Source organism: Rousettus aegyptiacus, unplaced genomic scaffold, assembly GCF_014176215.1.
Source record: "Rousettus aegyptiacus isolate mRouAeg1 unplaced genomic scaffold, mRouAeg1.p scaffold_m13_p_2, whole genome shotgun sequence".
Taxonomy (NCBI): domain Eukaryota; kingdom Metazoa; phylum Chordata; class Mammalia; order Chiroptera; family Pteropodidae; genus Rousettus; species Rousettus aegyptiacus.
The window spans coordinates 22,475,387-22,619,565 of NW_023416295.1; the positions used below are offsets into that span (position 1 = coordinate 22,475,387).

At 40.7% G+C, this 144,179-nt stretch overlaps 1 protein-coding gene, 1 long non-coding RNA gene and 2 pseudogenes across 5 annotated transcripts; 1 reads left to right on the forward strand and 3 right to left on the reverse strand.

The window, feature by feature from the left end:
* The first annotated feature begins 22,339 nt into the window (after window positions 1-22,339).
* KLF7 (Kruppel like factor 7) lies at window positions 22,340-101,667 on the forward strand. Of its 4 annotated transcripts, XM_036238041.1 has the most exons (5): window positions 22,349-22,454; window positions 22,664-22,903; window positions 59,321-59,954; window positions 91,845-91,968; window positions 98,847-101,667. In XM_036238041.1, the coding sequence occupies exons 2-5, from the start codon at window positions 22,802-22,804 to the stop codon at window positions 98,896-98,898; spliced, it is 912 nt and encodes a 303-aa protein (XP_036093934.1). In that variant the 5' UTR covers window positions 22,349-22,454; window positions 22,664-22,801; the 3' UTR covers window positions 98,899-101,667. The 4 variants fall into 4 exon arrangements, with proteins under 4 accessions (XP_036093933.1, XP_036093935.1, XP_036093936.1 ...); XM_036238040.1 differs by having other exon boundaries at window positions 22,340-22,903; XM_036238042.1 differs by having other exon boundaries at window positions 22,340-22,903; window positions 59,321-59,951.
* On the reverse strand, window positions 45,105-45,223 carry LOC118613957 (annotated as a pseudogene).
* Window positions 101,668-110,060: 8,393 nt separating the features above from the next.
* On the reverse strand, window positions 110,061-110,179 carry LOC118614559 (annotated as a pseudogene).
* Window positions 110,180-115,191: 5,012 nt separating this feature from the next.
* Window positions 115,192-115,906, reverse strand: LOC118613849. Its single transcript, XR_004955965.1, has 3 exons — window positions 115,807-115,906; window positions 115,627-115,678; window positions 115,192-115,543 (listed from the first exon to the last, which is right to left on the reverse strand). It is a non-coding gene; the product is annotated as an uncharacterized LOC118613849 (long non-coding RNA).
* Window positions 115,907-144,179: the final 28,273 nt, after the last annotated feature.

The following is a 144,179-nucleotide window of genomic DNA, read 5'->3' on the forward strand; positions in this document are numbered from 1 at the left end:
TCTCGAGATGACCATGCTTTCATTTCTACAGAGGCAGCATATGCAGTTAAAGCCCCCAAAAACAATTTCTTCAGCTTTGCTCTGATCTGAAAAGTCTCCTTTCAATTTTGAATGTGACCAATTTTTCAGATTTATTTATTCATCCATTTATATGTGACTATCTGACTTTTTTCATTTAAAGGAACATTATAGTTTTTACGATATATATTTTTATATTACGAAGATGTTTTAGACAATACAGAAGAGTAAAGACAGAAAGTAAAAACTAAATAAAACTAACAAGCAGAGAAAAATCAAACTAAATCCCACAATCCAGAAATCAATGATTATTCAGGTAAAGCTAAATAGAGAGATTAGGTAAATAGAAATTTTTTTATAATACTGGGTCATGTTATACTTACTATTTTGAATGTAAGAATTGATTTTAATTTAACTAAAATTTAATACAAATAAAAATAAACTGAAGTGAAACAAAAAGAGTTATGAAAAAAGTAAATGCTTGCTCCCAGATATTGGTTACGGGAGAAGACTTTTGCTTTAGTTTACTCCACACATTTATGTTCACTTATAAGAAGGTATAAAGACCAAAAGATTTAATGCTGAACTCATTCTCATCCTTTTATTATTTTCTACTATTATGTTTAAGTGCAACAGATGCCCATACCTTAGTGTATAATTCCGGTTCAACTTGAGTATTTGGGCCAATGATACCATGGGGATAGGTACTGCCTAGCCAAAAGAAGAGGAAAAAAGTCCATTTGTTTGTGTTTAATGTGTGATCCTCAGGGAGTTTCTAGGGAGATGGTATCATGGCCCTGAGTACAAGCAGCGCACGGCATGTGCTTCTTTGCACGCACAAAATTACTTTTCAGAACTGGAGATAGGCAGGATGATCAAACAGATGTGTCGAAGGGAGCTCAAGAAGCTGGCCCCCAATCCCACACTCCACTCAATAATTCAGTGGTTTCCAAAGCAGAGAGAACACAGGATAGTCCATGAGAAGCAAACAAATTTTAAGTTCATTCTTACGAAATCTGTATTTTCGGTGTATGTTTTGTAATGTATATATTACTGCAATAGTACAAGTGTATCATTTACAAAGAAATGAATAAAAAGATATATTTCCAGGGTGCATACTTAAAATTTTCTTAGAGGTAGGAGTGCCCAGTCAAGACTTAGAGACCATGGGATTAAATGGTGAATGTAGAGCCTTTCTTCGAGCCTTTGCCTCTCCATTTGTAAGATGAAGCTGTTCTTCCCTCTCTTTCTGCCCCCTCCCTTCTAGAGAAGTTGGAGGTCCAGAGAGAACACTATTGCCCTAAAGAGCAAAAATTTCATAAACATTCTGTATTAACAAGGGTAATTTAATTCCGATTAAAAAATTGTTTTATTGCACTTAGTTCATATGTTAATGGTCTCCATTTCCTATGTTTAATTCATGTTTGTGGGCATTTTCCCAAATATATGTTCTGAATTAAATTAAGAAAGAAAAAAAAAGAAGTCTAGGAGAAGCTTTTCACTGTACCTGACAGATTCATATTAAATCCCTGTGTCTTAATATATGACTGAAGGGGAACAACATAAATGGACTCTGAATTTCTCCCATGTAACTCATTTACAAGAGTACCTCGGCTTGCTAAGAATTTGCCTCTTGTTGGCCATTAGAACACTTACTAGAATATTTATTAGTTATTAACACAGAAAGTATGTTTGCATGTGCATGTGCATGTGCATGTGCAGAAAGTAATGTAGCTCTCTACCTACTTATTATTGGGGATAGGTTATATTGGAATGTGTTATATGTGATTAAAAAACAACTAAATCTGAGAGTGAACTGAGGTGAGACTCCAGAGAAGAAGGTTTGATCAGCTGACAGAGCAAAAATGGGAGAACCATATTGCCCATTATGGGATTCAGAGATGCAATCACCTAATAAATCCAGGCTGCAGAGCAACTTATGCCTAACACTGTGCTGTAGTAGTTTGCTAAAGCTGCCATACAAGGTACCAAAGACTGAGTGGCTTAAACAACATAAATTAATTTTTCTCAAACTTTCAGAGGCTGAGGTCTGAGATTAAGGTGTTTGTATGGTTGATTTCTTCTGAGGCCTCCCTCCTTGGCTTGTAGACGGTCACTTTCTCCCTGTGTCTTCACATAGTCTTTCATCTGTGTGTGTCTGTGTTCTAACCTCCTCTTCTTATAAAGACACTATATTATAAAGACATGTATAAGGACAGATCAGTCATATGGGATTAGGATTCGCCCTGGTGACTTCATTTTAACTTTCATTTACCTCTTTAAAGACCCTCTCTTCAAATACAGTCATTCCGAGACACTGGGAGTTAGGACTTTAATATATAAATTTAGTAGGGACACAATTCAACCCATAAATAGTGACATTCCCTAAGGTGATGGCTGCACAGCCATCCCAACAGTATCCCAGCTAAGCTACAGCTAAATTCATACTGGACAGTAGCTTTTTTTGGCCAGGACTATCTTTATACACTATTGTGAAATGCTTTATTGTGTGGCTGTTAAATAAAGTCTATTGCTTTCCATGCCAGAGGTGGCTATAGTCCAGAAATGAATGAAATGTTTCCTGTGCCTTTTCTGTAATGAGAGAAGGAGAGAAAAGAAAATTGGGGACATTAGTACCTTCAATTACTATTATAAGGTATTTAGGAATGCAAGTTTTAATCCTATTTGTAGGTTTCATTTTCATGGAAACAATTCAATTTATATGGTGACATAAATTTAGTTTATTTTTCTCCTGATTCAATTCCACGTGAAGGGACCCGAACTTGAACTCTTCAGAATATAGAGGAAAGAGTCAAAATACAACTGGTTTGCTAAGCTGTCACAAGAGTCTCTTGCTAACATGTGCACTATTTTCTTTGGCTGACCCAGCAGTTTTTCTCCCTAGAAAGTAAACAGCTACCTATGAAATGGGTCAGAGCAAATATATTTGATCAGGTGCAGGATAAATAGATCATAGATATACTAAAATTGTCCTAAACAAAACAAAACAAAACAAATCTCTAAGCCATGCAGATCCAACTTAAAGGCTTTCAAAAGCACAGCAAACAAAATAATGTATTCATTGCTAGTTCATATTTTTATTAAAAGTATGTTTCCTAAAGATTTACTCTTGTGACTATAGATGACTAAAGCACCAACCAATCAACCCCAAATTATGAGCCTGACAAATTTTTACAAACTGTGATACACTATGATGTCCACACAATGCTGGTCTAGAGATTCTGGATCTCTTGAAATTGTGGAACTATAATGTAATGATTGCTGCTTCTAGAGATAGGAGAATACAAGAAATTGATAACCAAGTTTGGCATTCCAGATAAAAATGAGCATTCTTTTAATGACCAGTAAATAATTTCAGGAAACCTAGGGACAGAATGTATAGAGAAAGAAAATATTCAACTTGTAAAGCAAAACAAACACTCCATCACCTCCATCAAAAATGAAACAAAAGAATTCTTCATTTTGTATTTACAAAGACAATGAGAAATTTAACTAATCTGTTAGGCATTGACTCCCAAAGACCTTTGGATTTTTCCTGTTCTATTTCAATCATGTAAGTCTCTTAGCAAAACCCAATATCATTACAACTGTAACTGAGATCATAGAATTTTAGCATTCAATGAGAAGTTAGAGATTTTTCTTCCTTGAGCTCCTGTGGTTTTGATATTGCTCTATCTTGGCTTTCCTTCCTCCTCTCTAGTTGATTTTTCCCAGTCTTCTGTGCAGTCTCCTCTTTCTCTATCCATCCTGATATTGGTGATTCAGTCCTTTGTGGTCCTCTCACTCTTTCTGGGTGATCTATTCACTGCCATGTCTTCAGCTGCCATTTTCTTGCTGATGACTCCCACCACACATGCCTCTTCTGAAACAAAACTCATGAATCCTGCGCTCTCCTGTCCATCTCCACCTTGATACTACGTAAGTACTTTGTGTTCAAAACCGAACACCCCAGATCGAAGTTTGTTTTCATTGCCCCTAATAGCGATAGCCAGGCCCCATGACTCCTGCCTCCTGGTTTTTGCACCCTCGTGTGTGTACCCCTTTCCCATTAGATAGGGCTGACCTGAGCAACCAAAAGAACATTGTAGAAATGAAGAGTGCTTTCCGACACTTAGTTATCAAATATACTGTGGATTTTCTTATGCTCTCTCTTGGATCATTTGCCCTAGGAGAAGCCTGCGTTCATCATGAGGACACTCGATAGCCCTGTGGAGAAGACTGTGGCATGGAAAACACCTCCTACCAACAACCAGGACTAACTTGTGAGGAATGTAAATAAGCCAGACTAGAAGCAGATCTTCAGCCCTGGTCAGGCCTTCATATGACTGCAGCTCCCACCATCATCTTGACTGTAATCTCATGAAAGACTCTGACTCAGAATCATCTAACTAAGCCACTCTTGAAACTCATGCCACAGAAACTGTGAAATAAATGCTTGTTGTTTTATTGGGCTATGAAGTTTTGGGGTCATGCACTAAATATATAACCAATATTTGAACAAAACCTAAAACTCCTCCTGTGTTTTCTTCCTCAGACATATATACCACAATCTCATTTCAGCAATTCACATAAGAAATAGTGAGAATCTTGTTTAAGATAGTGGCAATAGATGTGTCAAGCAATGAATAGACTAAACAGACATTAAGGAATTATTTGATAGAACTTGGTATCAAGAGGTGGGATGTCAGAGAATGGCAGGAGTTTAAGGTAAGAGGCTTGTTCACTTGGTATGATGTTTTATTTAGCTCAGTTCCAAAAGGAATGAAAGAGAAAACCAGCCAGGAAAACTTTAATGAGCTGGGTCTTTCATAAATCACAGTTTGAACCATTTTTTCACAGGAATCAGATTTTAAATATCATGATTGCAGAGAGGAAATAGCAAGAGGGGCTTACCTTAATAGTAGAATAGAAAGTCTTTTATATTTCTGTTTATACTCTTAAAATTTCCCTTTTATGCATTATCTTATTTGCTCTTCACAACAATGCAGTGTATTAGTGCAGCCAGTTTTTATGCAAATTTAAGTAGTGAGAAAAATGAGATAGTGCCTAGTTAGTGGATTTTTTATTAAATTTGTGACAGAGGACCCAACTCGAGCTAGCTTAAGCTAGAAAGGGATTTATTACCAAAAGCGTAAGAATAGGAATAACTTCAGGTCAGAGTGATTCAGTCCTCAACAAGGCTGCCAGGATCCATTTCCCGGCTCTGTGTCATTATTTCCTCTGGGCTAGCCCATTCTTAGGTTCTACATGGTGTGTCTCAGTGGCTTTAGGCTCCTAGCATGACACCCCCAGTATTCAGATCAATAAGGTAGAGCAAGTCTCATCAGATGGCCTCTAAAAAATTTCTGAGTCTCACTCTGATTGGCTGCCCACCCCTGAATCATCCGCATAATTCAAGGTTGTATGAAACCTTAGTTTTTGTGTTTCACCCCTGTGTTTCACTAACTAGGCAGTATCTCATTTTTCTCACTTCATTCTGAAACTCATGTGCTGTGACTGGAGAAGAAGTAGTTTTCAGAGGAAAATCAGAATAGGGTTACTAAAGCAGTCAATTTGGGATACTAGATGACCAAAAATCAATAACTGATAGAAATACTATAAATAAAGCAGGGAATGTGTGCCTGATGCATAGTTATTTACCAAGAAAAAAGTTGTTCGGTCTAAAGGTAAAAAATTAGGCAAAGAAAGTACCTAAGTTAGAATTAGAACCCAGAGAGCCCGGGTATTAGATCGATTTGCGCCACTGCTAACGTGTGAGGTTAGTCATCTCGCAGGCTGCAGACAGTGGTGATTGTTGCCCTTCCATCTCCATACACATCCGCCTTCTCATTTCATGGCTGGGCTGAATCGTCCTGTGTTCTAAATGCTGCCAGTGGAGGTCATGGCTATGCCCACACACTGTTATCTCTGAGTCCCCCGTGGCTGCCAAGATCCCCAAGATTTGCAGAACAGAACCAGAGCTGGAGATGGGGAGGCGGGTGGCTTCTACGAATCGGGTAGCAACCTGCAGAGAAGTGCCACCTCTACCAAAACAGAGGATGGGAACGGATGGCTGACGGATGGACTGAGTATCCTTCGTCAGCACTGAGACCACTTCTAGCTTGGGGGCCTTTGGAGGGGACACAGCAGGGAGCACAGGGTCAAGTGGGGATGTGGCAATGGAGTTGCAGAGAAGGCTCTGAAATACTGTGGGAAAACATGTTTCCAGGGCGGGGCCAAAGTGATTCCTCACCAGCAAAGCAGGGGAAAATGTGAGTAAGGAGAGGGTGAAGCAGTCAAGGCATGACCACTTAGTCATAACTTCACAAGAATTCACTCGGAGACCTTAAAGTCCTGTCCAGTTAACATCCTGGCTCCGGTGGGTCAGCTTCGAAACCATTCGAAGCTGTACTCAGCTCCTGTCCTACGTCTGCGGGCATTTGGAAAGAAAGATTGCTAATTTGGAAACATGTTCTGACGATGAAGTGCTCTTTCAATTGAAAACTCTTTCTTATGTATTATACTCCATTTTCCATCTTTAAAGAGAGTTAAATAATTTGAAGCAAGTCGATGGACCAATCTTTCATGACCCAACATTTTGTCATCTTCCTTTGCTGTGCCCTGATTTTTCCATCTCTAAATCAGAAATAAGTGACCTTCTTTATAGGAATATAATGAAGATGGGAAGATATAATGTAATATATATATGTATATATAAATACACACACGCACATATATAGGCAGAAAGACAAGAAGTGCTATTTAAACAAGTGTATTATTATAATCTACATATCTACATTATTACTAATAATGACAGTTATAATTATAGTATTACATCTATGTACAAAAGAATAATTTCTGGTTTGGGCAAAGATGTACACACGAATTAAAAAGTAATGACATTTAGCTATCAATTAATTTTGCCTTTTCTATAAGCAAAAGATTGAGAATTTCTATCTTTTAGAGTGCGTGCGTGCGTGTGTGTGTGTGTGTGTGTGTGTGTGAACTATACCAAGAATAAGTAATATTTTGCAATTTAGGCAAAAACTGAAAATCAGAGTAACGTCAAGTTTAGTTCATTAATTTTTATACCTTTCTAACAATAACTCCTAAATATGTTAAAACCAATCTTTTTACTTTCTAACCTGGGGTTATTTTCCGGTGTGGATGGTTATAAATCTTGAAATATTGCTCACTTTTTAAATAGCATTAATGGTGTTCCTAGTAGGTACATATAGTTACGTGTCATACCCACGAGCATTAGGTTTTTCCCTGCAGAGATAGAAGCTCAGTAGAAGTCTGGCAGCTTTCATGGTTGCCAGCAATTTCATGGTTACTGTCTGAAGCAGAAAGGGCGTATCATCAAATTCTTCCTTCTAATGCAATCTCGTCTTCCTGGAATTTGTAATATTTTTCTAATATGGATAGGGAATATTTTTTTGAGAGTGCACAGTCATGTTAAAGTAAATACCCTGGAGAAATACTTTCAATTAAAATTCAGAAGCTTTAAAAATCCAGGCTAGAAAGGATTTCCCTGACCTACAAAACCTAATAAGATTTTTTCCTTTCCATTTTCTCCCTCCTCATCTTCTCTAAGTGTGTAGAGCTGTCCTGCTTTCTTACCTGGTGGCCCGATTTAACTGCCCTCTAGGCATTTAAGTTAGAAATGGCTTTAAAGAATGTTTTGAGAAAACTTGACATACTGATCTACTCTGAAACTCAATGAATTTTTTTTTAAGTTGGAAAAGAGAAAGAAACCGCAAAAGCAAAGCAAAGATAATAAAATCTTCTAGTTAAATAACAAAGATCTGAGCAGGAGATAAAGAGGTAGAATTTGTGGCGAAATAGGAAATTAAAATAAGAAAAGCTTTAAAAGCAGGGACTTAGAGAGCAGGATGCAGGATGCAGGCAGCCAGTGTAGGGTGGCCCCGTCTTCTGTGGGGCTGGGAGCCAGACAATAATCTATCTTGGTCTCATCTCAAAGTGAGATATGGATGCCTAGGTTGCAGAGTTTCTTAATGAGTAGTATACATATATGTGTAAAATTCCTACACAGTTTGAGTATATAGGTACTCGCTCATTTAGAGTTATCCCGTGAAAATTAAATGCCCGGCTATGAGGAAAAGAAAATTTTCTTTTTCTGTGAATGCGTTCTTATTAGGATTATGGTTAAAGTATTCAAGCGAAATTTAAAAAGAAGCAGACAAGTAGCAATTGAAAAAAAAAAATTCAAGGCGATAAGTGTCATTAGAGACCTTTCTCCCTGGGAGGCAGGAGAAGCGCCCAGGGTGAAACTGAAGTGGCAGCCTCAGGTGCTGCAAATGCTGAGCCCTACGCTGCAGGGAGATGAGAGCAAGAACCTGCTTACGTTTCCCTCCGGGGATGTCTCTCCTGCCTTACTTTAGTCCCTATGCTGGAAGACATCCTGCCTGGCTCATTGGCTTTCTTTCACACTCACAGTATCTGGAGACACAACAGCCACCTGTTGTTAGACTTGGGTTTCTCAAAGAATTCCAAAAGAGATCATTGCAGGACATGTGGGATGTGAAAGGGGACAGAGGGGCATTTAAGACTGTAAATTTGAACTGCGGAGATGATCTCATGTTTAGTCGTCAAAAAGTCCACGGAGGGACTTGCTGAAATTTCCACTGTCGAGTGTAACAAGTCATGACCTCATTCGCTCACCCCGGTGTCTCAATATAAATGTTAGGACTAGTAACAGGACCCTTTTTATTGGTTTGTCAAGAGCAGCATTGGGGGCCGGAAGACACCAGTGACCTTCGAGAACTAGTGACACAGTGGAGTGTGATGGCGGTTGATAGACAGCCTCCAACATACATATTTTTCTTAGAAGTTGTTTTCAAAATGTCATTATTTAATTCATCCAACACCATTCTCAACCATTCTCAATCTAAATCATGTATATACGTAGCCTGATGATAACTAGCACTTTTACTCTGAGTTAACTGGTATACTTTGATAGAATCATGTAAAGCCAGGTTTTCATTTTTTTATTTTTGAGAATGGTGATATATTAGGAATGTGTTTGGCTAAAAGGAACAAGAGATCCAACTATAGGACTTTTAGTATAGGGTAAATTTTTCTCATGTAACAAGCTATGAAGTCAGCCATTTCCTAATGTTGGTTCGACGCCTTAGTTCTCTTGGTCTTTCCCTCATAATCTCAAGAAGGCCCAGCACCTCCACCTGCTGAGATAGTATAGAAGGTAGAAGGGAGGGACAGTGGAAGGATGATATATAGTGGCTGTCTCCGTTCATGAGGAAACTAAAAGCTTCTCCAGAAACTCACACTCAGCCCCGCCCCCATGCCCCCCGCCATGTTGTGACCACTCATCCTGGTATTACTGCCCATTGTATTCCCCCCACCAAATATGTCGGGCTGCTAACCCCCGGTACCTCAAAATGTGATCTTATTTGGAGATAGAGTCTTGACAGAGGTAGCTAAGTTAAAATGGAGTCGTTAAGGTGGGTCCTAACCCAATATCTCTGAAGTCTTTATGAAAAGGGGAAATTTGAACCCAGAGACATGGATATAGGGTGAAAGCCATGTGACCAGTAAGAGAGCCACCTATAAGCCAAGGAGAGATACCTGAGACAGTTCTTTCTTTCATAGCCTTTGGCAAGAACCAACCTTGCCAACATTTTGATTTCAGACTTTTAGCCTCCAGAGCTGTGAGACAGATACATTTCTGTTGTTTAAGCCGCCTGGTTTGTGGTACTTTGTTATAGCAGCCCTAGCAAACTAATACATCCCATAAGACTTCCATTTATATTTTATTGGCCAGGACTGCGCCTCTGGCCACCCCTAACTGGAGGCTGGGCAAGTATATATGTAGCTGAACATCTCTCAACCAAAGCATTGGGATTCTGGTAGCAAATTTAAAAAGGATATTGGACATTAAGTAGATAACCAAGAGCATTTTTCACATGGGGAGAAAGCGTTTATGGTTGGTAAGTGGTGCCGGGATGGGTAACTCTAGCTCCAATACCACACAGAGATGTGACATAATACTTTGGAGATACAGTTATGCAGTGGAAAGAGTTCAAAGGGTCTGGATACTAGCAGTGATATCGCCACTACTTGCTTTATGGTTTTGCACAAGTTGCTTTAAACTCTAAGCCTCAACTTTTTTATCTGACAAATAGGAATATTCATCTAAGCTCTTAGCATTTTTCCCCCCTCTTTAATTCCTCCCCCACCCCCCACACACACACTTTTACCCCTGACCAACGGATGTTGCCATCTCCCATTAAGAACTGGATCTCTGAAAGCGGAGCATCTCCTTCCATGTGCTCACAGTTAGCAGCGTGCATCCGGCCCGGCACACCTGGGGGCCCAGTGCACCTGGGGTATAGTCCGTGACTCCACCTGGGGCGTGAACCCAGGACCTTCTGTGTGTAAAGCAGACGTGCTAACAACTACACTATGGAGCCACCCCAAAGCTCCTAGCATTTTAATGCGAGTTACGACATTGAACTGTTGTCAGGACCAACCGAGTAAAATAGTAGATATGAAAGTACCTTTGAAAATATGATAGTCTATTCAGATGTAAAAGGATAATTAAACGGGAGATATTTCCGCTTTCATGATTTGGGAATGAAGGAAAGTTGGAACAAAATAGACTTCTCTTAGAAGTTAGAGGAAGTCAAGGGGGAACAGCAGTTCCTCTAAATCTAATTCTTACCAACAAGGAGGTACTAATTGATGAAGTGGAAGTGACACCACAGGAAATAACCCCATTATCTCAGAGTAAATAGCAGTCAGGTAGGTGGGTGCGGCTAGATGGAATTGGCTCTGGGCTTTAAAATAAGTTAAGGAAGAGATCATGAGTCCTTGGCCAAAAGAATGCTTCCCAAACTTTACAGTGCACACAAATCGCCTGGGGATTTTATTAAACTGTATATTACAGTTCGGTAGGTCTAGGGTGTGGCTTGCCATCCTGCATTTCTAACAAGCTCTCAGGGGTTGTCACTGCTACTATATATAATCTAATTTGTTATTTTGCTAAATGTTCTACATGCAGTTGAAAATATGTTTTCTATAGATTATAAGTGCCATATTTTATATTTGACAGTTAGACATCCTGTTGCTCAAATCTTTGATATCTTTACTTATTTTTGTCTGCTCTATCAATTATGAAGAAAAATTACACCCTATCAGTATGATTGTAGATTTTTCTACTTCTTTAATTCTTCCAGTTGATTTTAGCATTTTGAGGCTATAATAATAGGTACATACAGATTTAGAAGTGTTACATATTTTTGGTGACTTATATTACAAAGTATCCTTTTTATGTCGTTTGTTTATTAACTTAAAGTCTAATTTTTCTAATATTCTTAGAGCTAACTTTGTTTTGGTTATGTTTGTATGATTTATTTTTTTTCTCAACCTTTCTTTTTCCTTACGTTGCCTAAGTATCTCTTATAAGCAGCATTCATTTCAGGTTGAAGCATTGAAATTGTCAATGTTAGACCATTTCTGATTTACATAAATGGAAATTTCATTATACTTGAATTTTTTTTTTTTTTTAGTTTAACACTGTCTTTTAATTGGACATTTTAGTCTGCAATTATTGAAATAACTGATGTATTTGTTTAAATTTACCATCTTACTATTTGTTTTCTATTTGTACTACTTATTCTATTTCTTTTTCTCTCCTTTACTAGATTAACAATTTTATTCCTCCCCCTTTATTAGCTTCTTATTTAATATTCTTAAATTATTAGAAATTACAACATTGCTCTTTGATTTTTCGAGGTCTAATATACAATAGTAATTTTTCCATGCCCTGGAACAATGCAAGGGCATTAGAATATTTCAAGTCCATTTACTTCCCTACTTTTGTGCTATTTTAATTCCATAATTTAAAACCTCATTTGCCTTATTATTATTGTTTTATAGAATCAATATTTATATTTATTCTCCCCCTCCCCGCCCCCACACCCCTAGCTTCTCTAGTGCCATTATCCTTCTGACTGATGAACGCTCTCCTTAGTATTACTATAGAGTGGATCTGTTCCCAACAGTTTTTGAAAACATTTTCACTGGGTACAGACATCTAAATGGGAAGTTATTTTCTTTCAGCACTTTGAATATGTCATTCTATTGTCTTCTGCTTCCAATGTTCCTGTTAAAAATGAAGAATTCAGTCTTACTCTTGTACTCTCGAAGGTAAAATATCTCTTACCTTAAATGCATTTTAGCTTTTCTCTTTGGTTGTCAGCAATTTTCCATGAATTGCTTAGAAAAAAATTTGTTGTATTTATCCATTTTGGGAACTTATAGCTCTTTGTAGTCTATGACTTTTGATATCTTTTACTCGGTTTTGGAAAATCTCAGTCATTATCCCTTCAAATACTGTTTCCATCCTATTCTCTGGTTTTTCTTTTATGGAATCCAATTATATATACAAGAGAACGTTTCGCCTTGTCCCATTTGCATTCCCATGCTTCTGCCTGAATTTTTCTTCTAACCACCTTCTAATTCTCCCTTCATCTGTGTCTAATCTATTGTTAAACTCTGTATTAGTCAGGGTTCTCTAGAGAAACAGGATCAATAAAATATGGAGCTATATGTGAATATATGAAGAGATTTATTTTAAGGAATTGGCTCATGCAATTATAGAGGCTCCAAACGCCCACGGTGGACAAGCTGGAGACTCAGGAAAGCCAGTGGCGTGATTCTGTCCAAGCCTGAGGCCCTGAGAACCAGGAGAGACAATGTTGTAGATTCCAGGCAGCGTCTGAGGGCCTGAGAACGAGGAGTACGTAGGCCAGGAGAAAACTGATGTCCCAGCTCAAACAATCAAGAAAGAAGGACCACATTTTTCCTTTTCCCATCTTTTTCTTCTCTGCGGGCCCTCAAGGGATTAGATGATGCCATCCACCATGGGGAGGACAAACTGCTTTACTGAGACTACTGACTCAAGTGCTAATTTTTTTCTTCAAATATTCTCACGAACACGCCCAGATATAACAGTTAGCTAATATCTGGGTGCCATGTGATCCAGTCAAGTTAACACACAAAATTAACCATCACAAACTCTTCCATTACATTAACCATTTTTATTTTCAGTTGTAATTTCTAGTTTCACATTTTAATTTTATTCTTTTATTATAGTCTCTAGTTTTATGCTGAAAATCTCCACCTTGTCATTGAATTTTCTGATAATACTAGTGGTAGTTATTTTAAAGAATAATTCTGATAACAACAATATATAGATTTCTTATGGGTCTCTTTCTATTATTTTTTTTTTTTAATTTTGGTTTTGGGAAAGTTTTACCTTTTTTATGCCTATTTGTTTTTATATAGGTGTTGGACATTTAGAGTTAGTTCAAGGTTCTGGATTATCTTTTTACAGAGAGGATTTACTCTTTTCTTTCGAAGGCAGTTTGACTAAGGACAGATCTACTTACACTAATCTGGTATTGCAATATCTCAAAGTCAGATTTCAGTCCTGGTAAGGAAGGCATAGTCTATTTCTGCCCTCCACACTTTCCCTCCTTCAACTGCCTGGTGGACTCTAAACTCCAATATTTATACCCTAGCTTTTGAATTACTGAAAACTTTGCTTATCTTCCTTTTCAGCTGTGTTTGCTGATCATCTTCATAGCCTCTCAGCTTCTTCTTTGGTAATTACTTCAGTGGGAAAAAATCATGCTAATTTTTTGGCTTATTTCTTTGGGCTTCCTTTCTCTCCAGGATCTAGGCTTGGCAAGTTCTTGCTGCATCATTACTTCTTCAATACTTTCATCATGTATTTTTTATATTTTGTCTAGATTTCCTAGTTGCTCTCTGGGTGAAGGTGGGATTCATCCAATATCTGCTGGTCTACCTTTGCTGAAAGCACATGTCACCCAATGGCATTTTTAAAACTCTTTCCGATATACAGCCAATGCTGGGAATATTGAGTTTAACAATGCTCACTGCCAGAAACAATGCTGAATCTCGATTTCGCTTATATTTTAGCCCAATCACTCTTTATTATATTGTCAGCTCATCAATGCTTATATCCTAGCATTTTGGTTGTTTTTTCATAGAGGCAGTCCGTCCCAATAATCTAGTCTACCATATTACCTATATTACCTTTTATTTAAATCTCTTTTTAGTTAACATGTCAGTTCCAGAAGGGCAAGAATCATATCTCATTCATCCTTATAGCCCCTGTCCCCAACCCACTGCTTGACAGAATAGGTACTCAATAATTGTTGAGTTGAGTATATGAAATTATATAGCTTTAAATGAGACGACCTGGGCATATCTTAGTGGCGCCACCAGAACTGAGAAAAATGAAGCTCGGTTTTGCCAGTTTAAAAATCAAATGATTAAGTTCAGAAAGGTGAGATTCTGTGTTCCAGGAGTGTTGGTTCACATGAAGCAAACGTACAAGAAACTAATTTATAAGTAATAACATAGCTTGATCAGTGTTTGATGGGAGACACAGCTGGAACGATAATGATATTTCTTCTTCCCTTACCTTTCATACTTGACTTCTGTCTTGTATTACATGCTAATAGTTTTCTGTATCATCATTCCTGTATTTTATTGCCTTCATTCATACTTTCTCTCTGGAACTAGAATAAGAAACGAGTGTGTAAATAAATAAAAATTGATACACATGTTTACAAAGGCCAAACTCATACAAATAAGTCTACTCAGAAGATGAAATTGCAGATCAGAAGGTTGCTATGGTAAAGATAAATCAGAAAGGAAAAATTCAAGTTTGCCAAATATTTACTTTTAAGCTACTAAAGTAGATCTTTTTCCATCCTTTTATTTTAGCATCAAGACATCCTTTACCCCAGGACAGCATTAGATAAACTCAATTTAACAAATTTTTGTTCTCCAGCTTTCTTTTTGCTAATGTTGTTACTAGTTCCCAGAAAGGTCTGTTATTACATCACTTTGTGAAATGTTACAATATTCAAGATTACAGTCTCTTAAAATGTAACAAATGTTAACAGTGGCTGTTTCCTGACAGACTAAGAAGTATTTTATTTTTAAAAATATATTATCTCTTAATCATTCTGTAAGTGAGTTCTTTGACAAGGCAACATCTCTCACATACTTTATGTAGAATTTGGTAACTTTAATTACAGAGATTTTTGCTAGGGGCCTTAGATTTTTTATTTTCCTTCAGTCACATTTGACATCATTTGAGATAATACTGTTTTTTTTCTCTTGTTTAGGCCAACCTAACAGAAGCCAACACAAACAATACCATGTCCAGACAATACTGAAAAAAGGATAATATTATTTTTAAAATTTTACTAAAAATATTTTGTTGGATCTTTTTTTAAGTTGGTTTAATAAAAGTTTATGTGTACCATAAAAGATATTAGATTCCCTGTAGAGTGGTCCAACAAATGTTTCCTATGAATTTATAATCTCAAAAAAATATGATGCCCATAAATATGTGGAAAGAGTAAAAGTGATATAGGTATGGGTTTAACATAGACCTCTCAAAGATCAAGAGTCAATATTGCAGAAAAGCAAGGACAGGTTCATTTGTGGCACAGAGAAAGCTGGGTAGAATTTTACATTTGAACAAACTGAGTGGAGGGAGGGAGCCTCTTTGAGTTATATTGCCTTTTGGCTGTCATCATATGGGATTTCCCTAGCTTCCCAGATAATGACCGATACTGAAATAAAGCAGAAGAGCATGTGGGGCCCAGCGTGGTATTAGCCAAAATGAAACAACCTTGTGTAAAACATGACTACATTCACTGAGAACAATCTTTGAGCATTGCAAAGCATTCCATGAGAGCTGGAAGAGAGTTTGGAAGTATTCTGAGGTGGACACCGAAGCGTTTTTTCCCCATTTAGATTGCATAAAGGGAAAGTTTATTTGTCTCCCTTCCTCTTGAGAAGAGCAGTAACCAGTATTAATAACTGACTCAGCGGACTCTTCTAAGCTTTCACATAAGCATCCTTTGGGTAAAGAAAATTCAGTGAAATTCAAATGAGCAACCGATCAGCAGAAAACTGCTGCTGACATTATTAGTCTTCCAAACTACCCAGATCTATCATACACATAAAAACTCATCATTGGGCACTTGTGGAATAGGTATCCCTCACTTAAAGAATGGTCACTGTCAGCAAAGTTTGAAATGCAGAGATTTTCTATCAAATCAATCTTATTCTCCCATTGATTTCCATTATAAAATCTGAGATGCATTCTGCTGTTAAATCCCATTAACTATGTACCATGTTTAAAAGAAAAAAACATTCTGATAAAACATTGACAGTGATACTTAATGTATTAATAGTAACGCTGTGCTGTATTCAACATGTCACAAGAAAAGGATGCTCCAGATGAAACATCACACAATCCTACAGACTGCCTCACACACTGCAAAGGGTGACAATCCCCCAAACATTAGCAACTTAATTTTTCACTAGCTTCACAACTGTCTTGGCATTTCTATCATTTCATAGCCAAAGGAATTCTTTTTATTATTAAAAGCCTTTTCTCATTTTCTACTAGCCTCTTTCCCAAAATCTTTGTCCAGAACTCCCTAAATGGCTAGCTTATGATGCTATTCTTAGACGGGGAAAATTAGCCAGCTAGGCTCAGTTGTAGTAGTTTGTTGGGACCTAGAGAAAATTAAGCCTGAAACATCACTGGAGGCCAAACTGACAAAACTGAAGCTGTCCTACTATGGGCACATCATGAGACGGCGGAGTTCATAGGAAAAGACAATCAAGCTGAGAAAAATAGACAGCAGGAAAGGAGGACACAGATATGAGATGGATTGACTCCATGAAAGAAGCCACGAGCATGAGTTTATAGGAGCAAAGGAGGGCTGTTGTGGACAGGGCATTGTGGGTATCACTCATTCATAGGGTTACCAGGAGTCAGAGCCGACTCCATGGCACATAACACACACATACGTACTGCTGGGATTTGCCCATCATTTGAGAAACTGGGCATCTCCTTGAAGAAGTGTTGCAGAAAGAAGCAGTGAATCTGTGACGTTTGGACTAGACACATCAAATGCCTTTTCTCACTTTGGAGATATAGTACTAATGGCACTGGTACTGTGTGTCTGTCATTCTATTTTCAACCTATGCACTTGTATAACATATGTTACATGACCAAATGCTTTGTGCAATACATGCTGAATGACTGAATATATGTTAATGACTAAATTTAGAGGATAATTTTGTTCTTCATAAGAGGGTACTGGCATTTTCTAAGTGCTGGTAGCTCAAGTTGGACAAGTGACTACAGACACTGATCTCCATAGGCATTATGGAATTACGCACTATAAGCCATTCAGTGTTGGACATTGAATGTCCAACATTCCTAGGTCTGGGCAGGACATTCCTGATAGTGAACTTTTGCTGAATTCTTTACCTTTATCCTTATGGGAAGTCAATTTTTGTTAAGCAATAGACTACTTGAGTCAGAGTAACATGCCCATCACTAGCAATGCACCCAAGGCCCCCACTTTAACTCCTTTTGTATGACTCAGTGAGATGCAAAATTCAACATTCAGGGTTGGCTTTAACATTTTTTAAAAAATAAATGTTTTTATTAAACTATAACATTCCCACAGAATTCTGAAAAGTCAATGGCAAGATTGAGATGTTTTCTGGAGATCAGCAGGCTACCTGCCAAGAGCTTTTGGTTCAAACACCAAAACCAAGAGGTCTTTTTTTTCCTCCATCGTATGTCTAGAAACTTCAATACGTCAGAGTCTCAAAACTGAACATACCCAGGGAGTGAGACCTACGCCAACTAAATGCACAAGGAACACAATTATACTAAAATGTCTTTGTGTTGACAATAACAACCAGAACTGTCACAAAGACCACCAGGCTCCTGCGGTTGTAAGCAGCACATTCTTTCCTTGCAGGCAGAACGAGTGGGAAGCCAAAATATGAACTGAGTACAGAATGAGAACAAAAGAAGATGTGTATTCTCAAGGAATATTTCATCCAGGACATGAGAGCCCTGATGAAGTGGCCATCTTTTTCTTTGATTATTAAGCACTCTCTGGCTGTATGTATGTACGTATGTCACTGTATATATGGCCACAAATATTTTCTTCCAGATTCATGTCTCTCACAGTCTTGTTTACCAACCTCCCTCTCTGTGACATTGTTTTCTGATAGAACCAAAGCATGCTCCTGAAGCTCACACTTTTGTCCACTATAGTAAGACTGTGAAAGGAAGCAAAGGTCATTAGTACATGAAAGTACTTGTTAATGATATGACCACTTATAAATTAGTCCCCCATTCAAACAGCTCTTTTAAATTCCAGGCTCCCTTTCCTTATTCTCTATGGTGGTAAATATTTAAATATACTGCAAATATATTTTATTCCTTGCAAAGTAAAATTGCAAATGTGGGAAAAGGTATAAGATTTCATGATGTCAATGAGAGTGAAGTTGGTAAACCAACTGGCAAAGTGGAATCTATATACTTAAACAAACAAATGAAGGTAAAGTCAACAGAGATGATGACTATATTGATGCTTTAGAAGAGAAGGAAAGACTACTTTGAATATTAAAGAATTAATTGAGCCCCTCGGGTAAACTGATGAAACCCTCAAACATTTTACAAAAATGACCCCCTTTTTGATTATAAAGTCAAATATGAAATAAAGCATGTTGTAAGGTACTTCACTTTTTGTAGAAAAAATTAAGCCAACAATAACTTTCTTATTCATTCTATAATTAGAACATAGTTGTACTTACGACGAAAGTTTTGTTCAATATTAGGATGGAATAAATATATTTTAATAACTTTGAGTTTTATTTTCAAAAAAAGTCCCCAGCAAACCTTTTTTTCACTAATTGCTCTGAAATTTGGTCCCTGTTTTAAGCAGATTTCCTTTAAGGTGGCTTTACTGACCTAATCACACAGGCTAATAAGGACTTCCTGTACTGATGGAGAACTTCTCTAATAGTAACAGTCCAATGCCTCGATTGTGTCTATTTACGTATTACATTTTTACTATTTTGTTCATAAAATATCCTCATTTCTTAATTCTTGGGGAGGGGAGTAACATATACTCATAGATGTTTTCTCTAGGATCACTTCCAAAGTGTAATATTATTAAAAGTAATATTAGTGTCTTTTAAGGCAGTATGTGTAGAGGACACAGACTTTAGAGTCAACTTGGAGTCAGAGCTATATTTGAATCTGCTTTTGCCACGTAACCAACATACAGTAATGGTCAAATTATGTGCCCTCTGTGAACTTTGGTATCTTTCTCTGTGAAAGTGAAGCAATAATAGCTCCCTCACACGATTGTGATGAGGAGCAGACGTGAACATGTGTAAAATGCTGGGTACAGAGAAGGCATGCAGTATGCAGTAATTACAGCAGTGCAGTTTATTTTTGGTTTGTTTAATTGCCAAAAGTTCCATTGTGACCTTAATTTGTTGATTATTTTGTACATAAGATTCTTTGCATGTGTTTTGCAATGTGAACCTAGGATCTCTAGGCTATAAAATGTAGGTAAATATGAAGAATATTGAAAATGCACCTTTAAGAGCATCTTGTTACATGAATCTCTGAGAATAAATTCTAAAATATTCTATAAAGTTTTGAAACAAGTCATAGTGAGGTTTTCAGGATTTACAGTATAAAATTTGGTTGAATTTCCCCGTTGAATGGCTGATATTTACATCAGGAAAACCTCAATGGAAGCCCCCCCTTCCTTCTCCACACTTGAGCAATTTTTATAAACAAATCTTGACTTAAAACCAAGAAACTGTCTTTTACCACACAGAGTGCCCCATACGCAACAGTCTTGAAAGTCAGATGCTCCCAGATTTGAGCCCCCGCTCAACTGCTTCTTAGTTGTGTGACCTTGACCAACTTAATATTTCCAAGTCAGGGTATCTTCATTCATAAAGTTGGAGATAATTAAAATACTTACCTTGGGGTTGTCATGAGGATGAAATGAGACATTGCATAAAAAACATTTATGTGCCCATACAGTCCAGTATATTGAAAGTGCTTACTATTTACTATTATTTATAAAATTTTCAAACTCACAAGTTAACAGGTATGTCATATTTTATTCAAAGTTAGTAACAGTGTAATACAAAGACAAAAATTAAGTTCACTTGAGTCTCAAACATCAAATTATATGCTTTGGTCTTGCCTTTTGCCTCTCCAGTTTCCTGTATCTGAATTCCTCTCCCTTCCCTGTTACTTGCCCATGAACTTGTCTTCTGCTCCAGTGCTTCTCAATAGCTCCTCTCCATCCCCACACACAATGGGAACTGCATGGGGGAAACATTATTACAAATTGGCAAGGGGCTTCTACCTCCCCTTCTTCTCTAAGACTGTGGTATGTCCCCCCATGGGTCTGATTAGTTCAGATACTATTTTGTTTACTTAGCTAAAGCTAGGAGATAATGATGGCCAGCATCTGAATTACAAACTTTATTTTGACTCTTCATAACAATCAGGCAAGACAGATACCACTATTTCTATTTCTGAGATGGGTAGACAGAGGATCTGAAGTAGTAAGTTGCTCAAAGTCACACAGATAGTAAGTGGCAGCACCAAGGACCATAAGGATCAAGTTAAAGCATTAATTGGGATGTGATGGCTTTAAGTGGTTTTCTACTTCTGGGAAAGATACATTCTACCTTTCAAAGAGAGACAGAGTGGCCTTCTCATACTGGCATTAACGCGCATATGTGCTATCACAATATCACTTTGTTTATGTATGACTTTTAACCTTTTTATGCCATTTATCGCCCAGCATCACGAATATGCATAAATACTAAATGCACCAAGATTCTTGCAACATTCCACGCATATACATTACAGTAAATGCATCAATTACACAATGTAGCTGTAGATCTAGGCAACAGAATTCTAGATACCAAAAAGTAAATAGACTCCTCAATCCCCAGTAATTCCTGTTTAATATCCCTTAGCAAAAACTCAGTTTCTCATATCTGAGTAAGTGCTGAATTCGGCAATCATTCCAAAAGTGGAAGTTTAACTCAGTGCATTTTGAGGAAGCTTGAACCATACTAACCATTTAAGGTCAAGCAAACAATTGGTCCACCCTAACAACGTGCATTGTGCAGGGTTATCACCACAGTGCTCTGTCTATAGATCCCTATATGCCAACTCCAGAATACAACACGATTCCTCCTCTGGTCAGACACTTCTCCTGGAGCCACGTGGGGAGCCTCACATTTAGCCTTTTAGCAAGCTGCCGGCCCCCGCCTGCGCCCCACGTCCACCCGGACTCCCTCCATTCTCTTTCACATGTACTCAAGCGAAACGTCCTCTTTCAGTCGACTCTAACTGGGAACCTGACTCCCCGCCCCGTAACCACCTCGGGGTCCAAAGTAAAGGGCGGCGGCGGCGGCGCGCACTCCGCGCGCGAGCAGCGGGGCGGGGACGCGCTCAGCGCGCGGGAGGCGGGCGCAAGCGGCTCTCTCCGCGCCGCTTCCCTTTGTTCTGCGCCGTTGTATGGCACTTCCTCCTCTGGCGCTTCTGCTCTGCGCCCTGGCAGCCTGTGGGGGATTTGTGAAGGGACTTTTGGTGCATTTTTCTTTTTCGGTTTATTTTTTAGTAAGCGAGGACCTCCCTTGCACGACCTCGCCCGCGCAGCTCCCCGCCCCCGTGCCTAGGATGGAGGCGGAGTGGGACGTGTCATTCCGTCCCGGGCCGAGGGATTCTCCGCGGGTCTCCAGCCCCGCTCCTCCTCCAGGAGGCATCCTAACCCCGCATTCCGGACTTTCACCTCCTGACTGGCCGCGACCACGCCAGAACGGCGACACGCGACCCCCTTTCTTCCGAGGGGCGCAGGCTCCGGAAGCCCGGAACTCCGCCAGGCACCGAGGCGAGGGTCGGAGGCCGGCCCGAGCCCGGCAGCCTCGGCGTCCCGGGAGCCAGCGCGAGTGTCACCGCAGCCCTCCCCATCCCTCGCGTTCGCGCTCCCGAGCAGCCGCGCGGCCGCCTCGGCCCCCTTATATAGCTCTCTAAAAATAGCTCGCCTCGCACCGCCTTGTAAGGCAGCAGGGAGATCCACAGTGCGCCAATCCGCGCTCGCCGCCAGGCCGAAGCCCCGCCCTGGGCCCTGCTCTGTGCTCCCCATTGGTCCTCAGTGACTTCATGAGCCCCCTGTTTACCTTACATGGTCACACGCGGCTTAATGGACGCCCTCCTCCGAGATCCCACGGCTGCGCGGAGAGTCGGGCGGAGGGAGGGAGTTTGGGGAGGGGGAAGAGCAGGAGGAGGAGAAAAGGAGGAGGGGGGAAGAGGCTACAAACTACCAAGGATGGGTGGAGGTGGGGAGGGAGAGGAAAGGGGGGGGGGGAGAGAAGCGATCGCGAGAGAAAAAAAAAAATGCAACCTCCCAAAATAAAGAGCAAAGATTGCATTAGGAGCGAACAGCGCTGCAGAAATAGATGGCAGCTTCGTGTCAGTGAGTTTGCATCCCCCTTCCTGATCCACGAGCTGGAGTGATTAGAGCCCTGGAAGGGAATTGTTACTCCCGTGGAGAAGTCCCCTTTTCCTGGCAGCCGTCTGCATTGTACACGCTGGATGCCTCTCTCCATCCACCCCACTCACTCTCTTCTCTCTCACCTCCTCTCTCCCTCTCTCCTGCATTGATTTTTTTTTTTTCCTTTTTAGTTGACTGAAACAAAACAAAACAAAAGGGCCACTGGATGTCTGCCTTCTTGGGGGGTGAGCCAGACAGACTGACAAACAAACAGACCCAACTGTGTTCGGGGGAGGGTTTCTCCTCCCGTTTTGCCCGGCAGCAGCAGCATGGACGTGTTGGCTAGTTATAGTATATTCCAGGAGCTACAACTTGTCCACGACACCGGCTACTTCTCAGCTTTGCCATCCCTGGAGGAGACCTGGCAGCAGGTGAATGATTTAAATTACTTGTGTAAATCGTGTGGTGGCGGCGGAGACGCAGGGGCTGCGTTGGTGTGGGCTTCGGGTTTGAAAATTTTGTTTGTTTTATTTTTTCCCCCCTTTTTGGCTGTTTGTTGTTTAAAATGTTTTCGGAAACAGTCATCTGCGTTTACCTCTCCACCCACCCCCTAACCCCTTAGTGTGCCGAGCTGAGCAGCTGGTCGAGCTGCCTGCGTTTCAGTAACCAACACACATCCTTGCGCACACGTTGTCGGGCTCACTGTCCCCCAGCAGAGACCTGCCTAACTTCTGGGGTTCGGAAGAGCAGAGTGAGAAGGTGGTTTGGGGCTTTACGAGCCATCGCTGACAGAATACCGCGTCCTTAGATGCACGAGCTCTACCTACTTGGTACCTTAAATCAGGTTCATCTCTTTCAACTGGTGCTGACGACCCGTCAGATGCAGGAGGGTGAGGGGGGGCGGGGGGGAGCAGGAGCAAAGCAGAGTGTTTTCCCAGTAATTAGCAAATGTCAATAAAGAATAGGAACTTGATTTTGAGATTTGAAGGTGGACAGCAGCGAGAGGAGCCCAGTGACAAAAGATACTCAAGGATATCTAGGAGGAGGACGGGAAGATGTATCTACCTAATGCTGACCATGCATTGTACGTTTCCCCAATGCACTGCTTCCAGAAAGAAAACACCCTCCATGTGTGTCCTTGTTTCTCTCTCTCTCTCTCTTTCTCTTTTTTGGGTCCCTCTCCAGTTAGATAGCACAATCTCTGACAAAGGGTGATGTGTGCTTCCATGCCTCTGACTTTGTCTTAGAGGACTAGTTAAGAAACTCCTAGGATGCTGAAGGGCACCAATGCCAAGTTGGCTAGCTGTCCCAGTGGGGGCAAAGTGGGGCTGGTGACAAGTTCATTGGGCTTTGTCAAGGGGAATAAAGAAAGTGCTGGTCAGTGGAAAGTGCTAGATCTGCTGTGGAAATAGTGGTTTTGTCAGCAAGGATTAGGAGCTGCTGAGGGGACATTCTGCAGGAAAGATGGTGGGTGGGAGGTGGAGGGACATGAATGTTCTTTAAAAATTCTACAGTGTGCACCAAGGAAAGTCCAAGAAAACAGTCCATATTTGCCCATCAAAAGTGTGAACTTGCACAGTCCATCTTGGAGATACCCGCTTGCCCTTGGGGAGGGCTGTGAGAGGCTTGGTGTGTGGCTGCTCATGTAACTTCTCTGCTCCGTGACAGCAGCTTGTTAAGGCTAATGAACGGCTAAATTTCCTCTGCCGGGATCCAAAGCGAGATTTGCCAGCTTGAGGCTCGGATGTAACAGTTGCTGCTTTCGCGAGTAAGGTTTGGCTTTTGGTATAACCATCAGAGTGGCAAAGCTGATCCTCTGACTGTACCATTGTTACTAGTTGCTGCTCTACCCTGATTAGAGGCTGCGAGTTTTCCTCCAGGTGTCTGTGTATCCACATATACATTTCTGCCCAAAGATGCTGGCTGATACCTTTGATTTTAGGATAAGGCATTTCTTCAGCGCTTCCTCCCCCATACCCCCATCTTTGGCAAGACTGTCCTATGAAGGGTCTCACTAGATCTTTTTCCTCCTTTTATTTCACATGCTAATTAAACTGAAATGTTGCCAGAATTTCATTTTCTGAAATAGCCTTCATTTCACACTGTCAGCCCACTGGTGTCGAATGGTTGGGTATTAACAACTGTCTAGACAGGTTAGGGAAGGGAATCTGTTGATTTTACTCAGCCTGCCTAAGGCAGCTCTTGTTTGTGACTAACTATTAAGGGGGGTTGGAGAGAAGAAAGTTGGCTTTATTTGTTACAACGTTCCCTCCTGATGAATCACACAACTTTGTTTTGGTTCAAGTTTGCACAGTAGTAAAGCCTGCTTTTGGGGAAGGCCTCTCCGGAGGAAACCTGCTTTTCTAGATCTGGTTAGACCATCCAGGAGAAAGTCTAGATCTGCAAAGAAACATTACTGGTTTGATGATTTAGGGGTGTATTAGATCTATTGTTTCCTCAGAAGCTTTCTCAGCTTTTCCTTCTCCCCTCCTCCCTCCCTCCTCCATCTCACCCCTTTCAAGGAACCTCTAGCTTAGTTTCTATCTGCAGGCAAAGGAATTTTCACCCCCCTGCACCTCCCTCCTTATTTCTTGCCTTAGCTCTCTGCAACTGCCAACTACCTTCACCTTAAAATGCTTTGCCAAGCTATTTCAGGGGCATGCACATAGTCCCTACTGAAACATAACTTGTGGGGAAGCACTCCAAAATAAAAATAAGAGATCACTCCAAGGAGCTTTCTGCTGTGGAATCTGTAGTCACGACTGCTCTATATAAAGGTGACTCTGACTCTGAGTTCATACTGATGGCAAAACCTCCAACCTCTATCTTTTCCTTCCTTCATCTCCCTGCCCCCCCTTCTGAATGTAAGGAGGGGGGATGGTTACATGCGACTGTTGGTTCCACATCGACCATCAGATGGTGAAATTTTGAGACTCCTTTGCTCAAAAAGGCTCAAGAAGGTTGCTACAAAGAACCCCAGGCAGGAGGAAGTTTCCTCATGCTCTGGAGTAATCAGATTTTAGAGGTCAAATAAGGAGCAATTATTAGATGTTCTTCTGAGAGTGAACAGTGTACCTGTCCTTGAGGAGATGAGCAAAATACAGAGATTCCGATAATCTGATTTCATTTGTAGAAGAAGAGTGGCTTGGATGATAAATCCAAAATCATCTGTGCATTTGAAAATCGAGGATGGACTATTCGAGGATTTTGTTTTAAATGTATGGTCTGAGATAATTGTCCCGCTTAATAGTCACTGATGCTGTGATGGCCCTCCTGTCACGGGGGTCATCATTTTGACATTGGGTTTTCAAGCAGTGATGTCTTATCCACATACAGCTCCAACTGTGAAAATCATCGCTGGTGTAATGTTAAAATCTAGATGGATATCCTATATTAACTGCCCTCCATTCCTGGGCTCTGACTGCATACTCAAGCACTTGGCCCAAGTAACATCTCTGCCTGTCACATAACTGTAAATTACACTGTGCTTATGTGGTCTATTATTTTATGGAATTCAGCTGACGCACAAGTCTTAAGGCTACCAGCCTTAAGCTTTTTGGAAACTTGCAGGAAATTTTCCAAGAGCTGTCTGAGTAAAAATAGGAAAAAGTCAAAGGTAGGAGAGAAGCTGGAGTAGCTTACAGGGTACCATTTCATGATGGATAAAGGAAGAAACATTCATGAGTTTTGTTACAAATATAAATCATGATTTTTCTGGATCGACTACTGACTTGGAAAATAAAAAGGATTTGATATACTATTCCTGGTTGTTTTTCTTCAGGAAGCTACAAAGACTTTTAGAATTTGTATATATTCTTAATACTCGGCCTGCTATTCCGTAAGTGCAGGTTAAGTAGCGATGTTCTGTCTTATTTGCACTTAGCTGTGCTTCATGCCATTGAGAAGATGGTATGTTTACTTGAAAACTCTTATGGAATTATGCTTGTTGTTAATGCTGATTCATAATTGGCAGATGGGGTCAGTTGCAGGCCTTCCTTTTGCTCAGAGAAAATTTTCCACTGCTACTGGAAACAAATAAATAAATCATAGAACATTCCTCCCTCCTCCTCCATTTCCCCATTGTTTTAAACTAATGGCATACTTGGCTACTGTAAGAACTAAAGCATCCCCATAACACTGCAATTTCATCTTGGTTTCAGACACCCTGAAACACTTTTACAATGGCCCTTGGTATGAGCCATCTCTAGGGGCCAACCTACAAAAATGATTGCCTTCCAAGAACAGCCTCATGGTGCAAGGGATGGGGTTTGATCTGCGAGCTGCATTGCTTCTCCCTCCGTATGGCAGTCTTGCCTTTGCACTGCCTTCTATAGGCTGGACCAGCCAGGTGCTGTCTCAGCCAGAAAGACAAAGCAAACTGTAGGGTCCCCACATCCGCAGGTTTGCCTCTGTCCCCAGTTTGCAGAAAACCTTGTCATGAATTAGAATTTCTTGGCAACAGCACCACCCAGGGAAATTTGTAGACACAAAGGAGCCTTGCTAACCACACTGAAAGGATAAAATAGCTGGCATTTTTTTTTAAAATGTGAATTGTGTGCTCTTCAGTTACCATAAGTCTTATTATTATTATTTTTATTTGAAACAGTGATTTGGTAGACGAAAAAAATTAGAACTGCCCCTGTTATCCAGATTTTCTTTATAAGAATGCAATCACTGAATAAATGTAGCTTTATAAATGAAAGCACATGTGAAGGCAATCAATCACACATTTAGCCTTTCTTTAATAGATTCATTTCCATTTTTTTTTCAATAGATACATCTTTGTGTAGATTAAGGGGTTTTCAAACCTGATCATTCAGTCTACTTGTTTGCAGTTCGGTATTTTAAAGTAGTTGAATGTTACAATGCAGATATTTTTACTACATCTGTCTTTAGTGGGATAAAGGAAGTGGTGACTTCTTTGTTCTCCATGAAACTCCCACCCCCACTCCCTACTCTGAGGAGAATGCAGTGTTGGGGTCCAATCCATTTAAAGGGCAGAGCAGAAGATGCACTGTGACAGCCTCACCCTGAAATGATTTATGTACGGTTATGTCAGAGACCTTCAGCCTTCAAATGTGGGCTCTTCCTCTCTCCCAGCCCATTCTAAATATAAATGTCAGTGGGGGCTGTTTGCCTCTCCATTTAAATGGGAAGTGTTTAGAGAGGGTCCTAATGGGGCTTTTAGTAGCCATTCTCTTACAAATATTCAAATTCTTCTCCCTTTAGAGAATTCCTGTATTTTAAATTTTGAGCGCAAGAAGGCATTACAGTCTTCTTTAATCACTCAGTGCCTATTGGGAAAAGAAGAATACAGTTTGGCCAGTTCCAACTAACTCATGTTGATAGGAGAGCTGACCAGACTGATTAGTCGATGCCCCTTATGTCTGCAGTTTGCTGGAACCCGAGGCTGGCGAATGCAGAGACCCGGTGCCTCTGTGATTCTGGTTCACTCAGTTCTATCAGTTAGTGTGTACGTTGGAATTGGGATTTGCTGAAAGTTTAGGACAGCTCCCCAACTTAACCTGAGTGGTGCCAGAAGGGTGAAGAGTGGAGATTTAACCTCTACAAATAAATCCCTCTGTGTTCCCAAATCAATTGAGTGCTTGTTTAGTTAGCATAAACAGGTGGAAACATTTTTACCCCAATTGCCTGATTTTACCAAGTACAGTGATTAGAAAACTCTTCAACTACTGATGGTATTGAAGTCAGTTGAACAAGTTACAGTATGTAATCATTAATGTTACCTGTAATATGAACAAATTAAGAAACATTCCTCTGCTCAGTTACATTGTGTGTCATCTTAAAACATCCACAGATAAAGCATCTTTATTCAATTTACTTTGAGTCCCCGAAGTAAAAATATGTCTGTTAATAGGACATGCTTTTACCTAAGATTGGTCGTGATCTTGCTCTTCCCCTACTTTGCCTTTATTTTCTGCTGCTGATTTGGAGAATTATTTCTACTGCCTTGAGTACTTTTTGTTTTCCTCACTTGGTATTTTGGTGTGACCCTGAGAACGAGGTCCTGGTAGGTGTATTACGGCTATTCCTCTCTCAAACAGAGCTGCTTTCAGCTCCCCTATCCACCAGTTGTGTGATGGGTACATGTTATAGCTGAGCAGTGGCAGCCTTGACATACGGTATCAGCCTGCTTGAGGTGTGTGACTTTTGATTTCATAATGAAACCATTCCTGATTTAGCTGGTAGATATGTAGTCAGTCACACCTTGTGGTATTTTCTTTGTTTATATTAAAATATGGGAAATATTTCATATTTGGATTATATTCTAGTTATGTGCAAAATACTGTTTTGGATGATGCAAAGTTGAACTGGATTTAGATTCTGCCCTCTATGAACTCTACTCCAGTGGGGAAGAGTAAGCATGTTCAAAATTAAGCAATACAAAATTAGAACACAATTGTTTCCCAAAATTGAGATTTTAAGCCCTCTGAGTTTTTGAACACTTACTGACCTGTGCCTGTGATCTGTATTTATGCACTTTATTACAACTTTGTTTATAAAACATGCTTGAGATTTGCCAAATTCTGTTGTGCTTTTAGCTAATGGTATTTTGGGGGCTGATAGCCCTTTTAGGACAAATGAGTATACAGTGTGAATACACATGTCCGTAATGGCCAGGAAACAGCATCCATGTCTGTGTCATTCGGAAATGATTAGCGGTAATTAAAATAATTAATGTAGAGCCATATGCAATGTCTATTTCTGAATATGGGTTTATTGACATTTCCTTAGAGTCACATTGAAATTCAGGCCCCAGGCCTTATACCTAAGCTAGGAACATAGAATTTTAGAATTTCACATCTTAAAAAGGCCTTGGTTTTCTCAACTCCGAAACCCTAAGGTTGTACCACATGATCGTTAAAGCCAGATGAGACATTGAACCTTCCAAGGTCACACAGCTGTTGTTATCACCAGTGGTGGTTCCAGGGCCCAGGACAGTTTTGGATGCCCAGACCAGTTCGCATGCTTTTCATCACGCTATTCTGAATATACTTTGAGCTACATCTCATTCTTTCCTCCCCGCCCCCCTTCTCCCACTCTCCCCTTAAAGGGAGGCAAGAAAATCCCCCTTTTTACTAGTACCTGGAATTTTAGAATTCTCTGGACCCTAAGTGAATATCTTAGAGAAGGCCTATGTATGTATGTAACAATCGCTTTTCCACTTTTAATAATGTGTGGTACCTTGGAAAAGGTACTCTCCTGAAAAAAAAAAAGCCCCCCAATTATTTATTTTTATACACACATGCGCACACACACACACACACACACACACACACACACACAGAGTCACTTAAATAATAACAGATGGAGGGGGAGTCAAGGGGGGGCGGTGCAGTGGGGATTCGGGTGGATGCTAGAACTGGGGTTTCATGCAGAAAGCGTCGAATGCGAAATGACTTTGTCTCTGACACCTTGCCAGCAAAGGGACTGCATGAAGCTGTAACAGCATCATGTGCCAGTTCAGAAGAAAGGCAGCTTCTGTGAGGTTTTTACAAAATCCTTTTGGGTCTGGAGGATGAGGCAGGCCTAATTTCCACCATCTCCCTAGTGAGGGAAGGAAACATGGGATTGCTCCTCACTCCTTTGCCCAGTGAATTTTTGCCCTCTTCTGCCCCATCTCCGGTAGTTATGATAGTGCAAACTCTTTGTTGGAAATCATCTCAAAGATCTGTTTTACCTCTAAGATCTTAGAAACTGAAATTTCCTTCCCAGGTGGAGGCTACTTTATTTCCTCAAAGCTGATCTACATTTCCAACTCCAGATGTTTTCCTGCGTTTCAGGCCCACATTTTTGAGCTGGAAACATGGGACTGAAAATATTACAGGCGTTTGGGGCTGTCCCACGATCACTTCAGCTGAATGCGCCCAAAGTTTAAACGTGTCAGCTTCTTTCTTCCTCTTCCTGGCTTTCCTATTTCTTTCATTGATATGGCCTTTGTCTCTGTGACCTAGGTTTTAAACTCCAGTCATCTTTGGCTCCTCTCTTTCTCTTGAATCTAATCATTTGAAAAATCCCATTGGTTTGGCTCCAACCTGTTGCTTCCTCCACCATTGTCCCAAGGCAGCCTCTGTCACTTCCCTTGGATTGACTTTCTGCTTCCATCACCATGTTTTCAAACTGTCAGTGGCTCCCTAGTGCACATAAGATGAGGTCAAACTTCTAAGAGTCAAGATGTTCCAAGACTAGGTTTAGGCAATAGTTACAAGTTTCTCCCTTTCATGTATAAATGCCATCTAAATGGATGACTGTGCTTTTCCTGCTTCTGTATTTATTTATGTCATTTCTGTCAGCCTTTTCCTTCTTCCTCCCTCTCTGCTGATTCTCTTTGTCCCTATTCTACCCACCCTTTAACTTTCACATGGTTGCCACATCTTCCAGGAAACTCCCTTCCTTGCCCTCGCCCAACAGTAATTGCTATTACTTCATTCTTGTGTAGAACTTTTTACTTCCTCATGGTGATCTTCGGTTTTGTCTTACAGTATAGCTCTCTTTTTAATTTTTTCTTTTTCTTTTTTCCTGTTGCCTTATTCTTCCAGTTAGGTCATATTGTTTAGAGTAGAGTTGATGCCTCGGTTATAATTTCGATAAACTTTTAATCTAACTTCTCAGGTTCTTAGCCTTGTACACAGTAGACATTCAGTGGATATTTGGGGATTATCATATGACTTGACTTAAAATTGGCCTATGTCTGTAGCAGTGGTTTTCAGCTGTGGGTGCACCAATTAAATCAGTATCCCGTTGGGTGGAACCCAGGCATCAGTGATTTCGAAAGCTTCTAGGTGATTCCAATATGCAGCCAAGGCTTTGAATCATTAATCTATAGAAGGTTAATATCAGATCTTTCAGAGTTACAGGCACCTACTCCTTATTTGGAAATAGTTCATTTCTTGTATAACTTGAACCTGGGAGTAGCAGAGGTTTAAATAAACCAAGCCAGTGCTGGTAGATGCACTTCATCTAGCTCATTGGCTAATAGTGACTGCCCAAGTGTTCTTTCATCCTTCCCCTTTGCTTTCCCTCACTGTGAAGTGTCTAATGCAGTCCCATTTGGCTCACATTTCCTATGACCCACTTCAGGTTTGCTTAACCTGGTCAAATTCCGTTTCTGGCACCTTTGTGGTATTGGGCTTTAAACTCCAGCCATGCCATGCTTCAAATAATTCATTCTCGGAAGGCCCTTGACCATGGTTTTCCACTCACTTAGCTAAGCCTGTTCTGTGGTTTTAAAGAGATGGATGCATGCATGAACATCTGTCGGATGATGCCAGATAGGTGGTGGCTTTTCGTATTTATAACTGACCTCACTGTTTGGAAGTAGATTCTGTTTATAAGGAATTTCAAAGGACCCATGTTTCTAGTAAGAGGAGCAAAAATAAACTGTGGAAGAATTGCCACTGAGGACATTCAGGCAAGGAGGCTACCTCCCTGTCTGTGGAAGGCTTAGCTCTTGTGGTAATGACCGTGGGCATGTGGTGATCTTCACAAAGAAGCCTTAGAAATGCCTCTATTTCAAACTGCGATGTTTGCAAAAATGTATGTACTATAGCTACATCCTTTCATCTGTAAACTGTCTTTGATGGGGGTATGGTTGGCAAGAAAGAACATCATGAGAGGAGCTTAGAGCTTAGGGTTGAAGGATGCCTTTTGGAAAGCTCAACCCAGCTGTGAAAATGGCAATTAGCCGTGCAGCAGTTGCTCTGGAAGGGAGTGCCTGCCCGCTCCTGCTCCTGACCCCGCCCTCATACTCACCTTCCAGAGCAGACTTAGCAGGAATTCAATGGAGTGGTCATAGTGATGGCTCTTATTTTTGGAAAGGCAATTTTGCTCAGCGTACAAAGGAGTGGAAATAGATTCCCCCTACCCTTACCTTTTGAGCTTTTGTTGTTGGTTCGTTTGGTCACCATAGACTCTGTTAATAGAGCACAGTTCCTGCATGTGACAGTGAAAGAGACCCCTATGCAGAACTGATTATCCTGTGAGCTACTTGAGATGCTGCTCAATGTCAGATGGTGTCACTGTCTTCTCTACTGTGTTCTGGGCTTGTTCAGCCCTCACCTGTGCATTTGCCTTTCTGTATCATGGCTCTTGGTTTTTTTAATATGGACCAAGAGATGATTTCCTCTGTGATGGGGATTTGCTTGTTTGCTTGTAAAAGTCTAACAAACATCTGTATTGAGCTTTTGTTCTCAAGGGCTTGGGATGTTTTGCTCACAGTCTCTTTCATTGGCACATTCTTTCTGTAACTAAAGAACAGGCAGATATTACAGAATTTCCCTTTTAGAGGTGGGAAAATTAAGCAAGTTGTCGTAATGTGGCTGCAAAGCAAATGAGTTACAAAACCAGTGGTAGAACACACTTTTCTCCTCCCCCTTTTTACTTGGCTATTCTTCCTGTCATCATAATAAGCATCATAATAATATCTAATGTATGTCAAATACTTCGTAGTGGTGGTATCATTGAGTACTTTATATGCAGCATTTCATTCAGTTCTCACAACTACCCTGTGTGTTACATATTCTGCTTATCCCCATTGTACAGATGGAAATTTGAGGTTAGAGGTTTTAAATGGCTTGCTTATAGTCACCCAACTTGAAAGTGGTTGAGCCAGGACCCAACCACAGGCAGTTGGCTCAACACTCTGAATTTTCCCATTTATACTGACTCCCAGTTAGGTAGGAGACACCAAGGCAGAAGTCCAAGTTCATGGCTTGGCAGCCAGTGAGTCTATATGGGTCGCAATAGCTCATTGGTAAAAAGACTGGACTATGCTAGCTCTCCTTAAGGTCACCATATTTTGTAGTCATCAAATTACTTGGAGGCTTGGAAACGACCTTGAGAAAGCCACGTAATGTCTCTTGAGTCTCATTCCGTCACCTGTGGAATGGAGTTAAAAATGCTACATAAGGGCAGTCATGTTGGCTCTCTGGTCCAGCGTCTGCCATGTAATATTGACTCCACAAATGCTCTTTCATCCTCCACTTTCAACTGCTCTTCCCTTCGGTGCTCCTTTTCTAAATAGTTTCATTTGTCTCTCTAAGATCTCAGGGATCCTGAAGTATCTAAGAGAAGGTGAAAAATGGAAGGTAGGGCAAGGGAGTGTGAGCGTCGGACATGGTATTCCTTTATCCATGCACAGGAGATGCTCTCATGAAGTCACTGGGACTCAGAAATGGGGAAAGACTAGCAATACCCGTTGCCCCCAGAAACTGGCCCTAGTTTGACAACCTTGGAATCTGCATGGCCTACTCATCCAAATATCCAATCTGTTCCCTTTCCAGTCTTACTTACGACTCACTTCTCTTAAGTTTTTCCAGTATATGATAATTTTTTTTTTTAAGAGCCAGAATTAGACATATAGCATAGTACAGGGCTGGTTACTACACCTGTCATTTCTTCCTTACCTGATGACTGAGCTTATAGCAGCTTCTGAGAGTGAATCAGGTTTTATGAGATCTATAAATATCTCAGATAGGATTTTTATTTCATTTCCCCCTTCAAATAAGACATAATGGAAGCATTCACATACACAAGGAATATTCTTTCTGTGATAAAGTAGGGTGCTTCTGAATTGGCCTCTGAAAAGCAATAATTTAATGTGGTTGTTCATGTTGGAAATTTTGTGGGGGAGGGGGAAGATTCATGCATAGGCTGCTCTAAAACTCAGAGATTATTTCCTCATAGTGAAGGTTTAGCCCAGCACCTATGGAGACATTTATTTCAGAGTTGCCAGCCCTGTTTGCAGTCTGTATTCCCTCCTTTTGAGGAGTATGTGTTTGTGTTTTCTTAGATACATAGAAACCAAGGGAGGAAAGTCCCATCGGCCCCACGGGAAGAGGCTCTCTGAAAGATTGTGTCCAGTTCTTGATCCAGTCTGGTTCCAGCTGTCCCAAGGATGAGATGTTCTCATCCTTCTCCCCACTTCATGGATTTCCTGGGAAGGTTTCACACCACTTAATATTTCACAATGAGATTCCCCCTCCCCTGGAATTTCACTTAAAAAAAAAAAAAAAGGCATCCAATTTTTAAAAATACACTTTAACCAATACCAAGAATAGAAAGGACTTTTCTTACTTTGCTCATTGAGGAGTACTTAGAAGGAACTTTGAACATGTAACTTTTTTAAAAAATGCATTTTTAAAAGTAAGCGGTGATGGCTCTAAGTGCCTCCCTTTTCCTGTTTGTAAAGTGGAAGTCAGGAGCTCTATTTGCCATACCTTACTCAGGGCCATTATGAAAAATTTAACTGCAGATTTAACTATTGTTATTGAAAAATTGAATACCTAACTCTCTGACGAGTTAGGTTTTTTTGTTTGCTTTGTTTGTTTGTTTTAGTGTAGCCTCTCCCTACATCTGTCTTCTCCCAGTTCTCAGTAGCGTTGTGTTTAACTAAATTATTCTTTTTGTTTTCTGAAAGAATGAACCGTGTAAGTTTAGTACACCTGAACCAAGGGCAGGCCCAGGATTTTTGCCTAATATCATTTCATTTTGTCTATTTAACGTCATCTCAGTGTGAAACACAATCCTGTGGCTCAGCTACATGTATCCACTGTTCCATGCGTATCATCAAATGGTCCTCAGCCCTCATGTGTATACTGTGGGGTAGAGTTGGGAACAGTTAGATTATCTGAGATAGAAACAGGAAGCTCCTAGGTTGAACTGGCTTAAAGAGATCTTTTTTGGCCAACATGTACTTCAATTTTCTTTTTAACTGGAATGCTTTTTTAGACAGATCATGTACTCTTCAATGAACCTTGTTCCCGCTATTTCCACCTTGCTTTGTTTCTGATCTCTGGCCTAATAAATATGCATTTGGGTGTGTGAGCCCCGGACTGGCAGTTCCCTAATACCCCTTCTTCTCCAAAATGCTATGATTTGGGGACAGGCCATATTTCTTCATCACAGTCTCAAGCTGGCTTGCTTTCTGCTCTAACCCAGAATTCGTTTTCAGTTCTTTTTAGATTTCTCTCTCGTGGAATGTCTTTGTTTGGGATTCTGTTTCATAAAGCAGCTTTCAAATTGCATCTCAATTTCTCATAGTCACCCAGGTTCTGTTGTGGATCATCAAAATCTGGGGTGGTGACGACCATCTGGATCACCCCTCTCCCCGCCTGGGTGGAGCAGTTGCTCCAAAGCATGTTCATTCCTTATTGGTTGGTATTTGCAACATCTTCCAATTTGGAAATTAACTCTTAAGTCTCCTGAGCATGCAGCCTTTTCTTGGTACAAGTGACTTCATGGGAGCGTCTCCTATGGATGAAATGGGACAATACCAGACAGAAAGTTTTTTTGGTCAGATAGCCCTCGTTGATAAATGACTGCTATTGTCATGGTTTCTTTGGTCACCCTCAGAGATCCAACTGGTCATTGGTGAGAAAAACTCCTTTTTGTGGAAGAAAAACATGTAACCAGTTCTGAGGTTTCTTGGTCTGACATGGAAGCATGTTGTAGAGAATCCCATTAACTGCTTTTACTACTTATTTTTTTGTGGAAGGGATTTTATATGACTTGTTTCAATGAGGAAGTGATGCTCTTTGTGTGTGTGAAGAGCTCCAAGGCATTATAATAAAGTGCTTTTCTGACACAAGTGATTTGCTTTCTTCCTACCTTTGGCCTTCAAATACTGCCAGCAAGGCACTTGGCCTTCATTTTCTAATGCTTTCAGGATGCTATTCTACATTAGAGGTGTTTAAAAAAATTTTATTGTTTTTTATTGGCTACCTTATATTACTAAGGATATCATTTAGGTTGACCAAATGGTGATTTTCAAGAATTTTGTTGCTGAGTACCCGTTCTTCTTTTCTCCAGTCTATAATTACTTTTTTTTTTTTCTTTTTAAAAACTTCTGAATTCCAAGTAAAGGTCCAGGGTCATTATCTTGTTAATATATACATTAATTATTTTTAAACTAATAATTGTTTATCTTACTATATAAATTAGATACTATCAAAACATTTCTCAAAAAACACTTTTAGAAAGGAGGAAGGGAGGAACTGAGGAAGGGAGGGAAAGGGAAGGGAAAGAAAGGAAGGCGGACATTATGTGGACTTAAAATGTCCTTGCACAAACAGTTTTCCTGTGAAAGAGAAGCAGAATGCAAAGCATTTGTCTTCCTACCCAAGATGTGCCTGCCTGCTTTTTCCTCCTACTTTTCTATCCGTGATGTCTTTTTTATGCTCCACATTGAGAGAGACTAGGATTTGACAAATATTAGAATTTGAGGACCACTAGACATCTCACTGCAATCCCTCCTCAATTTGCAGATAACCTGCCTGAGCTTTAAAGATTATTATTTGAGTCCAAATCAATATTGGACCTTCAAGAATTGTAGGCTCCTTTTCAATATTTTAAATGCATTTGCATGTTAACACTGCACGGTGCAGCGTGGCTCAAGGCAGTGCTGCTCGAAGGGTGCCCCAGCTTCACCAGCACAGCATTAAATAACATCAGAATCACCTTGGGAAGTCATATTATTCCCTTTTCAGTTTTTTCCCCCAGTCCTGACTAATTCAAGGGGAAAGACTCAGCTTTGTAATAGTATGTCTTTAACTCCTAAGGCTCGATAATCTTTCCTTCTCTTTTTCTTCTTCCTCCTCCATCTTTTCTCTCTCCCTCTCTCCTTCCTTTCCCTCCCTTCCTCCCTCCCTCTCTCTCTCTCTCTCTCTCTCTCTCTCTCTCTCTCTCTTTCTTTCTGATAAATAGAGAACAGATATATCTTAGACCCAGAGCTTTGACAGGCAAACATCCAGCTAAAAGTTAATAATATCATTTGGTTTTGTCATTTTTAATTTTATGATTATCTTTATTGATGGACATTCGCAGGAAAAGTATTTAAAAATACACCCAGCCTTAATAGACAATGCCCTAGCGAGGCAATTAAAAAATGAAAATACTAGGGAAATGATTGTGCAGATGGAATGCTGGTCCAATAAACATACATGAAGGTGGGGTGAAAATGAAGTTTGAGAAATACCGGTGTGGTAGAAAATTCAAGGGAGTTGGAGTCAGAAAACCTGGATTTTTGTCCTGACTTCGTAAGTATAACCAGGGCAAATTGCTAATCTACAGTGTGGGATTATAATAATAGGACTGTTATAATCAAATGATATATGGATGTGAAAGTGCTTTGTGAAGTGTCACATTGTTATTTTCTCTTCTGTGGTAGGGGAAGCTTTTGTTTCAAGCCTTAAACTGGTACTTCTTGTTGGCTTTCTTCCTCCTTATGATTTCTATTCAGTTTTCTGAGCAGAAATGTAGTAGCTTCTTATTATTCAAATGGGGCTGTTACTTGTGCCATACTCATGGGCACTGAAAACTTTTCCTATTCATTGTCTAAAAGTGGGGACATAAAACTTTCTAATTTCTTTGTGTGTGTATGTGTGTGTGTGCATGTGTTGGCTTTTAAATAAATGTTGATAAACTAAATTTAGTCTGTGTCAGAACTTCTGGATAAAGACAATATATTTATTTGCTTTAATTGAGTCTTTTCAGGTACATTTTGAAAAGTGAAAATATTTTGTCACACTCATGAACCAATTGTGTGCGTTTGTGTGTATATGTGTGTGAGTCTGTTGGTACCCAGGGATGAAGGAAGTTTGGGTTTTATGTAGAAGGGAAAACCCTGGGGACAGTTTGCTTCTGAAAGTGGAAGTCTTTGTGGCTGAAATGATGCATTAACAATGGACCGTCACATGTTGTTGGATGGTAGGAATATGGGGACTTACCTGGGTAGGAAGTCCTAAACTTACCGCAACCTCTCGGCCCAGCTTCCAGAGACCCCTGTTTATGCCACTCAGGGATGGGAGTAACAGAGCAGCTGTGTGTGCTTTCTGGGACCAGGACTCTTACCCCAGCCTGAGACAAGCTCTCTGACACGAGGACCACACTGACTGTGCTGGTCGAGCCCCATGAACGCTTTGACTAAGATACTCAGATCTCCATGCTGCTTAAGACAAGTGCCATATTGACAAGGATTTTGGATCCCAGAGTGTCAGATATAGAGGTCCACTCTCATACTGCCTTACCTGGAACACTGGTAGAAATGGGGGTCCATCTGCTCTCTGTCTGTAAGAGGGCCACCGGGGTTTTAGCCTGTCTCTATTCTTGTGGGTTGAGTAACTGTCTTTATACACACATTTGAAGCAAAAGTTCGCATCCAGGATGGCCCTGGGGACCAGTCCTTGTGGTGACGTGGCACAGCCTCTCGCTCTGTCTGCCTGGATCAGATCGCAGACATGGGTTTTCCTTCATTCTAGGTAGAGTTGGATAGAGTCCCCAAAGCTCACGGGTTCCAGTTTGCCCTGGCTCCAGACTTTCAAGGGGAAGCGGAGACGAAGGGGGCAGGAATGTCAGCCTTTCGACCCACTTCTGTAGGGATTTGTCGGGACATACCTTTGGCTCAACCTCCCACGTGAGAAATTTGATTCTGGGGTCAGGAATGTGACAAAACACTTGAGTACACAGCTGGGTTTGTGCCATCAGTGTGATTTGCAGGAAAGCGTGGCCATAAAATGCTTGAGATCATGAATTGGATAGATTCCCCATCTGGAGAGCCATACCTTTCTGTGCAAAATTAAATATTTATGTACTTTTAAGGTTGAGTTTTGATTTTTTTTAAAAGAGGATAGAAACTCACTCAACTATTTAAAAAAAAAAAAAAAAACCCAACAGCCGTAAAACATTTTGGATCAAGTGGCAACATTTCCAAGTTCATACCAAACAGCTTTATTGGAAAATATTGTTTTGTTCTTTTAAAAGTATCAAACCCATCCTAAAACATTTCAAGAACTGGCTGGCGCTCCAAGCCTGGCCAGTGGACACCATGGCAACGGCAGAGGCCAGGGCCTGGTGTTGTCCCTCGGCATGTTGCGTTGTCACGGAGCTTCATCCTCATCAGTTACCCCACGCTGGGGTTCTACCACTGTGGCTTTCCCCAGCAAGCGCTAACTTATTTCATTTTATTTTGAAATAATTGTAGACGCACAGTCATTTGCAACAATAATGCACAGAGCCCCTTGCACCCCACATCCAGCTTCCCCCAACGGCAGACTCTTATTATACGGCTATCAGATAACTTTGTTCATTTTGAGGCACTTGCTCTGATGGAGTGGGGCGGGTGTGGTAGGAGGGAATGTCTAGAAAGGAGGGACGAAGCCCTTACAGGGCAAAGGGCGCTGTGGGCAGGGGCCACGGGGGCAGCTAAAAGGAATCTAGGCCTCCCTCGAAGCAGCCTCTTTGCATCTGAGGCCTCTAAGCTGTTGAAATGAAAAGCTAATTATCTTTTGTATAAATTAGAAAAAATCAGGAATAAAATTGTCTATCACATATGCTGATACACATGACATTTCAAATAAAGGGATATTAAGCACTTGTTGACAGTTTGGGGGAGAAGGAGGAGAGGGTGCTGGGGACGAGGGAGGATCAGTAATTTGGACTGTCCACAATGGTCTATAATCATAGTACGATCGCTGTTCTTTTAGTGGGGCCAATAAATGGACCGCACTTTTCCTTTCCCTAACCTTTTAGAGATTATACACAGGACCCAGGGAGACAGAGGTTAAGAATCAGATTTATCACCGATCAAGTTGGGTGTAGACCTAGTTGGGAAGTGTTGTTTCTTTCCGGTCTCCCAGTATTTACATCATTCCCAGCCCCTGCTGGCTTATGGGCTGACCCATCTGTGGGAAAGTGACCTTCCCAAGAACAGCAGGAGCCCAGGATTCTCCACCTGGACAAGTGCTTTCCCTGGCAGGGGGCAGAGGAACGCCCTCGAGGGCCAGGGTGACGGACATGAGTGAGCACTGCACTGTTGTTTCTTTTTTCTTTTCTTTCTGTTTTTTTTTTTTTTTTCTTTTCTTTTCTTTCAATATCACCAGTCACTTTCTCTCTTGGGTAAGAGTGAGTGAAGGGAGTGAAAGAGAGTTTGGGAGCTTTACCGCCAGGATATCCTGGGAGACATTTGCTTCTGGGCCTGGAGGCCCCTCAGGGAAACACAGGACAAGAGAAAGGCTTCTGCGTCGCAGAATGAAGATTGGGGAAGAGGGCGCATGTTCCCACGTGGGGCTCCCGAGGCGGGGACAGAGGAGCCCAGCGAAGCAAGGAGAAGGGCTTAGGGTGCAGGAAGGAAGAGCAGGAATCAGCAGTGATGGTTTTGCATTGGTCCGACTCAGGCTCTGGGGTCATTTCCATTGTCCTGGGCCCTGGGACTCGAGGAACATTGGCCAGAAAGGGACTGGGAGCAGTGAGGGAAGGGGAGTGGCCCGCGGTGTATTTGGTTCTACAGGGTCTTGAATTCCCCCAACCTCACAGTAAGTAAAAATGGAAAGAATTTGAGCACTGTGAACCAGTAAATAGCCTTACCAGGGGAGTGGTACATTCGTCCCCCTCTATCTGCAGGGGGCACATTCCAAGACCCCTCGTAGGTGCCTGAAACCGCTGATGGAACGGAAAACTGTATGTACAATGTTTTTTCCTGTGCGTACATGCCTGTGATAAAGTTTAATTTTTATATTAGACACAGTAAGAGATTAACAATAAAAACTAACAATAAAATAGAACAACTATAACTGTAATAAAAGTTATATGAATGCAGTCTCTCTGATAATCCATCTGATAACTGAGAAGGCTGCTAAGCAACTTGCAGGCAGGTTGTATATACAGTGTGGATATGCTGGGCAAAAGGATGCTTCGTACTCCAGGTAGGATGGGATGGGGCAGGAGTGAGTGGAGGGAGTGAAAGAGAGTTTGTGAGAGTCCATCATGCTATGGTGCACAAAACTTATGAATTGTTTATTTCTGGAATTTCCCATGTAATATTTTTGGACCACCGTTAGCCATGGGTAACTGAAACTGTGGAAAATGAAACCGTGCATACGGGGGTGGTGGGTGGCTGCTCTGTAGGCAGGAGATGAGAACAGGAGAATCCCATGTCTCCCAAGTGCTCTGTTTTGGAGGCTGCTTCGTCCTTCACCTGTCCACCTGTCCACTCGCCTGTTCTTGGCCGCTTCACATCAGAACAGAACTTCTTGTCCCTGAAGTCAACTGGCTTTTGCTGATCAGAGTCTGTCATCTGTCAACAGGGATGAAGACATTGGAATAATCACACTCGTTCATAATAAACCATTGGAGTTGATGAGAAGGAAGTAGAGTATTGCTTTTCTAGCTGTGTTTCATTTCCCTTTTGTGATTTCCTTTTTGTTTCTCTTTCTTTAGGGTTTTGTCAGTGGTGCCTTGCCCATGAATAGTTGTTAGTTGCTCTTCTTGTGAGGGAGAGTGAAGTCAGCAACAACTTATGTCATCATCTTGGTGACATCACTCTCCTCATTGGCTTTCTGTAATTCATTCACTTAATTTCCTTCCCTCTGCCCTGCCACCCCCCAACCCCTTCCCCAGGGCTTTTGATGTCTAAGCACAGAGCTAGGTGCTGAGGATGCAGGAGTCACCCAAACAAACATTGTCCATGCTCTCGTGGAGCTTAGTCTGGGGCGGATGGAGAGGACTGATATATACATATGGAAGTATGCACTGTGACTGGGATTTAGGGGAAAGAGCAGGGTGTCAGTGACTTTCCTAGTCACATCTGAAAGAGTCAAGGGATTTTCCTATTCATCTCACAGCTCTTTTATATACTTTTTCAAAATGCTCTTAAAACTTTTTCCCGGAAGTTTGCAGTTACTGCTCAAATGGAATCTAAAATGAAACAGACATTTGAGATAGAGAATACTTATGACCTTTAGACACCTGGTCTCCTGGTCTCCTCCCAGGTTTATAATTTTCCTGCTACGTGTGTAGCTGGAATTTTAATCTTGCTAAGCAAAGAAGTTGTCACACTTCATATTATATTGTTAGCATTGAGTATATGTATTATGGTTTAAACGTGTTTTTAACCTCCTCAGCTTTTTTTCTAGTAGATTTATGTTATTCCATTGGGAAAAAAATGAGGGAAGAAAAAAAAAGGAACAGTTAATGGGTCTTTCAATGTCAGTTAGCAAATCCTGTTAGGCAAGAGATTTGACTAAGCCTGTCAGTTAAGGCCTTAATGGCATGTGACTGCACAGTACTTCCTAACAAAAAGTCAGTATATATAAAAGCCATAGGTAGTTTACGGTCAGCAGTGGTGGCAATTTAAAAAAATGTAGATATGATGAGCATTCCATTTCTTCAGTTCTGCCCCAGGACTTATTGGCAAGTTGCCATTGTCCCCTGTTGAGAGAGGTGGATAATATCAATAATTTTATCAGGCTGCATTTGTCTGATTCTGGCTTGCTATGTGGTTAAAGGAAAAACCTTTCTGGGAAGAATGATCTTTCTTTAACAGCAAATGGATTGAACTGATGTAAGTGTGATTTGCAGTAGGGGATGCTTAACCTTCTATTTAGAATCAAATGCCAGAACCTGAGAAGCTAAATACAGTGAGGAATTTACAAAGATAAGACTTTTTTTGATTTGCAAGATTGAAGGAAAGATTTCGGGATTAAGAAGTGTCTGAAAACTGACTTTACCTTTTAACATCTGCCAATTTGCAGCCTTGCAATGATAGTTATGGACACTACACTGCTGAGGGATGGTAACAGGAAACAGGCAGACCAAGGCAGTATCTTCATATGGGTGTGCCTGAGATTTCTTGGTAACAGACTTGGTGATAGATGCAGTGGGGTTGGGTCTTATGACCTATGAGAAGGAAGTGGTGACTCAGGCCGGGGATGAGGAGTTCTGAGCAAATCAGAAGGGGTACAAGGTTAGGGTTGGGGCTCTCATTTCCATGAAGTGTAGACATAGCACTCACTATATTTCTTTTATTTGAAAGTGTTCATGTTGGTACGCGTAGGTGACTCAGGAAAGCAGGGTGAAAATTTAGCGATAATAGGATGCTTTAAAATTTGTGACTGCAGATGAGAGTGTCCCATTTGTGTGATGTATTTAAAACTTTTGCCTTGGGCAAGCCCCTTGGAATGACTGTTTGGAAGTCTACATGAAACAACAACTCTTTGCTATCTAGACCTTCCTTGGTCTGTCTGTATGATCTTCCACTATGACAGTGCCTCAACGAAGGCCAAGATGTTTATGGAAGCCTATCAACAATGGGTTCATCTGGTCTGTTAAGCTTACACTGCAGTTGCCTCCCCAGAGGTAAAACTTTAATGAAGCATCCTTTCCCGTGGAGCCAGCCTGCCTCTCCCCCGTCTTCCTTCTCTACCCAGGCAGAGAGCGAAGCCTTCTCTTATGATTTTGCAGAGTTAATAATGCTGCTCTATTGATTTTGTGAGCCTCTCAGTCACTGGGGAATGTGTGGGGGATGGGCCCAGCGCTCACAGTGTGCTTCCTCCAACTCTCTTTCCAGCCCTGGAGCTTTTGTTTTGAATCTGGAAGCTTCCGACCAGGGCTGGATTTCCAAAGGTCAGATGTGCCTGCACAGTTTGTCCTTAATGAGTTAGCTCTGCCCCGGAGCCCTCACTGAACTCGCCAGCCTTCAACCTGAGCAGCAGCAGCAGCAGCTTCATAACCAGATCCATTTGCTTGACACTCCACCCTTGAGAAGTGCCTCAAGGAGCCACTGAGGGTTATTGGCCAGCAGAATGTGGTCATAAATGCATGTCTACAGGAATGGGTGAGGTTTCCTCTTTGCTTAGAAAGCCAGAAAAACATCAACAGAGAGGCTACAAAGGAGAAAAACATACCCAGGCACTGAACTTTGGTCCCCTCACCAACAAAACATTTGATGGTTTTCAACGCGAGAACTTCACCTTATTTTTTATAAAGGGGGAGATATATTTTTTCAATCACTTTCTTTTCTCCTTATGTTCTTTTTCTCTTCCACGTTTCCTTGTCCACCTCTCCGTTTGCTTTTTTAAACCTAGTGTGCTGAAATCAACTGATCTCTGAGGAACTGATGTTTTTTTTTATTTTATTTGATGCCGAGAATTTCTTAACTCGTTGTTGATCTTGTCACCTTGGCTACCAGGAAACTCAGGGCTGAGATTCATTCTTTGCTTTATTCAGTTGCACTTTTTTTTAGCTGATTTTTTTTTTTTTTGGGTAATATTTGTCTCCATGATGATATTTTAGAATATTGAGGTTCAGGAATATTACTTGGCAACGTGAATAGGACCAGTGGGCCTCACCAGTATCTTTTAAGCTCTTAATCTTTCCCTGAATTATTATTTAGGATCTAGAATAATAGCGATTGCTGTTTAGTAAGTATACTTGCAAAGGTGAGCCCAGAGCAAACCGGCACCGTTACTGCCAGCCAGAAATACGAGGCATTTTCTAGGCCCTGGGGATGCATTTCTTGCTGCCCCATAATGTGTACCCTGTGCACCAGAACCCCTGGACTGCTCATCCATTTCCAAACACAAAGTAGGGCTTTCATGTATATACACCATTTCTCATGCTGTACGCTTTTTCTAGAATGTCATTGCTCCCTTTCTCCACTTGCCAAAAGCTCACTCATTTTTCAAAGTCTGGCTGAAGTATGACTTCTTCACATGGCCTTCTCTGTTCTCTCCAGGAGAGTGAATTGGCTCATTCTCTATGTTGCCATAACATTTTATTGACTCTAGTTAGGTATTAGTCATAGATATGCCAGTTATTTTTCATTATTATTTTTCTTAATATCCGCAGCACCTGTTATTCCTAGGTGGTCTCCCATCCAAGTACTAGCCAGGCCCAACCCCACTTAACTTCCGAGATCAGATGAGATCAGGTACGTTCAGGGTGGCATGGCTGTAGACTACCCTGTTATTGCTAATTGGATGTATTTTTATCCCTCTGTCCCTACAATTCCATGGGTTTCCCTGAGGTCTCTAACAAAGTGTCTCATATAAAGTAGAAGCTCAATAAATAATTGTTACATTAATTTAAAAGAAGCACAAGATACAGTAAAGGCCAACAGAATTCAGATGGGCGTCACCTTCTTATCCTAGCAAAGTTCTTTCTCCCCAGTCATTATTCTGTCGGACGAATCTACTAGTCTTATCTAGTCACCCCAGAGAAGAGCAGGTAATGACAGGTAATAGTGGTTCCTAATGAAGATTTAAAAAAAACTCATTTAGGAAGTATTTATTGAGAAGCTACCAATTATGATAAACACTCTGCTCAGCCCAAGGGAAGTTTAAAACTTGGCTCTCGACCTCCAGGCTCTTGCAGATTCGTCATAACTCTTACTTCCTCCTGTTGGACATTTCTTGGTGCCATCTCTGTGGGTTTCCCATTCTTGTTTGAGATTCTTCTTCAGAGCAGGGATTCAGGCTGAATGGTGCTAGAGAAGTGTAGCCAAGCAGAATACTCATGAAAGTGCTGCTCAGTCACTTTTCCTCCAGCTGAGTCCCTCCTCATACAATGAATTTCATAGGAAAACTCTGTGGGATGTGTTTACCACAGTCACCACCAGTCCCTACTATCATTAATATCTATTATCCTCCTGGTCCCAATAGGAATTTGAATTTGTGAATCCTAACCTGGTTTTACCGGGAAGGGCATTGTTAACTTCCAGAGGAAAACATCCTCAGGAACGACACCTGTCTACCATGTGGCAACCGTGTGGCCTTGTATCATGGGACCTCATCTAGCAGACTGGCTGAAAACTGCAGTCCAGAGTCTGAAATTGAGATACCTAAAGGCATGGCAGAGGAGTCAGAGTAATAAATTACATCTGCCTCATGTCTTGTTTCCCTTACGCTAGCAAGATTTGGTCATGAGAAACCAAAGACCAAAGAGGAGGTGACTTGAGGAAGGCCATAAAGCTAATTACATAGAAGGAGCTGGTAAAAGTCCCCCTAACTTTGGTCTGTGTGGTCTCCATGACACCACATTGCCTTTGATTGTACACACCTGTAAAAAGTCCCAAGTGAAGGATTTTGATATCCAAGATCGATTAGGCACTCCATCCCAGAAGGATGCTTAAGTACCTGATTTTTCATGAAGGTCATCTTCCACTACCACGGATTTCTGAATCACAATAGTCTTCTTCATCCATTGGCCATCTTTCTTTTCAGGTTGTTACTACTAGCTGATGATAGACAAAACCTCTTTAAAATTAGTGTCTAGGTTCTATGTAGAGAACAGGGAGGGCCACGTGCCAGTTTTGCCCTTCTGCTTATCTCCTACCCAAAGTTTGATGGGTCCCCGTGATTGGAGGTGTGTTCCTTGATAAAAGCCAGCTGCCAGCATCCAGGATCTTTACACAGGAATGAGATGCTTGCAGTTCACTTCTTTTCCATTGCTGCTTCTCCCCTTCTTTTTCTTCTTGCCGATTCCATTCCTTCCATGCCCCTTCCTAGCAGCGTTTCAATTTGAATCTTGAACAGAAGGATGAGTGATTGATAATACTATTGTTGAAAGTGAGCCAAGAACCACTATTCTGTAGGTGATAAGGGGTGGGAGATGTTAAATCTCTTTTAGTCAAATTTTTATTTTTTATGTTTATTATAATTAGGAAATGTTTTAAAAACATTGGATAATGGATTTAAATCCCTCCTCTTAAAAACCATGTCACTTCTAGTTTTCATGTATTTGGCATTAATCCAATAAACAAATAAAATCAAATCCTCAGTAAACCGTATTTATACATTTTCTCAGTTTCTGTCTTAAAAAATTGATACTAGTTCCATTTCTTTCTGCCTCTGATTACACTTGATGTTGACAGGTTGGAATGACTAAAATCCTATTTACTTTTGAAAACCCAACAAAATATGAAACAGCCAGGGAAATCTCAGAAATCTCCTAATAAAGGGTGTTATCAAAACCAAGACCTAGTCTCCCTAGGAGAAATTACATAGAGATACATAGTTGAAAATCTTGTGAAATGAAGTTTGGGATTGGCTGTTGTGTTTCGAATTTGGGAAGATCAGGAGTCCTATTCCTTCAAAGTTACTGAGGTTATTATGATAGTTTGCTGAATTTTTAGACTGTTTTGAGATATTGGTAGAAGGTTCAGAGTTAGACCAGAAAAAGCTTAATTATTAGTCGCCAAGAAACTTTCGGTTCTGTTTCTGGTCTTATTGATAGTATGGCTACGGAACTCTGGAAAACCCAATTTTCTTTACTGGGTTGGGTTTCAAATAAGATAGGGATTTTAATTCTTGCTGCCTAGTATGGTCTCACAGGGGGGCTTAAAGGTTACATGATAAATATTAATAAGCGTTTTCAGAAACTTTTCACAACAGAATTCTCTGTAAAAAAGTCTATGTCATGTCATATGGATCGGACTGGAAAAGTCCCAGTTTCACCTGGTTGCTGCCGTTATTGCTTTGTTCCTGATTCTGTCCACCTGTTTTCTAGAGAAAAGGGAAGGATTCTTTAGATCTCTTATTCAGTGGATTGTGGACTGAGAGCTCAATCTGCTTTTAAGAACAGCCCAGATAAAGCATCCCCTGCTTTAGCAAAACTGATCCTTTCATTCACTTAGTTGTTTGCATGTCTTGATAATATGGATATCATTTTCATTTTCTTTCCCCAAAAAGCATATGCAAGAGCTCACGTTATTGAAGATCAAGCCAAATATGGTCAAATTTCATGGCATTTGCAGATCTAGACACATCAAAATATCTTCTTAATTAAGGCATTGATTCTGCTGGGGCCCACATTCCAGGATTCTCAGTAGAGAAAACATGTTTTCTTTATAGGGGAGTTTTATTAGCAGCAGTGTTCCAGTATGTTGTTCAGGTTAATTAATGATGTAGTCACACTGCTGTCTTGCCATGAGTTTTATTCCGGTAAGTAGGGCACTAGGAAATCACATTGGCATACTCCATCATGCCAAAAAAGAACCTTTAATTTGGACCATTAAAACATCTGAGTGAGGTCTGTCAACAAGATAGCTTAAAGATTCTTAATGAGGATACTGCTTTAGAATTCTTTCACCATAAACTATTAAGTAGCACGTGCATTGGTTTCAATGATTATATGCTGTTCTAAAATATTTTGTTGACTGAGATAATTGAGACCTCAAAGACCCAAGCCCACCTACAAGCTCAGGTGGAGTTGACTTTTATTGTATAAAGAGATTTGTACCAAGAACCACCTTTTCCCCAGGAGTGTTTTTATTAATTTTAAATCACGGTGGTGTTTTAAAACTTAATTTATGTTGTGCACGTGTAGCAAGCTTCCTTGGAGGTTGAAACAACAAAGCAACTGGATTGGAAATTAGATTTTTCCCCTTGTGCTGCTAATGTACTTCTTGTTCCATTGGGACTTCCCCTTTGCATGGGCTGATGATTTCTTTGAAACTGTATGGAAATTGGTTCAGACAGGAACAAAGAGGAGAAGGGATGGCAGTGATGATTCAAATTGTCTCTTCTTCAGTGAGCGTCTGGTGCTTCTGAAAGTGCACGTCACCCCGATGTCCGCCAAGCCAATATCATCCAAGCCACCTAAGGTTAAGCAGACAGAGCTACTGGAATCCAAACATTGGGGCCTCAGTACTTGATTCTTCCTGTCCCATTGGGCCGAATTGTTAATTTGAAATCTACATTGTAGTGGTTCAGAAATGGGCTAAGCACAATTTAACTTTTCTTTACATGATGGAAAACCTTCTCTTCCTTTCTCCCTCATCTTTGTCAGCCAGCGTGTGAAAGATTCCTATTGCCTAACATAATGGGCAAGAGAAGGGAATAGCTTTGTGAATATGGGAACAATGACAGGTTTAGAAAAAGGCGTCCAAAGTACGTTAAAAAGAATCTACATTTCATTGTCAGAGGCACATGTGCACATACGTACACACAGAAACACACACATACACACAAACCCTATAAAACTTATATTCAATATTTTCACCCTTAGCTCTTGCCTAGTTCAAACACCATACCCTCTTAATTGGATTTTGGCTCACTGCCAGGTTCAGTGTTTGAGGGCTTCATATTTGTGAAATAAATAGCATCTCTCAGTAGAGGTACCTTTTTATGTAAAATTTTTAAAGGGAATGGAGAGGACTGAAATGCTTCTGTGTTTAGGAATTTATGAGAAAGTCACCAGAATAAGCCAAAATAAGACTGTCCAAGGACCTCATCTGTCTAAGTGGAGTGTGCAGCTATTGAAGATGACAGAAAACACAAGTTTCTGATGACTGCTAGATTTGAATGGGTTTTTCATTTAAGAACCTTTCATATAACGACTGATGAATGTGGAGATACCAATACTGGGGACCAAACTGACATGACCCTCTAGTGCTTTGGAGACCAATAGCCAGAATTACCTTTATCAGGGAGGTAATAGAAATGGTAATAAATGATATGATGTGGGTTGAGCCTCTATCTTTATTCCCTCAGGACATCAGTTAATAAGCACCTGGCGCAGAGGCCAGGAGAGGGGTGGGTTTTGAACATCAGACTGACATTCAGGGATATGATGCAATACGGACTGCTGAGAAGAAATGCCCTCTTTGCATCTGTTTGAAACAAGCAGATGTGAGGATCAAGACTGATTTCTTTGTCTTGAGGAGGGCCTTCATTTTACTACCATCCGATGAGTATGAATCAGTGAGTGCCTTCAGAGTTCTAAATCTTGAACTGAGGAGAAATGATGATTGAGCCTTTTGACCTAAGGAGGTGGACATTTTAGGATAAATTTCCTGGTGGAGAAACCAGGTAACGTCTTCCCTGAAATTCCAGGATTGATTAATTCCATTTATTCATTCAACTAGTATGTTTTGGATGTCTTTTCCAGGCATTGTGCTGGGGATGCATTGGTACATAAGACTGAGTCTCCCCTGGAACTTCCATCTTATTAGGGAAAGATAGATAATAAACATGCAAACAAATAAATAATTTAAATCTGTCTAGGGCTTAGTCAGTACTGAAAAGCAAATAAAGTGAAATTGTAGAATGGAGAATGAATAAGGTGTTTTGGCTAGTTAGTGTAGACAGATCAAAGAAGGACTCTGTGAACTGATCACAATCAAGCCAAAACATAATGCATTGAAAGGAAGCAGGTATTCAATGGCTTGAGGTCTGCATCCTGGGGTGCAGGGACAGCAGGTGCGATGGCTCTGAGAGGCATGTGAGCGTGGTGTGTTTGTGTGAATGGATGAGAGGTAGGAGTTCGGGAAAGCAAGGCCAGATCGTGGAGGATCTGATTTGCCATGGCAAGAAGAGTGATGACAAGTCATTTAAGGTTTATCAGCAAGAAGTTTGAGCTGGAAGCAGTGTTCGAGAGTGTGGTTCACTCGTTTTTCAGACAAGGAAGTGAACTCCCTGCTCAGGTTCAGGGGTTTGGTGGGAAACGGAGAGGCAGTGTGGGAAAGGGGGGGTATTGAACTCGATTCCCAGGCCAGGTTCTTTTCACCAATAAAGAATGAGAGCTGAAAATAGCAACTTGTTCACTTGTCTTTATTGCTTCTCTTCCTGGTGGTTTCTGGAGGCCAGAGGAGAAAAGAGGGAGTGGCAGAAGGGAGGGGTCGCTCTCTGGGACGAGGAAATGGCTTTTACTTCCTACACAGATACATACACTCAGGGCTGCCCCAGGGCCTTTTATGAGTCCCTCTCAGTTTGGGATACTGTATGTGTCCCAGACGGTGAGCATTAAATTTTTTTTTTCAAATGAAAAACATTGAAGAGATAATAGGTAAATATCACCTACAGTTAAATCTTAAAATACTGATGTATACTATAGGAAATGTTGTTAATAAATACATACACATTGTTTTGATGCTCTCTTGGTAAAGAAAGAAGAATCTTTGGCTTTCAGCAAACTTTTGAACCCCTTCCTGACCAGGCTTGTGGTCATTGTTGCTTTTTAATTGGATTGTTTGTTTGAAAATTGCTCGCTCCATCCATCCATCCATCCATCCATCCATCCATCCATCCATCCATCCATCCATCTATTTGACAAATGCTTGAAGAATATCATGAGTCAGGGCCAGGTCTAGATGTCTTTGAGGAGCCCACATTCTGGTGAAGATTACATTTAGATGCTGGTGAGGCTCATGTCCATGGTGAACCAGGAAATTAGTTTTATAGTGTCTTGTTGACTTGGATTAGTGTGTCTTGGGCTTTATAATTGAGGCTATGAGGCCCCTGTCTAGAGGAGGGTCCATGGCCCACTCTCTTCCAGCTTCTCCAACCTCCTGCCATTTACCACCCAGTAGGGCAGCAGAGCCATGTGTCAGTTTCTTTGAACCTGTTCGGAATGAGCCGTTCTCACTTTTCAGTCTTTATTCTTCTGCTACTATTTCACAGCAACTTAGAACTCCAGACTGGTAGGTTCCTTAGAGATCCGTTCACCTGGTAGATGAGAAAACAGCCCAGTGAGGTAAATCACCCAGCCATAGTTCCTTGCTTACTTAACCTTTTATACACAACAATTTTAGTTTACTTTGATAATATTTTGATATTTTTGATTTTCTTTTTTTTTTATGCTCTTGGTATATTTGTTTATATTTATTGTCTTCTTGGAAGCATCATGAAAACAGTAGTCATTATATGATAGCTAAAACATACACAGTGTGTGTTGCGGGCCCTGTTCTAAGTACTTGTATCAAGTGATCCAACTCTCACACCGTCCTGCATGGTTGGTTGCTGTTCTCCAATTTTACAGATGAGGAGACTGAGACACAGAGGGGTTAAGTGACTTGCCAACAGTGATGCAAGCTAGTAAGCAGTGTAACCTGATTTAGACCCAGGCAATCCGGCTCCAGGCCCAATACTCTCACCCGCTTCCTTCTGCCTCTGAGTGTACCCAGGGCTGGTCTGTTTCCTTAACCAGGGCGACCAGTGGCACACCCACACAGCACCTTAAATACTTTGAGAAGTTCCAAGTGCCTCAGATTAAGTAAATGTACAGCCATCCATGTCAGGAAAGGTGGCTTAGGGCTTGATTCCATTCTCTTTTGGCTGCCATCTTATGCAATCTGAGGAGCAGGGCGCACATCCCTCTCAGTGCCCCCACGTTGTCTTTCACATTCCACAGTGGAAGTTGAAAACTCTCGGTTTTGAGACTATCCTCTTTGATCACGAGCCACTAAATTGCATCTGCCACCAAGGGCCCCAGTGGGATTTGAACCTGTTGTTCTTGGAAAATTCAAACTTTGAAAGAGAGAGAGAGAAAGTGGACGTGTGTGTGTGCATTGCACATGAGTGTAACTATGCTTTGGGGAAAAAGAGGCAGTTGTATATGTAAGTATATTTTTATCGGGGCGGGGGAGGGTAGAGGAAGGGTATATTTAATTAACTCAACTAAGAAAGATATAACATTGTTCCAGAAGGGAGTCAGTGAAATGAGTTTGCTTTAAAAAGAAAAAAAAAATCCCAGTAGCCTGAGTCAGCCTGTGCAAGTGGTTTAGGAGAGGAAGGGGAGATGATGTCATGGGTTCGGCATGTTCCCATCTTGGCCACTCTGTGCAAAGGGGCCCGGGGAGTTTGGGGAGGGCGTGTACAAAGTTAACTGGAGAGGGTGGGGGTGAGTAGAGAGCTGGTTGTAAAACAGGATTAATCACCCCTTGTCAGACCTTTCCCTGTTACTGTGTTTTTCAGTAATTTCGGTTTGAATGAAGGCTCTCTAGCCAATTAACGTTTATTTGTTTCCTTTGGCAAGACCGTTGGGGGAAGGGATGCGATTGGTGAGCTTAAAATTTTTGTTTTGTTTATGCATTTTGGAAGAAGAGGAAAGTAATGTGAGTTTGGGTTTTCAATGAAGGCTCCCCTGCCCCTCACCCCCACCCCCTTAAGAGGCAGGAAGCAAGACATGGCCAGCTGGTGCCTTGAGCTGACACAGGTGCAGAGGCTGTGGGGGGTGGGGAGCCAGGAGTAATTACAGGTTTCCGAAGCATCAGGCCCTGCCTGACACAAGCACTCGTCGTGAAAACTGCTCTTTATGGAAAATTAATGGTGAAGCTGAAACACTGTCAGGGCCATTGTTGTTCTTGGGAAGCCACCACCCCTCAGAGGGGACGTCGTCTCCCAGGTCCTGGGCGTCCATGAGTTGCTAGGGCAGAATGCCCTCTTACATGCATTTTTTTCCTGTCTTAAACCTCCCTTTTCAGCCCAGATCTAGGTCTTTGCTCTAGTGTAGGGTGATTTTTCATTGACTCTTAAGGCATGAATTTAATTTTGTCTCTGAAAGTATAATGACTGAAAATAATGAAACTTATTTTCAAGCTATGAGGTAAGAAATGGGATTTCCTCCAGTATATGTCAGACTAAATAGAGGCTTAGCTGGGAGATAAGGTGATAGCAGACCCACGTATCTTATGTGATCCAGCTGTGTGCAGGAGCAGTGATATCTCTTGACCACTCATAAGATTGGATTTAGTTACAGTCCAGTGGCCAAGTAATAGTGAATGACTCTTCTTAAGGGCCGATGGAGGGTAGGGACAGCAATTGCAGGTAGAGGCCAGAGTGATAGACTTTGAATTGGTATGCTCTGAAAAGTGACAGCTGGAAAACCAACCCTGCACTAAAGTCTAAAGGCTTCTTGGTGCATGGGCCATCTTGTCCCTAGTGGTGACTGCTCATTTTGAGGATCACAAACATTATGAAGCAAGACAATGCTTTTCCCAGTTGTTGTTGGGAGGGGGAAGGGGGCAGTTCCTTCCTTCAAGGAGCATAAAACCCGGACCCCGTCTCTGCCCAGGTTACATGACGTTAAAACTCACTGTAGCATTTAATTCAGATCTGAGTTGTTGAGGGATTTGTTTTATATGTTGCAGCCAAGGATTCCTTAGAAGATGAAAGGGGTATTTGAGGCCACTATATTCAACGACATCACTCTGTCCCAGGCCTCTATTTGTCTCCTTCCTTTCTTACCTCCCTAAGGAAAAATATATAAATATTTTCTTTGCTTATTGAGAATAGTTTGGGGAGGAGAAATGCTGAAGAGGTTTCAGTAGAAATTCCCCAACTTCCACGTTTGTTTAGAATTCAGTTAATTTTCGCAGCGTTGTCTCTCAGCATTTACAGATTACTAGAGGGAAGTACTTAATTTGGTTTCAGCTCCTGCAACGAGTTGATGTGAGAAACAGCAGAAAGGAATGCAATCTTACATGGTTACGGTACCCAGTACCATGGTTATTTTGTGGAGTTCAGCAGTTCTGACAGTGATGTGTAATACTGTCATACCTCTGGGGTGTGCTATTGATGGTTCTTTTTTTTTTTTTTTTTAAACCCTAATAGCTAAAAATGCAGTGAGAAATGTTCATTTATCTTATATACTTGCTTATGCACATTTTCTAGACTAAATTCATTACTAACTTTCCACCCTAATATTTTCTGGCAATGAAAGCCAAGAAGAAATAAATATGTATTTAAAATTTTCATAGGAATCACTTTCTGGATCTTACAAGATTGATTCTTGTCGCTGGCACATATATCCTCTCTGCCACAAGTTCGGTTCAGTGTTAGAATCCCTTTCTCAAACCTGCTTTGAAACCCAGGAAGATGGGCAACAAAGTTCAAGTGCTTGGTGTCTGAGACACTCCCCCGGGTCACTTGAGCTTATTAATCATGATGCTTCTTTCCTTTCCTCCAACCCCTGAACATGGTTCCAGACCTCTCTGGCCATGCTCTCTACTTCCTTTCTTGTCTTTCAACTTGGACCTAATGTTAAAAGACTAGAAATGTGTCAGAACCATTACATCATATCATCCTTTGAAGGGGAAAAGAATAAATCATACAGTCCTCATAAATACCAATCCTTGCAATCCTATAGAGGTTTTCCAGTTGGTTTCAGGAGTCAGAGGATTAAAGTTTTTGCTAAAAGGCATGAAGTGTAAACATATCTATAAGTTGGAAAAGAATGACTATTTTAGAAGATTGCTTTTTGAAAAGCTTCGGTTACCCTACTATCAGTAGCTTGTTTTGTATTACTTTGAATTTCCATCTTGGGATGCGTGTGAAGATTTCAAAGCACAAAAAAGTAATTAAACTTTGGGACACTCTCAAGAGAAAGGCAGGAGATTCGTCTCCCTGTTTCTGTACTTTAAACTCCCTGGGGACTATGGCACCATGGTAATGGCATGTGACAAAACCACACATAGTAAGTGTCAGGAAGGGGCTCCCATGGGCAGCCAAGTGCAGTTCATCTGTGTATGTAATTACCTGGGAGAACATTCTTGCTGGGAACCCTTCCTCACTGGAGCATCATCATCATCGTCACTACCAGGTCAAGGTTATCTCAGAAGAAGCATGACTTTGCATGTTTCCATGAAGTGGGAAGCCATATCTCCCCATATTTTTGCATCTATATTCTCTCCCCAATTTATTTTCTCTCTTTGTACTTTTAACTCTTGGATGTTTTAGGTGAGCTAAATAGGTATAATACTTGGGATTGACACTACTGGTTAAAAGGAACACAGATGACTAATAATTGATTACAAACATAGGTGGCATTTATTTCAATGACCGTTATTACAGAAGAAAAATCAAAATGCAGTTAGTTAATTTATTTTGTTGACTCACCAACTCAAGTATACATAAATCTAAAGACTCTAAATAATTACCCATAATAACACAGTTATTGACTGGTCACAAAATATTGGACCAATGGCTTTGTCTTATGTTCAAATTAAAATACATAAATGAAAACTAAAACTTTTTATGTTCCAAACACTTGGTTTCAAAGGAGTGACATTGAGGAATCTGGACTAGAGTCTGCCCCAACTGAACATAGGTGTGGTCACAGTGGGGTGCGGATGGGCATTGTGAGGGGATTATAGCTCATTTTTTCAGGAACTTCTAATTTTTACAACTCCACACTCCTTGAAACACTTAGACGTCTCTGCCATCTGAGATAACAGAGGTTGAGGTTTAGCTTTAAACGATTATTTTTATTGTTTGAGAACCCATGTGGTATAAGCAATATGATCATTACTTTTAAGGAGAACATGATAAACCAGAAATACCACCAATTTGTGGAGTTTAGATTTATTTTGGAGACACTGTTTAATTGTCCAGGATTGAGGAGGGGTGTCTTTCAACACTTGGCAGTCAACATATTTTCTTAACTCCATTTTTTTTAGACCAGTCTCCCTTAGAGACATAGATTTTGTGTTGAACTTTGAATGAAAAATGATAAGTGGAAGGGAAGATGAAAGATTGTAACAAGCATATGGGCATGAGGGAAAGTAGAGAAAGGAAAAATGGGTGAAGGATACCCTATAGTGGGGAGGGTCGTAGGGGAAATGGCAGAAGTGCCTGGAGATATTCGCAATCCTGACTGGCAAATGTCATGTAATTTATGAGATAAAGAAGGATTGAAGGAAAGTCATTTGGTAACTGCGGCATCATCATGCCCATATGTGACCAAGTTTATTACATATTTTTTGATCCTGTGAAAGTAACTACGTCTTGCCAACAGCAGGGAGATTTTGATGAGCTTAATTTGTGCTATAAGACCTGAGGTATCCTGTACTCTGTCAACTTCTGCTTTTGAAACCTATCATAGACAGTGATGACTGGGGGTGTGAAGTAGTACTTGCATGTGAGGCAGGGAACTGCCTCAAGGACCACTTATAATCCATGATTCATCTCATTTTTACCTGGGACATATCTGTGTCTCAAAGGTTTGGTTCTGTTCTTTAGGCAAAGCTAAAGAAGCACCACAATTGTATTCCAGAAGACATGTATTACTGGTCATTTCTGGGACTGCTAGCCTCAGCATGGTCCGGGATAGGATGTCAGCAGATGGCTTTTGTAGACCAGAGTATAGAATGATCAAAGTAATAGTATGAATTTGATTTTATCTTTGTTTGATAGACATTATAAACTATTGGATGGGTACCACACACTGCTTGGTAAATGAAGTTTTAAAAAGAAGAGGGGAAAGTTAAGGGAGGTTTGAGGAGTAAGATCTTTTTTTTTTTTTGGAATGTATTTTGTTTTATTTTTATTTTCAAGTATACAGTACATTGGTTAGACATTATATAGTTTATGGAACTATCCCCCCGATTACTCTATCTTCCTCTGGCTCTACACATAGCCATTATATTACTGCCAGTCAGCAGTAAAATAGACTACATTCCTAATGCCATGACCATCACTGCTGACTCCAGGAGTAAGGTCTTTTAACTCAGCAGTGAATTAACTAGAGCTAAAACTGAGGGTTTTATTATTGGAGAGAAGAAAATGATAATTTCTGGCAATGGGATAGAAAAAGGAAAGAAGTTTTTGAGATATGGAATTCAGGAAAGGGGCAAGTGAGGAGAATGCAAATTTCTAGTCCTGAGAAGGTGGTGGGAAGCTACTCAGCAAGTGCTATTATTTAATTAATAAGTAAAATAGAATCAAAAGCTACTTTTCCAATAGGCTTTCTTTGATTAATGCCTCCATATTATAGAGTGTGGAATTCATTGTCCCCTCATCCCCTACGAACTTATCAGCACACTTTATTACGATGTTATTTGCTGTCACCTTGCTTTGTAAAGTCATATCATTTTTAGCTCGTAATTGTCTATTCTATACCTACATCACATGGATCTGTTACTGTCTTCTAACACGTAAAAAGTCATGCATCTTGCTGTGAACACAGTAGTTGAATGAACACTTGTGACATGAGTGTTGAATGAAAATTGGAACCAGTCATTAGTTTATACTATTAAAAATCAACAGCGAGACCCAAAGGTGATTCATAGCAATAATCTGTTTTTCTTTTTCAGTAATGCGTAGTTCTACCAGAAGGCAGATTAAAAACCAATCTTTTGAAATGTCACCACAATAAAATCCTTGACAGGTACAACACAATTAGGTATATCATTAAAATACATTCTTAACAAAATAAAAGCCGAGAATCAGAACATTGGTTGAAAACATAGACGCTCTACGGAGGCAGTAAATTAGGAGCTAGTCACATTTTAAATTTACCACCAGTGTTTCTTTGTTGATGCCCAAAAGTTAGAAGAAACTGAGCTGGTGGTGTAGTTAGCATCGAGGTTTTATACAAGATTCTGGAAAAATAAGATTTTTGAGTGAGGAGAGCTATTAGAGCACAGATTAAATATCCACTTTTTCTGTAAAAGCGCTTCCGCCATCTTACAAAGGTTTATGAGCACCAAGGATGAAGATTTGTTAAAACTCTGAACTTTCCAGTTCTTTTTTTCTGTTTCTTTACCAGGTGGGTCCTATCTTTAACAAGTCGAAAAGGTGTATCTGAACTTACTTTAATCACGAAGACGAAGATGTTAAAACATTGTAATGGACTCATTCATACTCCTTGCTAAAAGATATATAGCAATTCTATTTTGAATAACTTGTTGTAAACAACTGGGATTTTGTCTTGTGCATCAAAAGTTCTATAAAGGCATTCTTTAGAAGAGTATTCATTCTTGATGGTTAAGGAATCCATGCTCATGGCAAGGCTTGCTGTTGGCTGTTGCTGCCCGAAGTCACCACTTAGTTTGGGTTGATGTGGTTTGTTTTTCAGAGCAAGTTGGAAAATTGACTTAGCTTTGTGATTCACTCAAGTCTTTTTGAAAAATGAAGTTGGTCTATGGGGAGTCTTGTCTTATATAAAAACCTTGTCTGATTCTATTTGTTTCATGCTTACATGGGAACTCCTAGGGACGCCTAGGGCATCTCACCTGCTGAATTCTATTGTGATGCAGGAGATGATTTTCACACTGAAAGTTCTTTGGGATCTTGATGGTGTGAAATAGCCCTTCTGGGCCTCTAGTTTCCCGTCAACTACAGTAGTTGAACTCATAGGATGTGACGCTATGAGCCCTTCATGAGTATTCGGGAGTAGATGACAAGGTCAGACCTTTCAACAGGAGACTTTCAGATATGAGCCGTGAAACTATTCTCAGTATCCTTCTGAATCTGCCTCCTCTGCCTGTCAACATGTGGCCTCATGGTGTTCTTTGCCTCTGATGGCTGTTTCTCTCCCTCCCTCCTTCCCCTCTGCAGACATGCCTTGAATTGGAACGCTACCTACAGACAGAACCTAGGAGGATCTCGGAGACCTTTGGCGAGGACTTGGACTGTTTCCTCCGTGCTTCTCCGCCCCCGTGCATTGAGGAGAGCTTCCGGCGCTTAGACCCCCTGCTGCTCCCTGTGGAAGCAGCCATCTGCGAGAAGAGCTCGGCAGTGGACATTTTGCTCTCTCGGGACAAGTTGCTATCTGAGACCTGCCTCAGCCTCCAGCCAACCAGCTCTTCTCTAGACAGCTACACAGCCGTCAACCAGGCCCAGCTCAACGCAGTGACCTCATTAACGCCCCCATCGTCCCCTGAGCTCAGCCGCCATCTGGTCAAAACCTCACAGACTCTCTCAGCCGTGGATGGCACGGTGACGTTGAAACTGGTGGCCAAGAAGGCTGCACTCAGCTCTGTAAAGGTGGGAGGGGTGGCAACAGCAGCCGCCGCCGTGGCAGCAGCTGGGACAGTTAAGAGTGGACAGAGCGACAGTGAACAAGGAGGGGCAGGGGCTGAGGCATGCCCCGAAAACAAGAAGAGGGTTCACCGCTGTCAGTTTAACGGGTGCCGGAAAGTTTATACAAAAAGCTCGCACTTAAAGGCCCACCAGAGGACTCACACAGGTAGTGGTACAAGTTGGCCGCACGTGGTTTCTTCTTTTTCCTCCTTTAGCTTCCTGGTGGGAAGGGCTTCTTTTTGTTCCAAGGAGTGGCATCTGTGCTGACTAGGAGGTGACAGAGAGGCAGGAGGGCCCCGGTGGGGAGGCAGATGACTCACTTTTTACCTTACGATATCCAGATGTCTTGAGCACAGGACAGGGGTTTGTCACTCGCTGGCTGTGAGATACGTTCAGAGGCAATGCCAGCCACAGCATAGGATCACACAGGTCTGCGGATGCCTGAACGGGGGCTCTGGTAGTGTGACTCACAGCCGTATGCGATACATGCACTTGTCACGTTCCTGGCACGTTTCATTGTTTTATGAGTGTAGTTCTGCAGTTCTGATCAACACTGGAATCCGAGGAGGTACATTTGAAAGAATTCACAGTTAAACAAGGTAGCCGGGGTGTCCCCGTTCCCTCTCTTCCCAGCATCCCTGATTTTTCATCAAAGTCACCAACAGCAGGAGGGTTTCAGAGTTCATTAGATGTGATCATTCTATAATTAATTGGCATCTCCTCTTTTGCATTGTTCTCTGGCGCGTGCTTTATGGAGAGATGGCAGAATGGCTTTTTAATGAGCTTGTTACTGAGAAGTTGCTAAAGTGATTACATTGCCATGTGTGTGGTAAGGGTGGGCGGGGACCAACAGGGACTATATATTTTACTCAGGACTTCTGTAGTGACTCCCAGGAATCGAATTGATCTTTGGAGCAGTGGGATAATTTGGAAGAGTGGTGTTTACAGAGAAAAGGCTGAGATTGGCATTTTCCTTGGAACTGGTCTTTGTTCTCTGCTTTAAGGTAGAGGCTTAGGGCTGGTATCCCTTCTTGGTATTAGCATCCTAGGAGCAATTACTGTCATCGGTGGGTTTTAAATAAGTCCTCAATAGTGTATTACCTATATGTTTTTCTCATACTGCTTACACAGTACAAGCTGAATAGGGAAAACTCCAGAAGTACAAGCAACAGAATAAGAGTATTGTCAGAGAGTGGGTGACAAACCTGAGCTGGGAGGTGTCTGGCAGGACTTCTTTTGGGGCTCGCTGCTTGTCTTCCTGGTGCTCTGTGATGGTTTGTGGACTGTGCCACCAAGGAAATGTGTGGTTCAAGGTTCACTGGCTGGAAAGTCAGAAAAAAGCTGGGTTCGAGTTAGAACTCTGCCGGTGACTAGCGCTGCGACCTAGAGCATGTCCCTTTACCTCACTGGGCTTCATTGTCTGCACCTGTCAAATAGTCTGGCTCTTCCAGCCCCTTTCAGCTCTAATGTCCTGGCAGTGCATGAAATGTCTTTGTTCAGTACAGAACTTCCCTAAAGGAGGGACGTGTAATATGTGACCAGGGGACACCACTGCAGAGTCATTGTGACTGCAAAGTCATTTCCGTGGGAGAGTGAGGACTGGCATGGCTGCCTCACAACACAGGACTGAGGCGTGTACGTGTCCAATGCCGAACTTAGTTTCCCTGTGGCTCTTGCTTGGTTCCTGGGAAGGTCTCCTAACCCGGCTTTTGCGCCCTGCGGCTCAGGTGCAGCATCCCACTCACGGGTTCCCATCAGGGTTTGGGTTCAAGTTCTCCATTCCACATCCACCAAGGCTAATGCTTCCTGTTATCAGTGTTATTTCTCTCTGATATTATCCCAAAGGTTGTTTCTTTCTCGAGTTAATGAGTAAAGTAATGACAGGACATTGCAGTGCTCCCAGGCTTTAGTCGTGACTCATCTCCCACTTCCTACAGGAAGCCAGAAGAAGCAGGATGAGAGGAGAATGTTGAGTTTTGTTCGGGGTGTGGAATGAATGATTTGGGGCACATTTCTGAATTACTGACACTGAGATAGGCTATATCCCGCCTAGTGTGGCGGCTGGACAGCTCTGGGGAAACAGGATTTTTTTTTTTTTTTTTTACCAGGGGTGGCAGGGGTGCCAGTCCAGAGCATTTCCTTCTTTTTTTCTTCTCCTCTTCCTAAAAGATGTGTCAGAAGGATAACTTTTTGGAGCGATGTATTATTTGCTGCTTTGTTTCTTGGGCATTGTCTATTCAGAGCGAATATCAAGATGCAGCTCACTGTGTTCCCCGGAACCTGAAACCACTTACTTGCCTTTGGTGGACGGAAGTGGCAAGCCTCCTCCACGAAGGAAATTCACTTAGGGAGGCACCATGCAGTATGACAAGGCAGCGTTGCAGAGAGTAGAGAGCGGGGCTTTGTCCTCAGGTGAACCTGGGTTTGAGTTCTGGTTCTACTGCTGTCTAGATTTATGACGTGGATAAGTTATTTATCTTCACTGAGTCTCAGTTTTCTCATCTGTAAATAGGGATACTTGTGTTTATCTCCTAGATTACTTGGAAGATTAAATGAGTAACTATATATGAAATACTTGGTAGAGTGTAAGAGCTCGTTAAAGATAGTAGTGGGGTTAGTGGCAGTTATTACTATTGCTGCTAATATTGATTAGCAGTGATTTCATGGGGGTGGGGGTGGGGGGAAATAGCCTTATATAAACTAGAAATAAGCCAGGTAGCCAAAGTTAAATACCAGCAAAAAGCAAGAAGCTTTTCTGTCCTCACTTTCACACTTTTAGTGTGGGGGCCAGGACGCTCATGGACACCAGTTGTGGAGGGTGAAACTGGGCGGGCAGACATTAGCCCATCGAAACTGGCAGTAACGTAGAGCAGGGCTTTCTGATGACAACCCAGGAAGCCGTTGCCTTGTATCCTCAGAAACAAGCACGGAGGGAAAAGTGGGTGCTATGAGAAAGAGAAACAGACAGCAGGGGAAGTAAGGGTGGGGATGGAAGGATGGGGAGAGGGAATATGAATTAATTTGGATTAAATAGATGAGAATCAGAAGTATTTATTTGGAATTGGTGTGAATGGGGCACATGGGGAACTGAAAACAAAGGTGATAATTTATGTGGTGTGGATGAACTAAGAATAATGAAAAAAGCATGAAGGAGGGAATCGAATTAAGTGCAAACATATCAAGGAAATGGACTGGTAAAAGCTTGAGGGCAAAGGTGTATAGTGATGGGAATTCAGATTGGAGAAGAATCTGCTGATATAGGTGAGTGGAGTGGGGAGAGCTGCTGACCAAATGTTGAAATAAAGTTTTAAAAAATGGACTCTGGTTGGATTCGGGCAAGCCGTTTTAACACAGGGTTCACTTTAATTCAGTGGAAATATTTCCTTATCTTTCCGTCGGGAAAGTGTTTGGGGACCAGAAAAGTAAAAAAATAAAATAAAAAAATAAAATGAGAAAACATCTAGGAGAAGGAAGGGGAGTACTGGCATTTTGTCCTCCAGAGTTACAGATACGCTCTATCTCTTCTATATGGTAATATGTCAAAAAAGAGACACGATTGCAAAAATGAAATAAGATAAAAATGTGGGTCTCTTTCTATACAAAAGTAATACTTTATTGGTGATGTGGGACTGCTTTCATTGAGGAAGTTTTAAAGTGTTATTCATTTACTCTTTATATAGATAGAATTTACTGAGCTGGAAATGGTCTTCTCCCTCCACCCCCCCCCCCCCAACCTTCCCACTGCTGTTTTTTGAAGATGCTGAATCTTTTAAACTTTTTGCCCAGGAGGATGTTAGGCAATGAGGTGATTTTTCTTTTTTTTCTTCTTCTTCTTCTGTTTTTTTTTTTTTTTTTTTTTTTTTTTTTTTTTTCAGGTAGCAGATGTTCAAGTTGGTAGCTAGGGCACAAATAACTGGTTACCCAAGTAGGTGAAGTTTGGGATGGGGATCAAGGGAGGTGGGGGTGGGGTGGTGGAAGAAGATGAGGCAGAGACTGGGACAAAGGGAATATTGCGAAGTAGCAGAACCTCAGCGAAAGGAAGCATGTAAAAATGGACATATGGTTTATTCATTGGGAAGAGCACTTAGTGCTGGCGTGAGCATAGAAATGTCCTTTAGCAGCCAAGCTATTACAGACCTTCCTCTCGCACTCTTTTTTTCTGGTCTTTGTAGAATATATTTTTCTTTTTCAATAATTCAACCATTACGATCATAGTTTTATTCATCTTCTTAAGTCAGCTAAATAATCCTTATATTTTGATGCAAGGGAAACCGTCACTTTCAGTATTTAAAAAGTCACTCTTATTATTCTCATTTTCAGCAAAAATCAATTTGTTAAAATGTTAGTTTCTATGCAAAAAGGAAAAGAATTATTTTTCACATTTCTTCTCAATCACGTCTGGGCTTAAAAAAAAAAAACAGAAACAAAAAAACCTGTGATTGAAATGGTGCTTTGTATTAAACGAGCAGGCTTTTCTAATGTGGAAATTCATATAAAAGCACATTCACGTTTATACTGGTAAGAGTGAGTCACATTGGTAAAGTCATAACAAAGGCCAGCAATGAAATCTTTGGTTGCCGGTCACAGAGGAGGGAGAATAGAGGCCATGTTCTGACATGTGCTGTTTGGAGAGCTTTCTCTAGGGACTGGAGTTGCTATAGTCTTATCTGTGGGTGGTGACAAGGACATTCCAGATTTCGCACTGAAGGATGTAAAGATGTGTTTTCAGGTAGAAAGGTAATACAAGTATGCGATTTAGTTAGCATTTTATGTCTGCTTTGGGGCAGGTCATCATGAATCAAAACATGGCACAGTCTCTTAAGTTTAATTATGATTTAGGGAAAGAGTTTGTTTTCAAATGAAAAAGGTGACTGAAAATATTACATACAAAAGATTGGTTTTATTCATACAATGAAAGTTCTTTTTAAGTTTTGAAATTTAATAAGTTACTTTACTTATTTAACCACTACTTATAAAGCACTTGCTATTCATTTTTAAAGTCTTTTACAAATATTGACTCTTTTAATCCTCGTGTCAATCTAATGACATAGGTACTATTCTTATTTCATAGATAAGAAAATTGAAGTCCAGAGAGGTCAACTAACTTGTCTGATTGGCTCCTAGAGTGGCTGGACCAAGATTTGAACAAAACATGAGTGTTCCAGTCCAAACTCTTTTATACTAACTAATAAGGAAAAAATAAGTAAAGTAGATATTTTTCTTAATAACCTACTATTAAGAGGAACTTACAGTTTAAATACAAATTGACAATGACAACTACTTTAAATGTCTTCTAAACAGATGCAAGTTGGAAGAGTCTTTAAACATATTGCTTTTTCAAGTGACTAAGACTCAGAACAATGAAATTCCAAAGGAATGGTCATCCATTTCCAGGCCATTGTTCTTACTGCTGTAGCTACTGTTATTGGTCATTACTGTTAAACTGTTTTTTTTTAACCTTAGGATTAAAGAGAGACTTTCTTGTAACAGTCCAATACACTCATTAAAAAAACAAATGTTAACACTCTGTTCTTACAAAATAAGAAAGGCAAGCATTATCACATATAGGAAAAACTGAAGGCCGAAAAGGGAAAAATGCTTTAGCTCAGGTAATGTAACCCACCATGGGCAGAGTTAAAATTTGACCAATATCTCCTGTGCCTTAGGCTTGTACCTTATTTAATAGAGCATCGTGCTTCTTATTTACTTTGTTCATTCAGTCATTCCATAAAGAGGTATTAAGTGCCCATGGATGTCAGGTGTTGTGCCATGGAATGACTAGCAGAGGAGAAAGGAAGGGCCATTTAGAGATTGGAGGTGCTAAAGAGAGACAGTGTTAAGCGAGGGTAGGGGCTCCTGTCAGGGGTCAGAAGCAGCATGGATGATTCGGAGATAAAAAGTCGCTCTACTCTTTCTGGACAGAAATTGATGTATTGATGCTGTTCATCTTTTAAAATGCTGCCAATGTGATAATGCACTAATTTATATAAATAGAAGCCCTAATTCAAGGTCAGGCATATCAACAGGACAAAATTAAACACCTCAGTCTGGAACTCTAGGGGGCCCATTGACCACGTCCAAACTCCTTGGTGCCATAGATAAGAATTCTTTGGATTTATACAATAGCAACTGAAATAGGACAATTTTAAGACATGAAAGAGCTTTAATATGCTGAGACACATGGCTGCTAATGGAGTTTATCCATGTATTGAGGCAGAAACTCATTAAACCCAGATTATGGGATAGAAACTAGAATAAGGGTTACCGTTCAGTTCACAAGGTGGATGGAGTTTAATAGGAGCATTTGATAGCTCGGATTTAGCATATTCAAGAGTTTAAGAGAATTTGTAAAGAAAGGGTATGAATAATGAGGTGGTAGAAAACAAGTGATAGGAGAATTTTACAATTCAGAAAATCTTCAAGTTTCACCACATGATAATTTTAGCAATATGTTATCTCGTAACATTTTTTAGGATAATTAAGGTAAACATATACTAGATAGAATGGCTCAAACTTAGCAAAATCACAGCAAGCTTTATTTATAAAATAAATAATTTATCATTATAATGTGGTAATAGGTGTAGGCTTTGGGAGGTGCCTATTTCAGATGCTCTTTTAATGGATAATTGATAGTCACAATAAAATGTGTTAAAGAAAAGAGGAGAAAGTACAACATGAAATTAATATGCATTTCATCATAAACAATATTTATTGAACACCCACTATACCAGACACTATTTCTTTCCCCATCTCTGAGGATGTTGCTTTTTGATGAAAAGCCTGAAGTATATCTTTATAAAGTCATTATATTTGGAACCTCATCTCAAAAGAGAACAGAGCGTGGATTGGGGGTGGGAGGAAGAGGGAGGGAAGAAAAAAGAGGACTCTCATTTCAGAAAAGACAGTGGAAGTAATAGAATTTTAGGAATGTGAAGATTTGAAGGTTAGGCTATCTGTGACAGAGAAAAGGAAAGGAAGGTCATAGGAAGTCTGTGTACATGAAGGACTGTCATTGGGAGGGTCAAGTGTGAACTTTAAAGATAATCATTCCCTTTAGTAAATAGATAATGTACAGAAGCTGTTTCTATTATAATAAGAATGTTAGTGACCGTGATAATCATGGTTATTTCACACATATTAGGAGGTTCGAGGAGAGTTAAATGGAGCTTTGTAAAGTTTGCAGGCTAAGATGTTATAAGAACGAATTGGTGGTAGGCAGTACTTTTCTTCTGTCTCCTGAAGTTGAAACAATAATGGGGTGATTCTGTGTGAGTCAGAAAATAAAAGAGGAGTTTAAGAAATCTATGTGTAAAAATAAGAACAAAAACAAAAGCACTTTAAAAAAAAAACTTTGAAATAATTCTTTTTAAAAAATTAGTTAAAATAGAAGAACCAATGAAACAATATTTGTGAAACAGGATTTCTTTCTTTGAAAAGTATTCAGTTTGAATTTAGTAGAAATTGTAATTAAAACCTTGAAACTGGATCACGAGAAACATACTTTTCATATAAGGAAGTTAATTCTGATAAGCAAATGGAAATCTGGGAACCCAGCCTACCGTGGGTGGGCGTGGGCATCTGTATGATGGAGCCGAAGCCCCACCTGGCTGCCTAGATGCCAAAGGAGAACCTGGCCCTTTCCAACCAGATAACTTTGATTTGTCCCCACCCTGATGGAGGCGAACTAAATGGTTCTGGGCAAACCTGTTTTCCTAAGATTTCAGTTCCTTCCTTCCTCATGCCCCACCTAAGAACCTCATGCCTGCTGCTTTCCTGGACTGAGTCACTTCCTGCCTCAGAAGCCTTTCTTTACCTCACTCTTTTCCATCAGAAAGGATCTGGTAGCAATACACCGTTGATTGGTAGATTACACATCCATCAACCAGTGTAAAACACTGGCATCTTTTATTATTAGTTTTTTAAATCTTCAATTATAGGAAACTGTTAATGGAATTTTAGGAATCTGCAAGCAAGTAGGGAGAAAAGATGGGGGTGTGTTGGAAGCCAAAGCGGCATTCCCCGCCTCCACTCCCACCCTTTCCCTCTCCTTCTACTAGATTTTCTGCATTTTCTAAGAGTAACTTTTTTTCAACCAATTTTAGAAAGTAATATATTGACTTGACAGTTGTTAAGCTAAATGTTAGTCAAAGCCAGGCCATTCAGAATCATCAACAGTAACTTTCGAATGTGCCGGCTGTTTGGCCAGCCGACGTTGGGGTGCTCTGCATTCCTGCAGTGTTCTCATGTCCGGTCGTCCATGTACGGGCCACACTAGCTTATGTAATGGAGGTCAAACCACTTAAATTGTTTGTGTTGGCAGTGAGAATACGCTTACCGTGGTCCGTCCCATGATTTTGTTCACCTTACCTTCTCCTTTATCCTCTGAGTTGGGAATTGACCCAGGATTGGACCTCATAAGCTGTTAGAGATGGTGGACTAGGGTGTCCCATTACCAGTCCTATGGAACCTCAGTCTAGCTTTGCCCTGCACCAAACTTAACTTGACAAACCCCATTTTTATTAGGACTCTGCATCTTTTCTTCCTTTCAAAAGTTATCTGCATTAAGGTTAGACCCCTTTTATTTTGTTTGTAAAATAAAATGCGTTAATAATTTATAACTCATATTATAAACCACTCCTCTGGTATCATAAAACAACTCAGACGTTTATTATTGTTTCTCCCTTCAGAATGTATCCTCTTTCCATGACTGTAATTGACGTTTAATTTATGGAATTCAGTAAAGTAAAACAGTATTGCATATACTGTTTTCTGGCAAGCAATGTAAAATTTTTTAAAAACTCAAATTTGTTATGATAGAATAGTTTTAGCCATTTCACTTGGTGAGCTAAAGTTGACTTAAAAACAATAACAAAAAAACCATTGATCCTTTTGTTGGGGGTGTTATGGTGTCTAGTGTCTTCCTCTGGGGCCCTTCCTGTTTTCACATCAGAGGAATTTTGTAAGAAGGACTATAGATTGTTCCAATTTTGAAGCCACGGTTAAGTGAGAGAAGTCCCAGGAGTCTACTGAATGCCTTACAACATGCAGAATTACATAATCTGTGCTCTGATGAATAGAAGCCAACAAAAAAGTTGATTCTGGTACATATTCTAGTATATACAAGTGTAGCAAGATGAAATAGGGAACATTTTGGAATAGTCGTACAGTAGTCCTGTTTTAAAGTTTTCTGTCTTCATTTTGTGAATTTGTGTGGCTTCATGTCACTTCACTGGAATTCATTGCTGTGATTATGAACTTTTAACGTGGTGTTTGTATCTCCTCACCATGGATACGCACACTCTTCGCTGGTACTCAGTTTCTATTATAGAAAGGAAATAATGATTCTTCATATTGAATTCTCAATTGGTCATGAGCCTGTTGAAACTCATATTGGTATTTTTAAAAGAGCAACAAAAGGCACATCTACCTTCTCTGATAAAGGTAATAAGACATTTTATGTTCCTAGTGTTCAGGAGAGACTGTCAGAAAATCAATATGAATAAATTCAAGTACACAGAGGATTCAGCCTATTTGAAAATGTAGTGTATGGCATAATGATAGTATGTATTATTAAATTTTTTTTTGCTTCATCCACGTGCAAATATTAACATATAGAAAAGGTATCATAGGCTACTTAGAAATTTAGGCAGAAGGCAATTTGCTGGCTTTTTTGTTTTTCTCATTCTTTGTTGTTGTTGTTTAGTGTCTCAAGTCTTACAGCTAATCTGAATTTGAAACTAAATACTGTCATTACAGAAGACTTTTTTCTGAGTTCTTCCAATTTCTCTGGGGACAAAATAATGGCCGCTTGAAGCAGTGGAGAAACAGTAATTAGGGCAAATAGTAATACTGTGCATGATTGAGGAAAATGTGAGGAAGTGAGAGAGAAAATGCAACAGACAGACGTGTACAGCCTGTTACTAGGAAACCACATCAGCATTAAATACAGTGTGCTAATTGGCTATCCTGTTTCTGCCTGGGTACCAGCCTGGGCCTGCTACACAGCTGTTTCTGCTCTTTCCGGTTGCTAGGTAACTGCATCATTTCTCCCCCCACCCCCCTTTGTATTCTGGAGGCTAATTGGCTACTTCTGCTCCTGGTGTTGCTGCTGGGTACCAGTCTAGGCCTGCTGCTCTGCTGTTTTCCAGAGGGATTTAAGGGGGTGGGGGGGGGGAGGGAAAAGAAGATATGCTGGCAATTAATGGAGCATAAGTGCAAATTCTACACAATGTCTGGCACCTGCGTCCCCTCATCCTGCTTTCTCAACTAAATCCTTTCGCTATGAAAACACATTAGAATCTTGAAGTCTTTCTTTTCTCTGAATACCTTTTGAATATGGTTTAAAAGAAACAGCATATTTGAAGACATTACTTAAGTGATGGTTAGCCTTCTCAAGAAAGAACTAGCAAATTATCACACATCTATATTTGATAGGGGCACTGATAGAAATTGTGTAAACCTTAAAATTACTAACTTAATAACAATGGAGCATCTTTAATATCTTAAGGACGGTACCACTTAATCTCTTAAATGGACAAAATTCCTTTTTAGCCATTCTTCATATTCTGCAGAGTATAGAGTCAGAAATAAAATAAATTAAAAGTGATTATGGCATTTCCCCAACTGTTTTATTCATCAGAAGGAGCAAAAGGAAGCTTCTAGGCCCATCACTTTGCATTATGGATTTCATTCGTCCGATATGCACAGAACATGTCTCAAGTACTTTTGGGTGATGCATTGCATTCACATAAAAATAATGGATATTTTGCATACCTTATTTTCTTATAGCAAACAAACAAATATGGTATAGAATAAACCTAAAATCAGTTTTGTGATTTAAAAAAATGTAATTACTTTCCTCATAATTGTATCTCCTATTTAAAGAGGTTTCCACTTCATCATTATTGAAATTCTCATTGGAAGTGTGGGGAGGAAGATTCTTTAGAAGTGAAGTGATGCTTCAAGGAGGTTTCACTTTAAATGGTTGAGAAAGTGTATGTAAATTGGGGCCTCTTAAAGAGGCAGCTTCATCCCCCTGGGAAGGAGCTTTTTTATTGAGAAAACTCAGAGCATGTTGTGTGACTGTGCACAGAAATAGTTAGCAAAGGCAACTCTTACTTGACGCTAATGGCTGGTACTGGTTTCTCATACTAATGAGATCTCCCATCTCCTATTGAAAGTGAAACAGCAGAAACTATATTCTGAGCAGGAAGCCCTGCCGCTGTAAGATCAGATCAGGCTCTATGGACTCATTTCTGCTTAAAGTATCCTTAAAATAGATAGAAGGCCTCAAACTAGGCTAGGATGATCGACAGAATATTGCAGTGTTCCATAGATATTAAGGAAACCAGCTAGCCATTAGTAGCATTCAAACTGCAAAAGGAAACCTTATCGGAGGGTAACTACGGAGCAGGTATAGTACTTTCTCTACTATCAAGAGGACTGGTTGTTAATCACTCAGAAGTATTTGTCCATTAAAGGACTTAGCCATTTGATTGTGGGGAGCCATCAGAAGTCAGAACATTCCTTCATCACTTGACAAGTTTCATATTCTGACTTTAGGAGATAGTGGTTTTGATTGTTTGAGTGTTTAGTCTTTATTGATGGCAGATTTTCAGAATAACAGCTTTCCATGTGTAGTATGGATTGTCCCTAGTCTGCTGAAGTGTAAGGACAGGGAATGAAAAGTCCAAAGATGTCTTGGGTATTTTTCTAATTCATCACCTTTCACTCATCTATTGGGTGTGGTTGTGTATCTGATTCTGGTAAGATCTGGGAAAGTAGCCATGGTTAGCCCCAGCCATGAACAAACACTAACTAGTACCCACTTCCAAGCTTCCCCTCTTCATGCTTTCCTGGGCAGGCAGATCTTTATTCTTTGGATGCCTCCATGTTTAAAGCAATAGCATACTTTGGGACATAAGGAAAGGGGATATTGAAGCTGCTTCAACCTTTCCATTTTCCTCAGTTGCAAAAACCTGCTTTGCTAATTCTCATTTCCACACAAAGCTACTACCTCTTTTATGAGGTTAATCAGTTGACAAACCTGCGAAAGAGGAATCTGGTGGCTGCTGACTGCCCAGGAGGGCTGTTGCTAACCCACATTATGCCTTTGAGCGAATCAGAAAAAGGTGCCCCTTCCATGGGGCAAATGCAGCCTTGGATTAAGTGCCCCTCAGCCCTTTGGGCGGACACCCTGTGCTCACAGCCTCACATGGCTGCCTGCTCACCATGGGAGCCGATCCACTCCACTGGGCCTTCCCTGACCCTTCGAGAACTTGTGAGGCTAATGAGGTTCCGGCAGGAACATGAAAGTCACAGGACTGTTCAAGGGGGATTTGGGGGCCCCCTCTCAGTGGTTAAAGAGGCCATTATGTGGGAGAGCAAAGCTTTTAGCCTACTGGTTCTCCCCAAATGTGAGTTCATTAGTTGCCTAATGCAGTGATTCTCAACTTGGGCTGATTTTGCCCCTTGGGAGACATTTGCCAATGTCCGGAGACATTTTTTGGTTATCTGGAAGGGGAGAGGGTTGCTATTGGCATCTGGTGATTGGAAAGCAGAGATGCTATTAAACATCCCACAATGCACAGGACAGCCCCTACAACAAAGACTCGTTGGGCCCCAAATGCCAACAGTGCCGAGGTCAAGAAACCCTGGCGTAATGCAACTCTGCTGTCCTTCACATCTTCTCGTACTTGCAGAATATTTCCTCATTCTTTTAGGACTACCAAACAGGTTTTGCTTTGCCTTTTATGATCTTTAAAAAAAGTTGACTAAATATAAAAATTACATAATTTATTATTTCTGTTGGTAGAAGAGGTGCTGTTTTAACCCCCTGTAACATTAGGAAAATCCCTCCACCTATACTAGGTGCTTAGCTTTCTAGAGTGACCATTTGCGATTGTGGCTGTTTACAAATGACATCCCCTCCCCTCTTGCTGAAAGCTCCTGACCTGTAATAATTTGAGATTGTGCTGAGGCAAAGGTTTGAATCACATGGGCTGCCAGGCTGGTATGTGGGAGGGAGGCTTTTAGCCAGGAAATGGGCCTAGCTGACCGGACACTAACAATCAATTTCTACCTGTCCTCTCATGTATAGCAGTCTCACCGGATTATAACAATTATGTCCTTGTTATCAAAAGAAGGTTGATTGTTAGGGCAGAAATAAGACTGAGAATAAGTGACTTCAGTCAGAAAATAGAACTTTTGTTGGGAAAACTGTATTGAAGTAGGGGCTACTTCAGTGCATTTTTTTTCATTCACTATTTTGGGTCACACCAGAACCATCAGGAAAATACTGTGAAGCATTTGGAGTTCTTAGGGAGAAAGGTACCATCTCAGGTAAAAGGATTTAAATGGCCTTATCTAATGGACACATACTTTTATGCTTCCATTTTGTCAGGAGATGTGAATTATGCATTGGCCCTTTCAGCTGCATTCACATGCATAGAAAATAACATTGTCAGACGTGTCATCCCCAGATACAATGGACAATATGCTATTATAATCGTGTGGCATTGTCCTTACTGTTTGGAGATAATACTGCCGACATTATTCTTCTCATACATGTGAATGTGGCTGTAGGGAAGTACGTGACATCTGTGTCTTTCACACAGATTAGCTTATCCTTTGCCACTTGGAGGGATTGCGATTAGTGAGCTGGCCTCCTGGGGTCATGGTAAGTGCCATGTTTTGGATCACAGTCGTTCTAGGGCCTTGGTTTTAGGCCCAGTAGGGAATTAGCAATATTTATCTTGATGACCTGACAATGCAATGGTTATTTAGTCAGCATCCCAGAGCAGATGTGCTGAAGAAAGGGTAGGCTGAGGCATTACTACTCAGATTAGCTTTGGGAATGACAAGGCTCAGGCTGGGTACCAAGACTGGGAATGGGTGCCTCCATGCTATGGCTTTATTCAAGTAAGTAAGCAATGGTGATATCACCTGTATTTATCTTCATAGATTACCAAGTGCTTTCACATACCTCATTTCATTTAACCCTCACTTACCTATGTAGTAAATATTCTTATTATTCCCATTTTACAGATGAAGAAACTGAAGCTCAGAGAATGATTTTTCAAAGACTTCTCTTCCAAACTGTATAGCCTACCCTATTCAACAGAATTTCCTTTAGAATTCTTCCTTTTCTTTGGGGAGGCCTAAATTAGAACAGGATATAAATTAATTTAGTTGTGTTTACAGTTAAGCTATAAATAGCTTAATATTTGCCATCCTACTTTTCTCACACACATGTTAATAACATGTGAATTATTTTCTTGTCCAATGTGACAACAAATTCAGAATAGCTAAGAAAACTGAATGATTGTCTTGTGTATTCTTGTATCCTGTCTGTTTTGATCGAACTTATGAGTCCTTCATCTTAGTTGCTTTTTTACTATTTTATGAAGGCAAGCTAGTTTTGAAGATGCAGACAAATGCAGGGTATTGATTCTAAAAATCATGTCTCAATACCAGTATATTTGGATATTTTAGAAAATTCGTGGAGAGAAATAGTAAACAGAAAGTTCTTCCTGACTCCTTAAAAGAATGCACCTTAGCAGTCCTTTTTTATCACTAAACTGGAAAATTCAAACAGAGGTGCCTTAGAGAAGAAGTTAGGGGTAAGCTGTGGTTGGATGGATCTTGGCATGTGAGTTGCGCATTGCTTTCTTAGGTATATTGGAGTTTTGCTAGAGGATTTTGAACAAATAATTTATGCTTTTATTTTTATTTGTATGATAAATGTGCCGTTAAAGATAGTCCTGCTTTATCCTCCCCCCCACTTTTTTTTTGGTCCCACTTTTTGGAGAATATTTATGGATGCATTTAAATATCTTAAGGAGACAAACACTCGCTCGATACATGAATTATAAATTCCCTAATGGGCAAAGATCCCAAACTCAGGTTAAGATTCTGCTGCTGTGTGCAGCGATCTCTCTTCTGTATTCACAAAAGCACCTGTGAAGAATAGCCGCTTTCTAACATTCTGCCGAAAGGATCTGCAGGAACCTCCGAGTGATGGGCACTTGCATTGTCTTCCAGAGATTGGAGGAAAGAAAAGGTTTTAATGCAAAAGACAGATTTCTGGAAGGTAGAAGGAACAGCACATATGACCCCTGAGGGGCTCTAGTTTTTGAGGATTGTTCACCTGTAGATTATTCTTTGTCTAATCCTGTGTTTCTGTGCATCTTTGTATTTTCAAATTTACTTCTCCCTTTTATTTCTTCTACCTGCCAAAGAAACAACCTTAATAAATTGTTATGATTGGCAGGGCCCCCATCCCCATTTACTATTCACCCACCTTTCGCTTACTTAGAATTTGCTGCCGAGCATTTGGAACGCTTTCTAACCCACCTGTGTGTCCTTTCCCTGCTCCCACAGTCAAATCTCGAAGTTTTTCTGTGGTTTCCTTGGCGTCCATCTTCTCCACAGAGAATGGTTAATAAGCAAAGTCAGGGACTGGAAAGAATCCTTTCAGCTAAAGAAAACCTTTCATACATCTTTCCCACTACTGTCATTGCATGAGCAAGAAGGACCATAGGCACAAAGCTTATGGGATCAATTACCACGAGCTCACTGTTAAACATTTTTAAAAATCTGTTGTGAGGAGAATAAAGCAATAATTAAAATTAACTGAACAGCTTTTGCTCTATTGAGGCGTTAAATCTTTGTGTAAACACAATCACATTGTGCAAACATAGATCTTTTCAGTTGGCTGATTTAGACAGTGAAACCACTGAAGTTTGGAGGTCTCTGGGTCAAGGGCCCATTTTGCCACGGTTTGAAAGGTCACCTGCTCATTTGTGTCTCTGCTGTGCTGCACAGAGGGCCGTGAGTGGGTGTGATTCCTTGCCCGCTGCAGCACAAAGAGGAGCCGGCTGGCGTTTGGCAGATAGCGGTCTGAGCCGAGGGGGGCAGGAAAACTGCACAAAGCAAGACCGCTGCACACGGGTGTGGGTGGGGAGTGCCAGCGAGCCCCAGTGGCCCGGGCAGCGGGACAGCTTAGAGGTGGGAAAACAGCAGTTATAAAATATAAACGCATTTATTATTACAGTGGGCCCGTGCTATATAATTTTACACACACTCGTATTCGTGATTTACGGCTGCGGCTTCATACGGAGGAGAGAGGCTTGTTAATTTACTCAAATTGATAGGGAGGCCTCTGAAGATGATCAAATTGAAAGGAGCCATAACTGAGGGAAAAAATGGTCCCCTTAAACAACCAAAATATATTTAAAAAGTGGCTGCTATGTAAGAGGCATCCTTTGTTCATTTATTTTAATAAGCAGGGCTTCACTTTAATTATGCATGATAATGCTCCCCCAGAAGGAGCATACCTCTCGTGTCCCAGCAGCCCAGGCTTGGTGTTTCTTTCTCTGTGTGTTTTCCACCGAAACAGCCTGCCCCACTTTTCTTGAGATTTGTCGTGTTTTCACCTGTGAGAGGTGAGACAGCCGAAGAGTGGGAGATTCATGCCTAACCTGCCGCCCCTTTCTGGAGTGGAGGAGGAAGGTGGGGAAAGGCAGAGTCCCAGTCCCAGTTTGGGGCACCCCCTCTACGAATCAGGCAGCCTGCTGATGTGTACCTGTGTCATTGTCCTGAATCCTCCCAAGGTACGTTGTGATGATCCATCCCATCCTCGGGAGGAGAAAATGGAAGCCTAGGAGAGCCTGGGGGGTACCCAGCTAGTAAGTGGCCAGGCTGACTTTTAAGTCTGGGTCTGACTCCAAAACTCCTTCTGTAATATTTTGCTGGAATTTCCTAGGAACGAAGTCAGGAAGGGGCATAGGAGCAAAGACCACCCCCCTCCCTGCTTCCACCACAGCCCATCCCATTTGCTCTGCTTTCAGCCCATTTCCTGGTCTTAGCAGCAATTACCATCATCGTTTCCGACAGCTTTCCAAAGTGTTTCTTATCTTGGCAGAATCTTGACTTACTTATTCTGGGAGCTCTTCAGAAGGAAAGCACTTTGGAACAGCATGCACTACTTCTAGAGTCTCCAGGGCATCCATGATTCATGCCCCTTGCAGGAGAATTGCATGCAGATGGGCTACTGCAACCCCAGGGTAACTCGATGGACCGATTTTACCACCCTGCCCCCCCCCCCCGTGCCCTCCCCATACACACACACACTGAGGTGTATAATTACTAGGCAGTGGAGGCTGAATGACCACCCACCTTTCACGGCAGAACCCTGGGAGGAATGCCTGGTACACACCCTCTCCTGTCTCCCATCTTGGATCAATTTCCATATCTTGTTGGCGCTGCTTTCTGACTGTTCTGTATTTGTTCACTTCTCTCCATCTCTTCTGCCAGGAGCAATGCCATATCTGTTCCAGCCACTATCTTGTCTCTCCCAGATGTTCTGAGTCTCTGAGAGGGTCTCCCCTCTCAGAGAGGAGCTTATTTCCCTCTGCAGCACATTTTTAATTTTGTAGTTAGAGTGATATTTTTGAAATTCAAATCTGATCGTGTTATGCCTCTGCTTAAAAGCTCACAATGGTTGCCATTGTTGTTAGGATAAAGTCCAAATTCTTAAACGTGGTCCATAAAAGCACTGTCCAATAGATATATAATGCAAACCATGTGTATAATTTAAAAATTTCTAACAGCTTTATTTAAAAAGTAATTAGTTGTTCTAATTAATTAGTTTTAATACTAGACTTTATTTAACTCAATATATCCAAACTTATCATTTCAACATGTAATCAATATAAACAATGATTAATGAGCTATTTTACATTCTTTTTTTTTTTTCCCAAATCTTCAAAACCTGGCATGCATTTTACACTTGGAGCGCATCTCAATTCCGATTGCTCACATTTCAAATGCTTAGGAGCCATATGTTGGCTCAGATTGGACCGAGCAGGTCTTTAAGCTCTTGCAGTCTGTCCCCTGCCTGATTCTCCATCCCCATTGTGTGTGCCACACACTCCAGATCCTCCTGTCTTTGAGTTTCTGGGCAGGATGTGGGAGAGGACGTGGCAGAGGGTGGAGAACCTCAGCCCTGGGAAGGAGTTTGAGGAACGAGCCCAACACTGAGCTATTTTCATTCTACCCTTCTCTCCTTCAGGGATTTCCAGTAGCCCAAGAATGAAGCCCTTGCTTTGCTTTTGGCCTTGGGGGTTTCCATCTTTGGTTTATCTATGGCTGTATCAGGTGACACAGAAGTTTTTTAAGAAAGTAAAGGGAATAAAATGAAAATTGATAGTGGTATCATTTTCTCCTGAGGAGAATTGACTAACTACCCCACACCAAGGTCCTATAGCAAGTAGTAGCATGAGCTAAAGATGAGACCACAGGATCTGGGGCAGGATAGTTCTGATATTCTTTCTAGCTGAAAGATTTGTTTTATCCGAAAATACTTCCAAAGGCAATGTAAACACGTATTCTGTTTTAATTGTCGGCAGTTAAATGAGAGGTAATGTAAGGTGGTGGTTAAATCTGTGGACTGAAGTTGAGACTGCCTAGGTTTAAATCTTGACTGCACCACTAATAAGCTGGCAAACTCGATGAATGGCTTAGTTTCTCTGACCCTCAGTTTCCTCATCTATGAAATGGGGGAGGATAATAGCATATTTCTCATAGTGCTATTGAGAGGGTTAAAGGAGAGAATATACATAAAGCCTTTATAGTGTCCTGTAGTGCCCAGCACATAAGGAATGCTGGATAAATATTAATCAACAGCACGTTTCCCCAGGATTTGTGAAACACTTATCATTAATCCAGGTTGGGTGGAATTGGGCCATAAGTCTTGGCTCAGAGTGATCATTAAAGGTATTTTCTCTGGAAAGATATAGTTATTATCTAGTTCGTGTATAACATTTTGTATATCTTCGTGAGAAGGAAGATACAGGCATATCATCAGGGTTTGATTCTACCATCCATATATCCAAAAGAAAGAGCCAAACATATTTCAGTGGATGAGATATGAGGCATGGTGAGATACATACCGTACTTTAGTGGTGAACGGGCTTTGGGCTGTTGTTCTATACATAGTGTTAGGTTGTGGCGTTTGGTCTGAATCCTTTGGCTTTCTTATCAATGACACATTGCCATTTGAGGAGTTGGGGCTTGCAGTGTCATCGCAGATTGTTAAATGAAAGACCCACTTCAGGAGGTGGCCTGCTCCTAATACCTTAACACTGGTCTTTAACCATCTTAGCTAGACACAGGTGATTGCAGTCCCTTTCTTCACTAGGAAGGTATATCTGGGCACTGAGTGTTGATATGAGCCACCTTGTGTAAAGAAGGATTTTTGTTTGGACTGTTTTAACAATCGCCTGGCATTTGCTTGGACATACCTTTCTTCATTCTTCACAGTAGTCCTGTGAGGTCAGTGTTAGCCCCTTTTTGTGGAGGAGGAAAATGAGACACAATATGCAACTTCCCTAAGCTTGCAGAGTAAGTAGGAAGAGCTAGGGCTAGAATGCAGATCTCCTGATTGTGAGTTGTGTGTGTGTTTTCTACTAAGCTGTACTTGCACACGTGATACACCATTTACAGAAGCTCTGGCGACCTTTCTAAATAAAAGGAGTGAAATCGAGATGAAAATAATATTTATACTGCAAGTTTTGGCCATTTGGGTATGTATCATTTTCATTCATCAGTTTTTGGTACCCTTTGAATTAATAAGAACACAAATGAAACTATTTGTGACAGACACCCAAGCCAACAGAGATTTAAATAAGATGTAAGATTTTTTTTTCCCCTCTTTCTCGTAAAAGACCAGCTCGCAGGAAGCTATGCCCTGAGAGGCTGTCAGAAGCCCAGACTCCTTCTGTCCCATTAGTCCCCCATCCCGAGGGTCTCCACCCTTCAGGAATGGCCCCTGTCCACGCAATTCAAGTTGGCTACCCCAGGTCTGCTTTCCAGGAACCTAGTTTTCATGGAGCTCTAAAAAAAAGTACAGCTTGAAATTGCACTTGTCACTTCCGTTCACATCTCATCAACTAGAACTTGGTCATATGTCGACATGCAACTGCAAAAGAGCCTGGAAGTAGAGCCTTTATTTGGGGTGGCAAGGAGCCCGACTAAAATTTGGGGGGGTCTCATTATAGAAAAGGGGAGAATGAATATAGAAGGGCGACTGGCAGTTGCCGCTCTGCTCTTAGTCTTAACAGTTTCTTTTTAGCCCGTAACACAGACATTTTAACATGAAACACGAGATCTAAAATTCTAAATGTATAACATGGGAAGGGGAAAGTCCTAGTTCATTCTAATTTGTGGCACACTGCAAAGTCAAAATAACAGCAGGAAAACTAGGTTCCTGTGGAATGCCAGAAGTTGTGAATAGAAACAATTTACATTTCGCATTTTGTGAGAATATTGCATTATTAGGATAAAATGAGGTGACTAGGGAATTAATAACTCGAGCGAGCAAGCAAATAGGGTCAGGTTAATCACATCTTAATATTTCTTGCACTTTTCCCCCTCCAAAGTGTAAAGTTGCATTGCATTGACATTTTTGTAGCAAGATAAAAGTTAGTAGAAGAACGAAGAGAAAGTATTTCGTAGCTGTGGGGTTAGCACTGACAAAATTAAGTCTGTTTGAGGTTAGAGGTATATAGGCTGACAGATTGAGTGGAGGTGTTTCTACAGATGAGTGTCAGCATGTTTGTGCTGAATTGTTTGCAGATTTGGGGGAGAGGCAGCTCATGTGTGTGTTGATGTGGATTCCATGGGTGGCTTCAATCATTGTGTTTTCTTCTCAATTTTTATTGCGGAGCAGCAGAAAGGATTTAGGTTACAGCGCTTAAAGGAAGGTTTGAACAGTGCATATATTTTCCAATCAAGTTAATGTCTCCAGCATTCTAAGTCTCGAGAACACTGAGGTCGCTAAACCTGGCCTTCTGTCCTTGAGAGCTTGTAGGTCTGGCTCTTACCACCTCTCCAGATCGTTCTTGAAACTCCTCCTCTCATATGCACCCTTCACCTCAGCTGTGACCAAACCACTGTCTCTCTTTTCGGGGCTTTTGCACATGCTGTTCCTTCTCACTGAATTGACTGCTGCCCTTGTCCCCGGCACCTTTCAAGTTTCAGTGACACCGAGCTCCTCTGGGATGCCTACTCTAATGGGCCTATGGAGTCTTAGGGACAGACATGCACATCCATGCACGCGCATTTATCAGACACAGCGGACCTTGCGTCTGTCGTTCGTACGCATGCGTCGGGCTTTCCCACCTGGGAACTCCTGATGCAGTCCTTCTTTTAGCTTTAATCTGCAGCAGTATCACTACTCCATACACATTAGAACCAACGATTAATGTTCGTTGAATTCAATTTGTCACGCTGGAGAGGCTGGATTTTTACCATCAGTGAATTAGACCAGAAGCCTAAGTATTTGACTTTGCCTGTTCGCCCGCGGACAGAGATGAGGTGTTTCATAGATAACGCATGTCAGGGCTTATGAATCTGGAAGGTAAGGTGGCAACAAAGTCTTTTATACTGTTGATTTTTAATTAATCACCAAACTCTTAATTAGCAGACATTGTACTGAGTGTATACAATGTGCCCCAGCCTGTGGGAGACACTACGGGTTTTATAGCAAAGAGGCAAGTGAGAAAGCAAGTAGCAGCCCAGGGCCTGGACACACATTGGATACTTAATTGCATTTAATAATTTGGAGATGTAAAATGTCCCAGATTAAAAATTTTAATACACTTTCTGTGTAATGTGAGTGGGGAAAAGCAGGGCAAGGGATCAAGGCATAAGAAGGTAAATATCTCCAAGGAATAGTAAATAAGTGGCCAAAGGGTAAAAATTCAGACAAGGCTGTAGTTTTCTGAGCAAGAAATAATTCCATGTTGGCATCACATGTAGAAGAGAGACACATTTTGAGTAGGGGGACATCCCAGTAAGTGGGAGAGGCTGGGGAGGGCTGTTTAGGGATGTTAAAGAGTGAGAGCTTCATGTAAACAGCAGTGAGTAGATAAGAGTAGAAAAATAAGTGAGATGGTTATGTGGGCATCTTTTCCTAAGTACATAGCCAGTGGTATGTGAAAAGCATCTGTCCTAAGTTGTTATTTGTCAGAATAAGAAATTAAAAATTTTCTTTTAGGTTACTCTTTTCTTAGACTTCCTACTAGAGTAAGGTAAATATTTGGGTTGCTTTATCTAGTAGGGAAATTCATTGTCTGAAAAAAAAATGCCTTTGATCATGTTGAAGGAGAATTGTGTAGACACATTGATGTTTAAATTCTTGACTAATTTAATATTTGCCTCTGAAAGTCTCTATGGAATTGGATCCTTATCTATTCAACTTGAATCATAGCTGGTCCATGGAAGGGCCTATCTCTCCATCATCCTATGTAAATTATCCAGTTTGGGCTTTTTGAGGATAAAGTTACCTTTTTCCTTTTTAATTTTAGGGCGAATTACCTTATAAAATATTGATATGCTTAGCTCACTTCTTCACCATCTGCATTTGTATAATCAGGGAGTAACAATTAAGATTAGCCTTAGCTTAATCAGAACAAAATCAGGATGCTCAAACCATTCATTTGATAACTTCTAGTATCAGATCTGAGGTGGTTTTAGATTAACCACTCCTGGGTTTTTCACATCATGGGTCTATCTCTTTATATGTATCTCAGATATGTAGCAGAAAGTTAAATTTGCATCCTAACAGTAAGTGATTCAGACTTATAATTTCCAATTTTTGGCTAACAAAAAGAAAAATTCGGTGTGCCTAGGATGATAAATTTGGCATCATCAGCCAGTGTGGTATGTACCACTTGATGACTTTCACAGGTATCAGAGCAAGTCAGCTTTGATTTAGCCTCCCCTCCCTACCCACTTGACTCCCATGCCCTTCCCTTTTCATGACTTCCAGATACCTAGCTAGTCCTCTCACTTTGCCCTTAGGCTCCCCTAAATCCTCTCTAGTAGGTGTCAGATAAGCCTACCCTCACTCAAAGCCATGTGCTCCACAATTATTCTTTTTATTCCTACCACACTCCATGCAAGAAGAATAGATTTCTGGTCATACCCGCTTGAAGTTGTACACCTGAGTTGCCAACTTCTGCAGCTGATTGCATCTCTAGGGGCAGGGCTCCTATTCTATGTTGGTTTATTTCAGAAGGGCACACTTTTGCATTAGAGATCTCATGACTTTCAGGGTGGTGTGGTGGTACTTTTGATATAACTAAGCTTGGAACATATTGTGTGATGCTAAAGAAACATTTCTTTCTCTTCATTGCTGAAATTAAACTTTTTAAAGTGACTCAAAAATTAATGGTTTGGTCACTGTGGTAATAATAGACCTACTCATGCATGTGTCCTCTGCAGTACAGCTATTTTTGCATTTGACTACAAAACCAAAGATCGGCTATGAGTTTAAAATTCATATTTTTTAATAATCAAACTCCTGCCTAAATACCTCAAATTGAATTGTGAGAACTTGGTTTACAAAGTAATACTTTTACTATCAAATCGAAGAAATGTCCTACAAATTGTTTTCAAATAAATTCATGTGGTGTAGTTGTCATCTTGACGGGAAAAAAAGTGAATGTTTTAACAACTTTTTCCTTCAAATTCAGTATATATCTAGCTTTTAACTTTATTATAATGCTAGTAATCACCAAAATACACTTAAATTTCCAAATTGTCATTAAACTTTCTTTGAATTTATCTCTAAAAAAGCTGATAAAATAATTTTTAAAAATTAATCTTGGACAGTAACAGCAAAAGAAAAAAAGAATAAAAACAAAGAAAAAAAAATTTTTAAGTTAATCTGGGTGCCAGAAAAACATTTGTTTTCCCTAACAGTCATGCTTACCTACTTCAAAACTTGAGAACATAGAGCTTCAGGTATGAATGTCGACGTCTAAATTTTTAAGTGAGTGTATGTTTTTTGAGAATTACATTCTTAAGAGTTTGGGATTTTTAGTTTTGTTTTGTTGGGGAGAGGATTAGTTGTACCTCACATAGCCCACTGAAAAAATATTAGACTACCATACACATTCTTATTTAAATAAAAAAATCAAAATATTGCGATACTCCTTGGCTGATGGGAAACATGCTGTGGTATCTAAAAACACATGTATTGAGATCACAGGTTGCATATTGCAAAAATTATAATTGCCAACAGCTATACTCATTCCAGCACCTAGGATGGTTGCCAGCTTTCATGACCAACCCAGTCTTCCTCCAACATTTCAAACAAATTGACCAAAAATCTAACCCTTCACTTCCAAAGGAACATTTTGAAAATATCAAGTGGACTGTGGTCCTGTATATTTCCTGGCTATGCTTCACAGGCAAGGTGAGTGTGAGAAGTGATTCAGCACCATGCTCCAGTTTATGTTTCATGGAGAAGCCCTGTGCCCCTGCCCGGCACACACAGGTGATGGAGGTCTCTGTTCCCAGAGCCTTCTCTGGCCTCCTGCATGCCTACAAATTCCCTTTTAATATCACCATCATTGTCATAACACCTTTTACCCACTTGGATGAAATCACTCTCATGTACTTGATTCCATCTAATTTTCATAACTTTAAGGAATCAGAACAGGTTATTTTTTTTTTTATTCCTTCCCCACACAATTAAGAATAAGTTCCGATGAAAAAGTTAACTGAGTCTACAAAGCCACATAGCTACTAAGTGGCAAAGACAGAACTAGAGGAATCTGGTTTTGGATGACTTTTTTTTTTTTTTTTTTTTTTTTTTTTGTACCACTAGAGCAATGATTCAGGTTTCATCGAGGCATCAAGGGAGGCGTCCCCTAATGGTCCCACACAGTTTTAGGGATTCCCTGCTGCACAGGTCCACGCACATCGGGCCTTGTGTCGTTCGTGCGCATGCGTGGGGCTTTCCCACCTGGGAACTCCTCTGAAGCAGGGACCGTTTCCTTTTTAGCAATGCCACTGCTTGGTACATTTTAGAACCAACAATCAATGTTGGTTGAATCTATCTTATCACACGAAAGAGGCTGTATTTTTACCAGCAGTGAACTAGGCCCTGAGTGTTTGATTTTGCCTGCTTAGCTGTGGACAGAGATGAGGTGTTTCAGGGGTAATGCATGTTAGGCTTTAAGAATCTGGAAGGCACGGTAGTAAAAAGTGTTTGGGGCTGGGCATGAGCAAAGTTTAGGAAGGATGAATCCTTATGCTTGAATCGATGGTAGGATTTCCACATAGAAAATATATTTTAAACCAGTACTGTCCAAAATAAAAATATTCAAGCCATATATGCAATTTTATATTTTCTAGTAACCACATTTTTAAAAAGTAAGAGGTGAAAATGATTTACCTAAACATGTATATCCAAAATATGATTATTTCAACATAAAATCAATATGAAAAGATTATTAATGAGATATATTTGTAATCTTTTAAAATTCTAAGTCATCAAAAGCCAATGTTACATGTGGATTTACTAAAACAAGAATATAAAATAATCTCTATGTTGTTTCAATTTTTAAATTTTAATTAAAATTAATTTAAATTAGAAATTCAGTTTCTTAGTCACCTTAGCCATGTTTCAAGTGCTCACAGCCACATGTGCTAGTGACTATTATATTGGGCACCACAGTTATCATCAGTTGTGGGACTGAGTCAAAATCTCTCAGCTGTCTCCATATTTTGAAATAGGAGCTACACTTACTGAGGATGTGGTTTAATTTTCAGATTTTTTAAACAAACAGGCTATGAGGAGTTAACCTAATCTAGGCCAGTTATTGTTTTATAAGTTGTTTTAGGAATAATAAAGGATAAATTTTGTATGTTCTGTAAAGTGACAAGTACAGATTCAACAATTTAGGTCCTTGCACCTAGTAGATCTTTGGGTGAGCAAGTAATGGATAAGTGAAAAAAACAACAACATGCAACATAAATAATGAGTACATGTTTTATTTTACGATGTTGTTATAAATGCTTTTGCAATTCTGTAAAATAAAGCCCTGGTCTTGTTTTCCAGCAATCACCCAAACTAAAAACCTTAAAAAAAGAAAATATTTACGGTTCAGCTGAAAACTAAGAGGAACTCTGAGGCAGTTTTCCAAAGCAGAGTCAATAACGGGGCATTTTTGAGGCACGGCACATGCATCCGAGAAGGGATTGCTAAGCGATGGAGCAGTATTTACTGCTCACTCTTTCTCCGGTGTTAAGAAAGCTTAGTGACATTTTCTCTCTCAATGTCTTTATTTCCCAGGTGGCTGAAATTCTCTAGTGCTGCTGAGTATATCGTGAAAGCAATTGATAGGTCTGTTCTGATTTTCCCTAGATGTCCTCAGTGGCAATATAAACCCATTACAAAGTATTCTTGTTCCTTTCCATTTTGATTTTCCATTTCCTGATCTGCAAAATTTCAAGTTCCTAATCCAAGTCCTAAAGGGACTAGGATCTTGACATCCTCAGATAACAGAAATCTGGTAACCACATTAAAAATAAATAAATAAAAAGAAATAGATAAAATTAGTTTTAACAGGAATCTGGGCATGCCAAAGTCCTAGTCTCCTTAGGAATTGGATTAGGAACTTGAAGTTTTGCAGATCAGGAAATGAATGCAGAAAATTTGCATTAGTGATGTTTATTTTCAAGGGACTTTTAAACCTGGAATGCAGGAGTCTGACACATGTTCATATTTCATGCCATAATCTACATCTTAAAGGCAAATTTATAGTGTAGTACGTTTGACATATCACTCATGCTCTCCCAAACACATCATCACTGAGGGCCTTTACAAATGAGTTTCATAAAATGACGCACTTGGCTTCCCAAAGGGGATGTTGCTTAGGAGACTGCGGTCCCAGGTGTAAGATGAAGGTTTCAGGAAGATTTTCAGGATACTTCTTTTTCAGGCTTGGGCAGAGAGGGAAGAAGTGGAAGTGATCTTTGATGGTGAAGGAATATTTACTCCATTGGAGAGTTCCACATGTTAGTCCCTGTCACCTAAGAGTGACCATTTTTAAACAAGCAAGCAAGCAAACATTTTCTACTCTTAATCCAGTTCAATAGAATAAGAGGGACTGAAACCACACAGGGTGTCCTGCCCCTCTGTGAGTACTTGGGTCTTTGCCGTAAATCAGGATGCTTTTTATTCACTTCAGGTATTCCACAGGCTTGAGCCAGGCCCTGCTTCAGTGCCGTCGGTATCACAGTGAGCGTAACGGATGCCTGCATGAAGCTTATGCTCTTTTAGGGGAGGCAAACAAAAGTACATACAAACAGTACCCAATCTAATTTCAAAATGATTAATATGGGGAAGGGGTTAGAACCTGCAGTTTTATAGATAATGGTGAGGGTAGATCTCTCTTTAAGCAGTGAGGTGATTGAAGTAAGGGAGCTAGAAAGTTCTATGCAGAGCCCTGAGGTGGGAGCCTGTGCGATAGGTATTGGTGAACCTGGGAGAGAGGAGAATATATGATTAGAAAGGTAGCCTGGGGCTAGATCGCATAGACTGTATACTGTAGGGCCTGATAGGCTTTTGACTTTTATTATGAGAGTGGTAGGAAGCCATTGGACCGTTTACACTTTTATTCTTAACCTTTTTTGGGTCTTAAACTTATTTGGCAGTCTGGTGAAGCTTGTGGAACTCTGCAGAATGATGTTCTGAAATGCATAAAATGAAATCCAGAGGAAGTCAAAGAAACCAATTATATGGAAATATAAAGAATGGTCCCCTGTAAAGGACACACATGCTCTGACTTACATTTTCAAAGGATTATTCTGACTGCTGTGGGGAGAATAGACTGTAGGGACCAAGGATGGACACACCACGACCAGATTGAAGCCAGGCTGTTTTCATTTTAATCCTAGGGCAGCAGTCTCTAAGCAGGATTGTGCAACACAGCTTTTTGAGTGCAGGAAGAAAAATTTATAACTTCTATTTATATTTAATTTACCCTAATTCTTTTAAATTTCTGTATTAAATGTGTGTTTTATAATACCTTGATATATTAGGACATTAGTATATTTATATAATTCGTGAATAAATCTACATAGACTGGAAGGACATGTCCAAAAAGTATTTCTGTGTTTTCGATCAGTTAAATTTGATGATCATGATAATAGGGAGAGTAAACTCTGTAAGAAACTAAAAAATGCCACAGTGGTTTAGACCACAGTGCATTTCAGAGGCCATTTTGTGGGAGAGCGTGAATCATGATTCAACCTTGCTAAATGTAGGCCCTTTTTATCAAGCATCCTTAACTCTCATTAAGAGCCCTCGTATGGTTATAAATCTATTTATACCTGATTAGACCTACTGTCACCTCGGAGGTGACATGTATTCCCTCAGGGAAACAAGTTTCCTAGGGTTAATTTCCAGATAGAGAAAGACATTCTGGATGTTCCCTCTAAAATTCAGGTGGTTCTGAAGAGTCGTCTGCTACTCCCAGCACTGGGAAATGTTGTGCTCGCTCGTCCATCCTCTTCGTGATGGGCCCGCCTTCATTTAAACACTCCTGGACTTGAACCCTGATGTTTGAAGCCTCTCTCCCACTTGCTTGTCTCATGTAGACCCTTCTGGAGCATTTTCATGCACTCTTGAAGTGCAGTGAGTTGAATGGCAGGCATTATTCCAGGGCCATACGGTACAGTATTGACATTTTCTGTCCTATATCCAGGACATATAGTATCTAGAGTAGAGGAAGGAGAGAAGGAAGAGTGAAGGAGATGAGCAGATTTTACATGAAATCTGCTCCAATTATGACTAAACTGCCTATTTTCTTCCTCTCTCTCTCTCCTTTTCTCCCTCCTTTCCTTCTTTCCTTCCTGAAAAAAAGACTTTTATAAAGAAAGAAACCTAAACCTTATATAGAATGAGCAGAAATCTTCAGGCAGGCTGTCAGGATGAAAACTAATGCATTGTGGATATAGGTGGTTGTACCCCCAAGATCAAGCAGTGGAGGCTGGTGTCTAGGGAGATGTGATCTTGGCCATGAAAAATACTGACACAATTTCCCTGACCTGCCTTGTGAGTAGAAATTGGTTTATAGAAGTGGGTATAGACGCCGAAAATGAGATCAGCCTAACCCCACTATTCCTGAGTCTTAATTTTCAGTCACATTTCCAATTCTTTATGTTTTTTTTCTGCTCCTTTGAGTTCTTAACTTTGCCTGTTTCAGGCACTGCTCCTTCATGTAACTGAGTTTTTTCTTGGTTATTTTACATGTCTTATTAGTGAGTATTTGCAGAAAGGGCAACTTGTAGGTAAATTAATCAGACACGGGAAAATGGCTTGATAAGTCAGTATAACTTTGCTAAACTCTCAGGGTGCAAGGGGGCTTGTCCTTAGTATTATTCTGTGTAGCGCCTAGCTGTAAGCAGGAAACAATGTTAGGTGATACGATTCAGAGTCAGTTCAAGCTGTCTGTAGTTACTGTGTACACAGTGGCAAAAGGGAAACTCAAATAGCTACTGGATAGGATAGTTGGTTTGTTCCAGAATTAACTAAGAGCCTACATTGTTTTCTGGGAATTAATTAAATTCTTAACATTGTTTGTCAAAACAAAGCAAAACAGAACTAATTTTTAACATTCAGCAAGGGGAAAAGCAAACAGTTGAAATTAAAAAAAAAAACAAAACAAAACCCAAACACATCCGCTTTAATCTTCACTTTCTCTCTGTCCTTCCTGTGTCCTTCAGAATGTGGTTGCCTATGATAGACGGGTCAGTTCGATTGTGGGATTGATTTGGGGGACTGGATGTCTCTGCTTACAGCTATAGAATGTCATGGAATTTCCAGATGCTTTGTTGCATTTGGGGTGTGTTGAGTCTTCATGGTTCCAGAAACCTCCAATTATACTTGCATTCGAAGGCCTTTGTGGGTGGAGGGCATTTTGACTTTCTGAAGTCTTTGGTGCTTCATGGGTAATCAGATGCCAACACACTTCCCTGAGAGGGCACATCTCTCTTCAACTGGGGTCTCTTATTTCCCCTTCAGCATCCCACTTGTTCTGAGCAGATCTAAAGAACACTCCGTTTTTCTGGTCCATTCTCCATCAAAATACTGAGAACATATTTATAATTTAAACATACTCTCTGCTCCCCAACATTTGGGTTGCCCAGAGTGACTCTAGACCCAACTGTCTGGAGCCTGAGCTCTGGAAGTTTTTACTGACACCCAGCCGGTTAGACCTGTCTCCTTAGCAGCCTCTGAGGGTACAGGTAAACTGGGGAGGAAAGGTAGTTCAAATTAGCTGAATACTTACCTGTACCAGGCTCAAGAAACATGTCTTACACCCGATAACTTATTTAAACCTTAAAATAAACGCAGGAAGCTCACCGCCATTCGACAGATAGGGACACTGAGTCTTAGTGTCCGTAATGAACTCAGCAAGGTCCCAGGTGTGCTAACTCTAAAGCTCATTCAACATCTCCACTCTTCCCCTTGTCTTCGGCAGGTGCACTTTTCTAAAATTTTGGCTTTAAGGATCCAGAAGGTGAACTTTTAACATCGCTCATTGATTCATTTTTTTTTACTGGTTTCCAAAGCTGAATGGGTTTCCTCCTGTGCTTCCAGCTCTCCTTCATGTCCTCTTGGTGCCTTTTCAAAGAAATGCCTGCATTTCTCATTCCTCTTCTCTATGGGTCTTACAGAGCAGTGGCTCACTAGGGCACCGATTTAATGAAATAAAATTTTCAATCATGTTTGGTTTGATTCTAGGTGATACAAATAAAGAATCATGAACACTTTGTAGTCAGGTTTAAAGGGAAGAAAAAAAGGTGGAAAGAAGAAAGTGAGACAAGTATAGTCCTGGCCAGTGTCTCCTTAAGAGCCGCCTAGTAAAGGTTTAGCTATTAAAAATGGAGAAATCATAGTCCTTTGGCACTTGTGTATCCTGAAATTTGGGGTTTGGTAGTTTATAATATTTACCAATTATCTGAATCTTCCATGTGTTAGGCACTGTTCTAATTAATAGATAATATGTATTAATTTACATAATATTAATTTATCCTCTCCAAACTCTTGGAGGTACATACTGTTATCTCTAAGAAAACAGAGGCGCAGAGAGGTTTATTAACTTAAGACAGTTGGGGGCAGAATTGAAGGCTGAGCTCAGGAAGGTTGGCTTCAGAGCTCATGACCACTTTGCTAACCTGCCTCTCAGTTACAGGGCTCAGTAACCCTCATGATTTCATGGGGTCTTAAAGATTATTTCTCTTTTTTAATTAGAACCAACAAAACATGCACTTGGAAGGGTAAATATCTGTCATGTTTGGTGACAGACATTAATGGGTTAAAAAAAAATGGTCTAAAGAAAAGTGATGTAGTTTTTCTTACATATCCCTCCATCTGTATTTACTGTGCGAAAAGGTCACTTGAGCACAAGAGCTCGAATTTCATGCTTATAACCAGCTTTACTGTGGCTAAAACCTCGCTCTACAAATCGACTTTAAAAATATTTTGTAATAATGTGTATCTCTCTCTAATATGAATGCTCTGGAATCGTTAAGTTATGGGCTTCTTAAATAGAACTTCGCGACTATATTTCACCTAAATGCCAGGAACCGTCAAGTGATTTTTGCGTTACTCTCAAACTGTAGCCCTTTCTCGTGACTGTCCATCCACTCACATTTACTGGAAGGAAGGGTGGTTCTGGGAGACCCGAGCTATTTGCCTGGCCAGGCAGCTACCTGGCTACAGTTTGCGGTAGGAGGGCAGAGGAGAGAAGAGACCAAAAAGGCTGAAATGGTAAATTACTGTAGGTTCTGGAAAAAAAAATAGAATTAGAAGCATTTGTGGTTCAGATGAAAATAGTACATTTCCTTTCTGCTTAGACTGGGGGGGGGGTGGGGTCAGAGTGCTCCAGGGAATAGAAAATAAATAAAAATTGATCCCCAACCAGTCAAAGGAAATGCTCTGACTCTGGGAACCGAAACGACAGCTCCAGATTTGAGGATCTCGTGAAACCACTTTTGAAGGTTAAAAAAAATAACAACAACAAAAACATCAGTAGACTAAAGAGAAAGTGACACACTATGTTTAGAAAATGTGGTCTTTCAAGAATGATTTACACAGCCCTTTTCCAAGACCGACAAACGAGTATCAGAATCTGATCAGGCGTGGGCCATTTGGTTCCTGTCACTGATGTAGTCATTTCATCTTTTCTTGCAGGTGAGAAGCCTTATAAGTGCTCATGGGAAGGGTGTGAGTGGCGTTTTGCACGAAGCGATGAGCTCACGAGGCACTACAGGAAACACACAGGTGCAAAGCCCTTTAAATGCAACCACTGCGACAGGTAAAGGAACTCAGAAGCCGCTGGGGTGGGCCAGGGACTTGGGAGGTGGGTTGGAGGAGGGCTGTCCGTGTTCTTTTCATTTCATCACAAGCCTCTCTCACGAAGGGAGTCTTGGGCCTGGAAATGCCTTTTACTTCTCCACTGGGAAAACCAATGAGATAAGGGTGCCTTCTTGCATGTAATCAAGAGATGATATAAGTTCTTGGTTCAGTTACACAAGTATTTACTGAACACCAGGTTTTGGGCCAGGGACCATGTTAGTCACTTGATATCAACAAAATACTTCCTACCCTCAAGGAGGCGATGGACAGATAACAAGATGGAGAATGGTCACCTGCAGCTACTCCATCTGATCTGTTTATGAACATCAATACCATTTTCCCTCAGCCTTAATAACATGAAAGAGTAGAAAGCCTGTTTAACAGAAGGACTGTTAGTTATAAGGCTTTCCTCTGAAGTATTAGAAATGAATTTACTGAAGAAAGTTCCCATTCCTGGGGGGCCCGAACCTTTCTTTTTCCTTTGAAAATAGTACAAAGATCTAAAAGATGGTGAGGCTTTGAGAACATATTCTGTAATTCAATTTTCAAACCTTCAGCATTTGATAGTGGAAGAAAGAGCACGTAGCAGCAGATACTACACAAGTAATAGTATCTGACAACCTTGGCATTATCAACCAATAAAGCCCAAAATGGAGACTCTGCAGGCCAAGGTGAAGGCAGGATTAGGTTTAGACATAATCAAATAATGGGCTTGCATCTGAGCGTGTTATCCTTCTAATCCTATTTCTGTGTTTAAAAGGAAGCTTAAGAAAATTAACCATCTTTTTAATGCAATACTAAAGGTCTCAGTTATGATGAGAAAAATGCTTCTAATACGATAAAAGCCCTGAAAGCCTCAGGGTTCCCCCGCTTGGCCAGCAGCTCACAGTATGGCAGGAGGGATGTGCAGGATGTCCATAGAGGCCTCACTCTCTGTGAGAGGAAATGTGATCGCTTTCACATCCTGCCTCCCCCAGTCCCTGTGTGGGCACCTCCCTTAGTCAGGCTTTCCTCTGGAGTAGTGTGTGTTTGTTTGGAGAGCAGGGCAGGAGTGGCCAAGTCTCATGGGTGGCCAGTTGGCTTGGATCTCCTTTAAGATGCTTATAAAGGAACATTACTGTTTTTCCTTCTTTTTCCCCCCTTCTTCCTGAAGAGGCTATTTTTCTCTTATCTCTCTTCTTTAAGAACTAAATAAAGCCCCCATGCCTCCTGGAGCCCAGAGATAACCTCCCACCCCAGGGCTGAGGAAATGCACTTCTTGAAGCTATTGTCTCTCATTCCTTTGGAGCTCTCCTCTGCTACCCAAGAATATAACCTGTTTTTTAGTTTCTGTACCATTACCTAGACTTCCCAGCATCTGTTCTTCTACAGATTATGCTTCGGTCATGTTTCTCTTTATTTCACATACTCCTATCTCAAGTTCATTTCTCTCCAACCCTGTCTATCAATAAAGAAGATACATAGATAGTGTCCACAGTCCTCTAAGGAAGAGCATTATATCCATTGGGATGAAAACAAACTCTTTGTGAGTTGTCAGAGTATGGTAGTAGGAGGTGCACACATCAGTCTCCCATCCTCGAAGTGTGGTGAGGCCATGACTTGGAGATTGTCCATTATGGATTGTCATAATCCTTGGACATAGACAAAGAGTTCTTAATGAAGACATTGCCAGTTAGTTTTTTTTCTAATCAACTGACTTATTGTGAAATGTACGACTGTCCAGCATTAGGATTAAGTCTGATAATTCGTGTGACTTATGTGAGAAATATGTCAAACCGACTGGACATTTCAGTGAAGTAGACATGAGAGAGGGGCGATTTGGTTAATCTTGTGCTTCGTTTTCCCCATCAGAATATAGTATGATTTCTGGAGCTGGAAGTTTGCCAAAAAAATGGTACAAATTCTGCGATATGGTATTTGGGAGAGATTGTGAGTAGTTCAAAATCCTGTGACATTGGCCAGTCAGTGCCTTTTCACCAATGTCAGAAAGGAGGGGTTGGACTCTTATAACTGTCTCATGACAGACAGCACCTTGCATTTCAATCGTAGGGATTGTGCTAAGAATAGAGCAGGTCTGGGAGGTGGCGTTGGGAATTGGAGTGGTACCAAAGCAGATGAAAGGAAAGCCTGGAGCGACTGGGGATTTGGCATTCCTTAGAAGACTTTTACCATCAGAAACAGAGGCCCTCAGCAGGACTCTGGATCCTTTTGGTACCACGGCACATATGAGTGTCAGTAGCCTACCTCTTAACCTTTTCTAATTTGAGCAATCAGACTACCCTATTTAGGAGCTAAGCTGGGATTGGGGTTTCCTTTCCTGAAAGCATGTACCAAGTCTAACGTATACTTTCATTTTGCCTACAGGCTAAAATAGAAAAGACATAAGTATTTATTTTACTAACATTTAAAATTGCTAGATGCCACAAAAATCTCTGTACCTCTGGCTTTGTCTGGAAAAATCAGAAGATCCGCTAATAGTGGGCTCACATTCCCATGTGGCCGTAATTTCCTGGAGCTAAATAGTAATCGTTACCCATTTGAGATGGCCACGTGATCACTAATTTCTCACTGTCCCCACCACTGCCTGTGGTCTCCCAACGTGAGGCAGACGGTCGGTCGGTTGACATGTATCATCACGCTTGCTCTGTTGTCTGCCCTTACAGAGAGCAATGCTTCTTTGTATCCATTCCTTATCAATAGTGGAATCAGATGGTGCTGCGTGTTTCTTACCCTTGACCCATTGCCCTCATTTATTTTATCTTCCTGACCCCTGACGCCATTGGATTTTGTGACCTTTGGCTTCCGGGTTGGGTTGGGGAGAAAGCAGTGAGGCGGCTCTGCCATTTCCTTACCATCAGACTGAACTGTGCAGCCCACTGATTGACCAGCTGCTAGAGGACGAGTCTCGTTTCTCAGCCCACAGGACATAAGCTGCTGCTAGAGCTAAAAGGACTCTGCTTCCGCTAGTGGTAACATGCAGGCCGTTGTCTGCAGACCGAGCACAGTTATGATCTAGGGAGACTGCGGTTACAATCTAGTACCTACGAAGTCTTGGGCACTTGAGAGGAGGCATTTTGACCTTTGGTTTTTGGGTCATTTCGACCTTTGGTTTTCGAGTCAGCCCACTTTCAGGGGGTCAGAAATACCAGCCAGTCAGTCTCTAGCCCTTTGGTGCCCTAAAGCGTTGCTGTTACTTAATGCCCACATGAGTTTAATGTGCCTTTTTCATAAGCAAGAGAGATGACGATAGGGGTTTGACTGGTTCTCTGTGATGAACAAATTTGTTAAGGACGTTCTTATTTAAGGTCATCTGCCTGCTGTATAGTTATAAATACCCTCTGGGGGTATATTACCCTTAGAATTATTTGAGTCTGCATTTCTAAATGCTGAGTTTATCCATTACCTTTTATTATTCCTATATGGAGTAAGTATAAATTAATAAATATAAATTAATCACGACAAAATATCTTGTTGGTGTATTGAATTTAAATAAAAACCTCAGTGGTGAGGGACCCAGTCTAATTCTAAATATATACTTCCTACAATTTGAACAATGATGCTGGTTTGATAATAGAAGGGTGCAATGTTAAAGATTTGGTTTATTTTTTTCACTTTTTTTTTCTGAAAGAAGTTGAAGGGTAAAGATAGATACTTGTACATATACTGCTAGATACCTAACACAGAGTAGGCAATTAGTAAAGGCAGATAAAAGTCTAGAACCCATACATAATTGAATACTTATTTCAGATGAAATTGTGTATCAAGAATACTATTTTCCTCTGAGTTCCTGGGGTACAGAAGGAAAGGTAAGAGGTTTTGCCCACTGCCAAGACCTTTCCTTCTTATCATCTCAAATCCCCGTGTCTCTCTTTTGCACAGACATGATACATGGTCTTTGCTTTCTTGCTTTCTCATAGGCCGTTACTGATCAGGCCTGACCAGATTAACTTCTGAATTCGTTTTCTAGTTGCTGCCATTACCAAGCGCCATAAATTTCGTATTATCTGTATATATCTTTACATGTTTATTATCGAATAGTTCTGTAGGTTAGAAGTCCAACACAGGCCTCACTAAGTTAAAATCCAGGTGTCAGCAGAGCTGCATTTTTCTTCTTAGATGCTCTAAGGGAGAATCCATTTCCTTGTCTTCTCCAGCTTCTAGAGGCTGATCACATTTCTTACCTCCTGACCTTGTTCTCCTATCATCAAAGCTACTGGGTTCTTCCCATGCCACCAATCTCTCTGGTTTTCTCTTTCAATTTCCTCTTCCACTTTTAAAGACCCTGTGATGACATTGGCCCTGCCCAGATAATCCAGAATGATCCTATTTTAAGGTCAGCTGATTAGCAAGTTAATTCTATCTGCAACCTTAATTCCCCTTTGCCTTGTAACCTAACATATTCACAGTTTCCAGGAATCAGATGTAGACATTTTGGGGGGACCATTCATTATTCTGCCTACTACAAACTCAAACTGATAGCTCAGCTCTCCCTTCTCAGCCTAAAATGCAGGTGTGATTACGAGCATGGGCTCCGGAGTCAGAGGGGGTAAGAATGGAACCTTCTTTATAAGATTCTTGTAAGGATGTTAACTTTAAAAAGGAAATACCTTCAAAAAGAACTTCCCGACTTAGAGCTTCTTTCTCTAGGCTGCTGGGATAAAGGAGAGAGGGGAAAAAGGGAGGAAGGAAGGCAATAAGGGAAGAAGAGAAGAGAACAGGCAGCGGGCATTACTGAGTGTATGCTCAGGACAGGACAGAATTATGCACGTTAAATGCGAAATTCCCCGCAGGCTTTATTGCTTTTCTATGTCCCAGTGATATCAAGTACTTGCTTTTAAAGAAAATTTATCACTGTTTTATAGTAAATCAAATCCCTTTTATATGGCACACTAAGGGATTATCCTAATATCTTGCTCATACTAAATCAGGACCTGAAATAAGTGGACATAATTAGAATTATTATTATTCAACATGTTATTGGATTAGAATGTTTACCACTGTATTTCTCCTGTTTTTATGTGGTTTTTTTTTTCCATTTATCTTTGTTCTGTTTTGCTTCATTTCCTTGGGATTCTATCCTGCACATGTACCTGTTTAAGAAATGGACACAAACAGAGTGCGTGGAGAATGTAGGATATAAAGCAGGATAAAGCAGTTTTTTGTTTGTTTGTTTTAAGAACAGATGAATAGGGAAATTCTACTCAGGGAAACCCTTGCTAACCTGAGTGGGGCAGCTTGCTAACGTCCTGAAAAGAGTTTTGGACTGTGAAGGTATCTTGAGCCTCAGGGGAGCCTGGCATTAATGTCAGGTAGGAGAGTGGCCCGTTTTAAGTGAAGAATCTAGAGGGAGAGCGCACATCTAGAGCCAAGAACTATGCTTTCTTATGTGCTGACTTCACCAGGAGTCTCGTCAGAACCTTAGGTTGTAAGGTGTGGGGGTATGAAAATGCCCTGTCTATTAGTTATGTACAGGCACCAGATTCAGACTGGTGTTAGCCTCAAAGAGTACTTATTAGCCCAGGTAACTAAGAAGTACACAGTTAGCTTGTCTCTAGGCTTAGCTGGATCCAGGTTCTCAGATGTTTATATCAGGAAGGACTCTCTCTTTCTCCTCCCCACCCCTCTCTTTCTCCTCCCCCCCATCTCTCTCTCTCTCTCCCCTCCCCCACCTCCTCGGCCCAGTTTTTCTCTCCTGACATAGTTCTCAAGCAGACTCTTTCCCACATGGCAATATGGACACCAGCAGCTCCACACTTCAATCTTAGTAGCTTACAGCCCCAGTGGAAAAGAAGAGCTGCTTTTTTCCCACCCGTAGTTTCAGCAAACGGTCCCGTGCTGGCGCTCATTGATCTTTACGGGTCACTCGACTGTCGCTTAGCAGTTCACTATGGGCACGACTCCAGCCCAAGGAGAGGGGGTCAACCTCATACAACTGAGAACACGGGAGAATTGCCATTCAAGGGAAAAGCGGGCTGGTGGTGTCAGAAGGGGAAGGATTGAAGACAACCACTGCATCTACCCTGAAAGCTGAGGAAGGCACTCAGTGGTGGATCTTAGGTACCAAGAAACAGTTTGAAAAAGCGAGATTGCAGATCTACCTGGGTTTAACTCTCAAATTTGTCACTCACTAGCTAGGAAATTCCCTATCCACAGACACACAGAAGGGTGTGAACAGTTATGATGGAAGACTGCTGAGGATGGTACTGGGGTAATATTGGGGAAACACCAAGCACATGTCTGCATATTCGACCATACTCCATAAATGTGAGCTCCCTTCTCCATTCTTTCTCTTGACTCGAATATAGAATTTCTGTGTCAACCTGAAGGCCGTGTTTCTGGGCCTCGCTTGTGCATCTCAAGACTGAAATCTGGGTGTTGAAATGTTAGCATTCCACCGTTTGATGATACAGGCTAGTCATTCCTAGTATATTTACAGTGTATGGGCACGGCACATGTTTCCAAAACATTTGCACGTTTGCTTCTTCTTTAGGAATGATGATTATGATAATAGTAGTTAACATCCACTGAGATCTTTACTATGTGTCAGGCAATAGTTTAAGCCCTTTACATAGATCATCTATCATTATCACCATTTTACTGAGGAGGAATTAAGGCACAGGGGTTAACGTGCTCAAAGTCAGACATCTATGGAAGAGCTGGGATTTGAACCCGAGGAATCTGACTCCTGAGCTCATCTTCCTAACACACTGTCTTGCTTCTTAATACACATGTGCTGTCGGTCTTTAAGGTAGGGTTAATCATTTTCTAAGGGGTGATGGAAGTCAAGTCCTTTACCTGGACCTTTCTAATATCCTTGTTGTTGTTTGTATTTCCTAGGTGTTTTTCCAGGTCTGATCATCTTGCTCTCCATATGAAGAGACATATCTAAAAATCCTAAAGGCCAGAGTTGCCATGACATCGGCCGTTGTCTGAAGGAAATGCCATGAGGCAGGGGGCTGGACTTCAGGCGGGGACCCATTGCCTCGCAGAAGAAAGTTCTCACTTATAAACCTCTGTGTACACACACACACACAGACACACACATACACACACGCTGTCATGCACAGACCCCTCCTACACACACACTGTCATGCACTCAGCTGTATTTAAAATATATACGTCTATTCTTTATGCCTTGCCCTAGCCAGATGGTAGAAGACAAAGAAGAAGGAAACCAGGTGAACTCAGCAAGGCAGACTGGCTGCTCACTTCAGCACTATTGGAATTATTTCCCGCTGTTGCCAATGGAAATCAAAGAGAATGGATGTGACGTCTCTGCAGGTGGACGGCAGTAAGAGGGGCTTATTTAACTTGCTTCTCAGTGCAACTCGATAGGAGAATACAACGTCTTAAAGTTGCATATGTGTAGCACTAATGTTTCTTTTTAAATAGTTGGGGGAAAATGACCTAGAAAACCAAATTGCAGTTTGGTAGCCAAAATTAACTCTTGGTTTATTTGTCCTTTGTGTGTGAAAAGTCCTACTATTCCGTGCGTCCAACTTCCTCAAAGAACTGTTGATCGGTTTTGGTTCTTCTTAGTACCGTTGAGATCTTTCGAGTCGATACCAACGGCCTTAGCGGCGGCAGACTCTGGAATAACACCTTACACCTTTCTGGCCTGCATTTCTCTAGACTTCACTCTTAAGGGAGGAGTTTTCTTTTCTTACTTTTTGACTCTTGCACACCATATGCACTAGGGATTCTGGAAACTTCTAGCATGACTGCAAAGTGGCCAAGAGAATAAAGTCCTTGATGATAAATCACAGTCTATCCCTTGAGCCTCACCTTATTGCCAGTGCTAGATTTTTTCTTTTTAATCTCTCTGTTTTTGCTAATGAAAACTTGAAAAGCTTATTTGGAAGCTTAAATGTTTTATCTTTTCTCCATGGACTAAACCTCTCCAGGACTCTCTCAGCACCTGGATGTCCAGCTCTCGAAGCAGCCAATCAGATGGGACATCACAGTTCTCTCATCCCCTTGAGGCGTCCTGACCTCAGCTCATAGTGATCAACCCTGTGCTGTGTGTGTCATTGCTCTCCTGTAACCAGTTTCAGCACAGATGTCGCTAGTGTCAAAGGGCAGCTGCATACTGAACCTAACTCTGGGTTATGACCTGACAAAAAGCCAAAAATATCACTCTTTCCAGGAGTGGGGAAAACTGAGGATGCCTCCCAAGTCTAGTGACTTCAAAAAGCATCATCCTATCTTCTTCTCATACCCACTGAGCTCATGTTACCCCACTTGTCAGACACACAATTCAAAATACCATTATGGGAATGAAGGGTGGACATTTAAGAAAAGGGTTGAGATGTATCTCTTATGGTCTGTCTAAAAGGAGAGATGTATTTCTAATTTTTTTTTCTGGCTAGGCCCATCATGACTTGTGATCTAGAGCACCCAGGATGAACAGAGGCCTCACGTTTACTCTGCAACCTGACTCCAAGGGGGTTCCATTCCTTACTTCTCATCCCGCACACACATCCAATATCGGTCTCTATCTACCCGCATTCTTAGCTAGCTGGCACTGGCCTCAACTCCAAAGACTGCCTTTAGGACCATTAAATGGCCTATGCAAGCAAGCGGGGTGGTTATTAGGACAGATTGTATATTTTGTATATTCTGGGACCATCCCTTCAAGACACGTCTAAAAAACAAAAATGGCGTTTGGTCCGCACACGGTTGCTGCTGCTTCATCCCAGCTGGCTCCCCTCCTGCCCTCCTCCGACTGTTTGACTCACTGACTGTTAAAATGCTACCCCATACCTATTTGGGATGCAAAACTGATGTCTTTAAAAGGAAATAATAATGTAAGAAACACAAATACATTTATGACGACAACCTTCAAGATCCTTGGCATTTGGTTTCTGAGCTTTCTGCAACCTTTGATTTCACTGAAATGTTGAAACTGTTCGTCTGAGGGTAAAGGAGACTCCTTGTCACAAATGCTGTAGCTGCCAATTGGACACTTGGGGCATTCTGAGGTCTGGCCCTTAAACTTTCTTTTCTCTTTTTCTTTTTCAATTTAGACCAAAAAAAAGAAAGAAAAAAAAAAAAAGAAAAAACATAACAAGAACAACAAAAACACCCTAAAACACACCCATGAAATCTGCCCATTTGCCGGAGGCAATTATGTATATGTTAGTCGGAGGGTTTTTTAAAAAAAAAAAAATCAGTTTTATTCCAAAGATTTAAAACTAGACATGACTTAGAAACAATTTCTGGAGCACTGCTTGCTGACAATCTCGTAGTTCTCTACTGCATTTGAGTGCATTTTTGTGGCCAGTCCATCAGGGCGTACCATGGGATTATATTTGAATGTGTGGTGCATCCTTTTTGGATGAAGGATGTGTGAGGGACCTGGAACCTCAGCTGTATTAAACTGTAGCACCTCCAGTCAGTGCACTAGATGAAACTTTAGACACCCCAGATTTTGTTGGTTTATTGATTTCCCTTTCTATAGCAGCCTCCAGCACGCACGCACGCACACACCAGTGATGGCATTAGCCGTGGCTGCCACAATTTTCAAATGTTGTCTCCCAAGCTGGAGCTGTTCTTGCCTCTCAAAATGCTACTATTAAGGGTTTATAATACTTAATTTAATTTTCAACCTGACCAATGCAAGGCTCTATTAAAAAGAAAGTTAAAAAAAAAAAAAGAATGCAGAAGAGTAATTATTGCTTGTTTGCTCCCTGTTGTCATCTGTGGTCTTGAAAAGATCTCATCTGAATGTGGCGGAACAAAGGCCCTTTGGTCCTCATCAGGGTCTGAACTGATGGGTGATTCCTCTCTCTTTTGTATCAATGAGGTCCTATGTAATCCGCTCCTGACCTTTCTCAGAGCAGGGTGCACTGAACCGTGATGGTGGGGCTGGCTTGCTTCAGAGTCGTTTGTTGACTGTGAGAATTGGCCTGGGAATTTGGTGGGTGCTAAGTATATGGCTTTGAAACTGTTCTCTAACCCGATTGACACCTAAGAATGATAACCAGTCCTATCCATGGGAGTGGGAGTAAACCCAGTCATTTTGGAAATAAATTTGTGATAAAATGTCCATCACCTCTGAAATGGCAAAGATGGTTGGTAAGAGCCTGCTGAAATGAACAGGCTTTCTAGGAAATAACCTGAAAATATTTTGCTCCCAAGAGGACAGGTTATTTATACAGTGCTTTAGTGGACATTTTAAAACACATTAAACCGTTTTCTCATTTAAATTGTTACCTCCTAACATTGCAGGGAATCCCAAATTTGAAAGGGAAAACCTGGCGTGGTGTTTCTTGCGGTTGTCCTCTCAAGCACACTTTATCCAGGGTTCAGAGTTTGATGTATAGAACAAGAGTGTTTCTAAGCCATTGACAATTTTTTTTTTCCTTCAAGTTGTGCTTCTTTCTGCTACCACCTAGCTGTAAGTCAGAGACGTGGAAACCTGGAATTATTTGCTGCTCCTAGCTACTGGCCTCCTGCCCCACTAACGGTTAATTGGCCCAACTTAATGCCTGGTGGTGATTGATGACTATAATGTCTAGAAAAAGAGGTGTTCAGATTCCATGACAAAGCTGCATTTTATAAAAAATATCAGAGACCCCAAAACCGAACTTCATGCTGACCATTTCCTTCTCCTCTCCAATCCCGCTTTCCCTTGCAAAGCGCTTCAGATACCATCTCCTTCCCTCCTGCACCTTTGTGCCCTTTCTACATCTTCGATTGCCTGATTCTAACAGGGTAAAAAGACGGCCAACCTCACACGTGATTAGCAGAACTGATTCCTATTTTTAAAAAATCTTCTTTGTATCTAGAAGCCAGAGAAGATTTTTTAAGGACTTTAGTTTGGGATAAACTTCCAGATTAGCCATGTCTATTTGCATCAAAGGGGAAATAAATGGAATTTTCAGGGCCGCACATCCAGTGCACTCAGAGCATTCTGCCTGTAGCCCCCACTCCGGAGTTCTGTGGCAAAGTGAAATAAACGCAAGTGGCAAGAAAGACAAAACCTAGTGATTCGTATTATTGGTCAAAATGGTTTCCTCTATGGAAGTCACTTTGTAAAATAATAAAATACAGCACAAAGTGCTTATGTCTTCTCTCGTGCATGAATTGGCTTTAGGAGAAGGAAAAAGGTAGGGAAAGGGAGAGCAACACATTTAACTACAAAAATCAGGTTCATTGTCACTCTTTTTTAAAAACCTTATGAGGGCCAGCATGTCTGGCCACAGTTTTGCACCCAGATCTTTGCCAAAGTGAAAATTCATTGAGTAGAACTTGGTTGAAATGTGCTTGCAGAAGCTTTCCCCGGCATCTTCTGGAAGTGGCCACCTGCCAAGCGTGGGATGGGGGCAGGAGGACAGAACTCACATTCTGGGTCTGGATTGACTTTCGGTAAACATGGTGATATATCAGTTTGAAAACTAGAGGGGGCTGGCCTGAGTTATACATCAGTGCCTCTTTGATGTCCTACTTTCCTCAGTGAGGATCTTTGGGAATACTTGCGATGGAACAACAAAAATGTGTCGAAGGAAGCAAAAACTGCTTCTCTGTGTGAGATCCCATGACTAACTGCCTGAGGCTTCAGGGTTTTCTCTCGCTTTTAACACTCTCTTAAAGCTCCTCAGTTGGTTCCTAATAGATCCCAGAAAAGGGGATACTAAAGCTGCAATTAACTTTCCTCTGTGCACGCTTCCAATCTAGTACTGTATTCTTCAGGTGTTTTGAATTTAAGCGTAAGTCCTCGGGAAACAGGTATCAAAAACGGAGGGAGAAATCCTAGGCCATCGCTTCACAGATATCCCAAACAAGATACTCTTTCAAACAGGGCTCCCTCTCAGCAGTCACGAGGGAAGGTTGATCCGTTCTTTGTTGGGGACTGTTTATACAATTTTTTTCAACTGTGAGCTTTGGAATCGTAAACTGCTTTGACTCCAGCTTCTGTCTACTGCCATAAAATGGACCCCACGTCAGAAAAATGAGGGTGGTATGTGTGCACGCGCCTAGACGTGTGCCTGTGTACCTATTGTACCTTCACAGAAGGAAAACAGGCTACTGATGTTTAAGAGGAGTAGCCACCAGTGCCTAATATCTTTTTGGGGGGATGGATGCTTATAATTGCCAGTATATTGAAACCACACTGGGAGTTCCACATAAAGGGGAGGGGCTGAGGGCGGGAAGAGGGGACATTTTAATACTAGGCCTTTGGACCAGAGGCAGAATAATTTCTGCAACTCTAGGTCCCGAGAGGCTTTTGAGCTCATTGGCTGGTTCTCAACCTTTTCTTTTTTTTCCCAGCATGCATTTCCTATCTATACCCAGACTTAATTTCCCTATCTTTCACTTCTGCTTCATTCCAGGGAGGAAAAGTACATCTGTTATGGCCAAGATCTCCTTGCTAACACAGAGGCAAAAATAAATGTTTAATGTTTTCCGAAGCCTCCCCTTCCTTTCCACCAATCTCCCCAAACTCCTTCTCTCTTGTCACCCCCTCCTTACTCCCTCTATACGACTTCACAGCCACTACCACTTTTTTTTTTTAATCTCTATTATCCTCTTAACAGTTGGCTTGAAGAAATTTATTTTTGCACTATACATTTTCTTTTTGCCAGATGTGTCTAACAAGTGTGTTTGGAGAGACCTACTCCCAGCCCCCTCCCCTCCCCCACCTCCCCCGTCACATTCTCTCAGGCCTTCTCTGGTATTTATAATATATCACAGAAGTACCCAGTCTTATAGCCCTCGGTTATGCCTTTTTTTGACATTTTATTTTTTTTAAGCTTTTTATATATATATATATATAAATATATTACTTTGTCAAGTTTTTTTGCTGTATAAAAGTCTTAAGATTTAAAACTATTATTTGTATTATATGATGGTGGTATGTTAATGTTACAAAATTATTAATGAAGAAAAAATTTATTTTTGTTACTGGTCTGTTTCATAATTCTTTTTTAAATTGGTATATTGTAAGATATCTATGCAAAAAATGTTATGTGACGCATTTTTATTTAAGAATGTAATATGTGTAATAAACAGTAGAATGTGTTTGGCCTTGGAATGCCTTACTGTATTTCTCCATAGCTTATTTCATTGAGAGAGAAAAATTCTCAAAGAGACACAAATGGGTCCTTATATACCTCATGAGAATTTTCTTAGAGAAAGGGAAGTCAAAAGACTGTATTAGGCCATTTTTCTTTGGGAGGTTGGGGTGTGTGTGTGTGTGTGTGTGTGTGTGTGTGTGTGTGCTTTATGGTTTCAATGAGGTAGCTCAGTGCCCAAATAAGAGAGAATACTGAAGACAGTTTATTTCTTTGAGGGGGTAGAAAGCAGCAAATGGTTGGAGGTTATGAAAAGCAATATTTTAGAATGAGGTGAGTTTTGAGATGTTATTTGTTTAGGGGGTTAGAGAGGCTTATTGAAAGCAGTTTATTTGGTGTAAGAAGGAATTTGCTCTGGGATCGTGTTAAATAGGAACATATTTGGAAAGGATAAATTGATGCAGTTTGTGGAGGAGGGAAGAAGGGCCAAGGCGAGAAGGGATAATTTAGGTGAGAGGTGGGAAGAGTCGATGTACAGGACTAAGTGGAGAAGAGCTGGCTAACCAGGGGCAGGGGCAGAAGAATATGGGTAGCTCTATGTGGTATAAGAAGTTAGGTGCAAAAAAAAAAAAAAAAAAAAAACCTGCCTCAAACACCAAGAAGGGCCTGGGGAAAATTCTCCAAACTGAAAAGAACACTGACTAAAATCTCTTTTCACATACAACTTCCAGGAAAGAACATCAAAGTAAAGAGGAAAGTAGAGAGTCTTAACTGGTGTTACTATCCCAGCATCTCTTACAGGACAATTCTTCAAGAAGAGTAGTATCATTAACTAGATACAATAAATACATCTATCACTTAGCATGGGACGCAGTTACTGTTCAAGCTTTCTTTTCACACTTTGGACTTCTGGAAACATACACTGGTGAATCACTTCTATCCCCCATCAAATGAATCTGACCAGAAACTTTACAGTACATTTTTACATGGAAGACTATGGCTGTAGTGACTGAACCAGCTCCATACGCATAGACATTCTGGACAGGAAAGCAGGTGTAAGGAGTGTTGCAGTGGGTTTGGCAGGGACGAGTGATTGTGTTTTCACCCTAATAAAACTTGAGATGAAGAGAACGATAGATACTACAAGGGTCAGGGAAATATTCTTGGAAATTGTGAGTATCAGTTGCCACATCTTCAAGCAGGCAAGTGAGCTAGGCAACAGGGCAACCCAAGGCTGACTGACGAGAAACCACGGCATCCAGTGGGAAAAGCACTGGCCCTGGGATCTGCAGCCCGACCTTCTGGTCCCTGTTGATCTGGTAGATCCCCGACTAGATGAGTAATTTAACTATCTCATAACCAAAGTTGTTTGCCTAGAAATTTCTTTGCATGAGGAAGGAGAAGATAGCTTTGCAGTATTACTTAGGGTATCGAATTGGACATTTAAGATGGGGGACAACCTGCGCTGTGCTGAGATCTTAAGAGGAGCTGGTGGTAAGTCTAATCTCTGGCATAAGGAAACGAGATGGTTTACATAAGTGAATATTCTAGACGACTGAAGCTTTCATATTTAGAAACATAACTTTTGCTTAAAATATATCTAAAAACACATTACCCACTTCACAACCTTTCTGAGCATCCATTTTTGCAACATAATATAAATTCAAGGATGACTCCCGAGTAGGGAGAATGCTCGACCTCACACTAAATGACTCCACACTTCATACTGAGTGACTCTCTCTGCTGTGCTATGGCTATTTGGAAATTACAAGTTCTTTATGTCACCTTCTAGCAATATTTATCTCCTTGTCAAATACTAAATCAGAGAATCAAGCTTGGTAACAGTACAAAAATAACTATAATTCGAATTCAACAGGTAATAATCTGAAAGTGTAACTTGGACATCCTAGGGGAATAATATACATAAACCTTGTGACAGCAATAATCTGAGGTTGCATATACAACTGGGAATTCTGGGCTAATGGAAAGGAAGCTCATAAAAAGCAGAGCCCAGTGGAATTGATAAATAATTTCATATATCTGGCTTATCTTCCACTTACAAGGATAGGTTTAGAAGAGGAGAGGGTTAAAACTTTTAACCGAAACGAGATTTGGACGTGACTGGTAGGTGATGGTTTTCTGGGCTGTCCATGCCAATCCATTAAACATTAAACATTTTATCTGAGCTATTAAGTATTATCAATATTAAATATTATCAACATTGATTGTCTTGAACATAAACTATTACTATTTTTAAATTTCTGCCTGATCATAATATAGCTATATGTACCACTGTACTCCATTTAAAAATAATGAAATGATACAAGAGGATGGAAGAGCAAAGTTTATGTTGATGTAGAATTTTTCACTTCACATACACTGCATTTGAGCTGCCCAATAAGACTGAATAGTAATGCGATAGGTATCATTCACCGCTGTGACCCCTTTGCCCTCACAAATGGAGGAGCTGGAGATCAAAGAGGGCACGTGACTTTGTGAAGGCTCAAGGGACACAATCAGTGGTAGTACTGGTGTGTAGGTCCCCTAACTCTCCACCTAGTGTACTTTTCTCTACCCCTCACTGTTTCTGGGTAACCAGGAGCTAATTTGATGGTTATGTGTGTCTAGCCATGACATTTCCATTGGCAACCGATTTAATCCCTCCATTTCCTCCCAAATAGTCACAGAAAGTAAGCTGTAATATAGGGAAGTCATCACATGCTAGAATTGGAAGGGATCTTGGAAATCTCCTTAAATGCCACTGTTGTCCTTGAGTAAACTGAGGCTCGGAGAGGTTGCAACTTACTCAAGCACATCCTTTGCAGAACAGGAGTCAACTCAGCATTACTGATATGCAGTGTTTGTTTCTTAAACTTAAGTCACTTGAGTGTGACCTTCAAGATTCTCGCAATATCCTTGCACTATCACTTTCTTAATATATTTCTTTAAATTGACCCACTCTTTAAAAAATTAAATGCCTATGTTAGCTTTGTCCTAAGCAAGAATATTCCCGAAACCACTGATTTAACTGTTTTCCTTTTAAATACAAATGAAAATAAATGTATAACTCAAAATTAAAATGTTCATTTTTGTGTTACATTAAAAGACTCAATTACTATTGGTGGTATTGGAGAGGCACTGTTCTGTGCCATTGTCTAAAATCTATTCTGTACCATTTCTCTTTAGCTAATTATTTAGTCCACGTGATGCTCCTTGGAGCACATTTCAAATTGAATCTAAAACTAAGTGCATGTGAAAATTTAATAAAGACTGATTTGATGACTGGGAAGTTACTTAAGGACCCAGAGGTCTCTTAGGAGGAAGAAGATAATGTGGCCATAAGTGAAGTGAGCATGCATTCTCTGCCTTGCTTTCCCATCCTTCGAACACCCATCTTCCCTCAGGGAAAGGCACTCTCAGTGGATGGGCTTGTGGCCAGGTCATGCCATTATTCTAACCATCAGGTGTTGACTGCATCAAGGAGGTCACTCTTTCCTCATGTCCCCCAGTCAACAGTCAATGCTATGAAAACACTTTATATGCTATAAAACACGGCTTTGAAAAATGTACTCGCCTTCATGACATGATTCCTGGCATCCCCAGGCCACCACCTATACATGCACACAACTCAGCCCCCAACCCCAAATGTTTCTCCATAAGTTTGAGGCATTCGATAGTCCTCTCTTAAATATTTATTTTTTGCCTAAAGCCGTCCCTATTTTTAAACTAGAGCTATCCAGAAAGAGCTAACTCTATATTTTTTATCTGTCATGTGTGCCTTAATGTGAATCAGTTTATTCTACCCTTTCACAAGAAGTGGCTTTAAATGCAAGGAGGCTGAGAGATATGGGGATTATGAATACGAAAAAAATGTAGAAGCAGGTGGCCAACTTTGGGACTCAGAGGTGGGGAAGGATAAGCAGCCAGGCAGGCAGTTCTTTGTCTATCACTGCTGAGACACAGGGTATCAAATGACTTCATAAAGAAACGGAAGCGATATTTCATTGCCATCAAAGTCTCCTGTGTGATCAAAATGAGAGTCTACAGAAACCGAGGTCTGCAGAGCTTATCACAGAAAACAGCTACTAGTGAACAGGTGGCCTCTAGTTAGGTAATAATGCCAGGTTCCTAGTTACCGGGCTTGGTTCTGTTCTTTGAAACAACGACATCCGGGGTCCTGGTCTTGCAGGCAGAAAGTCAAGATTCCTTCATCAAGATGGGAATGTACTTGAGTAACTGCAGGGTATTTAAAGGATGATCATTTGTGGACTCTAATATCAGAGCCAAAGCAATGATGATATATTTTCTACAGCTCCACAACATGTAGACTGTTCTAAGAAGTACATGGAATATGATTACGGGATTGCTAGTCAAAGACCCCAGGCAATAAGAAATAAATACCCTGATCTTATGTACATGCTCTGCTAAACTCATGGAGGCAAAGACCAAAAGATTTGCCACTTAAAACTTACATGAATTGACTCAGTGTCAAATCAGTTTTTATCCCTGCTTAGAGATATCTAATTACACTCTAATATAGAGTATATGATGACAGTATTAATGAATGGCCAAAATTTAAATCTTGTCTTTGGTTCTGGGAACTTAACACCTTTCTGTTCCCAATCATGATGTTTTTGGATTTCATTTTTCTTCCCATTTACTCTTTTTCTTTCTTTCTTTTCTTCCTCCTCTCCGCCTCCTGGTATCTGCAAAAATCACTGTGAGGCACTGGCTCCAAAGCCCACTTTGGACTCCCCTCTCTGGTGTTACCCACTGACCTGGCCCCCAGCCTCCCAGGAACTCCTTCCTCCCCCTTCCTCCTCTGCACCTTTCTTGTATCACTACTTCTCATTGTGAGGGGAACAGCGGGGGGTGGCGGAGGGCAAGGGAGCGGGGAGAGTGAGTGTCCATTACTCAGCTTGCTTGATTTATTTATTTGTTTGGTTGTTTTCTTTTTTAGGCAAGGCAATCCTTGGTTGACCTCACAGATTGCAAGGACCTCGTCAGCTTACAATCCCTTATTTTTTATTTTTTATGCCTACAGCACCTGGTCTTCCTAGGTGGTCTTCCATCCAAGTACTAACCAGGCCCGACCCTGCTTAGCTTCTGAGATCAGACGAGATTGGGCTTGTTGAGGGTGGCATGGCCGTAGACTCAGCATAATTTAAAATGGTGCTACTAAGAACATAGCTTTGGTTGTTCTCCTGATTTCCTTAGGTGTAGCTAGAAACAGAAAACTGCCAGATTCCAATACAGCCTCATTTGTTAAGCACTGTCACATGCCAGGTAGTGGGTCAATCACTGGGATACGTGTGCTTTATAAGATGTGTCAGCCACACACGTATCCATTTGAATTAACAAGACACATGAGCAATAATAAAATAATAATTAACAAATAGCTGTTTGGTAACTCTTAGAGAGTCAGAATTATAAAATCTCAAATATAAATTTTCTCCCTTTGTTCACAATCCTGTCTATCACAATATAGGTTTGTTTTGATTGATGCAACATAATCATCCCCTAAATTGAAACTGACTTCTGTTTAAATGCATGCAGAAGCCTGCTGTGCATGGTGTTTCTCAGGGCACAGGCCAACGACCACCTGCAGCAGAATCGAGTTCTTTTTAAAAATGCAATTTTCTTAGTCTCATTCTTTGGGAGTAAGAACTAGATAGACATCTATGTTTTAACAGGTTCTCTCAGGGCCATTTTCAGAGCACCTCAGCGTCTGAGAAACACCTATATACAAAGCAAAGCAACATTTTTAAATGCAAGTAGGTGGTCTCTAGTCTTTATTCTATAAAAATAATGCATTGTCATATGTACTTAGGATCTGCTCAGAGTTCAGTAGGTCTGTTCCTCGGACTGCATTTGCTTGGAATCTGTCACAACGAGAACTGCCTTACCACCAGTTACTGAGGGGTGACTTCCAAGGAGGTCCCCATCTGGTAAAGCCCTAAAAACTCCCTCCTGAAAGCATGCTACCATGGAGCCTCCCGGAATCTTTTTTTTTTTTTTTTTTTTTTTTTTTTTAGAAAAGACCTCTGGGGACAGTGAGTTTTTATTTTGTGGGTTTTCATTCAATCCTCTTGTTTGGCCTTAGCAGCTTATGCCCTGTGCTGAAGTGATTTCTGGCAGAGGCCCTAACCTGGACACAGAAATGCCAGCCTGTTACAGGGCCTAAAGAACTCATCATTTGGGGAATAAGACTGTGGTCTGAACCCTGTCCTTGGCTTCTGAAATGCCAGTGACACCTCTCTGTGTCAAGTCTTGTTTCTTTAAACCTTTGCCTCTTTCATCACTTCCACCTCTATGCCCCCGAAGTTTGACTTTGAAGCAAAAGTTATGTGGGACTAAGAGCTTGGAGGACCCCATATGCATCTGCAGTCTGTCGACAAAGCCCTCTGAGCAAAGCCCAGTTTAATGTCCAGATTTTATCAAATAAACTAGAGGAAGGAATCCATGTCACAGTTGGACAATATGGGCTTCTGTATATTCTGAGAAAGTTATTCTAAAAATAGGCCTGTGGAAGACCTAGCAGGGAAAAATAGGAGCAAAGAGGAATTCGCAAAATGATTGTGAAAGCTCTTCCTGAAAATGTTCTGCTACAAATTCCTGCTTATCTCCTTCCTCTGACCTGCAGATGAGGTGGCCGGCTCAGGGAGCAGGAAGGGAATTGCCATAAATCTGAGCTAATTTGGAAAGGGAAGGATGAAGCAGATACTTAGCAATCAATAGAGCGATGTTTTGTTTTGTGGTAAATGTTTACGGCTCTGTTGCTGGAATGTAATCCTGCTGCATCAGAACATGGGCCATTAGAGGTGAAATGAGTTCACCTAACGCCCTCTTTGTGTAATTGGTGTGCATCGCTCCTCAAGGTACAAGAGTCCAAAGCTTTTGCTTCCATCTAGAGAGAAGGTTTGGGATGATTCTCTCCATCTTTTTACTTTTTATTGCCTCATGAGTCCCAAGAAAGAGAGAAAAATGACCGATTTTTCTTTCCTTAGCTCATGTTTGCAGGACGGGATGTACAAACACCACTTAACATTTCCTTCCACTCCTGAAAGTGCTGTTGGGGGAGCAAAAGAGGAAATAAAACCACAATGAGAACAAGGACTAGACTGTTCCTTTCCTGACTAAGCTTATGGAGTGATGCATTGCTCAGCTGCTGAGAAGAAGAAGAAGGAAGGCATGTGTTTCCTTGTCATGGAAAGGAGAGGGTATAAAAACTGCTTTGACTGAAAAGCAAGTCCACTAATTGATTGTTAATGACTACACAGCCCTAAATGTCTGGAATTTGGTTTAGATTCAATGTAATTTGACATTTGCCAACCATTATTAAATCTCTTTGATGATCTCCCTGTGCAGTGGTAAGGAGCAGCTGATTGGCTCTTGGGGCTGGAAAATGAGGCTGGCTGGGCATGGAGTCAAAGAGGCATCTAGAAGGCAGCCACTGTCACCCACCTCCCCGCCGTTTCGCCAGTCTTGCTCCCTCTGGCATTCCTGACGTTTTGGTTGTTTCTGGACACCTTCTCTGTTTTCGTAGGGTCCCTTCTCTGCTATTTCCTTGTTTTCAAAGTTGTATTCCCTTCCCGTTACCAGTTGACCTGCTCCTTTAAAAGCAAAACAACCTTTGCTCTATTGGTTTTCCTAACTCGGAAGTGAACATATCTTTGCAAAGAACAAAAATTTACTACAATCATATCAAGATAAAAATATTAATGGAAAAGATGCAGGGGAATTTCATGAAAACTCATTGTGGGAAAAATAGTTCCTGAGGAATGTCAGAGTCATTGGGCCTCTCATCTCATCCTCCCACCCTCCCTCTCTCTCTTTTGTTTTTCCTTGGTATTGGTCTGCCTTCCACAAACAAGCTTCTTTACTTCCTCAGCCATAGCATAGGGTCCAGTGTACCTTTCTTCCTACAGGACCTGTCACTTGGCTACCTACAGGTACTGACACAATCTCCAGGTCCAAATTCTAATTTCTCAGGAGGAAGAATTTAATTGGCCAGACTCAGGACTAGGGCTCCTCACTGGCTGACTGACGCAGCTGTTGCTGAGGGGAAGGGGTGAGCAGGGGCCAGGCACGTGGTGTTCACTCTTCCAGAGCTGAGAGTGAGATTGTGCCACAGACAAGGAGGAGAAGATAGGCAGGTCTGGTGCCCTCCCTCAGGGCAACGTCCAAGAGCTCCCCTCTTTATCTTGGGGTCAAGTATCTCAGATTGTGTAACAGCCTTACGAAGAGTCCTATTTTTTTTTATGTTTTTAATTCATAATATACTCCAACACCTGCATTGACCTAGTTTACCAGAACCACCAATTCCTCCTCATCCACACTTCCACTGTATCTTCTTTCAAAAGATTTAGGAGGGGAAAAAATCAGAGCACCTTTCAAGACAGTTTCCATGAGAACCAAGAGAAAAACTGCAGCAATGGAGGGAAATCCCTGTACAATTCTATTATAATAAGGACAAAGATGAGTCTCTTTATTAATACGCGTGTGAGGTAGTGTACAGGCAGAAAAAACAGTGCTGAAGAGTCAGGAAACATATGCCAAGCCTTAACTATGCCTCTTGTGAACTGTGTAACTTGAGGCAAATCACTCAGCCTTTCTGGGCTTGCTTTTCCTTTCCTGAAAAATAAAGAGAATAGATCAGATAAATCTTTAAGTCTTTTCCTATTCTTAAATTCTGTGATAATACAATTTTAAGAACTTGATATGAAAATTATATATTAACAACAGAATGGTCTCATAAAATGGTTCATCTTTGCATTGATTCTTATTTATTGACTAAACAACTATTTATTGGGAATTTTTAATCTAGCTAATCTGTGCTAGGCTATGGATGTGCAAGTGACAACAAACAGATGTGATCCCTACACTCACAAAAGGCACAATTTAACACATTAAGAAAAAGACCTATCATCTACATTACTGTATTTCCGAGGCAAACTTTCCTTTTATATTTAATGCACTTTTCTCCTACAGAACTCTGCTTATCTTGAAAGTAGGTGGTTTCTTTCTCTACCTAAGTAGGACTGCACCCTTCACCCTCTTAATGAAACACTTTGAAACCCTGCTGTTGTGGAAAAATCCCAAAGCCAGTCCAGTGAAAAATCAAGCAGTAACTCGAAGAAAAAGAGAACTCATTTTATTACACGTGGTCCCAGAAGAGCTAGTGCTGGGAATAGTCTGAGTCCAGAGCATAGTTGCAACATTCGTTATATACAGGGATTTTATACAGGCTTATTGGTTAGTTTGAACTCAGAATGTTACAAATGGCGGGAGTTGCTATGGTCACAAGTAGTAACATTGGTGGAAGGGCAGGAGTTGTTACGGGTTACCGATAGTTACAAATTGTTACAGGAAGCAGGGAGCTGCTAAGGTACAAAGTGCTACAAGAGGCAGGGCTGCTAGGGGTACAAACAGTTACATTTACAAGTCAAGGAAAGAGCAAGGGAGCTCTTGCATGAGCTCCTGCATACCGCAAGCACATTTATAGAAGCAGAACAGAGAGCTGGTTAGCATTTCGAATTATGTTTTTCTTCATTTTCCTCTTCGCTAACACTTAACTGGTATAGAGAAACGTGAACATGGCCGCCGGATAGAGAAATTGGTCAACGTTACCAACTCCTGTGTCAGGTCTCTCTACCAGGACTTCCTCTGTAGGTTTGAAATAAGTTCCAACAACATTGGAAGACTTTATATTCAAAGAGAAAGGTTAAAGCACTGTGAAACTCAATCAGACATTAATTATGAATTGTCTCCCATGTCTGAGCTTCTGTTAGCAACTCGAGGATCATTTTAAGAATTACATGAGTTAATAACACACGGAAATGATGAGAGTTGGCCCTGGTGCACGTTACATGCTCAGTAAGTGCTGACTGTCATTATCATTACTAACAGAAAGCTTAAACGTTTCAAAGGAGCATTTCCTGTATCTGAATCTAATCATAGTCTTTGAGAAAATGGACATGCTGTTCACACTCACCCCGACTCTTGGACTGGTGGTGGTGGCTTCTGCTTTGGGCCCAGAGAAGGAAAACAAGTGGAGAGAAAGGAGTTCCACTCATAGCACACAGCCTCTCTTCTCTTCCTCTCCAGCAGCTACCCCAAGTGTCATTCCCCATTCCCTCCCCCCACCACCCCAATTTTTGCCCAGCTCAGATTCTCCTTAACTGTGGAATTGCCAGAGAGGCTGATGGAAGGACAAAGCAGTGTTTGCCAGGTTCAATCCTGCTCTTTTCTCCAGAGACATCATCCCCGAAAAGCTAATCAATTCGTCCTCAGAAAACACGACCCCAGTGGAAATGTTTGCCATTTTCTTTGCTAAGTGTTATTTTTTCCGTATTAGAGGTCTGATTTCCTGCAATTCTTGGAGAGTACTGGGAGGAAGAGGGGTCAGGAAACTCGGCACAGAGGGGAGCGGTGATTAAGCCGCCCACTCATTTCCGGCCTTTTCCTTCACAACTGCGGGAAAGCGTTTTGAGGTGTTCCTGCATTGTTTATTTTTGTCTAGAAAGAACAGGGTCTTTGTTAATGGATCTTAGATGATATGAGCAGAAGATTCAGCATTTTCCCTTCCTTCTGTCACTCACCAGCAGCGTGGCTTTCCAGGTGCATCGTGTCACTGGGCCAGTTTGCTCAGCCCTTAAAAAAATAAATATAAATATAATATATATATATATATATATATATATATATATATATATATATATATATGCTTGTCAAATGATTTGGATTTCCTTCAAAATAAAATGTCAGACAAGGAAACTTACTATTCTTGTTGTAAAAGGCTTCTGTCTTGGGAAGTAGTGCTCAGTGAGAGATGAAGAATAGAGAGGAAAGCCTTGAAAAGGAAAAGGCCCAGAAGAGCACTTCAGTAAACATTCTGCGATATCCCACCCTCACCCCCACCCCACCCCCTCAGCCTTACCCCCGCCCCTATCCCCCACCGCCACTCTCAGCCCCGCCCCACCTACTGCTTCTAAGGGGATCTATATGGTGGTTTTCACCAACCAATCATCATGTCAGTACTTATAACAGTAAAGCTGGTTGTTATAGAGTCGCAGGACTAGATTGGATTATTTAGTTTTTTAAGAACAGCTCTCCATAAGTGCAAGATAAAGAGAAAATTGCCATCCAAGTATTACTTGTGATAGGATAGGATAGGATAGGTTAATAGTGAAAGTTATACTTTTGGTGATTGTTTAAATAACTTTCAAAAGCTTTAATAAATTATCTTAGTTAATAGTCATAATAAAAACGTGTGAGGTCAGTAGGGCGATATGTAGGCCTAACTCCCCACCCTTTCTTTGTCTTTTGAAAGAGGAAAGTGAAACACACAGGGAGGGTGAATGATTTGCCCAGAGCCACAAAGGTGCTAAACAGTAGACCTGAGCTGAAAGCCTCACTCTTGTTAATTCTCTTTCCCATCAATCATGTGCTGATCAGCACTTCATTTAGCAAATTTTACCCTACTGTGATGGGATGCCCAAAGGTTTGCTTCACTTAATAGATGTTTATGATTATAAGTGGGTTATTATAGTATTCTGGAATTATGTTCAAAAAGTGAGTTTTACTATATTTTTATTAAAATAACTAACTAGTCCATCTTTAAATATTAAAAACATACATTATTTTATTTGATCATTTATAAGATCAAGCGTTTTTACTTAGTATTGTAAAAACTGTATGACATAGAAATTGAGATAAAAGGTAATTAATTTACTGACTTATCTAATGAGTACAATAAACTAAAGACTGTGTTCAACACTGGGGATTAGAAGATGCCCAAGGCAATTTACAATAGTTAGAACTGTATATTTATGTTTACTTATTTATTTTTGATGGTGACAGAAATTCAGCTTGAAATGGAATATTTACAAAGGGAAATTTGTTGGTAGAACTAAGGTGTAATTCATTATAGGCATACAAGAATATCTTTGTGGAAACCCTAGAAGTGAAACATGACTTCTAGAATGACTAGAAATGGGGATTCAAGAGTTCAGGACCTCCATCTCAGCTCTGCTCCTCGCGGTTCATTTATTTTATCCTTCTGTTTCCTAAGACTTCCACTTTTCACTCTCATGTCAGTAAACAAGGTTGCCAATAACTCTGAAGTTTATTGCTTCAAAATCAAGAGAGATTGAGCTTTTTTCTCAGTTCCAATTCCTAAATTGGACCAGGAGCTCACTCTGAACCAAATAGCTCTGCCTTTTGGTGTGAGATAGTCTGCTTTGATCAGGTACCCCCAACCAATAAGTGGGGACAAGGGGTGGTATTACATTGGACAAGTGTGGTGGATCCTATGATAACCACATAGGTGTAGGTGGAAATGAGCTGCCAGAAGAATAGGGAGGTGGAGAAGGCAATTCTGTAAAGGATGGACAGTCCCTACACTCATGAACCTCCGAGTCTCATGATCTATAAGCAGATAATGACACTATAATTACATGAGCTCAATTAGAGAAATGCGTTAGATTACTCTAAAAACGCAGAGGAAAGAGCAATGACTCTACTTAAGAGAAATCAGGATGTTTGTACAGAGAAAATACGGTTCCAACTGAGCCGTGAAATATGACAAGGAAATTGTCAGTGAGGAAAGGGCATTCCAGGAAGAGGGAACAGCTTTACCAAAGGCTTAGAGGTATGGAACCATAAGATGGAGGAGCGAAAGGATGAAGCTGGAAGGGGAAATAGCACTCTATGTCTCTTTGTACCTTTAACCCATCCACCTTCCCACCTTCTAAGGAACAAATGAGGTCCTGAAATAATGGAAACATATCGTATAGCATTTTTGGCTTCTCAGAACACTTTTACTTTAACTCTTTCATTGGGAGTCACACAATATTGCCATGATGGAGCTAAGGTACACATTTTTTGCCCCATTATATTGATGAGGAAAGAAGTTTTAAAAGGCTGCGACTTTGAACTAAGGTTAGTTTAAGGCTAGAACTGGGACTAGAACACTGGAATTCCCAATTCATTGTTCTTTCTACCCCTCCTAAGGGTTTTCCTTTAATGCCTTTAACTTAAGGGATCACAACTGTGTCACTAAGAATACGGTCTATTGTGACAAACCACTTGGATGGTCTCGGATAAGTTATATATATTTTATTCTGATTAGTCATTAAAATATCTTGCAAATTCTCCATTCCAAAAAAGTATCTGAAGGAAGAGATTCTTGTCACCTGAAATAAGAAGGGAGAGAGACAAACAATGATCATTCAAGAACTTGTTTATTTCTATGATTCTTTTATTATAATCAATACGTGCAGATTTAAACAAATCTCATTAATATGTACAATAAACTGATGATCCTTTTTCATCTTACAAAAGGAAATTTCAAGCTAAACTTCAGCTAAGATTTTAAGCTGAAGACAGGGAATGTATCACATTTTTGAAGAACCAGAATTTGCCCGCTGTGACCTGTTATGCCTGGCACTTACTTTGTAAATGCCCAATAAATGTTTGATGAATGAATGTATGAATGAACAAATGCAGGGAATTTTTAAAAATAAGGACTCTCTATAGATCTATGATTAAGAACAAGCCTGGGTATCAGATATAGTTGGGATCAATTTTTGGTTGTACCACCAACTAAATGTGAAACAACTGGCAAATTATCTAAGCCTCTATCCCCTTAGTTGTAAAATAAAAATAATAATGGAATTTACTTCCAAGGTTTGTTTACTGAATAAAAATTTATCGAGCACCTATTATGTGCCAGTCACTGTCCAAGGCTCAGGACAATAGCTCAGTAAACACAGGTGACATGGTCCCTAGAATATAAACAAGAAAATAAATATGTAAATGAGCTAATTAAAATTGTGATGCAGAGATACAAAAGAATTAAACAGGTTAATGTAGACTCAGTCGTGAACATGTGGGCTACTTTAGATAGAGTGGCAAGAAGAAGCTTTTCTAAGGAGGCGACGTTTGAAATAATACCTAGGGAGAAGAGAGTGAGTGTCCATGGGTAGAGCTAAAAAAACACTTTCTGGGAAGAGGTAGTAAGAGTAAAGCCGAGGGAAGGGATGGGATTCCAGAACTGGAGGAATGGAAAGGAGGCCCCTGGGGCCAGAGAACAGGGAGCAAAAGAATATGAGGTAGGAGAGAGGCTGGAACTCAGCCAGATCACTAAGTGCCCTTGTAGGGCAAGGTCAGGATTGAGGCTTTGCTCCAACAGCCATGGGAATCCACTGAGGAATTTAAGTAGAAGGGTCTCCTTACCTGCTTTACATTTTTAAATGAGCTTCAGTAAAGAGCATCAACATCCATCTAATCGCTTGTATGAAAAATCTGAGTCCTTCTTGGCTCATCAGTTTTCCTCTCTATCCCCATCAATAAGTCCAGTGAACTCACCCTTTAATATATACCCCAAGCTCCTTAATTTCTCCACCTCTATAAAACCACCTTCATTTAAGCTACTAACGCTTGTCTCGGCTATTGCAACCTTGCCTTAGACACTGTACGTTGAAGAACTTATCAAACTTTCAAGGGGGAAAGGTCAAATAGGTAGCTGGACATTTAAGACTAAACCTCAGGCTGGGAGTTACACAAGATAACACACATAAACACTTAGCATGGCACCTGGTTTCTAGAATGTTCTTAATATACATGATTTAAAAAAAATAATCCCCATCTCCTGGTGCCTTTCAATATGATAAAAAGATCAAGGGATTTGGAATAGGACACTTGGGTTTATGTCCTTGTTTAAAAGAAGTGTGGCTTTCGACAAGCTCTAAATTCTCTGAGCCGCCGTTTTCTCCTCTGGGAAATGAAGATGTGAACACCAGTCCTTTCTATCACACAGCGCTGTTGTGAGCTTCAAATATGATGATGGATGTGAAAATGCTTTGTAAGCTCAAAAGCATGTTTTCATGGGCGATCAACCATATGAAATTATATTTAATTCAGTTTCCCTTTGTACCTGACCTATACTGTAAGACATCCCAAAATAAATTTTATTGTAGGGCACTGAGGTGTTTAACTTACAGAAAGACTGAGTCCCAGATTCTTGCAACTCTGCCTTGTGTAGTTCAAACCAGGGCTATCCTATAGACCTTTTTGCTGAAAAGGAAATGTGTATCAACGCTGTCCAATATGGTAGCCACTACCCACCGTGGCTATTGAGCACTCTAAGTGTGACTAATGTGATAAAGAAACACTATATCTTATTTTTTCAATTTTAATTCAGTTAAGTGTAAATAATCGCATGTGGTTAGTGGCTACCATAGTGGACAGTGTAAGTCCAAAAACTTTGCTTTCTCAGGGCTCTCATCCCTAAAATGATGAGGTCTTTTCTATCTACAATTTTACATACACAATTCAGGCATAAGTAAACCATTTTGGATAAAATAAGGGCTGAATCCTGAGTCACTAGATACATATTTTGTTTTTAGTTTCAAGTATACAGTACACTGGTTAGACATTTCTATAGTTCATGAAATGATCCCCCTGATTACTCTATCTTCCCTCTGGCTCTCCACCTAGCTGTTACATTACTGCTGACTGCATTCCCTATGCTGTGCCCCCCATCCCCGTGACCACCTATCAACTACTAATTTGTACTTCTTTAACCCTTCACTGCTTTCTCCCAGCCCCTAAAACACCCCTTTCCTCTGGCTGTCACCAGATTATCCTCTACATTTGCCTAGATTTTTTTTTTTTCAGTTCATAGCTGTTTCATTTATCAACAAGAGGGAAGACTTCAAAACAATGACAACACAGTCTCAAAGTAAAAGGCAGTCCTGAAGATGAACTACTTAAGAAATACATTCTCCTGGGAATTATATTTTGATATCAAGTAGACTACTCGTTCCAAAGTTAGCATTCTCCATTTCTCATTAAGAAAAATCACTAGGGAAAAATATTTGGAATTGAGTAAATAAACGAATGACTGCAGTGGAGATTGTTTCTATGACGCTGACAGTTGAATGGTCATAAGGGGTTTCCATGATGAAGCTAACACTAATTTTGTCTCTTTGCATAAGCACTGTGTTGTTATTACTGGATATTTAGAACATAAGCTGAAATATATAGAGAAATAGAAAAGGATGATAACATGATTGAATTGTTTGAGGAAAAAAATGAGAACTCAGAAGAAAAGAAACCCAAGACAACTGAAAGAACTAGAGATAGGCGATGGAGAGAAGTGAGAAAAGCTTTCAAAGGGGAAAAATGAATATGGAATTGAAATCAAGAAGACAGAGAGGGAACAGATTGGGGTAGGCGGGGTGAGGATCAGAGAAGAAATTCCACATCCATTTGGGAACGACACCAGGAGCTAAGCCTGTGTGTGTGTGTGTGTGTGTGTGTGTGTGTGTGTGTGTGTGTGTGTGTGTATTGGGAGAGGGGGCCGGTAAGGAAGACCAGAAAAATAAAATTACTTTGGAAAGAAAGAGAGGGACAAGGTAGTGAGGACAAGGAGGGACAGCTGTCATCTCATTTAATTAAGAAATTATTAATGGAACAGACGGGCCAGCCACAGTGAGCCTTTACTGATGAGATGCTTCTAAAATTGCAGATAATAGCAGCTGAAAAGTTATTGAAAGCAAAAGTGGTAAGAATGTTAATTTAATTGATAACATTATACTTAGCACAATGCTTAGAAATTTAAAAATCACACATCAAATAAATTTAAATGACTCTGGTTATCATCTAATTATGGTTGTTTAAATAATGTGATACAATGAAATTTAAAAAATTAAAAAGCCCTAATAATTTTAAGTGATTACTCTTATATTCTGAATTCTCTTTTTAAGCAGTTACCTTTCAGTCCCACAGTTCTGGTGGAGATATTATTCTGATGGCTACACTTTTACCAAACCTATGTAGCTATTAGGTCAGAAGAAGATAAATATCAAACTTAGCTTCGAAACGCCTTATTTCTTTCTCTTCTGTACCTTATTTTTCCAGGATAAGAATATCTAGCTTCTCTCCTTAAACAACCACCTTATCTCTTTTCCCTTTCTCCCCTCACTAAGCAGGATTCCCTGACAACACCTCCCTGTCTTCATCATAAGAAAGCATGGCATCCATCCTGTTAGACTACATGTAATACAGGTCATATAAGAGCTTAGCAATGCCAGTTCACTTCCCCAGAAGCTGTCTAGATTAAGAGCCAAGAGTCATAGACTTGTGACCATGACCATGCTACTGACTGTTGTTGAAAGAGAGAAAGACAACATGTTGTTCACCTGACTCCACTGTGAGCAGTCAGTCCTAAAATCTCACTCAGAGTAATGGCCTCATAGTGCGTGGAAAGAAAAAGACAAAGCAACTGATTAATTTGAAACTATTTTTGTTTTTCCTAGTAATACATGTATTTTGCAAAAATATCAAGTTAAAGTTCTTATAATCCTACCTAAACAATCACTATTAAGAATCTGATATATGTCTCCAGAAATCAACATACAAATTAACATAAAGGGCTCTTACCTCTGTAGTGTTCTGTAAGATTCTTTTTTTAACTGAATATATGATGGCATATTTCCATGTCAATCTGCCATACTTTATTGAATGAAAGACACTTGATTATAAGATTATGTACCAATAAGAACAAACATGCTGCAGATTGTAATCAATAGGCTCTGTAAAACATATCTTAATTTCAGACGTTGAAATATTAAAAAGACATCTTTTAAATGATAAAATACAGTATTAAAACTTTTCTTAACCTTTTGACAGCTGCATAATATTCCATTGTATAGCCATATTATAAATTACTCAACAACTCTCCCATTATTAAACATTGTGTTGCTTCCGATACTTTCAAATTTTCATGAACTACCTTAATGTATATCTTTGCACACATTATATTTCATCCTCAAGTTGCATTCCCAGAAGTAGAATCAAAGGATTTAAATAAGTATGTTAACCCTGTTTATACCAGATGATACTGGTTAACACTCTTACCAGTTGTGTTTCAGAGTCCTTACTTCCTCATGCCCTCAGCAGCTGATATATCATCTACTTAAACCTAGCCTGGACCTCCACTAAGAAAAATCCAAAGCCATACACCTCATTTGCCACCCACTACCATTGTTACCTTTTCTCTTGGTGTTTCCAATATTTGAGAAACTTCAGGAATTTGAAATGTCATGTCCATAGATGATTTCCAATTAATGGATGAAGCCCAGATCCAATTATTTGCAGAGAGCCACCCTTAACATGAACTGTGTTCAATGATGTGCCTTCCTGCTCTTCATCTTTCTGCCAGTTAGGGACAAGGCCCAAGGATCACGTCTTTGCACGTGTAACTAGAAATTAAATTGGGGCTACTTTCTTGAACTCTTTTGTTCATTTGATCTGAAATCAGTAAACTCATTCTATGCTCTAGGCTGTGGAGACACAAAGATGAAAAACTTACATTTCCTGCCCAAGGAAACTATAGCCTAATGGGGAGATGAGATACACTCATATAAAATAATAGAATGACAGAAGACAACATCATTGATTTCATGAGACAAGATATGATCTAGCATCAAATGTGCAGACATTAAGTCCAGAATTTGAATGAAACTTGGAGACAGAATGCTCTGTCCCTCTGAGAGGCACTAAGACTGAGGCTAATGTACCGTGACCCTTCGGAAGCACAAAGATAACACATGGTCGATCCTTCTCTAGGCAGCATCTGCGTCCTGTACTGTCCCTCAGGAGTCTAAGACACATCAGCAAATGCTCAGTTTTTTCCTGGAGTACCAAAGGCCAGCTGTCCTAGGGTCCTGTGTGTCCTAGAGGGAAGAAGCCAGACCATTTGCCTTCAGCCCCTCTTCAGGAGGGGTGCCTTGAGGGCATGACAGTTCCAGGACCCAGAGAGAGCATGACTCAGGGCTACAAAAGTGGGGATTCGCCCATCCCGTTTCCATGCCCAGTGGCATAAGAACTAAAGTCCCGTCAAGAAGCAAGCTTCCTAGTTAATCAGTAATTCAAGTTTTGGGACACATGCTTCCCAAACATCCCACTTCAGGGCTCTGATTTAATAAGGATGGCAAGAAAAAAAGGACTCACTTGCTAATATTGAAAGAGTGCAAAGACACCTGCCCCAGGCCCTCTAGGTCAGGAGGGCATATGTTGTTAAATGATAGGCAGGCTGTGAGCCTGTGGGAGGAGCGCTGGGTGGGGCATCAGGAGAGACACCTGGAGCCCTTCAGTGACTCTCAGAACTGTGATCAGGACACTGGGGAGCCTTTCGGAATAGATGAAGATTTGCACACACTGGGCCCTCCTGAATCACATTCTCGGGGAGGGTGGGACATTGTATTTTCAAGAAATTCCACCCCTGACCCAGATGTGCTCCTTTGTTTAAAAATCACTAAACTAGGAAGAAACTCTCAGCCTCATTTCTGACGTTTTAGGACTTCTACATTAAAAAAAAATTTTTTTTAAATGAGGCTGAAAAGTCATTTACATAGTTAGCACGTTTTACATCCCATAACTTATGTTTACAGTTAACCTAATAATATTTAATATATGATTGCAATGCAATTTAATCTCTCAAGATAATTAAAGATTTATGAAAAATATTAATTCTTGGGGAACCATAGGCGGTCTGATCCAAAAATGGAACACAAGTTTAAGGTCGTATGATGAATGGCTACTTTCAGTTCTGTCAGGGTAACTCTGAGACTGAAGATATCACCTCATTTGGTGAAATGATTAAAGTATAAATTTGACCCTCTTCATTAGTGGGAAGCCCAGGCCCTCAGTCATCCTGCCTCCTCTTCCTATCCCCAACCCCACCATGAAAGTCCTGCCATGAAAATCCTGGGCTTCGGCTGTAATGATCAACGACCCCTTGGCCTAATGTTGGTCATAATGTTTCTGGATTGACTATTTTACCCCCCAGGGGAGAATTGTTAATGATAATATTAATAAGAGCAGCTAACATCTGCTGAGCTCTTACTGCATTTCAGACTCGATGCTAGGGGCAGAAAATAGATTTGCTTTTCTATCCCAGGAATCTAGGTCTCCGAGAGTCTACGATTCAAGAGAAGCCGTCTGTTTTCCAGAACAGGCTCCATATTAATCGTGACAAGTGTGAAATATGGTTCTTTTCTACTCTTTCGGCCAGTGTATTGACTTTCACATAATTATCATAGCTTTTTGGGACACTCAAACACCATTCGGGCCCCAAGTCTTTGACATTGGATGTAATCATATGAGTTGAATATATGTCGTATACGCTAAATCATGTGGATAGAAACCTCCAAAGAAACGAGAAAAAGAGGGTGGTGGTAGAACTCACAGGTACACAGACCGAAGGGTGAATCTGGCCCTTGTGGGGCCAAATCTCCGCCACCTGCACCTCAGTGGCACATTTCCTTCTTCCCACATCCTCTACCCACTTTGGAGTCTCAGCAGTGGGTTATGTGCTCCACTGATGTCTCATAGGAAAAGAGTCCTTCTGGTGGCAGGTGTGCGTTTGTAACCCACGTCCTCACACCATCCCCCCCAAAGGCTCCTCCAGGCACCTTTCACATCCCTATTCCTTCTCTGCCTCACAGCTTCCGCAGGGTCCTCCTCTCCGCTTCCACATGCCTTAGAGACTTTTCTTTCCTCTGCGACTCTCTAGTCACTGACATAGCTTTTGATTTTTCATTGCCAGCATTTTTTTTTTTTTTTTTGCGGGATGGGGGGGTGGGGGGTGGGAGGGGGAGGATTCTACAGATACGAACTCCACATACTTGTCATGTCACCCACTGTGCCCTGATGCACCACATGCCTCAGGATTGTCCTTCCTTTGGGGCCGCTGCACAGGATTTGGGACATTCAGCTCCTGGGTCCTCAGTGGCTTTCAAAATCTATTCTCCTTCCTAATCTCTAAAATGTTGTGATTTTAAAAGAGTATATCCATTTGTTCTTTATTTTCTCTCTATTAGCAGCTTCATCTACTACTACAACTTAAACTACTGATTGTTAACAAATCATGTCCCCAACTTGGACCTAAACTCAGGGTCAGCTTTTCCAACCTCCTTTAAGACATCTTTGACTAAACACTTTTCTGAAAGTTTATAGTTTACTTTCTAAAATCAAATTTATTAGTGTTCCCCACACCCAAACCTAAACCATTTTTTCTCCTAACTTACCTATTTCTGTTCATTTCTTGATCTAGAAACATTTCCTGATTTAGCAACAACTCAAGGCAGAAACATCTACCAGCTCCCTCCTGAGTGCCCCAGCTAGGCAGAGATGGGAAAGAGTGGGCTCTGCTCTGTCATACCAGGATCAGGCAGTTAGAGGTTCTGCCATCTTCAATGCATGGCTACCAAAGAGGTCTCAGGCGCTGACGTCCACACAGCAAGAGGAAAACGGGCATCGAGACTCATGTGGAAGGTTATTCAGGCCAGGATCAGAAGTGGCACACATTATTTTATTCACATTTCATTGTCTAGAACTTTGGCAATTATGTCACATGATCTAATGTTATCTAGCTGTGTGCACAGAAGGAGACAGGTTTTAGTGAGTAGTTAGCTGTCTCCTATTCTCCTTGTAAACTGTGCTCGAAGCCTTAGAAGGGGTATCCCTTATTTCTTCTTCTGAGCTCCTTACTTTTTCCAGTTACCAGGTCCTGTTGATATTTCCTCTACAATATCATCGATCATATACGATACCAGTGTCCTAGCTCAGGTCCTTTTAAGTTCTGTTATCTCAAGTCTTTTCCCTTCTAATTTCTCATTTATTCAAGAAATATTTATTAAGCATGATATTCCAGGCACCATGTTAAGCGACTAGGGGAAAATGAGGAAATTGATAGCCTTGGTCCTGCGTTTATAATCTCATGGCAAGTGTAGATGAATAAATAGCTCTTATCACACTGGATCGTTATTCCTCATGATGAGGAAGTGCAGAATACAAGGGAAACATCTAAAAGAGAAGCGAAACTTCTCTGGCCACTCCACTTAAGAGGACATAACTATAACCTGCTCGCTGACCCCATCATTGCCCTCATTGGTACCAGGCCTCCCATCCCATTTATTTTCATCACAGTCCATAATGCCACCGGAAATAACCATGTATTTTTATGTGTTTATTTGCTGTTTTCGTGTCTTCTTTCATCAGAACGGGAGCTCCACTAAGAGCAGGAGCCATGACTCATTTCTCAGCAATGCGTCCACAAGGTCCAGAAAAGTCTTTAGAAGGGATCTAGTCTGGGAGGTCAGATTAGTTTTCTGGAAGAAATTATCTTTAGGGTGAGGCCTGAAGAATGCACAGGAGTTAACCATATTTTCTGGTGGTCAGGAGGGTGGGGTGCGGGTGGGGGGAGGGCAGGGGAGTTATTGCTCTAAGCTGGAAGCAGAGAAAGCGTGGCTGAAATTCAGTGTTGGGAGGGGGACAATTAAGAATGAAGGTGTGAGCATAGCCTGTGAACCGTTTGTGGATTTGGATTTCCTCCTAAAGCCAAGCAGGAGCCATGAAGAGTTTTAAATCATGGGGCCCCATTAGGACCCAATTAGAGTTTGCGATCCCTCTGCTGTGCTTTGTAGAGTAGATGGGAGGAGGGCGGGACTGAGGGCAGGAGGACATGCGACCCCAGGTGGCCAATGCTGATAGCAAGAGGCAGCGAGTGCCGGCGCATTCCGGATTCATTTTTTAAAAAGTATTAGCTTAAGTAATATCCCCTCGAAGAAAAGTCTCCTAATGGTGATTATTGCAAAAAAAAAAAAAAAAAAAAAAAGAATGATTGCTGCATTTCTGTTTTATCTTCTCTTGCAACGGAAGTTCTTCCTCCTCCGTGAAGCGCTCCTTGATTTGTCCCTGCTCTGAATCGTTGTAAAATTTCTTATTTGTTCATTTATTTGGCATGGATACTCTGCCCTATATCTTCGTAACCTTTACATTTATCCCCAACCTTCCCCCAATAGATTGTTAGTATCTTCGAAATGTGACCTCTATATGATATTTCATTAAAATGTGCTTATAAAAACTAATTCACACTAGGGCATTTGTCACTGTTTATGACAGCTTCCCATATGATATTGAAATCTTAAACAAGGAAAAAAAGTTCTTCGGGGAAGAAGAAATATTTATTCCAGTCTTTCTAAAATCATATCTCCTTAGGATGTTCCAAAATATACATATAGCCCATTCCTTTACCCTAATGCTACAAATCAATCTTTAAGGGATTTCTGACATTCTTGGGGAGAGGCGTTCAGGTGAAGGCACTCTATAGACAGTACCTCCACGGTTACCCTGAAGGGAGCACACGGGCACCTTCCCAAAGACCAGTAAATTCTTCTATCTTCAGGCACGTTCAGATGCTGATCTTCAGGTACTCCGGCCGGTCCCATGTGGCTCCAGGTAGCATGTACCCTTCATCTGGGTCTTTTATTGACAGACCCACAGAGAGGGGAAATAGATTTTAAATCTAGATGATGTTAGAGTGCCACCCTAGTCTGAAAAGATTTTCTCTTAAAGGCAGTCTTTCTCTTTCAATTTCCATCATCCAAACTCTAGGTCCATCGAGATCAGACTTTGCCATTTGGAGAAAGAAGAGCACCAGAGGACTCAGTGGGGTTTTTATTTCTTATGCTTGTACCATGAAGGGTCCAAGGGGGAAGGGAAGAGTGTTTGGAGGAGGTGGAGTAATTGTCACCTGGGGAGCCAGTCTATTTGCAAACTAAGAAGTAAAATTGAAAAGGCTCTTTTATATCAACCCATGTGTCCCCTTGTCAAGACAGAATATGCCAGTGATAATTGAGATGAACATCTCAAAGTTAAGACATCATTTATACCCCCTTCCTTTGTCTTGTAATTCACACGTACATTTATTTAACTTCCTTCCTCTGCTATTCTTCTTTCTTTTTAATAATAATTAAAGTAGCGGGCACTTATCTTTGGATTTGTTTTGCTTTTTTAATTTTGTACCATCCTTGTATTTATATTTAAATGCCGGCTTTCCATAAAACTGTATTTTCAATAGCTCTCATGTCTGCAGTGTTAACTCATTGTGGCATTTGTTGGCTTTGGGTATAAAAAGATGCTGTGTGCATGTGGCCACTTAAACACCACTTAATACACATCTACCATTCACTGGTTTGTACAAGAAGGTAAACAAAAATATTGTTTTCTTTCCCCTTTTTCCTTTCACACAGTCAAATTAAAAAATGTGGTGATCGTTAAACACAGAAATCTAAACCAGAATGTATTGAAAGGATCACCAAATTTCCTGATTTTTTGATATTCAAAAATAACTTTCATGCACTTGAAAACAAAAGAAAAGAAAAAGAACAGCTAAACCAGCAAATAACAAACGACAGTTCTACTAATATTCTCAATTCTTTTCTGTTGCCTGCCTCTTTGGAAAAAATGTTCATGGCAGGTAGTGAGTGGAAGCAAGCAAGAAAAGCAAAGATTTTTCATCAACCACAAACTGGGTAAGCTGCCTCCAGATAATAGAAAGTTGACTGTGTTTATTTCTTGAAACACCCTTGGACTGAATTCTTGAGACAGGTGGCATGTTCATACACAGCGTGACCATTCAGACCTCATATTTTGCAAATTGTCATGGCTTTTGCTTAAAACCAGACCCTGGGAGGAACGCGAACTTCATCCATGCAATAAATCAAGTTCTAATTCAGGGTGAGAGTCTTAACCCCTTTCTTGCAGCTCCTCCTCCTGTGGCACTCCACGTGCTTCCAATGCTATTGAAATGATTCAGAGCTGAAACTGGGCTGTTATTTTTATCACTCAGTCCCAAAGGTAAAATGTTTGGCTAATTTGGTTCTTATTCCCGAACCCCCCACCCCATATTTAGACATGGAAAAAGGAAAACAGAAAGGAATGCTTAGGCAAATCAGTCTGAAAACAAAGCTTAGGAAAAAAATGGAAAGAGAAGGGAAGAGAGAAGCCAACAGAAAGGATGTGTCTAGACAACCTCCGTTTGTTTTCAGAAGCACCCCCCTCTCTTCTTATGACTGTTTCTTCCTTCACTCCTATTAATTTTTCTCTGCCTTGTCTCTTAGCCTCTAGGGAAGGAAAGATCAGAGCCCGTGAACTGGTTCTGGAGGTGGGTGGCTCTCTTAGCAGCCCTGACATTCAGGGAGCTTCAGAGAACATGCTTGGCAATCAGAGACCGGTGGGCATTCAGCAGGGGCTCAGGCTGCCCTCCCTGAGTCAAAGAAGGTTTTCTTATCCCTCGTAAGCACACTGAGGGAGATTAATAGTCGTCCTCAGCTTTGGGCCTTTGTTCTTTCTCTTGTCTCCTTGATACATCAAAAATATCCATTTTAATGCCTTTAAGCAGAAGGAATAACTCCAAAAGGTTAAGGCAGGGAGTGGACAGTATTATTCAAAGACATGCTGCTCAGAACCCTTAATGATTACACTCCGGAGTTGCTGTGTCTTTGCAATGTGGCATTGGTTGTCATCCACATTCTCAGAGGAGGGATAAAAAAACGAGCTTAAAATGAACATATTTTCAAATCAATGTCTTGCTATTGTTATCTGCATGGCCTTGATCAAGATACTGAAACTCAGCCTCAGTCTTTCATCTAGAAAATGGAGATAATAATAAAATTCTTACTTCAAAATTATGAGAAACTGCTTGGTTTATTAAAAAGAAGCCATTGAGAGTCTGAGTTCCAGATTTTAGCTTGAATACCTAAAGATCAAGAAGCCTGAAGCCAGGTGATCGTGTTGTTATGAATGTACCTGAGGCATAATACGTCAGAAATAAGGAAAAAGATGAGAGCTGACAGTCCCATCCCTTTGGGGAAGCTTCTTTTTCTTTCTTTTCTTTCTCTTTGTCATCTAGAAAGCTCTCATCCACAATCATTTCAATAACTTTCACCAAAAAAGCTCCATTATTATTTATCCATGCCGGTTGTGTAGTTATTGATCAAAGTGCTATTGAACATGGTGAGAAAATGACTTTATCATTATGAAAGGCCAACTGTGGCAATTCTTTGGCACATTAAATACTGCAAAGGGGCAAAAGAAATTGTTAGTGTCTTTGCTTTCTATAGAGTTGCTTTCAAGCTGAGAGATGTCCTTTGGAAAATGTATTGGTCTTAAACACAGGAGGAGGCAATAGCTAAAGACTCAGTCTGACACATGGTATAAACGTTCAGCTAGCACCTGGCTTCATCTCTCTGTCCTAGACCAGAACACTGTTTCTTACAAAGTGCCAGGCTCTGGCGCTCTTCCCAGCACAGAATGGGTTCCCTAGCCATTTCATTACCAGAAATTACAATGATCATCTGCCTAACTGGGAATAGCATTATCTGAAACACAATTATAAGTAAACTGAAAGTCTAGGTGGCCCGGTGATGACTAATCAGAAATATTACTGCCTGGAACATAACACTAGATTGTATCTCAGGATCATCACAAGTTGTTTTCATTTTCAGAAGCACCTCCATTACCATTAACGTGGCTAGAAGGAATAAAGCCATTATTAAAATCTTCAACTTCAGTATCAAGAAAACAAAGCACACAAGAATCCAGGGACATCAGGATCAAAGATCCTGGTAAAACAGTTTCTCAACTCCCATGGTCTGGTGTGATTCCAAGTCTGGAATTCTCACCTGATGGGAGTAGGAAGAAAATAACCCTGAAAAATGGGACCGTTCACGGATATAGTATGAACTAATTTAATGCTATAGGAATTTCCCAGAAGACAGAAAGCACTGGAGTATGGCTCTATTTGCATCCGGCAATAAGCATAGGAAAAATCACCTTCATGTGAGTTATAGGGACCTTGCCTCAAGGTCACTGATTCTGCCAAGGCCAAGCCTCTTTTCTCTAAGGCAAAACAAATAAACCAAAAAAAAAAATGGACTGCAGATTTGCTTGCCACGATGGAAGAGAATGTTCCAAAGTATGTTGTATGTGTTTATCCTTGCAATAATGCAGTCACATGAGAGCAGAATGATTCCTTGTTGTTCCAAGTCTAAACTTTTGGCTAAAGCTTGGTATAAGCTCACTCAAAAGGCTGAGGACCAAGAGATTGGAGAGGAAAGTCAACTACCACATCTAATGTAGTCAAGAATCTTGATCACCAGTGGCCCAAGCCACTTAAGATTCTCTTTCTAAACTGCAGAGTTCATCAGAAGAGGTGGAAAATAGCACTGTGTAGTAGGCACCAATAATAGCATTTAATGGGGACATTTCTGGAGCTGCCTAAGGACCAGTCACAGTGGCTGGTAAGTCAAGCCATCCCTGTGACCAGAGGGTAAAGAATAATAAAATGAAGATTTAGTTTGTATTGGCACTTCTCGTGCATTAAATAGAAGTGTCCCCAAATGAATTGCAGTCTTTTTGAAAATGATGCTCTAAGAAAAAGAGCAAATATTGACACTTCAATAATGTTTGCCCAGCAATCAGTGAGCTGTATACAGCACTCGGGGTATCTATGTTACTGGAATCAATTAGGAAAATGGAGAATTGATATCCTCCAATGAGAAATATAGGATAACTGCTGACATTACAGATAACGTCAGCTCTGCAAATCATCTCTAAGTCACAGGTCTACCTGACACAGTCATCAATGCTTAGGGAATCTGTCTGAGAACACAGATCTTACTTTAGTTATACCGCTTGCTGCCCTTACCGGACACTGTTTCCTCCATTTTTTTGACTATATATTCCTGATCTCCTGCAACTTCCATCCCCTGTAACTAACTCTTCCTATTAACTAATTCATTCATTCATTCAGCAAATTTGTTGAGAACCTACTTTGTGCTAGCGGTATTTTAGAATGGACAGAGTCCCTGGTTCTAGTGTGTGTGTGTTGGGTGGGAATGGGGGTGGGATAGAAACAATGCAAAACTGTAAAGTAAGACATTTTTATATAAAAATGAAAATGAATGAGTTATGAAAAGATTTAAGTAAAGAGCATTTCACCTAGAGGATCAATAAGTGCAAAGCCCCTGAGGTTATTTGATTGCCTTCTCTGTACTCGCCTAGTGTGTTTAGTTGTTCTTTATTCTCTGATTGCTTCTCAAACCGGTTGCTCCCTTCCTTCCTTCCTTCCTTCCTTCCTTCCTTCCTTCCTTCCTTCCTTCCTTCCTTCCTTCCTTCCTTCCTTCCTTTCTCCCTTCCTTTCTTCCTTCTTCCCTTCTTTCCACTTTATTATTTCTATCATTATACTGTCAGAGGTCTTTTAAGGAAGTGTAAGGACTATGAAGATCTTACACCATGAAGTCTTCTCAAATTGATTTTTGTTGTCATTGTTGTTCTAATGCACTCTCTCTCTCTCTCTCTCTCTCTCTCTCTCTCTCTCTCTCCTCTCTCTCTCCTCTTCCTCCTTCTCCTCCCTCTCTCTCTCTCTCCCCCTACCCCTTTCCCAAATAGATTTTAAGTTCCTCAAAATAAGGACACACCCAAGTATCTCCAATTTTTAGGGATTTCCCAGGTGCCTAATATAACAAAGAGTACATAGGAGAGACTCAGTATAATAAATGTGGCTCAAACTAAAATGCTTATCACTGGAGAAGGTTGTTGAGATAAATTGGCCCACCCAATAAATTTTTTTTTTTACTATATATTCCTGATCTCCCTCTTTTTGTTTGTTGTGTGTATTCAGCTTGTCTTCGGAGAACTAAAAAATTTAAAGTATTGGGGGAAGAAACCCTTAGGTATCGCTGACTTTTCTTCTTTAACTGTGTCTGGGGTATCAATCGTCATCCTGTGAAGTAACAAAGTTTTTACTGATAAAGGCAAGAGGTATGCCTCTAGAGTGTAATTGGATGGATAAAATTGAAAGATAAAGTTCATTAGCTTTCCTTCACAGGAAATGATTACAGAGAGCCATCTCATGATTTGTACTGTATTTGGGGAAAGGCCCAATTTTCAGCTTTGGAGCCAATGAGAATTTTGTTCTCGATGCTCCTCTTTTGAGAGAGGTAAGATTTCATAATTCTCAGTCTGTGGATTTCAGGATCACAGCTTTGGCCACCTAACCTAAAACTAGTGTAGATGAAAAGGGTTTTTATAGCAGTGGGCTGGTGCCATAGCGATAGGATGGTTGCTAAGGATGTCATTATCACTCTGATTGCAGGAATCGGTGAGTTAATTGGCATGACCTCATTTAAGTCCTCGGGGCCTACCTGTTCACAAATTACAAAGGAGACAAAAAGTTGATCTTTTTATAGTGTCAGGAGGCAGTACCTGTTAACATTTAACATAGCGTTTGAAACAAGCTATAACACACATTATTTATCTACCTGTTATCTTTTTCTCACACTGTGTCCTCTTTCCTTCTCTTTACTACACAGAATTAAGACATACCCTTAAATTTTTTTTTCATTGCTCTATTTTTCCATTTCCTCTGGAGGAAGGGGATTTTTTTTTTTTTTTTTTTTGTCTGAAAATCAGCCATTAAACTGAAGAAGACTCAAGGAAATGAACTGAAATGTCTCGTAGGAAGAAAAATAGCACTGTGAAGATGAAAAAAAAAAAAAAAGCCAGGATAATGGAGATTGATCGCTCGATCTATTTATGGCCTCAAATAAAACTGATTGAATTTAACATGTTAGGTTACAGTTAAAAAGCTTAGTTGTTTCAGTCAGGGTAATATAGTTTCAGATTTTCATAGGGAGCCATTTATTTATTTTTGCATTTGTGAGTCATTTAGTCATTCCCCTGTGAGTGAGAATACATTTATTTTCCAACTCCCTGCTGTTAGGCGTTCTATTAATACCACACTAGTTGAAATAAATGGAGCAGTAGAAACTGTTTGGTGGTGAATTTGTTTTTCAGATTTTTTTTTTTTTGATACTGCTATTTTGGTAAGTTGGCTTCCCAACCTCTCCAGTGGTTTAAATAGTCTTAACTTCTCAACCTTTCCCTCTGTAGCTTCATATTCGATTGTTGCTTTTGCTCCAGTATTGACAACTTCAGGGCCATCTGAAGCCTTATAACCCAAGAAATGCAAATTAGAGGTTGGGTGTATGGTAAATTAATTCTAATCAAATGACAAAATTGTCAAAAATTATGGACAAAGTGACAGTTTTTAAAACGCAAGTTTATTTCCGAGCTTTTGTACTCTACCCCAAAGGAAAATCCAACCCAATGAAGAGGTGAATTGGTTTTACATATAAGGAAGTGGCCAGGGTCATGTTTTCCAGGATTCTAAACGGGATTTTCAAATGTACCTTATTGTGTACGCACAATAAGGTTTATTTATGCGCCTTTGCAGTAAAGCTGAGCAAAGATAACGTCCTTGTTATTCTGGGCAGCTAATTACTGTCAGTAATTGTTGATTGTAATGAACACGATGTGGGATAAAGGCAGGCTTGGGGGGAGCTGGGGGAAGGGTCTGCTCGGTTTTGAACCAAGTCTAGCCCTGGGAGGCTGATTCAAAGCAGCGGCAGGAGGGCTCCTTTGGGGACACGTTCAGAAAAGCCCCAAAAGGGCATTGGAGGAAAGCACGTGGATCTACACACACTTTCCGGCACTGGCAAAGGTCAGGCAAATAATCGAATCACTCTTCCTTGGCTTTCATTTCTTCACCTGCACTAATGAGGATCCTGCAGGAAGGGAGATGGATGGTGGGGGGAGGGTTGGGGGTTGTAGGGGGTACATGCTGTCCTCGGGAGGGGGAGGGGCTGGTCAAGGACATTCCATTCCATTTACTTCTTTCATAAAAGCCTTGAAAAAGAACAAAGAAAGAGTGACAAGGATACAGACATGCTGGGCACGCACGTTTGCAAATACACACACACAGCACTTGTAATACAGAGTCGATGGGAGCAAGGATAATTTATGCCTAGGCTTGAAATACTGAGAGAAAACCAACCCAGAAGTGTATTATGGGGAGGAGAAAAAGGATGAAGACAGTTAAGGAACTGTCTTGCACTTTTAAGTGATGGGTTACTCTCTAAGATCTTAAATTATACCTACTGCGCCTGAGATAGGTATAAAAGGGGTATCACTTGAAACTGACGAATGAAGAAACTGAGGCTCAGAAAGAAGGTAATGAATCCTGCAAAGACACAGATCAAGATATCTAGGGAAGTAAAGACTGCAGCTCAGGTTTGTGTGGGGAGCCAGTGCTCCTGACGCCAGAGCATCCCGGGCAGGTGGCAGTAGCTAGCAGCAGTGCACTGGAGGAAAGAAGACAGATATCGGGAACCCATATGGCCCCCTCAGTCTACTTCATAAGGAGACTTACATCTTGGCAAGGCTCTGGACTGTCTCTGATTCCTTTCACTTGTTTTATGAAACCAATAAAGTCAGTGAAACATTTTACTGGCAGTTCCGGGTGTATTCTAATTGGCCTGTAGTTAGAATTCCCGTTATTGCTTGGGGAAAAGCAGCCACTCCAATTCCCTGAAGATTACTTAGGGGTAGATTGATGTAAGGGAAATGGGAATGGGAAAAAGTCTCAACTTCCTAAGGCCATTTTCTTTGATTTGGGGGGAAGCTTTTGCCACCAATTTCCTGCCTACATTCCTAAAAATTTTCGCCAAGGTACCTCCTCCACTCTTATTTTCATCAATCTACTTGAAGTCTCTGGAGCTCACCTTTCAGGGTCTCCCTCGTCCAGGCTTGAACCATCACCTGATCCAGGTCCCAGGCCCGTTCCACCTCCATGCAAGTGCCAGGCTGGCTGCTGGCTGGGAGAACCAGAGTCCTAGTGTTTTCCTCATTCCAGCCCCACCCCCACTTCACCCCCAGGGTTAGTTAATGAAACTAAACAGGAACTTGGCTGCCTCTGCTGCCCAGGGCCACAGTGACTTTGCATTATGCTGGGGACAATGGGGGTAGCGTTTGCCGGCTGTGGCTCTCGCAAGCAAATGTCACTGAATACATTTGGAAGGTGCAGGTCTAGTTGAACACTGTCATGCTGTAGAAACCAAAATCAATTGGAAAAGGAAGAAAGAATGTAGAAGAGTTTTATTTCTTAAACTTAGTGTCTGAACTTGGACCTGGGTTCAAATCCCAGCTAAAGTAGATTTGCAGGTTGGTCAAGTTATTTCACTTCTTTTGTGTCTCAGTTTCCTTATCTGTAAAAAAACAAAAACAAAAACAAAAACCAAACACACACAACATAGAATCAGTACCTAATTTACAAGTTTATTATGAGAATTCTGTTGTATTATTTGTGTGAAGCAATTTGCATAGAGTTAGAAATATAATTAGTACTTGCCAAAGTTAGTTTAACGAGCCTCACTCGCTACATGTTCCCGGTATCTCATTTTGTAGAACTTAACTCATCTTGAGGAAATGTAGAGCAGAAAAAGATTTACCTTTTGGCTTTTATATTTTGTTATTGTTGATATTTTTTCCAAATACCACCCATTGCAGCAGTTAGAGAGAATGACGGTAGCAAAATGAGAGATACTTCAATAAAGTCTTACAAATCTTGACTTCCCCATGCTGTTTCTTATGATTTGATGCAATCAAAGATAACACCTTATGAGTGAAAGGTTTGTCTTTACTAAGTAGACATTGTCAAATAGCCCACATATTTTTAATGTTTTAGAAGTTTTGTGGTCAATATTAGCATACTCCATTTTGGTGGGGTGTGGAAACATCCAGTCTCAATTTAGACATGACTCCATTTACTGCAGGAAGTTAGAGCAAACAGGAAGCATCTAGCCTGCTTGTGGGTGTCTGGGTGGATTTTTCAGGGGCAATCCAGCTGCTGAGATATGACACAAGTCCAATCTGGCTGGCAGGTGGCAGGTAATAGCCCAGCCATTTGCCATCTCTGGAGGGGTTGACACAGAAGATTATCAGATGACACCATGAGAGAGTGGAGCCCAGGAGTAGAGAATTCAAAGCATTTGGACATTTTGGCAAGTGGGCAACACCAGGGATGTCTTTGGAGGAGACAGCAGGGCCATCGACACTGGGTTCCTTTCCAGAACAATGGGCTGAGATTGTAGAAAGAGTCTTGTCTGGGTATTCGTTCTAGTTCTAGATAAACTAAACACTAGGCAAGCCATCAAGACCTGCTTCAGGCGTGAGGTTAGGAACCAGCTGCTAGTATTGGAGAGCAGGCAGGGACTAGATTTTAATGACAAGAGTAGCAGCAATAATACCACACACTTATATACTATTGACCATGTATCTGACACCAATCCATATGCTTTAGCTCTGTTAACTAATCCTCACATTAAGCCCATGGGTTGGGTGCTATTTTCATTGTGCCTATTTTTCAGAGGAGGAAACTAAGGCTCAGAGAGTAAGTTGGCCAAAGACACACACAGCAAGTTGCAGAGTTGGGATTAAACCCAAGCAGCCCAGCTCTAGTGTTCATGCTTGACCACCGCAGCTAATGGCCCCTCAGAGCAGTTATTTCTTTGAGGGTTATGGGGTCTGAGATGGCCAGGGTTGAGCCTGCAGATGAGTGTGGAGAGTCTCCGGCTGTGGGGTGGGCGAGTTAGGCTTGGCCCGATGCTATATCCCAGTGCCTCCTGGAAAAAAAGCATCCAAGCTTTTCCCAATAAATGGCAGCTCATGTTCCAGTCAGGTGCTCTAATTCAGACCTAACAAATTTGGCTCAGTCCTCAATCTTTTCTCACCCAGAGATCCCCCAGAAAACCAGATAATTTCGGGCACAGATCTATAGAATTTAAGGCTACTCTCAGTAAACTCAAAGGTCCATATGGGCTGTGTGGTCAGACCACAGTGGAGTCTCAAGAGAGAAAGTGAGCAGTATTTATCTATATTCAAATATATGAACCTTATTCTTTGTTGAAGAAAACGTGAATTTGTCGAGGACCCACTATGCATTTTATACAAATAATTGCTTTTAATATTAATAATAAATTTTCCAGGGCTGCTGTAACAAAGTGCCACACACGGGGTGGCTTAGAACAATAGAAATGTGTTGTTTCACAATTCTGGAAGCTGGAAGTCTGAAATCAAGGTGACTGCAGGGTCGTGCTCCCTCTGATTCAGTAGCAGAAGGATGCTTCCTTGCTTCATTCTAGCTTCTGCCGATTTGTCAGCAATCTTTGGCATCCCGTGGTTTGTGGATCCATCGCGCTAATCCTCCATCTTCACGTGGTGTTCTCTCCGTGTCTCTTCCTACTGTCCTCCCTCTGTGCTTATCTATGTCCAAATTTCCCTTTTTATAAGGACTACAGTTTCACCAGATGAGAGCCCATTCTAAAGATCTTATCTTAACTTGACTACATCTGCAAAAGACCCTCTTTCCAAATAAAGTAACATTCTGGATGTTACGAGTTTGGGGGAAGGCAAATACAACAACCTTATTCGATCGGGTATTCCCTCCTCCTTTTCTGCAAACGAGGAAAATGAGGCTCAAGTTCACTCAGCCAGTAAATTGTAGAGAACAAGAATCAAATGAAGTCAAATTCCAAGGCCTGCACTCTTTCCATCCACATCATTCTGCCTTCTCAGGAGAGCAAGATATTTGCTTGGCCTCCTTAGGTGACACAGGATACCTTTTAAGAACCAGTGTGTTTGCTAATGGCATGTCTCAGTCTTGCTAGTGACCTGGAAGGTCTGGTACCTACTCAATTCTGATTCTTTGAACAAGCCTCTTGTCCTCGCTGCTGAATAAACATGATGTACACCCCATGTTATCACAGGGAGTGATAGAGAACATGTGCTGGTTACTTTTAAAGGTAGAAGTTACATCCCGAAAGGTCTCCACTGCTCAGGAGAGTTTTTCACACTGTGTATACAGTGGATGTCTGAAAAGATTTATTTGTTGTACCAAGAGTCAGAGACTTGAAGAGGTAATTCCACACTGACACCTGACATCTCAAAATGAAATCTGTGACCTGGAGCAGCTTGCTTAACCTCCCAGTCACCTGGGCCCTTGAGGCAACGATGGCCAGCTCCTTGGAGGCTTCATTTGGGTGACTTCAGAAACAGCTGGAAGACTTTGGCAAGTGGGAATGCTAGGCTGATAGTAAAAACGTTAACTGAAAATAATTGATATTTATAGAATGCCATTCTTAGGGATCCCAGATTTCTCATGGCTGATCTCTATTCCCAAGCCTCAGGAATTGGAAGAATGGGACTGGAATGCTGTTAAAATTTAACTCCTCCCCGATCTTCCTTACCGTTCTGTTTACAGTTAAAATCACAATTTTGGTCCTTGCAGGAAACCGAACACTGGGTCAAGGGGGAGGTTTAGGATTATTAACTGCCATCCATCTTCCAAGAGTGAATGTGCTTCTGCATCAAATCTTCTTTCAGTTTTCTTCTTCGCTAAAAATGTCTTCGGCATCCAGTCTCCTCTCCTCTAGTCTTCCAGCCTCATTCGAGTTATTTAATTATATTGTTTTCGCTATCCCTTTCTGTCTGGCTTTCGGATACCCATGTAATTATCAGATTAGCGCCCATGTAAAATCCTTGCTTTGGTTTTTCTTTCAATATGCTAAATATACATCTAAGCAGCAAAGAGCTGGCACTGGTGCATTAAGCAGCCCAGAATAGAGTGGAGCCAGATGTAAAAGGGTCTCCTCTCACTTTTCATTAGAACTCCAGAGCTGGATTGACTCTTGCCCATGTTGAAGATCTGCTTGGAGGAGAACCGCATTGTAACACTATTTTGTGACGTCGGTGCCATTTATCTTCATTCATAAACAGCACATTTACAGGCTCCACATAAAGAGAGCAATGCAATCCCATTACACTAATTGTTCCCTATAATAAGGAGGAAGATGACTAATTAAAATTATTTGAGGTGTCATCTTTGATGTTCTGTCTGAACTTTCTACTTGCTTAGGGTTCGTGCCCTCCTTGGTGTCTCTATTTATTTTAAAAGAAGACAGATTTGGAGCTGCCCGACTTGTGTAGAATGTTTTTAGCCTGCACAGTTCCTGGCAATCAGCTATCTGGTCAGAAATATAAATTATTCGATAGAGTATTTAGTTCTCAAATAATGGTCTGTTCATGCGAACAAAGAGAAAACAATTTAACCTACATAAATGTCGTTGTTCAGTCACTCATCTGCAGCAAACTTGTTTCAAAACCAATACAATAATTCTCTAGATCATCACTATCCCACTGCTGCATATAAATGAATGATTAACCAAGGGAATCTATAAGTGGTGTTGTTTTTTTTTCAATTTTAGTCTGCTTTCTGCCGCTGAGCTTCTTTGAGAACTTAAAAATGTAACTTCTGATCATAGCAAGTTTCAAAGTAGAGAGAATTGTTAGAGGGACTTTAATTGTTTATTTATTATCTTAGGTATATAGAATTGAAACAATTTGATACACACTCAACCTTGAAAGGCCCCTATTTTATTTTATTATTTTATTTCATCTTATTTTATTTTGTTTCCACCTTGATCCCCTTGGCGCTCACATCATCGCCTTCTCAAGAGTGTTTTACATAGATTCTTCTAATCCACCTTTCACATGTTTATTTAGTTTATGGTGTTTATTTGGAAGATCGTATGCTTTTTAAAGTTATGTAGATCGTAATGTGCTATTCATCTCATGTTCTTTCTTTTCATCTAATATAGTACTTTTGATTTCTACACATTTTTCTCTGTGTATAAATACAGTTCCCTGCTTCTTAGCCTTGAAGATTATTCCAGCACACGCGCACATCCCATCTCTGACTCCTGCATGTAGCGCATTTTACTCACACATTCCCATGGTGGATATCTAGTATATACCTAGATTTTCTAGGTATATACTAGTACTTAAATTGCTTCCAACTTTTTGGTACCACAAATAATACTACAATGATCCTCTATCACCACGTTTCCTTGTGGGTCTCTGAGCAGCAGATTCTCTAGAATATATTCCCAGTAGTAGAATTTCTGAGTGATGAGAGTATACACCTACTTTATTTCACTCCCAGATTGCTATACAGAATGTTTGCACCAATTTATAATTTCACTACCAGTTAGGGTAAAACTTCCCCACATCCTTGCCAACACTTTCTAATTTTTGCCAATCTACAAAAATGATATGTAAAATGGTGTAAAATGATATGTAATTTTTTAAAATTTGCATTTCTCTGATTACTAATGAATATGTATATCTTTCATATACTTAGTAGTTGTTTCCATTTCCCCATCTGTCAGTTGCCTGTTCATGTCCATTTCCCATTTTTCTCTGCTTTTGGATTTCCTCTCTTTTTCTTACTTATTTGCAAAATTATTTGTATTATTTAAATAGCAATTCCGCGTCACTTATGCAAATATCTTTCCCTCAATATTTTGAAGTTTTATGTATTGAAAATGAAAGTCTTTCATTTACATGTGATCCAACCCACCATATTTTCCCCCATTAACAGATTTTCATTAGCAATCTCTATATAAAATCTTTATTTGATTTTTCTGTTCTTTCACTCTGATATCCAACCTACCCACCAAGTTCTTGATATTCTGAACTCTAACAGTTCTCTAACTGGATGTTTTGCTTTACATTCCCAGAAGTCCACTGGGCTCCATTACTGCCCTGAGGTTATGGCTCCTCCAGCTGGCACTGGCCTGTCTTGAGGCAGAAGTGCATGACCGGGAATCTGCCAAAACAAGGTGAAGGAGAGAAAACTATTCCCCTGTCATTCCCTTTCCTTGATCTCTGACTTACTTTCCCAGGCAATTCTTCTTATGACTTTGAGTCTTCCCAAGGGCTAGTTGCAGTTAGTGGTAAATTAGCAAGTTTCTGCATTCCCTTAGCTTCTTCAGCCCTCATGTTACATCTCTGAAGCTGAGTTGCAGTGGAGAGTTTGGGGCAGCCAATAATTTGTGCTGACTCACTATCTTATTCGGACTATTAAGTCCAGATTATCTTTTTTATTCCAGGACCTTCATTAAGTAATCTTGTTAAGCTCTGTTTTTTTTCCCCTTCTATATGTAAATTGAGTATGATAATGGCCTCTATTTTATAGGAAAATTATAAAATTCTTCTTTTATTACACCTAGAAATGGTTCTAATTTTAAAAATTCCCAAGGATCTGTTGCCTTGATGCTAAAACATTAGAAAAAGAGGTTCTCTTCTGGTTCTTGGTCTCATTTCCACATCAGGAGATGTGGTCCCGACCTAGGGGATATTCCATGGGAGGTATATAAGTTAGGCTCTGCCTAGGCTTTGAGGGCAGATGGATCTGAGTTTAATTCATGGGTCTGTGGAAACCTGTGCTAACTTTCTGTTATTACCTCATAATATTATCTATATTACCTATTCTTAGAGCAGGGAGGATGATTTCCTCCAGCTGTTATTCATACAATAATTTCCTAAAGAGTGAATTATGAATGAACCCAAATTATAAAATGCATCCCAGAGTCTGAATCAGGTTAGAAGATACATTAAAACTAATGAAATACTTAATTTGGAACAGGTTTTGGAATCTGCAAAGCTAAGGAATTGGCATGGTCTGATACAGAATTTAAAATTCATTTCATTCATAATTTCCTAATGTTAACTTTTGAAGGAATACTGATAAAAAATGTCAGATGGAAATGTACCTGGTCTTATTTTTTGTTAAGTGATGTATTTTGTTTGCTTTTTATACCAGAATTAACTTGGTTGCTGAGACTACCATTCAGGGTGCAGAATGCAAAAAGGAAAATACCAGAGAAGGTTAAGTCTTGATTCTTTTTTCAAGAGATTTGGTAACTAATTAAGAGATTCAACTATAATTTGTTCCCCCCACCCCACCCCCTCAGATGTTTCTAAAGCAATATAAGGGAGGAACACAAGCAAAGCAGAAGTATTTATAACAAGTCATCCACATTCCTGGCTCGGTTAGACTTTGGTCTTAACATTGTCGCCTCCAGTTCATCTTTGTGTCTTGAGATTGTGTTTTAAAGTATATAATTACAAGCAAAAGGAATGGATTCTGGCGAATTTTTTTCAATTAAAAAAATTTTTTTTCTGGCTAACTTAATAAAATGGGACTTTATAAAGGGGCGGGGAGTATCTTTGAGGGAGGCTCACAGAATTGAAGGGACAACTGAGGGACTGAACTAGATGGGAACAAAAAGGAACCAGATTGCTTTAGAGTTCTCAGTTTCAAGATTTGCTCAACCGTCTCACCAGCCTCTGCTGCCAGGATGGGTGCATGCCCCGGTCGGGGTGTTTAGGAGGGAGGCTCTGATTGACTTGGCTTTGGTGACCTTTCTATCAGTAATCTAGGGGAAGAGGAGCCTTCATTTACAGTCCCATCCAGATCATACACCTTGGAGTAGATATAGTTTCCCTAAAGAGAATTGAGAAGGATTCTAGATTAGAAAGAAAGAAAGAAAGAAAGAAA

Excerpts from the sequence above, each read along its gene's own strand:
- KLF7 (XM_036238040.1), top strand. The coding sequence starts at position 22,802 with ATGGACGTGTTGGCTAGTTATAGTATATTCCAGGAGCTACAACTTGTC. Across the intron at positions 22,904-59,320 it reads TGGAGGAGACCTGGCAGCAG|ACATGCCTTGAATTGGAACG; the intron begins GTGAATGATTTA and ends TCCCCTCTGCAG. Across the intron at positions 91,969-98,846 it reads AAATGCAACCACTGCGACAG|GTGTTTTTCCAGGTCTGATC; the intron begins GTAAAGGAACTC and ends TGTATTTCCTAG.